The sequence below is a fragment of the Malania oleifera genome, chromosome 2 (genome assembly GCF_029873635.1).
Source record: "Malania oleifera isolate guangnan ecotype guangnan chromosome 2, ASM2987363v1, whole genome shotgun sequence".
NCBI classification, from domain to species: Eukaryota; Viridiplantae; Streptophyta; class Magnoliopsida; order Santalales; family Ximeniaceae; genus Malania; species Malania oleifera.
Window position 1 is genome coordinate 67,597,796 of NC_080418.1, and position 144,179 is coordinate 67,741,974.

Below are 144,179 nucleotides of genomic sequence, written 5' to 3' on the forward strand. Positions count from 1 at the left end.
TCAAACCCCTAGGGCCTCGACACACATCAAAAAAGGAGAAGAGTCTGTTCGACCATGTGGTGCGACTAGCGACACAAGGGGCGACCTAGTCATAAGCTGCAGACTCCAAGGTTCAAACTAAAAAAATGCTGCAAGGTTCGACAAAGTGATCGACCAAGTGACCCTCAAGGGCGACCAAGTCGAGTTCCTGAGCTGAATTGAAGATTGAGATACCGCAAGTCTCAACCAATAGCTTGGCCAACAAGGCTCTGTGGCGCGACTAGATTGAAGATGCTGAAGTTTGAATTCTTGATTTCCCGCGAGCCTCGACCAAGGCGTGACCAAGGGAAAGCATGGGTGCGACTTGGTGGACAGCTAATGATGATCTTTTGCACGAGATTTTATGCAAACTTTCCTAGTTTGAAATTCGAACCTTGTAAACCCTAATGGGTATAAATATTAGTTCCAAATATGTGCTTAGGGTTCCTCTTTGGCCTCTTTTGGGTTAGTAATAGACCTAAAATGTAACGCCCCGAATCTAAATCCGAGGTTCAGAGTATTATTTGAAAAAAACCTCTAATACCACCTTGTGACACCCCGAACCAGCCACGTGAGGCTTAAGTGCCACATATTCATTTCACCTGTATCTGATAACATTATCTCAATCACGCAGCGGAAATAGCAACAATTCTTCCATAATAGACCAGAGTTTCTACATCTATATAACCTCAAAAGTACAAACTAGCATCCAGTATTCACAACCATTCACAATTCTAAAAACATAAATATATTATAACCCCAAAAATTATAACCAAAGTTTATACCCTCTCTTTATTTTGAAAATTCTATACCAGCCCCAAGCTCTCTAAGCTTGATCACGCGAAGGTCCTGAAAAAAAAGATATAGTTCAACTATCGGGTGAGACACATCTCAATAAGGATGGAATACATTAAATCAGCGTGTGACAATCATTAGGTTTAAGTACAACATATATGTATATTCATTATTTTCAAATGGAACGATAATTATGAAATCATTCTCTATTCCTACTAAAACACATGTAAGGTATTTTACCAACGAGAGTTCCTAAGGATAGGGGTGATTAGCCGTCCATACAAGTAGCACCCCTCTGCTCTGATATCTTAAGCAACCTATGGTCACAACTGAAGCATATCAGGGAACTTACCTTACTCAATAAGCCCTCAAGTGGTTAGTTTATCTCATACTCACACATTCACACAAAGGTTTACTAGCAGAAGTTCCCAAAAATAGGGAAGATTACCTGCCCATACAAGTAGCTTCCCTCTACTCTGATACATTTTGCAGCCTAATATAACTACATCTGATACCTATCGGGGGCACTCGCCTTTCTTAGCAAGCCCTCAAGGGGAATGTATACTTTGCCTCAAATACATATTATACTACTATATTTAATACTGATAATACTTTACTACATTACTCTTTATGTTGTCATCTCTATGTCATTCATTACATTCACATTCATATTCTATATTTCCCATTTCTGTATTCATGTCTGCTTTCACATATTCTATTTTCATGTCATTTCCATTTGCTGTTCTTATAACCATTGCTTCCTTATCTACTATTTCCATATCCGTTGTTCTCATATTATCCATGGTTAAACTTACAATTATGAATTTAGAACCCTTTATACCGGTGATGAAATCATAGTCAATGTTCCGCCCCATGACGGGTTGTGCGGCCTGAATGCTGGGCTTAACCTTGGTTGGCCCACCAAAGTTAAATCAACCACATTCTACAATCTGTAGGTACGATTGGCTATTCCCATACTGGTCTATACACCTGGGGGACACAACCCTCCCCAACACAATCAACCATTTCGTCTCCACACTCTATCTAAGACGTGTGGGTGCACTAGCGCTACCATACATATCTGCAATAATTATGTGCCCTTTTTTGGTCCATCGGAGTTCTCAAACCATACTTTGTAATTTAACATTATCATACACATGCAAAATAAGTCATATCACAATTTAATTCTTAATGCATTTCCAGTATTTCCAGCATCTCATACATAAATCATAGTTCAACATAGAAACTTCATTTTACTTATGCCACACAATTTAACAACATTTATTCATACGTTTACTGAAAATAAGCCAACCCATAATCATCATTTAAAACTGAAAATATTTACTTAATTTCTTACACAATTAACGAGAAATTCCACCATTTTAACTTTCCATTTTCACAAATAATATCTAATAGCACAACCTTAGGCTCAAAAATTTACAGTTCAAACGGTTGGCATATTAGAACCCACATGAAAATCATATACATATATACATAATATTTCCATTGTTCTCTAGTTATTTCCTCAAAAATCCTAATGTAATATATGCCCTTTACCTAATTTCTTGAACTACACCAACAAGAACCCCAAAATGGTGCTTGTGGTACTCACCCGAAACCTAAATCAAAAACCCTATTTAAATAAGATTAACCCCAAATAACCTATTATTTTAACATTTTATCAACCTATAAATCTCAAATAAACATTTAAAACTCCAAAAACTTGAAATCCTAACCCTTACCTCAACTTTGGAGCGAATCCTGAAAAGCCCAATTTAGAAATCTATTCTGCTAGATGTGTAGAGAATCTCCCCTAGAACATCGTAGTGGTTCCCGTTTGTTGATTAGGGCTGAATCCAGCCCAGAAACTTAGAGAGAAGGCAAAGAAAGACGTTTTAGAGAGAGAGAGAAATGAAGCAAAAGTGATTTCTTCGCGGAGAAGCTTCCTCAAGCTAATTTATACATGATGTTGCCACGTGGCTTCGTCGGCAAGAGGATGCATTCGTCGACGAAACCTAAAATTTGAAATTCACTCTCTTAGGATATCTTCATCGACGAGGGACTGAACTTCGTCGACGATCCATAGAAGATCACTCGTCGACGAAGACAGAAGATTCATTGACGGGGTCTGCTGTCTTTCCCTTTCAAATTTTTCCTTTCTTCCTTGTTATTTATTTATTTATCTATTCTATTTACTATCATTCCTAATTATTTTAATAGTTATAATTTTTTGGGTCTCTACATTCTCCCCTCCTATAGAAAATTTTGTCCTTGAAAATTTTCTAATAATTCATTTCCATATTTCTACACTTCGCTAACTCACTATATCTCATACAATTCAATATAAACCATCATCTGAAATTCTATATTAACTACAATCAAATAAAACCTTCATTATTTTAAACATAAACTCATATCTGTCCCCTTGGCTTTATCTGCCTCGCCTAGGATCGTCGTATACACACGTGCTAGACCACCTCCACCTCGGGGTACTTGCTGGTTTCCCCGAATCTGGTTTGGTGCAGGTTCAATAGGCAGTAGTTCACGAAAATTCCTTCTAATGTGCCCCGATTTACCGCACTTATAGCAGTAAGGACCTCAATCTCGGCATTCACCCCTATGCCTCTTATTACATTTCTTACATAAAGAATAAGATAGATTATCCTGATAACCAGAATAACCTCGATCTATTGTCTCCTGCCTCGGGCCCAAAGTATCTTTCTCTTTCTTCCACGATCCTTGACTACCCTCAGCTTGAAAACTAGAAGTTGCATGTCTTTTCCTCTGCTCTGTCAGCTATGTACCAGCCTAGATGCTCTTCTCCAGTACTGAAGCCTTGTCTACTAAGTCTGAAAAATTCTAGACCTTGAACCCTACTACCATATTATAAACCCTTTGTCTCATGCCTTTTTCAAACCTTTTGGCCTTCCTTGCCTTGTTCGGGATTAGGAAAGGAGCAAAATGCGAAAGTTCGGCGAACTTAGCCGCATTTTCCCCTACAGTCATATTCCCTTGTGTTGGATTAGTAAATTCTTCAATCTTTTCCTTTCTGATAGATAAAGGAAAATACCTATCAAAGAATAGCTCCTTAAATCAATTCCATGTCAAAGCTATCTTTACTAACCTCTGTTCCTCTAGCAGCTTCACAAAAAGCCCCTAGAGTTTTGCATCCCCTAACATCTTAAATGCGGCATAGCAGACCTTCTCCTCGTTCTTGCAGCCAAGTACTTCCAGTGTTTTCTCTATTTTCTGAACCCAGTTTTTTGCTGTCACTAGATTAGGTCCTGCCTCAAAAGTAAGAGGGTTCAACCTCATAAACTCTTTGATGCTACAACCCTGATCTACCACTAGACAGTTCTGCCTTCTAGCATCCTTCCTCGTTTCTGCCCTGACCTATCGGGTTATACACCGCAGCATTGTGGAGGTATCAAAATCCTCTTCACTGAAAGTTTTCGAATCATCCCTTCCTTCAACCTCTACATCCTTGTCCCTATAATCTATCCTGAAAATAGAACAGAAAAGGGATAAGAATTTCATTATCATAACCCTATCAACACAATCATTAATCTAAATCCCAATATACACCCAACTTTTCAATTTATGACTAGTTTCACAGCTCCGAAACGAAATCATCTAAGGTTTACAGTGACTTTTCTGAGGTCGTTGACTACTTCAGAAAAGTCATAGGAAATCGTCGACGTATTTCCGTCTCTAGGCTACAAAACAAAATCCTATACTTTTCAACACCTAACCTACCTATTTCCTATCCTCATTATCACCTATTCCTATACTCTGGTATTAATCATTCCTTAAATCTGCAGAATTCCAAAACCTAATGCTATGATACAAAAATGTAACGCCCCAAACCTGAATCCGGGGTCTGAAGTGTTACTTGAAAAACACCTCAGATACCAAATTGTGACTCCTCGAACCCGCCAAGTGGGGCCCGAGTGCCACATGTTCATTTCACCTGTATCTGATAACATAATCTCAATCACGCAGCAAAAATAACAACAATTCTTTCATAATAGACTAGATTTTTTACATCTATACAACCTCAAAAGTACAAACCAACATTCAGTATTTACAACCATTTACAACTCTGAAAACATAAATATATTACAACCCCAAAAATTATAACCAAAGTTTATACCCTCTTTTTTTCAAAAATTCTATACCAGCCCCAAGCTCTCTAAGTTCGATCACGTGAAGGTCCTAAAAAAGATAAAGTTCAACTATCGGGTGAGATACATCTCAGTAAGGATAAAATACATTAAATCAGTGTGTAACAATCATGAGATTTAAGTACAACATATATGTATATTCATTATTTTCAAATAAAACCACAATTATGAAATCATTCTCTATTCCTACTAAAACATGTGCAAGGTATTTTACCAACAAAAGTTTCCAAGGATAGGGGTGATTACCTGCTATACAAGTAGCACCCCTCTGCTCTGATACCATAAGCAACCTATGGTCACAACTGAAGCATATCAGGGTACTTACCTTACTCAGTAAGCCCTCAAAGGGTTAGTTTATCTCGTGCTACATCTGATACCTATCAGGGCACTTACCTTTCTTAGCAAGCTCTCAGGCGGAGTGTATACTTTGCCTCAAATACATATTATACTACTATATTTAATACTGATAATACTCTACTACATTACTCTTTATGTTGTAATCTCTGTGTCATTCATTACATTCACATTCATATTCCATATTTCTCATTTTTGTATTCATGTCTGCTTTCACATATTCTATTTTCATGTTATTTCCGTCTGTTGTTCTTATAATCATTGCTTCCATATCTACTATTTCTATACCCGTTGTTCTCATATTATCCATGGTTAAACTTATAATTATGTGTTTAGAACCCTTTATATCGGTGATGAAATCATAGTCATGCTTCCGCCCCATGATGGGTTGTGCGGCCCGAAGGCTGGACTTAACCCTGGTCGACCCACCAAAGTTAAATCAACCACATCCTACAATCTATAGATACAATTGGCTGTTCCCAAACTGGTCTAGACTCGAGGTGGACATTACCCTTCCTAGGATAATCGACCTTCCCATGTCCACACTCTATCTAAGATGTGTGGGTGTACTAGCGCTACCGTACATATCCGCAATAGTACTGTGCCCTTTTCTGGTCCACCGGAGTTCTCAAACCATACATTGGAATTTAACATTATCAAACATATGCAAAATAAGTCATATCACATTTAAATTCTCAATGCATTTCGAGTATTTCTAACATCTCATACATAAATCATAGTTCAACACAGAAACTTCATTTTACTCATGCCACACAATTTAACAACATATATTCATACGTTCACTGAAAATAAGCCAACTCATAATCATCGTTCATATACTGAAAATTATCATCTTACACAATTAACCCGTAAATCTGCCATTTTAACTTTTCATTTTCACAAATAATATCTAGTAGCACAGCCCTAGGCTTAGAAATTTACAATTCAAACGGTTGGCATTTCATAACCCACATGAAAATCATATACATATATACCTATTATTTCCATTTTTCTACAATTATTTCCTAAAAAATCTTGATTTAATATATTCCCCTTACCTGATTTCTTGAATTATGCTAGTAGGAACCCCAAAATGATACCTATGGTGCTCACTCGAAGCCTGAATCAAAAACCCTAGTTTAATTAGATAAACCCCAAATAACCTATTATTTCAACATTTTATCAACTTATAAACCTCAAATAAACATTTTAGACCCCAAAAACTAGGAATCCTAACCCTTACCTCAACTTTGGAGCAATTCTTGAAATGCCTAGTTTAGAAATCTACTTCGCTAGATGTGTAGAGAATCACCCCTAGAACACCGTAACGATTCCCATTTTTTGATTTAGGCTGAATCTGGGCCAAAAACTTTGAGAGAAGGTAGAGAGAGACGTTTTAAAGAGAGAAAAATGAATAAAAAGTGATTTATTCATGGAGAAGCTTCCTCAAACCAATTTATACACAATGTTGCCACGTGGCTTTATCGACGAGAAGATAGGATTCGTCAACGAACCACAGAAGAGAATTCATCAATGAGAGGATGCATTCGTCGACGAAACATAAAATTTGAAATTCACCCTCTTGGGATATCTTCTTCAATGAGGGACTGAACTCCGTCAACAATCCGTAGAAGATCACTCATCGACGAAGACAGAAGATTCATCGACGAGGTATGTTGTCTTTCCCCTTAAAATTTTCCCTTTTCCCTTGTTATTTATTTATCTATTCTATTTATTATCTTTCCTAATTATTTTAATAGTTATAATTTTCTGGGTCTCTACATTCTCCCCCTCCTTCAAAAAATTTCATACTCGAAATTTTGCTAATCAATCATTTCCACATTTCTACAATTCATTAACTCGCTATATCTCATACAATTCAATATATACGATCATCTGAAATTCTATATTAACAACAATCAAATAAAACTTTCATTATTTTAAACATAAACTCATACCTGCCCCCTTGGCTTTATCTTCCCCAGGATCATCACATATACACGTGCTAGACCACCTCCACCTCGGGGTACTTGTCGGTTTCCCTGGATCTGGTTTGGTGCAGGTGCAATAGGCAGCAATTCATGACGATTCCTTCTTATATGCCCCGGTTTACTGACCCTATAACAGTTAGGACCCCTAGATCGACATTCACGCCTATGTCTTTTATTACATTTCTGACATAAAGAATAAGACAGATTATCCTAATAACCAGAATATCCCCGATCACCCGTCTCCTGCCTCGGGACCATAGTATATTTCTCTCTTTTCCACAATCCCTCACTACCCTCAGCTTAAAAACTAGAAGGTGTAGGCCTCTTCCTCTGCTTTATCGGCTTTGTACAGCCCTGGATGCTCTTCTCCAGCATCGAAACCTTATCTACCAAGTTCGAAAGATTTTGGACCTAAAATCCTACTACCATCTCAGGCCTTTTTCAAACTTTCTGGCCTTCCTCACCTCGTTCGGGATCAGGAACGGAGCAAAATGCGACAGTTCAACAATCTTAGCCGCATATTCCCCCACAGTCATATTCCCTTGTGTCGGATTAGTAAATTCTTCAATCTTGTCCTCTCTGATAGATAAAGGGAAATACCTATCGAAGAATAGCTCCTTGAATCGCCACATCAGAGCTATATTTACTAACCTATGTTCCTCTAGCAACTTCACAGAAAGCCTTCAGCGTTTCCTATCTCCTACCATCTTAGATGCGGCATAGCGGACCTTCTCCTCGTCTATGCAGCCAAGTATTTCTAGTATTTCCTATATTTGCTTAACCCAGTTTTCTGCAGTCATTGGATCAAGTCCTCCCTAAAAAGTAGGACGGTTCAACCTCATAAACTCTTTGATGCTACAACCCTGATCTACCACTAAATAGTTCTGCCTTCTAGTATCCTTCCTCATTTCTGCCCTGACTTGTGGGGCTATACCCCGCAGCATCATGGAGGTGACAATATTCGCCCCACTAGAAGTTTTTGAATCATCCCTTCCTTCAGCCTTAACATCCTCATCCCTATAATTCATCCTAAAAATAGAACAAAAGGGATAAGAATTCCATTATCATAACCCTATCAACACAATCATTAATCTAAATCCCAATATACACCAAACTTTTCAATATAGGACCAGTCTCATAGCTCATAAATGAAATCATCTAAGGTTTACCGTGGCTTTTATGAGGCCATCGACTGCTTCAGAAAAATCACAGGAAATCATCGACATATTTCTGTCTCCAAGCTACAAAACAAAATCCTATACCTCTCAACACCTAACCTACCCATTTCCTATCCTTATTATCACCTATTCTTATACTCTAGTTGTAATGCCCTAGACCTGCCAAGTGGAGCTCTGAGGTCATGTGTCACATTCACTTGTTTCTAACACCATATGCCACAATCATGCAATGGAAGTAAAATAAGTAACCTCAATTTAAATATCAGAGTCTATCTATAAATCCTGAAATATTTACAACAACTGTTTATATTACATTCCAAAACTTAAAAAAAAAAAAAAAAAACATAACTTAATACTGACTACCATTACAAGCACTCCAAAGTTTACCACAAAATACTACCCTGCCCTGGAGCCCTAAGCTCGACCTGTTGATGGAATTGAAAATATAATCATCCAGTAGGGTGAGACACATCTCAGTAAGGAAGAACAAATCATAGCAGTGTGAATGGCAGAGTGTTTAAATATTATAAAATATATATTTGTTTGCCATTCACCATCAACCGCAGCTAAGAAACACATCAACAATATCAACATAAATCTTTGAGTTCATACCCACATTTTAATATGCATAAATTATGACCTCTGATTTCATTCTCACATTCATAATTATTTTTAATAATAATACCTTAGAATAGGGAATATTACCTGCCCATACAAGTAGTTTTTCTTTACTCTAATACAAGCATCAGGACATTCACCTTACTCAGTAAGCCCTCGGGCTATGTATATAGACAAAGTCTCCAAGAATAAGGAAGGTTACCCATCCATACAAGTAGCTTCCCTTTGCTCTGGAATCAACTGAAAATACCAGGGCACTCGCCTTTCTTAGCAAGATCTTGGCAGAAAGTTTTACTTTGCCATATATATATATATATATATATATATATATATATATATATACATATAATTAAATTAATATATAACATTCATATTATCATATCCCATTCCACATAAATAATACACGGTCTAAGGAGCTCCATAACTAGATTTAAATAGAGTTCATAGAGGTTTTCCTTTCAAACCCCAACCAATTTAACGTCCCTATTCAAAATTTGATATATGCATTGGGTTTCCCGAGCCAAACCGTTAATGGTTTGGCCCAAACTGTCGACAGTTTTAGTCAGACAGTAAAGTCTCTCAGACACTACTCCAAACCATCGACGATTTCCCTTGCTGCACCCTGATTTCCAGTTTTAGTCAGACAGTAAAGTCTCTCAGACACTACTCCAAACCATCGACGATTTCCCTTGCTGCACCCTGATTTCCATTAGGTTTTCTCTTTGTGCATGCCTTCCACTTGTTATATAAGCCACATATCATAACAATCTCCACCTTGGAGAACATACGCCCTTTAGGAGAAACTAAAAACATAAACCCGTTGCTCCACCTTGACCTTGGGACATTAGGTTGGGTCGCCTCCTGTCTAGCAACTGGAGACAAAAACCAAGTCCAAGCAATGCTTGAACTTGTCTGTGGCATTTTTGGCTTTTTCCATGAACCCCGATTTAGTTGTATATGTAACACCCGAAGACTATACCCTAGACTTCCAACAAGTAGGTCTTCCCACAACAGTAAACATAAACCCTGTTGTAAACCTCCTGTCAACGAAGCCCCCTGCATAATCTGCAACAACAAATCTTATAACTAACGAACCACTTTGTTGCATGCCAAAACACCCCATTTCACTAGAATAGGGTACATTTGACATATCCTAGACATCAACATCCGTCCTTGGGTACTGAGCGATAGACATTTTACATTGATTCTCCATAAAACCACCCTGAGATGGCAAAGAAAGTCTCCATCCAGTTTTATCCACAAAACCACCATGAGATAACACTAATATTCCTATAGCTCTGTCCATATGAATCTTTAAATTGAGACCTTTCTTGGCCATACTCAAAACCTTCATGTCAAATACCTTCCTAGCTAATAACATGTCATTCACAAATAACAAATACATCACTCCCTTGCATCCTATCTCCCCCTTCCATCCTGGAAGTTCCACTAACTCCCATATATGGTTCTTATGTAGCAACTCCATTTCCTCCACCATAAAACTTATCCATTTATTTTTCCCTTTCCTATGCACCGCATCTTGAAAAATAGTAGGAACCTTGATAGTAGTAATGAATGCATAAATCACATAAATGTCAAATTTATACTTGAGTGGTGGTCTCATAGTACATTGGGCCCACCACGATCCTACTAGTCTCCTAAGCTGAAACTCCCTGCAATATGAGCAATGTCATCTCTGCCCTGAGTCTATAGCTCCATATGCATCACATGTCCATTTTTACACTGTGATACGATTGACCCGAGATAGAACTCCCTGCATTTCTACCCTGAGTATCTAACTCTACCTAAACCATATGTTCATTGCTACTATAGTTTTCTAGCATTTGTTTCTCTTCATTTACCCGAGTACGTTGCCCCATGGCTTTCTCACCAAAAACCATGTATCCACTGATCACCACCTAGGTTGAACCCACTTTTCTTATACCCTAAAAAGATGTACTATCCGGACATTACACCAAGCTTGGATCCCACCTCACTAAAAATGTGCACCTGTGGACATCCACTCAAACCTGAGTAGTATACCGCAAAACCTACCCACAATTCTCCTATAACTCTCCCATCTAGTGATACCTTTGGTGATCGGTCAAACAAGAAACGTGTTATACTCATTGACTTCACCAAGAAGTTCCTTGATAGCCTTGTATATAACATGTCCTGCTCACAAAACTCCTTGAGCTGAACAAACGTGCTTAGTCCCAATATCTAACCTGAGGATCTCTCTCCCGGTCGGGTTTTCCATCTCAACCACAAGTTAAATCTGCCAAAAACCTCAGACTTGTGCCACATGAGATACACCAAGACCTTTCGTGATAATCCCATAAAATACATATGTCTACCCCGTGATGCAATCCTCACCAGTACCCTAAACATCTGAATACATGTAGTCACCCATATGCCCTAACTGCATATGCCACAAAACATCTTACTTAGATTTTACAGTTGTAGCTCCACTTATAACTGTGACACTTATAACTGTGATACCTTGCAGTGCATAAATATTTCCCGCTACCTTTTGTTTTTTCATCACCATCAAGCCATCTTCACACACTTCCATTATCCCACTTTCAGACTTGTAACTATATCTGTTATAATCTAAAGTTCCTAATGAAATTAAATTCTTTCGTAGATTTGGTACATGTCTTACATCACATAAGGTTCTCACAACACCATCATACATTTTGATTTTGACATGTCCAATGCCAATTATTTTGTGTGAAATATCATTTCCCATCAAAATAGAACCAGTATTAACTAACATGTAGGTGTTGAACCATTTTCTATTTAATGTCATGTGATAAGAGCATCTGGAATCTAGGATCCAAGAATTCGTGAGACACTCTGAACCTGATGAAACATATAACATATCACCATCACTGCTCCTTGAGTCTTCTTCCACTACATTTGTAGATTTTGATGAACCCTCCTAATTTTCAGTATTCCCTTTCTTCCACTTCGGACATTTCGATTTTATGTGCCCAATTTTACTGCACCTAAAACACCTTATGTCCTTCTTCTTCTCGGAATGCAACCGAGATCTGCTCCGGAACTTACTTCTCTCATGTTCCTGGTTACTCTTCACCATAAACACTTCACCATATGAAATTTCATTGTTGGCCATCTTTCTTTGATGAAAACCAAGCAATGCACTTGCCACCTCTTCCAAATTTAGGCTTTCTTTGCCCTATGTTAGAGTGGTAACCAAATCCTCATACATGTGAGACACAAGTAGGAAATTCAATAGCATCAATGCCTTGTCTTCCTCCTCGAACTTTACATCAACATGCATCAAATCACTTACAATCTGATTGAATATGTTGATTTGTTGGTTCAAATACGAACCCTCCACCATCTTAAGCCAATACAACTTTTGCTTAAGAAATAATTTGTATGATAAAGACTTAGACATATATCGACTTTCTAGTTTTCACCAAACTGGTGCTAGAGAATCCTCATCCATAACATGATACAACACATCATCAGCCAAACAAATTCAGATGGTTGACACTACCTTTGCCTCCAATTCATTTCAACTTACTTCATCCATATTTTTCGGTTGAATTCTGTATAAAGCCTTCACCAAACCTTACTGCACTAAGAGATCCTTCACCCTTCTCTACCATAAACCGAAATTTTCGATTCCATCAAGCTTGACAATGTCAAATTTTGCAGACGAAGTTCCAAAAGTCATTACAACAATGATTTGATACCAACTTGTTGTGAAAAATGAATTGCACAACAGGATATATATATATATATATATATATATATATATATATATAAGATCAAAGACACCCAATACTTAATGATGAATCTACAAAAACAATCCACAAAAAATATATGAAAGCAATAACAACACAATATGTAAGGAATTACATGGGTCGGCAATGCCTACATCCGCAAGAGCAAATGGCAATAATTCACTATCTTCTTGTCCAAAGGATACGAACAATACATCAACCCTATACAACCAACCTCTACAAATACATCACAAATGACATATAAATAGAGTTCCCGAAGGTTTTCCCTCAAAACCCCAACCAACTTAACGTCCCTATTCAAAATTCGAAATCTACACTAAGTTTCCTGAGCCTAACCGTCGACGGTTTCAAGCAAAGAGTAAAGCCTCTTAGACACTAATCCAAACCGTCAACGGTTGCAAAGCTACCATCGACGATTTCCCTTGCAGCACCCTGATTTTCATTATGTTTTCTCTTTGTGCATTCCTTCCACTCAATATGTGAGTCACATATCACAACAATACCTCTCGTGAAATAGAGCAATTATCCTTACACTTTTGATAAGGACTTATATAATGAGTCCACTTCACATCTACAACCAATTACTATAATCAATTATCCCACATACATTACCTTAAAAGGTGTTTAGCCCCCATTTTGATCAAACACCTTTTTGGAGCACCTAATGGGACTTAATTTTTTTAAACAAAACAAATGAAACAAATGATATTAAAAATCCTTTCCAAATTCATGGTGAAACATTCCTTGAAGTCAACTATTTTAGCCTGGAAATATAAATATATTAGGTTGGTTGATAGCATATATATATATACCTTGGTCTATCCTTATATCCACCTTGTTGTTGTCAAATATATAAAAGAGGTGGTGTTTTGTGTGCGCATAATCTCACATTATGTATGTATTAAAGAGATCTCAACCATATAAAATTAGCTTAGACTTTAACAAAGCATCTTTTAATGAGACAAAACTATAAGCCCGGCTAAAAAGACAATATATAATATTCCGAACTGAACTGGATCAAGACCATCAATTACACTAAGCATATGAATTTTAATACATACAATGAACTAACAATACTAATCTTATGTTTGGATGTTTGGAATTCAAATCTTAAATTTAATTTTTTGTAGATTTTCATGTAAGATGCTCCTATGTATACAACCTAAATGATTACATTTCTAAGTGGTAATTGAATCTCTCTTGTATGGACTGTGTTTTCGCTAATGATGCAATCCTTGAAAATTAGCAACATTCAGATAGGCATGAAACAAAAGAGCATGGCAGAAGTATATCTGAAGCTATATATATATATATATATATATATAGTACACACATGACACACATGGTCACCTCTGGCATACATATAAAATTGCTTGGAATTGAAGGGAAAAATCTCTCCTTCGTTCTCTCTTGGCCGCCGACTGAATTAAGCAGCTGTCTCTCTCCTCTCCCACTTCAAACAACTGCGAAAACTACACAGGAAGGACTAGTCAAGAGAGGTGGTAGGTCCCTATCATGCGCATCCTCTCTTCTCCTCTCTTCATAACTCTCTCCGTTAGCTTCAACTCTATAACCTTAATTTGGTTTAATTAGTACTCTCCAATGCACCCAACATACATAGAAACACAAACCATGATATATACACACACATGTATATAATTCCTCTCCAAAGCCGCAACGGTGAAGCCACCAACTTAACTCGAATGTCTTGGATTTGATTCTTTAGGTGATTAAACCTATATTTAAGTAGGCATTCACTGTCAATATTGAAGGTTGTTGCACTAGGTGTTTCAAAGATAGCTGATCCAATTTATAGTTATCCTCCTTGTTATTTAAAAAAAAAAATTATCTTCCATTATACATGGGCTACGTTCTTAATGCAACATTTAGACTCTATTTTGGTACAAATACAACAGAGGAATTTGAGAAGACTGAGGAAAAACAAATAAAGTAAATTTTATGTTTGATATGTAGGAATGGAATTTATTGGAGCTCACTTAATTTCATTATATTAATCATTCAAATTCTCATTATACCCTTTTTCCCATAATATTCTATTTCACGAATGTTTGACACTTAAATATTGTCGTTCAAGAGGTGTACTGGGCAGATTTCATCTTGTACGCGGACATGATATAAATACACATTGGCATAGAAGGCATTGTAACGGTTAACAATCGCTGTAAATGGTCGTTGTAACAGTCCCTTCTCATTTTTAAAAATGAAAAACCAGAAGATTTACATTGGACAGAACTCCATAATTAAACAAAAGACTCCAACATCTCTCAGCTGAAAACGAAACCACTCATTATATAAACATGCAAGTTACCAGCTTGCTCTCCGCCCCCCATTGTTTATTTGCCATAAAACTCCCTAACCAATATGTGCATGGCCTCCTTCGCAACTGGGATTTTACTCCTCACACTCCTGCACTTATCTTCCCTCTTCAACCACCTCGAAGCAAAGCACGGCAGCCCAACCGGCCGCCACCGCCACCATAACCACGTCTCCACCTTTTCCAACCCCAGACTCCACCAAGCCTACCTGGCTCTCCAAGCATGGAAGAAAGTCATCTACTCCGACCCCAACAACTTCACCGCCAACTGGTTCGGCCCTTCCGTCTGCCACTACACCGGCGTCTACTGCGCTCCGGCTCCCGACGATCATAAACTCCAAACCGTGGCCGGCATTGACCTGAACTTCGCCAACATAGCGGGGTCTCTCCCCGACGAACTAGGCCTCCTGTCCGACCTCTCTCTTCTTCATCTCAACAGCAACCGCTTCTGCGGAATCATCCCATTGACTCTCTCTAATCTCACTCTCCTCTTTGAGCTTGATCTCAGCAACAACAGATTTGTAGGACCTTTCCCTTCTGTGGTGCTCTCCCTCCCCACCCTGCGGTTCCTTGATCTTCGGTACAACGAGTTCGAGGGAGCGATACCTCCCGAGCTTTTTAACAAAAATCTTGACGCGATATTCGTCAACAACAACTGGTTTACCTCTGTGAACATCCCAGCGAGTTTGAATGGCGGGACGGCTTCGGTTGTTGTGTTCGCGAACAACAAGTTTGGGGGGTGTTTGCCGCCGAGCATCGCCAAGTTTGCGCATACTTTGGAAGAACTTTTGCTGATAAACACGAGTTTGACAGGGTGTTTGCCGCCGGAAGTGGGGTTTTTGTACAAGCTGAAGGTGTTGGATGTGAGCTTCAACAAGCTGGTAGGTCCTATACCGTATAGCCTGGCAGGGTTAGCTCAGTTGGAGCAATTGAACATAGCCCATAATATGATGAGTGGGGTTGTGCCGGAGGGGATTTGTGTTTTGCCGGATTTGGGGAACTTCACATTCTCTTACAACTTTTTCTGTGAGGAGGAGGGGGTGTGTGGAAACTTGACATCTAAAGGTACTGTGTTCGACGATCGCCGGAACTGCTTGCCGGAGAAGCCGCTTCAGCGGAGCAAGGAGGATTGCGAAGCGGCGCTTGAGCACCCTGTGGAATGCTTTGAGTATCACTGTGGTGGTGGTGGTGGTGGTGGGAGTGCAATGCCTGTTGCAGCACCCCTAATTTCACCTTCTGGCCATTAGTATCTTCCTAGCCATATGCATACGTTATACAATCCGGCATGCGTTGATTGATACTTAATTGATCACTTAATTTAGAGCTTAAATAAAAGAAAATTTTAAACTGGGTTTTCAAATGGCCTTAATTGGCGTGTTGATACTATTGTATATAAAAAGCTTAATTTGTACGTGTGTACATCTTCTTGTTGAAGGTTTTCCACAATTAATAAAAAAATATATCAAAATTGGATTGCATTGTTATATTTAAACATGAAAAAGCTTATTTGTTTTGACAGGTGTGCCTATACTTAATATGTGGATTTTTTTTTTTTAATTTGTTGATAGATCCTATGTTTTCAGGACGTTGAGGCTAAGCAAAGGTTAACATGTTTTTGGTAATGATCATTCTCTGGAGAAATATTTATATTTGGGAGTATGAATTTTATACCTTAAATTTAGATTTGAATAGATTTAGACAAATTTTAATAAAATTTTATTTTATATTTTATCACTACAAAAAATGACTTTTTAATGACGAAACTATTAGTAATGGAGCTAAAATCGTCACTAATAATGAGCAATTAGTGACGAAAATAAAATTCGTCAGTAATGGTCAACGTAGTTCAAACCGTCACTAATAATGCATTTTTAGTGACAAAAATGAAATCGTTACTAATACTTTCATCACTAAAAGTAGATTTCCTACTCAAACCACTGCGGAAAAATATTAACAACGATTTTTCAAGTATTAGTGATGGTTTTTAAAAATCGTCACTAATAGTAGATTTTTAGTGACAGTTTTTGAAACCATCACTAAAAGTCTTATGCGGAAGGGTATTTTTCCCCTTCGCGCAAAAACCCGAGAACCCCCTCAAAACCCCTCCTCTCGCAACCCCCTTGCGCAAAACCCTCCTCCCTTTTCCTTGCGCCGCCGCTACCCATCGCGCAGAAACTCGAGAACCCCCAAAACCCCTCCTCTCCTAGCTCCCTCCTGCGAAACCCTCCTCCCTCCTCCCTGTCCTCCCTACACCGCCGCCGCTACCCACCTCCACTTGCAAGGTCTGCCTCCTCCTCCTCCTCCCCCTCCAATTGCAAATGTTATTTTATTTCAATAAATTATTTATAAATGTAATTTGAACTTATATGATTTTTAATTAATGTATGTCTTCTATATCGTGTTTTATATCTTTAAGATTTACAATATCTTTATATTAGCATCATGCCATATTTTTGTTTTTTTTTGTTTTTTTTTTGTTTTTATGATCTAGCACTCTCATCTTGAGTCTAAATTTTTCATAAATGTAATCTTAACTGGTATAATTTACAATGTCTTTGTATTAGCATCTTTACTGTGAACTAGTAAAGATTTGCATGATAAAGAGTTAGTAAATCTTATTTCCAAGTGGTGCTTAAAAGGTAGGTGCTCAATGCAAACATATTAATTTATTACCCAAACCCTTATGGATTCACCGTCTTGTGGTGCTTCAGAGGTTGTTCTTATCATGTGGGACTTCTATTTATAAAGTGGGTAGTTTAGTGGGTATCTTTTCCCTCTCAGTTCTTGTCGAAATGAAAAAGAGGGTTTAGTCATGGGTTTCCTCAGTGTATGGTCCATCTACGCGTAATATAAGGAGTGTGTTCTAGGTTGAGCTTTGTTTGTTTTTTTTTTTTTTTTTTTTCATTTTTTCCCCTAGGTGGGTAGTATGTGGGGATTTTAACATGCATGGTGAGACTTTCTAGAAGGGGAGGTTGGGAGTTAGTGCTAGTATATGTTGGAATTGGTGTGATCCCAAGAGGGGAGGTGAATTGGTTTTTTAAAACCTTTCGGTTAATTTAAACGTTTCGCCGATTCACCACATATCATATCCCATTTTAATTATGGTTGTTTATTTTCTTCACTGTAATTCTGTCGTATTTTCTCTGCTCGTACACCGTCGCGCGACCATCACTGGCCACATTGCAGAGAAGAGAGCCGCAGCACCGCCATCGCTGTTAACCTCCAACCTGCAACCTAGACAACCTAGCACGTCGTCGCCGTCACCGTCGTCCATACCCCTCGTCGTCTTTTTCGCCCCCACCATTCATCTCCGTCATCAAACTAGATATGTTCATTCCCGCAATCTTTGAAAGGAAGTTCCTTGAAGCCCTAGCTCTCGTGATTCAGATCTGCAACGGCGGCGATAACCCAATCCCCACAGCCCGCGCTCCGTCGCGCGACCACCACTGGCCACGTTGCACTCTTGCACGAGACGCCGTGCGCACGACCACCACTGGCCACGCTACTGCCAATCGTCACCTGTGCCACCTGTGGTCGCTGTTCCTTCGGATCTGGCTCTTTGTGGCCTTGCACACCGAAGCAGACGTTGCATAGGGTGGTTTTTTCAAGATTGCAGAGGAGTTTTACGAAGAAGAAGGTGGTGAGACGATGGCGATTTCGAAAAATCTCGCGACAACAACGAAGGGACTCTCAGCCTTTGAGACGACAGGGACTAGGTGCTATTTCTAGGTTTTGTAGAAAAGAGTCAGACGGTGCTGTTTCCGGGATTTGCAGAGGAGAATTCTCGAGCCTCCTCCTGCTATGAGAATTTCACCAGAGGGAAGAGTCATTAGTTGCAACTACGGTCTCCCACATCGCCGCATGCTGATTTTCTAGGACTTTGAATTTCAGCAAGCTTTCTTCTGCCGGTACTCTGAATCATTCTAAATCAGGTATGTCTCTCTTCCATTCTCGTTGAAGTAAGATGCTTATTGTGTAGGAGTCAACGGTGGCGTCTACTGGCCCTCTGGGGGATCCTCCACTAGTGGGGCCTCTTTCAAAAGGTGGTTTAGGACCTTTATCGCATGCCCATGTAGTATCACGTTCTAATGCTAATGCTGTTAAATGGTCGTCTTCTTCTTTCAAACTAGCCATAGGATATCCAGTTGATGTTGATGGGGATATTGGTTTTATATTCTCGGAGGCTGAGATGAACAAAGTGGCGGAAGATTTTAGGTTTGAGTTGGTTCTAAAATTTTTTCTTTCTAGACCATCCATTGATGTTATCCGTTTGAATATTATAAAGTTGTGGGGCCTTTCAAAGATCTCTTCTATTAGTTTTATGGATGATTTTCACGTACTGGTTCAGATGAAGAATGAACGAGATTTTCTTCATGGATGGTCTCGTGAAGGAAGGATTTTGGCTGGATTTCCGTTTCATCTTTTTCGATGGACAAAGGATTTCAACCTAAAGCAGGAACCATCCTTGGCCCCTCAATGGTTATTTCTCCCTGGTCTTCTGATGCACATGTACAGACCTAATTGCTTAAAAATTCTAGCCACGAGGTTTGGTCGATACCTAGGAACTGACAATGCTACGCTTAATCGAACTAGGGCTACGGGTGCGAGAATGTGTGTGGAGGTGGATTTATTGGCAGATCAGGTGGATGCTTTCTCGATTTTTATTTCTGCAAATCAAAATATTTGACAGGAAGTGGGGTACGAAAAGAATGGATTTTATTGTGAGAAATGTCATAGATAGGGGCATTCAAAGGTGGTATGCTGAGGGGGTAAAAGGAAACAAAAAATCGGGGATAGAACTAAGGATACGGAATATGGTAGACAAGAAAATCGACAAGAAGTTTAGCATGTGAAGAAATTGGATAAAGGGAAGGAATTTCAGAGAGAATTGATAGATCCATGCATTGTAGAAGAACCTGTAGAGGGGGCTCAGGCTCAAGAGGGTGCAACGACATCACAAATTTTGCTAGTGGTTGAGACAGTTCCACAACGTGAGATGGAAGAAGGGGAGTTTGTTCCTGAAGATATGAGGCCTGAAGTGGAGACTTTGCAGTGAAATATAAATCAGTATGAGATTGTGCAGAGGAAGGAGAGTGTTGAACCAGTCTTGGGTGCTCCTGACGCTGATATTCTGATAGTGGAAGATGGCATAGTAGTGCGTGATCAGTTGATGACGTCTAGTAATATAGTTACAGAAATTTTGGAACAAGAGTGTACCTTCATGGCCAAGTGTGTCCCACATAATTGTGAATCAGATAGGGAGGTGGAGACAAATAATTTAGAGAAACTCCCTTTGGAAGAAGGCTTTTGTTCGGATGATGATTTACGTGTTCTGATTATTAAGTTGAAGGATATTAATGGGCAAAGTGAGAAGAAATCTCAACGGGTTATTACCCATCCAAAGAAACTTGATTTATGATTAATACAGTTATAGTGTGGAATATGCGGGGTTTAGGCACGACAAAAAATCGTTTACATAAGTTAATGAAGAATTGTTCGCCTTTTATTTTGGTTCTTTCAAAGCCATTTTCTGATGAAAGTCTTATGACGCAATGGGCTAACTTTCTAAATTTTCTGAATTTTTGTGTGAATGCTTCAGTGGGGGGTAAATTTGGATATTTTGGAAAGAGGAAGTGCACTTTGAGTTACAACATATGTTTGATCAAGTTATTTCGGGTATTTTTAGTTCTATGGACCAGATTTTCTTAACTTCTTTTGTTTATGCTAAATGTCGTCAAACAGATCGCCGAGAACTTTGGAATGATTTGGAGTTTGTAAAGAGGGATGATTTCCCTTGGTTAGTGGTGGGAGATTTTAATATTATTTGTTCAGATTTGAAACGTATTGGTGGTCATATGAGGCCGTTATCGGCAATGGAGGAATTTAACAATTGCTTGGACAAATGTGGTCTTATGGATTTGGTTAGTACTGGCAATAACATGTCTTGGTGTAATGGTCACAGTGGTAATTCTCAGAGTTGGGCAAAAATGGATAGGGTGCTCTATAATTCAAATCTTCTCCAAGTTTTGCCAAATATTTATTTTGAGTATGGAAAAAGGAGGACTTCAAATCATAACCCACTGATTATTCGATTTCATAGAAATCTGCATCGGTATGGTCCTTCTCCCTTCAGGTATCAAAATATATGGAGCACGCGCTAGTCTTTTAAGTCTTGCATGGAGGAAGCCTGAAGGGAGGAGTCTCATGGTTCGGGTTTAGTTTGACTTGCTGGTAAATTGAAACATACAAAAGTTGCAAATCGAAACTGGAACAAACCGGTTTTTGGACATGTACAACAGAACATTAAAAAATTGGAGGAAAATATGGAGGCTCTAGAGGCTCAGCTTTAGGAAGGGTATTCGCTAGAAATAGAGGAAGATTTTTTTCTTACTAAACTCGAGCTAGAAGCATGGGAAAAGAGGGAGGAGATTTGTATTTCTTAGCTAGCCAAAAAGAAATGGTTGGAGGCGGGGGATAACAATACAAAGTTCTTTCATGCATTTTTGAACCAAAGGAGGAAGAAGACTATGATTCATTCATTGAAACTTCCAAATGGAGGAGTGTTGGATTCTATGGAAGCTGTTCATGAGGGTGCAGTAAGGTATTTTCGAACTTTCTTAACAGGTGTAGGACCCAATCGAACAGCTAACCTTGTTAATATAATATCTCATATGGTTTTTGAAGAGGAGAATATTGATCTTTGTCGTGAACCATCTGAGGTGGAGATAAGGGATGCTATTCTTTCTATCCTGAGAAATAGTAGCCCAGGTCCAGATGGTTTTGGCTCGGCTTTTTTCCAAGATTGTTGGGATATTGTAAAAGAAGACGTGATCGGTGCAGCTAGAGATTTTTTTGCTGGGTCCCATCTTCCTAGATTTTATTCTGCATCTTACATTATTTTAATCCCAAAAGTTCAAAATCCTCAGAGTTTTGACAAGTTTAGGCCTATTAGTCTGCTTTGATTGTCTGCTTTGATTTTTCCGGAACAGAGAGCTTTCATTCCTGGTAGAAGTATATTTGAAAATATTTCTTTGGCACAAGAAATGGTTCATTCTCTACATAATAATTCTAATGATGGAAATGTAATGATCAAAGTGGACATGGCTAAGGCATATGATAGGGTTGATTGGGATTTTTTTAAACTTGGTTCTGGAAAGCTTTGGTTTCTCACGAAGATTCTGTGATTTAGTGGTGGAATGTGTTTCCTCTCCTTAGTTCTCCATTATAATGAATGACACTTATAAAGGTTTCTTCAAACCTTTTCAAGGGCTTCACCAAGGAGATCCTTTATCTCCTTATCTATTTATTATTTTACAGGAAGTTCTCTCTTGGCTTCTAAAGAAAAATTTTATGGCGAATAAGATAGGAGCTTACTATCATCCTCATGGAGCGCCTTTGGTATCTCACCTTCTCTATGCGGATGACATTCTTATTTTTGCCAATGGCAAGAGAAGTTCCATTCGAATGCTTATTAAGACTTTGAAGAAATATGAGGATTGGTCTAGTCAATTGATAAATAAAGAAAAGTAAAGTATTTTTTTGTCAAAGAGAATTGTTTTTGCTCAGAAGAGATCTCTATTAAGGACGAGTGACTTTGCGGAAGGAGGTTTTCCTACTACATATTTGGGTGTTCCTTTGGTATCAAGTTGTCTTACGGCCCATATTTTAGAGCCCCTAGTTGATAAATTGAGGAAAAAGATAGCAGGTTGGAAATTTAAGCTTTTATCTCAAGGGGGCCGCCTAATTTTAATTAAGTATGTATTATCATCAATGGCGGTTCGTCAATTGGCGGTATTGGACATTCCTACTACTGTCTTCAAAAAGATAAATTCTATGTTATCGAAATTTTTTTTGGAGTGGAGTAAATGATAAAAGGAAAAGGAATTGGTGTTCCCGGTCTAATATAGGTAAGCATGTTTGTGAGGGTGGTTTGGGTGTTAAGGATTTGGAGGAGGTAAAAAAATCATTGCATATGAAGTTTGTGTGGAGATTGTAAACTATGGATATTCTGTGGACTCAATTCTTTGAAGCCAAGTATTTGTATAAGAAACACCACTTGAGAGAAATGAAACTAGAGAAAGGAACTAAATTTTGGAGATCGATTTTGCGTGTGATTCCTGAAGTTTTAGAGCATGTCCGTGTTCGAATTAAAGAAGGATCAGCTTCTGTCTAGTTTGATCGTTGGTTAGCCTCCGGCCCCCTTTGTGCTAAGGTTCAGGAAATTAGTAACCATAAGCTTCGAACTAGAGATTGTTGGGATAGATATGGGTGGAATGTTGATTTATTAATGGATCTGTTAGGTGAAGATCTGGTTGATGAAGTAATGAACTCTGCTATTTCTTGCAAGGAGGGTCCAGATATAGTAATTTGGGAACCTTCAACTGATAGGAAATTCACCACGGCACGTACTTGGGAAATTATAAGGGAGCATAAAGAGGAATTCTCAGTTGCAAAATGGATCTAGCATCCTAGGTTGCCAAAAAGGGTGTCAATTTGTATGTGGAAGTCTTGGTTTGCTTGTCTTTTGGTTGATACTCGTATTAAAGAAGTAGGTGTCCAGATGGCCTCTTGATGTGATTGTTGTTCAAATGCTAAGATTGAATCTCTAGACCATGTGTTTTGCACCGGATCTTTTGCTCAGGAGGTATGGAAAAAAGCAGTAGTGGCATTGGGTATTAGTTGTATGGCAACAAGTACTTGAAAAGGTAGAGTTAATGTCTGGTTTAGTTGTTCAAGAAGGGCCTCACAATTAGGCATTTTGGTAGGTCTTATACCTAGTTTCATCATCTGGAGACTCTGGAGTCATCGATGTAGACCCAGGATGGAATCAATTCATGATTCGGTGAGAACTGTGTGGCTTGATATTAAATATTGGCTAAGATCCATTTCAGATAAGTTAAATAAATGTGCACCTACTTCTTGCACGGATATTGCAGTCCTTTGTGCTTTGGATATTCAAGTAAAAAATGTGGGGGTTCGTCTTCCTCATGTAGTCAGATGGTGTAAACCTGGGATAGGTTGGGTTAAATTGAATGTGGATGGGAGCCGTAGAGGTAACCCAGGGAATTGTGGTGGTGGACGCTTGATAAGAGATAAAAAAGGTTTATTTAAAGCAGCTTTTTCCTCATTATTGGGTTATGGAACAAATAACATGGCTGAATTGAAGGCGATTATTTTAGGTATTAATCTGTGCAAAGATCTCGGATTTGATCAAGTGGAGATTGCATGTGACTCTACTTTTTTGGTTCAGTGGATAAATTCTAGGAAGTGCTCGGTTTGGAACTTATGGGATTTGTGGGAAGAACTTATGCTAGCATTAAGAGGCATATAGTTCAAAGTGGAACATGTTTATAAGGAGGCGAATAATAGTGCAGATTTCTTTGCCAAACAGGATGAAGTTGGTATTTCTTGATCATATAGTTGCCAAGATGATCTTCCTCAGCAAGTCAGTGGAATGATTCGATTGGACTTGTTGGGTTTTCCTTCTTTGCGCTCATGATGTTTTGTGTTATAACACTTTTAGTGGTTTAACTTCTTAGTTTTTTTGGTTGTTGGTGTTTGGTTTTTTAGTTTGGTTTATGTTGGTTAAGTTAGTTTTAGGGTCTTGGAATTTGCTTTTGTTGTCCCAATGTCTCAAAATTGTAACCACAATTTTCCTCCGCCATAAGTGAGGGGTTTTTCTAATAAAGTTAGGAGGTGCCACCCTCTTTTACCCAAAAAAAAAATTATGGTTGTGTATGTAAAATGTATAAGTTATAAGTATGAACATACACGTGCAGCATATCTCATTTAAATAAAATGTGTGCATGCAAATAATTAGAACTATGAATAAACAAGCATACACGTGTGGAAATTAAAGTATAGTAATTAAATGAGATAAAGAGAGAGCGACACAATATTTGTTATTGAGGTTCGACCAAAATAGCCTACGTCCTCGCCTTGGGCATACCCCCCCAAGAATTACACTATCCCCACTCACTTAAACGGATGGAGCAAAAGCCGTTTACATCCTCTCCTTACGGGGCGAGAAAAACCCCAGTTCATTTTTCAGGTTGAACCGAACTGGTCTCACTTACGGGGTTGAGACTCTCTAGTTCAATTAACAGGATGAACCCAATCGGTACATTAAAATATTTTTGTACATAAAACATGCTTCTGAAATACAAGTAGAGATGTACACATTAAAGCTCAAATACATGTACTCTCTAATGATATACATTATGCTTAGTAGAATAAGGGTGCTATCAAATAATTTTGTACAAATAAAATGTATGTGAAAAATAAGTATTATTGTTCTCCTATAAATATTTTTGCAAATAAAAAATACTTGGAGAATCTAGAAATTTAAGCTCAAGAAAATATTTGTGCAATAAATAGTTTTGTCCCAAAAATATTTATTAAGGAAACAATCGGGAGAAACCAAAACTATACTCTCAAAAATATTTTCAAAAATAAATAATAAGTAAGAGTAAGCATGTAAAAATGAATGCCCAAAAATAACTATACTCTCTTCAAGAGTAATTTTGAAATAAAAGAGTGGAAGAGAGTTGAGTTTTACTTAAAATATTTTGCCCCAAAGAAGAGATTTTAGTAATAAAAATTGGTTTGGGGGAACTTTGATTAACAAAGGTTTAAAGAGAATTTTAGAGTTAATCAAAGTTGCTAATAGGAGTTATGAGGGGGTATTTATAGATTTTCTGAAAATTATGACCGTTGGGGACACACTCGGTATTTTGGAAAGGTTTAATTAAAAGTTAATAACGTTTTTGAGCTTTTCAAAATTCCAACCCAAGAGTTTCGATCGACTGTGTTTTAAGTTTGGTCGACTATATTGATAAGTATGGTCGACCGAGACACTTTTGAACTACAGATATAGTCGACTGAATTAAGGCGATTTTGAACCCATTCGAGGTTCGATCAACTTTATTTGAAATTGAGTCTACTATTCATATGGTTCTATCGACCGTAGCCAAAATGAACTATAAGTTCGATCGGCTGAACAATTGGGGGTTAGACACGTATTGGTTCGGTCGATCGAGGAAAATATGTTCAAAAACGTTTGGTCGACTGAGCCTTGGTCAAACTATTGACCTCTGAATGGTTCAGTCAACTAAGTTGAATATAACTAGCTGAGTTCAGTCGACTGAGGCCCATTCAAAGATTAATTTAAGTCCTGATTTTTATTAGAATTTATGGGGACCTAAAGTCAATCTATGGTCATTGAGAGTTAACCCAAAAAATTCGACGTCGGTCTACTAACCCTAAGGTCAATCTATGGTCATATAGTTCCTTATAGTCAATCTATGGTCTAGTCTGAGTAAATAACCATATCATGCATATGCATGCATTATTACAGACCAAATAATAAAAATAAATAAATGTAATATAAATGAAACATGTCTTCTTCTTCTCCTTTGCTCTTTGACATCATGGAATGTGCCAGATTTATGCTTTAAGACCTGCCTTGGCTTCCATATTCTTTTGATCTTATGTGAGACCTGAATAATACCTATTCATACACTAAAATACACACATAAGAGACACTTGTGTTTATTAGCATCAAAAAAGAGATCGGACTCAAAATGCCAACAGTATACAACATTTTGACTTGTTAATTGAGGAGTGCGGTCTTAGAGATTTGCCTTTGAGCAATGCTACCTATAGTTGGTCTGTCAAGGGAATGGGGGCTAGGGTTGTGGCTAGTAGATTAGATGGGTTTTTTTTTTTTTGCAGTGATTAGGAGGACGGATTTTCTAATCTCACCCAAACTATTCCTTCAAGACCTATATTTGATCACTTTCCTGTTCTGCTAGAATCTAACAAGGTAGGTCCCAATCCTTTTAGGTTTGAGAATGTGTGGTTGGATTATGCTTCGTTTGAGTAATTAGTGAGAATTGTTAGGGAGAGGGCTGGGTATAGGTAGGTTTTGGGAAGGTTTTATGTTTTAGGAGGAAGTTGAAACATTAGTAAGTATGGTTATGTATTTCCTTGGATAAGAATGAGTATGGTTTGACTGGACTTGACGTAGTCTTACCACTGCATGAACGTGACTCCTTTACTCTTTAGGTGAATTTTAGTAAGATTGATTCCTTTTTGGTCATTGTAAACTCTAATTCAATGGCACTTGGCATGTCATTTTTAACCCACCATATCAACAAGGATGATATTGCCAACCTATATATATATATATAAGCCCAAAGTATGGCAACCACAAAAGAAATCTAGGCTTACTTACTCCTTTTAGTCAATTATATTAGTCAAAATTACTAAGGGCAATGAAGAAAGAGATGTGCAAAAGTCTCTTCACTCCTCATTCAAAGTACGCAAATGTTGGGGGACAAGACCTTATAAAGTATTCTCCTCTGAAGCAAATCATTGGTATTAATTTATAAGATAGCCTAAATCATAATAGCCTAAATAAAGATTTTGCTTTTAGTTTGTGATGGAATCTGTAAAACTGGGGTAGCTACGAGCTAGTATCTTCTGTTGGATAGAGTTAAAAAAATCATATTTTGTTTATACTTTCATTCATTATATGCATGTGTTCATTAAAGTTTAGACTTGTTCAAGATCGTTACTATACATTCATATCTTATCGTAAATGTGAGACAAATCAATTAATATTCAATTGATTATTAGTCATACTATCTAGATTAATAATCAATTGAACATGTTAATTATTTATTTCATTTACAATTAGTGATGTTTATATTTCAACCATTCTTAAATTTTCCAATGTGTGGATAGTTTACGAAGTTGTATTTACATTGTTGTCATCGTTAATACTTTTTTCATCGTCATTACATATTTCGAGAGCATCTCTACTTATGTTCTCTGGGTGCATAGTTGGGAGTCATGACAATTTGTTAGTGATGAAAAAATAGCAACATGTATACTTCCCCCATCTTATGTACTTGGAGAGCCATGGGGAGGTGCTGCCAAAATTTAGAATGACTATAATCAAGGAATTTGGGCAATTGACTGCAATGTAAATGCACCATTCTTGAATGGGATAGGATTCGTACCTTGTAGATAAAAATTAGTTGATTTTAGGATTCATGGTGCATACCTCATAAACATTATGAGAATACAATCAACATCATTTACTTAAACATGTTATAGGCTAATTAATGAACATGGATAAGAGTTGGATAAAGGCTCGGGGTAGGTTTATGTTAGAATACGTCAAAGGGGTACATGATTTCATAGAGTTCGTGTGGCCTCATGCTGACAAATTTAGTAGAATAAGGTGTCCTTACAAGAAATTCCAAAATATAACATTTCGACACATTGATTTGGTTGGAAAACATGTATTAGACTATGGAATGGACAATAACTTCACAAGATGGGTGTTTCACGTTGAAGATTACACAATTCTAAGCAATGATGATGAAAATGAAGATAAGGAAGCCAATATAGGAAGTGGTGATACACGTTCAAATGGGTTAATCGAAATGTTACGTGACTTGCAAAGGGGGAATGCAGTGGACACGAAGGATGGCAATGTGTCACGTACTAGTCCTAAATCTACTTCAATAGGTAGCATACCTTTTGATACTACTCAGTTAAATCAATTTCAGTAAACCATTAGCTAATCTTGTGAGGGATGCACGGGTGCCCCTATATCCAAACTGTAAAAAAATTTCAAAATTCGAGCTCTTCATAAAATTGCTTTATGCAAGGACAATGCATGAGTGATATAGAGTGCATTCAACATGAATTTAAGGCTAATTAAGGCGACATTGTCTCATAGTGAAATACTTCCAAAGTCTTTTTTTAGGTGTAGACATACATTCATGATTTAGGTCTCGCTTACACAATATATGCATGTAGGTATGATTGCGCACTTTTTATGGTGAATTCAAAAATGCAAACAAGTGTCTAGAATGTAGTGAATCTAGGTATATAACTAATCAGAAGAAAGAAAAAAAGATCCCTTGATATTGTCCATTAATACTGATGCTTCAAATATTATATATGTCTAGAAAGACTGCTGGAGATATAAGATGGCATAAAGAGAACGTCTTCAAGAAGAAAACATCCTTAGCCATCCAACGGACTCGGAAGCTTGGGTCGAGTTTGATAAAATGCACCTGTGGTTTGCTAGTGATCCTCGCAACATCAGACTTGGCCTTACTTCAAATGGTTTCAATCCCTTTAATAACATGAACAACCTGTATAGCATGTGACTAGTTATGATGGTGTCATACAATTTGCCACCATGGCGATGTATAAAAGAACTGTTCATTTACATGTCTTTGCTTATTCCTAAACCAAGGGCACCTGGTAATGATATTGATGTTTATCTAAGGTTGTTAATTGATAAGTTGAAAGAACTATGGGAAAAAAGAGTGGAGACATTTGATGTGAAAATTGAGAAAATATTTTGGCTTGCATGTTGTACTATTATAGACAATTAATGATTTTTTCGCTTACGGCAATCTGTCCGCCGAGGGGGGGGGGGGGGAGCACAAAATGATACTTAGCATGCACAATGTGTAATAAGAATGTCGGGTCCTTGTCCTTGAAGCAAGGACGAAAGTTATGCTTTATGTGTCATCGTCGTTTTCTACCACCTGAACATCCATGGAGGACTCGTTCTAATAGAATTTTTAATGGAAAACCTAAATGCATGAAGGTTGCAGCCAAATCGACTAAGTAAAGAAGAGATATTAAACTAGTTGAAGTTGATAAGAAATGTGAAATTTGGAAAAGCACCAAGCAATAGAAAAAGGAAACATGCATAGAATGAGATAAATTGGACAAAGAAAAGTATCTTTTTCGAGTTGCCATACTAGAAAGATCTTCCATTACACCACAACTTGGATGTTATGCACATTGAGAATAAGATTAGTGAGAATGCAATTGGTACATTATCGGATATAAATGGGAAGACAAGGGACAATGCAAATGCTCGTTGGGGTATGGTAGAGATGGGAATATGAATTGAGTTGCACCTGATTCGTGATGGGGACAAGTTTCTTATGTCATCAACATGTTACATATTTTCGAATGATGAAAAAATTAATTTCTTTGAATCGTTGAAATCAATGAAGTTCCCTGATGGAGACTACTTCTTGAGTCTCCTTCCATTACATTTGTAGATTTTGATGGACCCTTAGACATATAACACTTTTCCATTTTTTGCCAAACTGATGCCAGAGAATCCTTATCCATGATGTGATATAACACATCATCAACCAAACAAAGTCAGATGGTTGATACTGTCATTGCCCCCAATTCATTCCAACATGCTTCATCCGTGCCTTCCGGTTTAGTTCCATATAAGGCTTTCACCTTGCCTTACTGCACCAAGAGATCCTTCACTCTTCTCTACCACAAACTGAAATTTCTGGTTCAATTGAACTTGACCACATCAAATTTCACTGATGGAGATGAAGATATCATTACAACAATGCTCTAATACCAATTTATTATGTAAACCCCCCCCCCCCAAATTTGCACAGCGAAATATATTTGTATAAAAGGATCAAACTCATAATGTAGCAATATAATGTTGAAAATACAGAACAATCCACAACCATAAAAAATTAATGAAATCAATAACAACCACAAAGACACAAGGAATTACGTGATTCGGTAATGCATACATCCACGGGAGAAAACGGCAAGGATCCACTATCTTCTTGTCCAAATTACAAGAACAATACAAGAACCCTCTCAACAATACTCTCAACCACTATCTAAATACATCATATATGACATATATATAGAGTTCTTAGAGGTTTTCCCTCCAAACCGCAACCATATTAATGTTCCCCTTTCAAATTTTGAAATCTGCGTTGGGTGTCCCAAGCCAAACAGTTGACGTTTTGGACCAAACCATCAACAATTTCAGACATAATGCAAATTGTCTGAAATCCTTCTCCAAATCATCGACAGTTAGAGCCTTACCGTCAACAGTTTCCTCTGCTGCTGCTTGATTTCCTTCATGTTTTCCCTTTGTATATGCTTTCCACTCAGTATGTAAGCCACATTTCACAACATTATTGTTATTATTATTTTCATTTTTTTCCTTCCCTTTTTTCCCTCTTCTCAGCCTATAAAAGCCTTTAGAGGCTTGAAAAGGGAGGGGGCTCCCCATATCTCTCGTGCTCTCTTCTCACTCTCTTGAATCTCCCTCTTTCTCTCTCTCCTCCCCAATTCTCTTTTATTTGTCCCTTCTTTTATCTCCCCTCCCCCCAACCCCTTTTTCCTTTTTCTTCTTCTTCTCTTCTGACACTCATGTCCAAGCCCCCTTTGGCTCCACCATCTCAAGCAGGTAGAATCACCATCTCAAGTAGAATCTATCTTTTCTATATATCCATATATTATATGATATAAATATATATATACCATGTATGTATATACTATATACCATATATCTATATATTATATATTATCATATATTTTTTATATATACCATATACTATATATTATACTAAATATCTCATCTACATATCATATATATATACTATATATTAAGTCACATACACTATCTATTATATGCATACATCTAGTATATGCTATATATATACCCATCCCATATGTTATATATATTATACATATTATATGTATTATCCATATTATGTGCATACTATATACTATAGGCTATATATCATATATACTTACTTTATTCGTTATACGTAAACTACATACTTTATATCCTATACCTATGTATATGCTTCGTATACTCATGTATATATGTCTATATATCATATGAATGTACAATGTAGTATACATTATGTCGACACTATGCATTACACACACACACACACACAAATATATATATATATATATATATATATATATAGAGTATTATATGTATAAAATATCTATATTTAGGTTTTAATACATATGTATGTTGGTGATGTATATGTTTGTGCATCTATGTGTAGACAAGTATATGTATGTGTGTGTGTATGTGTCTATGTCTGTGTATGCGTGCATTTTAGTGTCTGTATTTGTGTGTGTGTCTATGTGTCTATGTCTGTGTCTGTGTATATATGTCTGTGTATGGCTATATTTTAGTGTGTGTATTTTATCCTATCCGCATCAAAAGTAAACCAAAAAATATACAAAAGATGTTTAAAATCCCAAAAAGTTTGAGTTTAATATGTTAGTTTCCACAGTCTATTTAAGCTGATGATGGGATGCAAGGAAGAATTTTACTGTATAATGGTTTCTCCTCTTTATCCCTAGGCAAGGCAGGGATCTGAATCTTCGAAAATCGTATGATCGATTTGAAAAGGATTAAGGACCCCGACCAACAAAACTAGATCAAGCAAACCATGTTTGGTTTATTTGGTGTCAGAGTCTTCCTTTCTCAGATAGATTTTCAAAAGTTCCAAAGATACATGTTTTGCAGTGTTTTTCTTGTTTTTCAATATGGTAGATGATGAAACCCTAGATTTTCAAAATTCATGCATCTCACCACATTTCAACTCAAATTCTTATTTCAAACTCCTCCATTTCATCTACTCTTTTTAAAATACCAATAATACAAGCTCGGTCTCCTTTTCTTAAAACTTTGGTTTTCCAAGTCGGTAATACAAGTCCAGCAACCAATAGGTTTTTCATCATCATCAGTACCATCATCATGTTTTCATAAAATAAAAAATAAATTAAAAAAAACATAAGGTTTTATGACCAACCCTTTTTAGAGCGATACTTTGAGCTTCTTGAATCCATACTGGAGTGTTCGGACATTAATTTCATCATTGGATGAACAAAAAGAGGTCTTTCCTCTTTTACTTTCTATTTTATCTTTTCTATTTGAAGGCAACACCTATGTAATTGTGGTAACCGTTCTACGAATAAGTGTCATTAGGGGTACTGAAAGGCCAATCATCATTAAGATGATTGGCTAATCACCTTCCCCACACACAAATATAGTCCCGAACTCATTTTCTAGTTTTCACAAATCTTTTATAGGGTTTTTCTTTATTTTTCCTGTATTAAAAAAAAAAAATAAATAAGGTGGCGACTCCATTTTCAAATGTTTTTACCTCTATTCATCAAACCCTCTTTCTTTCTCATTTGGGAACCACCATTCCCTCTTCAACAACACCCTTGGACAAAATTCGGCGTCGACACATAAATCTTGTTTTCATTAAATTGATCTAGGGTGTGTAGAATGCATACAAGTCCTACTTACATTCAATCATTAACAAGCAATCAATACATATTGTGCATGATGCACGTAAAAAATCCTATCCTCTATAAATTAGTAATAAATTTTAATTATTTTAAAATGTGCACAAAATTTACATTTATATTGTGGTCATAATATAGGATTATTTAAACTCATATTATATTAATAATAAAATAATAAAAATTTCATGCAAATTATCTATAAGTGCTGATATTCGGATGTGCAAAATACTTTAAACTTTTCATTTATTTAAACATTATAAATTTCCACATTATTTTTCAACTTTCAATAGATATGTTTAATACTTAGAAAATATTATGTCATTTCATAATTGTTTAAAATTTTAAAAATAATTATTTTCACAATTCAACAGTACCTTAATCAATACCATTAATTCACTCGCTCACAAAATTTTCTACCTAATTTCACTCCTATCAACCACATAACACTAACAATTTAACTTGAAAAAGATGAGTTCGTTGCACAAAATTGTTTCTACACTAATATAGAATAATTTAATTATTATACGATAATATAACTATATATATATATATATATATATCATTGCTTAGAATTTGAAGAACTTGTACCGTGGCCCTCTTAACTAGTACTATATATATTAATTTATTATATTATTTATAATAATTTTAATTATATTATCATATTCTTAAATAGTATCATATATTTAATTTAATGTATTAATTATATTATTTTAATCTAGGATACATTTAAAAGTACAAATAGTATAAATTAATAATTATTATATGGAAAAAATATTTTTATCTTCTAAAATAAGACCAAACATAGCTTTTATATATATATATATATATAATTTATCATACTAATAGAATTATAAATTAAAACAAAAAGTAAATTCAATCGAAATTAGATACAATTAATTATATTTGAAAGATCTATTTTAGATAAGATAAAATTCTAAGGAAGTCCTTTAGAAGGTCATTGGAAAGGTAAGTGTACAGAAATTGCATCATTTAAAGCAAATCAAACTGTTTTTCAGATTGTATAGATACCAGAAAATTTAAATACAGATTTATTAGTCTTCCAGAATTCAAAGAGGTCTCTCCAACATCTTGTAGTGGTGCCTTGTGGAGAGTGACTCTTGGTGATTCCTTGTGATTATATATATATATTGCCAAATGCCAATATACTTTAACATCGAGAATTAAGATTTGAAAAAAATACAGTGTTGTTTCTTGAGATTTCAAAAATCTCAAAGATCATCTCTAAGTTTTCAAAAATATCAAAAATCTCCCTTGAGATTTGTCGAAAGATACAAATCTCTCCTCTGAAAGATTTGTCTTTAAGTAAACTATAAGGGGAAGGTTTATATCTTTTCTTGATAATAAACCTACCTCAAGGGAGGTTCTTGAGATTCTAAAAACTTCAAAAAAAGTCCCTAAAATTTTTAAAACCTTAAGAAATGTTCCTCAAACCTTGGAAGAGGTTATTGTCCATAAAATATTACAACTACAATAAATATCCATAAAATTTTTTATTTTTTATTTTTAAAAAAAAGCTACTTACATGACATATTTACTATTTTTGGAGGGCCATGTACAATAAGTTTCTTATTGTTAAGTAAATTTTAAAGTATATTAATTAAAATAATTATAATAATTTATATTTTTATTGTAACATCTTTAATTTTGAACTTTCAATTATTTTTTGATTTAAGGACAAAATTAATTATATATTTAGGCGAGTTTTAAATTTTCTTTAATTAAAAAAAAAAACTAATTATGTTGCAGGCTTTCAATTATAAGTTTTTATTTTTATTTTTATAATTTTTAACGGTGATACTAAATAGTCCTCATAATTTGCTTGATAAGTTTTTGCCCTCCGCCTAGGGAGCAGGGGAATTGGAAAATCTTAAAATATGATACTTTCACGTCGACCCAAGGAAATACAACTTTGGAGAGCTGCATCAAATTTGAACAGCTGCATCTCCATTAGAGGAATCCTACAAGCTTGCATGCTGCTCCACTATCCGCGCCATGCATCAAAAGCAAGAAATAAACTTCTCTGGAGATGTTGAACCCCACTATGATCTCTATTTCCCAGCAGGCCATTCAAGACTCCAGAGAAAAATGTTCATGAACTTGAAAATTCAACTTTTTGTAGATATCTTTCCTACTTTTAACTCTTTAATGCTTTTTCCAAACCATATTCACAAGTCCTCGTTTGGCTCATTCTTACCTTCTTGCCAAAAATCATTGCAGCCCGTTTCCACAACTAACAGCCCAATCCAAGGTTAACCATGTGTAGAAGTAGAACATAAAAATTTAGTTGACTTGAACCTGCAATGCCATCAACTTGGCAATAGATGTGCATGGTAAAAACCAGTAACCTAATGGAAAGAAAGATCAAAACAAAATAAAGACAAATATAATGCGAAACACAAAGGTGGAATAGAAATGATTTGCACCTGTTATTAATTGCCAAAAATAAAAACATATTCTACACATTATACAAAACAATACATGAATTTTGTTGACTATAATCTATCTTGCGCCATCTGTGATGTTCTAAAAATCATGTGATATCTCAGCCATCTTCCAGAGCGTTGTCAACCAGAATCATCTTGGTTTTCGCCTGTGGGAAAACGTTGATCAAAATAGTGGATACACGTGTGCAAAACAAAGAGCAATAATGAAAAAGGCATTGCAATCACTAAAAATTGCATATATTTTTTCTTTATAGACATTCTTCCAAAATTGAATACGAACTTTATAGTGTTCAAATTTCATCACTGGTGCTCCACTGTAATCAAATTACAGATAACAACATGCTTCACTTTTCAATGAAACTAATCAGAATTTTGAAAACTTTCAAAGCTCTAACAACTCTAAATTGTTGATAAAAAAAATTACTCTAAATCCATATTCGTAAAAAATAAATATATTACCACAATTTACAGGTTGGACAATGTTAGCTGATCCTAAATGATATAAACAAAAAGTGGAAGAACTCCCTAGGCTGGTGGTAGCTGGCGCCTGCACGTCGGACATTCCATCTTAATATCCATCCACCTTTGCAGGCAACCAGAATGGAAAAAATGATCACACGGTGTAACCTGTTGGAAATTTTTGAAACTTGAGATATAGTGGTGAGGTTCAAAAAAAAAATATGACACTGCATCAACAACTAGATACAAAATAGCATATTATCCCAGTAGCATACCATACAATCATTAGAATGCTGCCTGACATCAATGGCAGTCATGCAAATGACACAATCTGTACCATGATTTGTACCCTGATTGATCCTTCGATGATAGCTATATTTCTCAGGCAGGATCTGTCAATCACAATATCAAAGTCGGGTTTTAATAAAAGCAGTAACATAAGACTTTCGAAAAAAAATTAATACTAGTTATGCAAAATATAATTTTTCGTTCAACATCCTACATAAAACAGCACATACTGGGTTTGTTAAGTCTGACAAATAACAGAGTCAAGCAGCTATCATACTCCCAATTATAAACGATGACAACTGAGTACCTCTGCCTGCATCAATGGTGTGGCCGCAGTAAAACACAAACATCAATGCTTGGACACAAATGCTGCATCTCCCCATTTTAGGTTTCATGAGACAAGGAATTTTGTTATCAAGTGTAAAGAAACCAGGTTAACATCGTTGCAAGACAATTGCAATGATCGTTGGGAAGCAACTTTTCTCCGTTAAAAAATCTCCATTTAACATCAGATACAGACTGTCCAAGATAATTCCCACGGAACTAAAAAAAATCATGCCTATCTAGTTCCCACACGCCATTGCGAGTAGACCCAGGCCACATTATGTGGCATTATTAGAACAGTTAAAAAACAAGCGAATGGTTCAGATTCCACAAACTCCCAAGCACAAACATTTATTGTATCTCCCTTTCCATATCCATCCAAGATAATTCCACGTGGAGCTAAAAAAAAATCATGCCTATCTAGCTCCCACACGCTCTCGCGAGTAGATGCAGGCCACATTATGTGGCATTATTATAACAGTTCAAAACCAAGTGAATGGTTCAGATTCCACAAACTCCCAAATATAAAACATTTATTGTATCTTCCTTTCCATGTCCATTTTACAAAAATAAAAATAAAAAATAAAGTAGAAACAACAGTGAAAAACAAAGAATGATGCTTGCAGAGTTCAGTTATAATCACTAATCTTTCTAACCTAAGGCACCAAAAAATTGTTCAATTCTAATCATTAACCTTGTTAACCACAAAAAACACCCAAAATTTGTAAGCAAATTTATGCACCCAATCCCAATGGTTGAGAAAAGTTTTACATGGGTCATGCAGAATAAACCAAGTGAAAAGGTAATTCATTGCCATGCAGAAAGTGACCCAAACTCGTCATAATTCTTCAATGCTTCAAATAGATTTTTGTGAAAAAGTAACTACCACTCAATTGAATGCAATAAGCTAAAACTTTACCGTACTGCAGCACAAAGTGCTACATCCTTACAAGGACATAGAAATACAATACAAAAGTGAGGCTGCATTCAATTGATTAGTGGTGGACAAGGATTCATATAGGCAACTTAACCTAATGGGGATCACATCTTTGTTGTTGTTGAATAATTGGGTAAAATGGAAGACCTAAAAACAATGATAGGTCTCTCCCTCTATTTATAATATATGTCAAGTACAATAGGAATGACCATAATACCCTTACACTTATTACTAACCAAACTCTTAACACATAATAATAATGCTAAATGACTAAATAACCATTAACACTCCCCCTTAAGTTCGAGCATATATATCATATGCTCTTAACTTGTTACAAATGAATTTCACATGAGCAGCTCCCAAGGCTTTAGTGAACAAATCAACGAGCTGAAATTCATACTTTACATGAGTGGTTGTAATGAGCTTCTGTACAAGTTTTTCTCTTGAATAAAATGGCAATCAACTTTAATATGCTTTGTCCGCCCATGAAAGACAAGGTTAGAGGCAATATGAATAGCAACTCAATTATAACACATCAACTCCATAGGTTGAGAATATGAAAAACCTAGTTCTTTCAACATGTTCTTCAGCCAAACAAAGTTCACATGTAGTATGCGTCATAGCCTTGTATTCTGATTCAGCACTCAACCTAGCCACCACAGTTTGTTTCTTACTTTTCCAAGACACCAAATTACCACCAACAAAGATACCATACCCAGTTGTGGATCTTTGGCCAGAAGGTGACCGACCCAATATGCATCTGTATATGATTGAATGAGTGTGACCCCAATCCTAATATAAAAGACCTCCCTAGAACACCCTTGAGATGTCTCAAAATGTGAATTACTGCATCCCAATGACTTGTTCTCAGGGAATCGAGAAACTGACTCACAAAACTTGTTGCAAAGGATATATCTGGTCAAGCGAGTGTGAGATAATTCAACTTTCTAATAAGTCTCCAATACCGACTTTGGGTTAGGCAACAAATCACCCATATCTAGCACTAACTTACTATTGGGATACATGGGTGTATCAATAGGTTTGGATCCCAACAGCCCCATCTCATCTAAAAGATCAAGAACATACTTCCTCTGTGACAAGACAATTCCCATACGAGATCTCGATACTTTATACCCAAGTACTCCAATGGTCCCAAGTCCTTGGTCTAAAACTTAACACTGTAGAAAAAGCTTTAGGTCTTGAATGTCTCGATCATCATGACTAGTGATCACAATGTCATCCACATACACAAGAAGCTGAATCTTGCCAGATGGAGTATGACAATAAAATATAGTGATATATTCATTTTTTTTTTTTGATAAGTAATAAATTTATTGATATCAAAATGAACACCAAATACACAAGGAGTGTACATGGGGTAAACAAATCAAAAACAGAAATTACAAGAATCTAGTAACTCAAAAACAGAAGAAAAAATTGGTTTCGCAAAGCAGCCAACCAATCCATCAAAGTTGTAAAGAAAAATAGCTTCAGGTCTGAAATGGATCTTTCCTTATCTTCAAAACACCTACTATTTCTCTCCCTCCAAAGACACCACAATAAACAATAAGGAACTATCAACCAAATAAACCCATTTCGATAACGACCAAATGCCTTGCCAACATACTAGAAGTCCCATTACAGATTGCGGCATAACCCAGCTCACTCCAAACAAATCCAACACCATAACCCACAAGTCCATTGCAACCGGACAATGAATAAAAAGATGATCAACCGTCTCATTATTACACTTGCACATGTAGCAACAATTCAATATCCAAACCTTTCTTTTTCATAAATTGTCAATCGTTAAACATTTCCCCAAAGCAACAATCCAAACGAAAAAAGCTACTCTAGATGGAATTTTCTGTTTCCAAATACTCTTCCAAGGAAAGCCACAATCTTTGGAGCCCATTAAAATACCATAATAACCTTTAACCAAGAAACCTTTCTCTCTATCAGATTTCCAGCACATCTTATCCTCACCAACCTCTTCACCGATGCACCAAATATGGTATCCATAAAACAAGTCAAGGCCTCTAATTCCCGAAGATGCATACCCCTAAAAAAACTTACATCCCAAAACAAGACTCCATTATCAAACTTCATAAGCTCAGCCACACCAGCTTCTTTATCTCGGCAAAATCTATACAGATCAGGCTAGCTGACTGCAAGAGACGTCTCACCACAGCAATGGTCTTGCCAAAATTTCACCTTAGACCCATTTCCAATATTGTATAGAACGTGACCAGAAAAAGAAGGCCATCCCTGACTAATATTTTTCCACAAGCCAACACCATGTGGACCATTAACAGGCCTAGAACACCAACCACCCCATTCACAGCTGTATTTCACCCCTATCACTTGCCTCCAAAAAGCAGCCTTCTCCATCCCAAATCTCCATAACCACTTCCCAAGCAAAGCTTCATTAAACTGTCTTACCTTCCTTATCCCCAAACCACCCGAAGAAATGGGAGAGCAAACAGCATCCCATTTAACCAAATGGAATTGTGGTTCATCACCAATGCCACCCCATAAAAAATTCCTTTGAAGTTTCTCAATACAGTTAGCCACAGTAGCAGGAATAGGAAATAAAGATAGAAAGTAAGTGGGTAAATTAGAGAGTGCTTTTAATTAATGCAACTCTACCTCCCTTAGATAAGTACAAACGTTTCCACCCTGCTAACCTTCGTTTTATCTTCTCCTAAATTATATTCCATATTGTCTTATCCTTGAATTTGGCTCCCAAAGGAAGACCCAAATATTTCATAGGAAGATTACCTTGTTTGCAGCCAAGGACGTGCAAGAATAAATCAAAATTAAACACCGTACCAGCAGAAACCAACTCTGACTTGACCAAATTTATCTTTAAACCAGAGACCGCCTCAAACCACATAAGAATCACACGGAGAAACAAAATCTGATCCAGATCAGCATCACAAAAAATTAGTGTATCGTCCACAAAGAGAAGATGAGACACCACCAAAGCTCTTCCCTCTATACGCCCCACGCCAAAGCCTGACATGTGACCATCATAGACAGCTTTATCCAACATTCTCCCCAGGGCTTCCATAACCAAGACAAACAACAGAGGAGACAATGGGTCACCTTGTCTTAACCCCCTAGAGCTCTCAAAAAACCCACAAGTAGTGCCAATTATCAGAATGGAGAAACGGACAGTAGATATACAAAAGAAAATCCACCGCCTCCATTTGGCAGAGAACCCACCCCGTTCTAGTAACTTCATAAGAAAACCCCAATTTACATGATCAAAAGCCTTCTCAACATCTAATTTGCAAAGTAGCCCTGGCACCCCAGTTTTCAATCTACTATCAAGGCATTCATTAGCAATAAGTACAGGGTCAAGAATCTGCCTGTTCCTCACAAAAGCATTCTGTGAAGCTGAAATTATATCTTCCATAACCGTGCGAAGTTTGGTGGCTAAGACCTTAGCAATGATCTTACAACCCCCCCCCCCCCCCCCCCCCAACAAAACAAGACTAATACGGCCAAAATCGTTTACTTCAATTGCTTCATTTTTTTTATGAATGAGAGTGATGAAAGTAGCATTCAGGCTTTTCTCAAGATGGCCTTTAGCAAAAAAAATGATGGAACACAGCCATAAGGTCAGGTTTGAGAATCCCCCGGCAAGCTTGGAAGAAGGCCATTGTAAATCCACCTGGTCCAGGCGATTTATCACCATTAAAATTTTTTATGACATCAAAAATTTCCACCTCCTCAAATGGTCTATCTAGCCAATCTGCATTATCAACAGATATTCTTGGAAATACTAAGACTTCTAGGAATGATCGACTAACTTGTTGCTCAGAGTATAAATTCATGAAAAATTGAGTGATGTAATTAGCAATCATACCTTGATCGAAAGACAAGGCACCATCAACCACAAGGCTCTCAATACCATTATTTCTTCTATTAGAATTAGGCATTCTATGGAAAAATTTGGTATTTGCATCCCCCTCCTTCAAATGTAACACCCTAGACTTCTGCCTCCAACTAATCTCTTCTAAAAGAGTGAGCTTTTCAATATTGGTGCGGAGAGTAGCTTGTTCTAACTTTTCCTCAGTTGTTAAAGGATGAGTTTCCTCTCTAACATCCAAGTCATTCAATTTGTTCCAAAGTTGCTATATCTTAACATTGACATTCCCAAATTCCTTCTCGTTCCACTTTTTTAAATCCAACTTCAATGCTGCCAATTTCTTAGCTAGTATGAAACTAAGATTTCCTTGGAACGAATAGGATGCCCACCACTCCTTCACTTCCATAGATATATCCATCAGCCCATGAAAAGAGATAAAATCCGAAAATTCATGCATAGCCCGAGTATAACTTACAGCCCCTAGCCTTTCTAATGGGAGGCGAATATTATTGAAATCACCTCCTCGGCACCATGGTGAATCCCACCAACTAATCAGCCCTGCCAGCTCCTCCCACATTTTCCTACGCCTCTTGTTCAAATTTGGCCCATAAACACCTAAGAAAGCCCACTCAAATTGATCACCAACATTTTTAAATTTGTATGAAACGGAAAAATACCCCACTGCTTCCTCCACCTTTTCCACTACTCTTCAATCCCGCATCAGAACAATACCTCCAGAAGCACCTTCTAAACCTAAATACAACCAGTCTACATAAGGACAACTCCATATACTTCGGACAATTCCTCTAGTAATCCATTCAAGTTTAGTCTCTTGAAAACATAAATTATCAGGTTTCCATGTACACAACAAATTACGAATCTAAAGCCTCTTCTCAACCTCATTCAATCCTCTGACATTCCAATTAAGTATTTTCAGATTCATTTAGAAACAGAGAGAGCCCCTTCCCTATTAATTCCACTGCACCTAGATGAAGTGGAACCATAATTAATTGAACTGAATAAACCTTTAAGTTCTCTTAAACCTTTGGCACCAGTTCTCTTCAAGTCGTGTGCATTTTTTTTCCAAAGTAGCCCAACGGTGTAATTCCGCCTCAACCGTCAGCAAAAAAGTGGTTACTTGATTTTCCAAACCTTGTAAGGACATGCCAAAAAATTTTCAAACCCTTTAAATCTTCTTTGGAACCATTCGAAATAATGTACTTCCTTAACTGGACTCTCCACATCCACAACTTCCTATCCTTCCATAGTCAAGGGTAAAGAATAGGCTAGTGGTTCCGCTGCTTAACGTGACAAACCCCTCTTGTTAGGTAGTTTAGCAACCTCTGAATCATTGTTCAAAGCCCAATCCTCCAAAATATCTACAGGCTTCAACGGAACCAAGGACACTTGGTTTTGCTCTTCCAACCCTCTGTGACTTCATCAGGTGGCAAAGAAATCTGAATTGGAACAACAAATCTTCTTCCATATCACAGCTTAAGCACCCACTGCTCAGAATTTCCCCACTTCTTGAAAATATTACCAAAATGTTCTTGAAGAATCAACTGAATGTCTCACTACAAGTTTTCCTCACCATCGGTTGTGTTTGCTGACTCACCGGTGTTGAGGCACTCTTTATCGGCCTCATCATAGCCTAAGTAATCGATATCTTCGGAACCTAAGAGCTCATTATCGGGTTCATCGGTGCCGATACTATCAGTCCCGATGTCATCGGAAGATTTCATCGATTGAGCTAGCATCGACTCGCTTCAGTGATCAACTTTAGATTGCTTCGCATCGAAAACCACAACATCGCCCCTTCTCGCTAAACTCCCCAAGGCTAAAGATGACGATTCTGGACTCTGGGTCTTATTGTTTTGAAGGTTTTGTGTTGATTTGGGCCGCCAAACTGAGATGCTTGGGCTTGGGTATGGGCTTCGGCTTGAAGGGAGCTTTGGACTTAAAACTTTTATTGTTTTCCTTGATCTTCTCTACATCCCATTTCCTGAGCTTGAGTAACTTTGGACCATATTACCTCCCATTCTCCATCCGGCCCACTATGTAATTTGAGGCTTATGTTCAGAGATACATTTGGGTCACCACAAACATTCTCAATAAGTTCCAACGAAACATTAGCCTTTGATTTTGCTTGTTCCTTCCCAGCACTCAAATCACGCATATCGTGGCTGCAATTTCTCAATTTTGAATTTTGAGAATATGGCATTAATTGCTTTCCATTCTTGCTACCACCGTCTCTCCGACCTCCCTCCACCACTGCCAACAGAAAAGTTTTGGATGTTTTTTTGCTGGCTAAGGACTGTTTGCTGGCTAACGTCTCAGGAGCAATGGCTTTCCGAAGATGAAGTCCAAACCCTCTCCACCCACTTCCAAGTTTTCCTTCTGGCACCACCATAAATCCTTTCCTTCGGCCATGAATAAGTTCCAAGATCATTAAAAAACAACTATGTGCATTGGATCCCAAATGCAAAATAAATACTTTCTCACCATCTCCGAATGTTCTTGCAAAATTACCAGGAATTACATTGGACATTAGCTCCTCCACAATATCTAGCAAATGTTTTGCACTCTCTTTGCCCATGCAAACTGATCGAAGAGAGTATCGATTTCACTCAAAAATGTGTAACATGAAATAAGCACCACCATCCTCAACTGAGAATTCAAAAGTCTTGGATTCTACAAAAAAGAAAATAGAACCCCCCATTCTTGAGCATATATTAACCACTCTGAGTTAATCTTCAAACTTTCTCAAAAAACTACAGGAACCTTCGGGATTATCGTCCTCCGTGAACATGGCGAACCCCCCCCCCCCCTTTTTGCAACTAGATACCAAATCCATCGAGAAAAGAAGAGATGGAGAGAAGAAAAGAAAATAAAAAGATAACAAAGCTTCTTCGCCAGTGAAACCTAGAAGCACTTCTCCAACTGCACAGGTGTGTTACTCATGATCTATTCATTGCACACCGGTTGAGGCCAAACTCAAGAACCACAGCACTAAAATGACCAAACCATGCTCTTGGAGACTATTTGTATCCATACGATGATTTACTAAGTCGATGTACTAAGCCTAACCCCTCCTAAGCAACAAACCCAGGCAGTTGCTCTATATATACCTCTTCATGAATATCATCATGTAGGAAAGTATTTTTCACATCTAACTGATGTAAAGGCCAATGATAAGTGGTAGCTAAAGAAATGAATAAATGCACTGAGGCAAGTTTAACGATTGGAGAGAATGTGTTTGAATAATCCAAACCATACACCTGTCTATACCCCTCAGCAACAAAGCGAGCCTTCAAACGAGCTATAGAACCATCAAGATTGATTTTCACATTGTACACTCAACAACAACCAAGCGCAAACTTATCAAGAGGAATAAGTACCAAATCCAAAGTATCATTATCATGTAGTGCATGCATCTCTTCAACCATTGTTGTCCTCCACCCAGAATGGGATAGGGCTTCAGAAATAGATTTTGGAAGAGCAATAGAAGACAGAGTACTAACAAAAAAATAATAAGAGGGTGACAAGAAATCATAACCAACAAAATTAGAGATTGGATATTGGGTGCAAGTGCGTTTACCTTTTCAAACAACCGTAGGAGGATCAACATCATGGGGAATAAGATCATCCAACGAGGGAACTAGAGGCATAGTAGTAGAAGCTGGAGAAGGCACTTCCCCCTTGTTGCCGTGTGTATACCTGCAAATTCGAATGATCCAAGCGACGAGAAGGACTCAAATTGGATGAGGATATAAGAGGATTGGGCACAGATACTAGGTTTGGATCTGAAGGGCAAGGCAGAGGAAGGGACTCATCAAATTCAATAGAACTCTAGCAATTAGAGTTGTATGGTGTAGACTCAAAGAAGGTGACGTCAACAGAGACAAAGAATCGATGTAAAGTAGGACTATAACATCAATATCCTTTTTGCGTATAGGAATAGCCCAGAAAAATACATTTGATAGCACAAAGACCCAACTTATCCATTTACAAAGTTAATTGATGGACAAAGGACACACAACCGAACATACGAGGAGGAAGGGAGAACAAAGGAGCCATAGTGAAGATAACTGAATAAGGGATTTTACCACCAAGGACAAAGGATGGCATTTTATTGATGAGAGAGCAAGCTATGAGCACAACATCACTCTAAAAAACTTTGGGGGCATTCATTTGATACAATAAGGTACGAATGAGTTCAAGAATAAGTTTGTTTTTCCGCTCTGCAACCCCATTTTTCTGTGGAGTGTGGGCACAAAAGGACTGATGGATCATACCAGAGTTAGTCATATAAGTACTGAATTGAGTACTAAAGTACTCCTTAGCATTATCACTACAAAGTATACTAATTGGCATATCAAATTGAGTCTTTATTTGGGAACAGAAGGCACAAAAGATATCAAACAACTCAGAACTATCTTTCATTAAATATAACCAAGTCATCCTAAAGTAGTCATCAACAAAAGTAACAAAGCATCAAAACCCCAACTTTGATGTCACGCAACTAGGACCCCAAATATCGAAATGGACTAGCATGAAAGGACTAACCACCCGTTTGTTGACCTGGGAAGCAAAGGGAACACGATGATGCTTGCCCAATTGACAAGATTCACACTCAAGATTAGACACAGAACTCAATGTAGGAACTAGCTGTTTCAACTTGCCCAAGGTCAAATGACCAAGGTGATAATGGATTTGAAGTGGTGTAGCTGCAATTGTGCAGGCAATGGGTGGAGAAGGCGACTCAAAGTAGTAGTCCACGAACCTCACATCTTGTGCCAATTGTCTTACTCCTCTTCAGATCCTAAATAACCAAAGAATCAAGAAAGAATGTGATAGAACAATTTAGTGACTTTGTAAGCTTAATAACTGACATGAGATTGAAAGGATATTTAGGAATGTATAAAGCAGAAGAAAAAGAGATAGAAGTAGGATTTACTGTTCCTATCCCCTTAACAGCAATAGTGAACCCATCAGCAAGGGTAACTTGAGGTAGATTTTTAGGATAGTAGAGATCAGAAAAGAAGTTGTTTGCACCTATTATATGGTCAGTGACAGCAAAATCGATAACCCAAGGACTAGTAGGAAGGACACCAAATAGCTTACAGATTGTAGGATTACCTTTCTGGGCAAAAGATGCAATGTGATAAGATGCTTGTTGAGATGATTGATACTGTAGAAACCTTGAATACTCCTCCTCTGATATAGTCACAATATGCGGCTCACTCAAAAAAGTGACCAACGAAGGAACCATACCTTTGGGATTTGCAAACTCCATCCCAACATTCACAAAATCAGACAAATAATCCTAAGATTAATTGTTGGAACAATCGGACCAACAACGAACAAGGTGGCCCACCATGAAAAGTCACAAATAAATCAGTAAAAGGCTGCCACAGCACCAAGAAACTCAGACACAGCCCCAAGAAAGCAATACACAGCATTGGAACAATTGGAGAGGTGAACCACTGAAACTACCATGAGAAAATCACCAGCAAACTTATATAACATTGCCACAGCCTCACAAACACAGCTTATGAGAACTGCAACTGCTCCAAGAAAGTCACCAATGACTGTTACTAACACCAAACAACAGCTAATGAATTATCAGGAGTGCATGATCACAACAATGATTGGATCTTTGAGCAAAACACATGTCCAACAGCTTGATATTTTGATACATGGAAGGAGTTAGAACATTGAATCAAAAAACACAGCAAATCCCACTGTTTCATATCCAATAAACTCAATAACCATTGATAAACAGCTTCACGAAGCATCAAACAACCATTTGTTGGGTGCCGCACCTGAGCAATTAAAAATGGTGAGATCTTTGGGCAAAAAACATCACGAAGAACTCCAATAAGATGTTAATAGAGGGATTGGATCACTGCTGGATGATTTCAAGCCAAAACCATGCCTGAAAGTGGCTTCACGCGCCGGTGCGTGGGGTCGGCCCTGGCAGACTTTGACCAGGGCATGAGGGAGCGTGGGACACTGCCTGGAGATGGGATTTCAGTGGGGGACAGATTGGCAGTGTCTGTGGATGACTATGGTGTTGGTTTTACAAAATATATGGTAGATTTGATGTACTCGAACTGGCAGTGTCACCCAGAAAATTCCAGTGATTGATCTGACTTTCTGCTGCTGCTGGCTGTTTTCTAGGGTTATACTATTGCTGGAAATTCTTCAATGATGCTAGACATGCAGCAGATTTTGGGTTTTAGGCCTCAGATTTGATGGTGGTGGTAACAATGAGGGTTTAGGTTTCAGAATCATGCTCTAATACCATGTTGAATAATTGGGTAAAATGGAAAACCTAAAAACAATGATAGGTCTCTCCCTCTATTTATAATATATGTCCAGTACAACAGGAATGACCATAGTACCCTTACTGACTCACACTTTTTACTAACCAAACTCTAACACATAATAATAATGCTAAATGACTAAATAACCATTAACAGTTGTTGCTGCTGCTGTTTGTCATTAATGGGAATGATAGAGCATTGGTGTAAATAATAAAATTGAGAGCAGTAAATCATAAAAGTCTAAGCATGGCATGACTCTCAGATCAACTACAGGCATATCTTAACATATTTAATCAAAAAAAAAAAGGCAGCCTGTTGCACAAAGCTCCTGCATATGTGGGGTCCAGAGAAAAGGCGGACCATGATAGGTTTATAGTATTTAAGAGATCAGCGACGCAAAAAAACAGTTGCAAGTTGGTCACTATTGTCCAAAAAATGCAAAATGCGTCATTTTAAAGAAAATTCCAGCAGCAAGCTTTCACAATCAGACAGTGGTTTTATATCTTCATTAGGCAACAATAGCATCTATACATGCATACATCATATCAGCCACTCTAAACATAAATATTGCGAAAAAAATTATTCAAGTTGCATCGAACCTGGCGAGGAATGAACCAACGAGATCCAAAATAGTGCTGCAGAAGAAGAATTGATGCTTGGAGTCCCATGAATATACACAAACAAATACACCAATTCTTGTCAGGCTCAATGCGCATGAAGTTGTTAGGGCAGCCAAATATATATAGCGGGATTGCTAGCCGGGTAACTGTCATTCCTAAGATGTAATGAGGATGCAAAGGTTTTCTTGAATCGCGAATAACATTGGTGATTATTTGAGGTATCCAAAAGGAGTACATAAGGAGAAGAATAGGCCGCAGAAAATTGTGAAACTCATACATGATCAGAATTCCCCCCAAAAGGATACCGTCTGCACATAGTTAACATATCTGTCAATTTAACACAGATATTTGATACAAATAATCTAATAATTCAATCTCGTAATTTAATCGGACAAACAATTACTTAATCTATCTCTCACTGTCCCAAAAGATCTTTAAAAAATAATAAAATAAAATAAACCCACAGTCAGAGTGGGGATATCAACAAAGAACATTTAAAATAATGGATGAGACCAGAAATCATTTAAATTTGAAATTAGGAATAATTAATTAACTAATGATTACAATTGACCACCACAACAGTTAGCAAGTACTAAGCAGGAATAAAATTCATCCTACAATTGAATTATTAAGATCAGGTTGTAGTTCTCACTGCAGATCTTTTAATTATATAAACACAATTCTCTTTTAATAACTTTAATCATTGTTGTCAAATCAATATTCTAATCATGAATCGAAATTCAAATTTTGGGGATTGAGAATCGAGAATCGAATCGTAAGAATTGGTAAAAATTTCCCAAATCAAATCTAAATGACATGCATATATTGATATACAAACAAGCAGAAAAAGAGTAAAATGCACATAAAATTTGACAAGAAAATAAATCATATTTCATATGTATGCCTTCCCTAAACAAATGAAAAGGGAATGAGCCAAGAAATATTAATAAAAAAATGAACTTCATGTTGTTTTAAGGAAAGGAATCAAGAAAAAACAAAAATAAAAATAAAAAATAAAAAAATAAAAAAAATGAACTTTTAGTGTTTATCAACATTTTAAAAAAAAAAATTCATGCATATTCTTTCTCGAATTAAAAAGAAAAAAAGTTATTAACTTTAAAAAAAAGTAATTGAACTAACTGCTAAAAAAACCAACTTTTGAATTTGAACAACATAACGAAACATGTGTACCACCTTAGCCTATAAGTGTTCTGCCCCTCAATGATAAAACACCATGCTCCTCTAAGAAAGAAGAATGGCTTTGTGAAGGCAATATAAGACCTAGAGTTCTAATTCTCCTCTTTTTTAGAATAAAACTGACATATACAAGGAATGGAAGGTAATCGTGAAAAAACAAAAGCAATAAAAAATCAGAACTGTTTGTTTTTGGAGTTTTAAACTAGTCAGGTTGGCAAGATATGGTAGGTCTAGAATCGAGTGAATCAATGGATTCAGACGATTCTTTAGATCCACGAGGTTAATCAATAGATTCAGCAACGATTCAGTTGCTTTTAGATTCACTAGTAAGACTTGAATCAATTTGGGATGGAATTGATACGAATTGTGTGAATTGAATTGTGAATTATAAGATTCTAACAACTATGACTGTAATACTTTAATTTCTACAAAGAAACTCTCGAACATGATCACTGGGCTACTCTTGAAAAAGATACATCCCTATCAGACTACAGAATCAAGTCAAATGATCAACTTAAATGCAACTTTTTTCCGATTACGAACTCAGCTTCTGGCAGCTGTTTACTGTTAGTTGTCTAGCTTAATATGGGATGCAAATTTTCATACTAGGATGCAAATGTGATAGGAAAGTATTTGCACTGAGGATGCTTATTAAGATATCAGCATCACTTTTATGCATTGCCCTTTTGCATGACAATTGTGTTGCGCACTAGCAGAGTAATGATAGCAATATTTTTTCCATTACCCTGTTGTCTAGCAGTCATGCGATTCATTATTTAGTACAGTTCAGCAAAATTGGTATGTCTGGTTTCCACGGTGTATGTTTTTCTCTTGAAGCATTAAGATTTAGGGTCAAAGAAGTCCAAGATATTGTTTGGTAGTTCTGCGTTCGCCATTTCTGGAGTTCTTGGTGGCGAAATGCTCATATCTTCAGAGATGATTTTTTCCCATCTTGAATGTAATGGTAGAGAGTGGTCTTCTCTGCTTCTCTTTGGTTTTCAGTCAAATCATCTTTGCTTACCCATCCAACATGATTGGAATAATTTGGTATTATGATTTTGCTTTCCTGTTTGTTATTTTTCCTTCTAATTTTATTGGGGTCCTTGGCCTTATTTCTTGTACTGCTCGCCTTCCTCATAAAATTCCTTCCTTTATTTAAAGAAATCACATGTCGAGGGGGGTGTTGGGGGTATGGATAGAGTATTAATTCACGAATTTATAGGCTGTTCACAGTAGAAACAGTACTTACAGAAACGGCTGTAAAGAACTGAAAGTTCACGCCTCATTGTCTCCCAACCTTCTCCATTATTCATAGGCCTACTTGCCTTCCAAATAGCAAGGAGATATCTCATCTCAAAAATTGAGAACACTACAAACTTGAAAAATGCAGCAGTCGCGAAAGCATTAAATAATGACTCTGCATCCAAACAAGTAACAGAACAAGTGAGAATCTTGATTTAATAGATATGAAAAGCACACAAAAAAACTAGATGAGGCACATTTGAGCCACAAAGTATAAATTCATGAGATAATACGCCCTTGCATGCAAGCCATGTAACATGAAGCCAAAATGGGTTGTTATAAATACAACTCAGATATAACAATCCCAAGAGCACAATTTCAGTCCCCAAGGAGACATCCCAATGGTCAGAGTTTGGAAATTCCTGGAGGTCTTAGGTTCTAATCGTAGAAGGGTTAGGAAGGGGATTGGGAAGGCGATGGGTTACCCTCCTTCCCTTGTGTAGCTCAAGCCCAATGGGCTTATCAATTGACCCCCATCCCCTTAAAAAAAAAAAAACACACACACACACACACACACACACAACTTCAAAATCAGAAAAGCTGTAACCATGGGGCTGCCAATAAGTAACTGACGTACAAGAATGTGGCTATAGTACCAACATTATTTTTATTTCAAGTTTTTATTTCATTCAATTTCAATTCTTTCAATTGACATTTTTTTTTTAATACTTTGGATATCCAATTTCATTTTCTGACTAGTAAAAAAAATAAACCAAAGTTCTAGACAAAATATAGAAATTGAATGAAATCTATAAATACATGATGCATTTCGAATGCTCTGTTGAAACTAGTAACATGCTTGACAATTAGATAAATTTCCAAAGTGTCAGCATTCATCTAATGTTAGACTGTTACCTCTCCTTCTGTTACTAGCATTTAATGCTCTCTCTCTCTTTATGTGACTGAGAACTGATATGGCAAGCTAAGGCTTCCCTTTGGCAACTACTAGTTGCAGTTAGATTCAAATTGTATGTTGTAGACCTAGACTATAAAAAAGTACTCTTGGAGGCCAAAATGGAAACTTATGTCAAGAGTGTCCTACAAATGCAAGTCATGCAAAAATTGAAGGTATGACAAGCATAATGGCATGGTTGTGAATCAGTATGAAACCATTAGTGAGTGCTGCTATATACATATATCCAAATCTAGAACAGAAGTTGTTATATATATTTCAAGACGAAATTATATCTCGTGTTTAGAGTCACGTATGAGAGTAATTTAGTGCTCAGAAAAGGGTAACCAATAAGGAGTAAAATTATTTTTTAAAAAAACAAAAGCACTAGCCAAAAGGTAGATTATTAATCTGTGCCAATAGCACTCTCCATCCATCCTTCAGCAATATTTTAACAGTTGGAAAAAAGTAATACAAGTGTTTTAAGTTTCCATTTTGGTTAGATATGAATTTACAGTGTGAGAAGACAGATTCTGGCTCTTATGCGGTATTAATTCTCCTACTTTGTTTACTCTCAAATATTAATTACAGATGGATTTAAAGCTGCTTATCAGACTCTCACTGCATTTATTAGGTTCAGCCTTGGTCATTCCCAATGGTCAACATGAAACTCCTGCAGATTATTCTCCTAAATAATCATCGACTCCTCTAGAAATCATCGTACACTTTTAGGGTGCCGCTATATTAAGAGGTGCTTGTGCATGCAAACATGAATGCTAATGATTCAGCAATCCATGGAGTCATTATAGACTCATAACAAACTGATATCTTTGATTGTGGCAGGCAGTTATCATCTCTGTAGTATTCTATGCATTTTCCACAATCAAGAAATCCAAGTAAGCTGGTACTAGTTCTTTTTAAGTAACGCAAGTAAGCTGGTAATAGTTCTTTTTACCCTTACCAACTAGTATTCCCGCAGTCAAATGCAGAAGACATAGATAAGCATCCATTATAGCTTGTTGCCCAATCATTAAAATCGAAACCTTGGCAGCCCCCTGATAGAAATTTATCAGAACAAAGATTTACTTACTATTGAGAAATCATGAAACTGCAATGTGAATGAAAAAATTTTCTATATTTTCATGCAAGGCACCTTACAAAATAATTCCATCCATGTGAACCCAAAAATTTTGTTTTCAATGCATGAACTCAATAAAAATAACTTACAGATTGAGTGTTGCTATGTTCCATTTGCCGAATTAATAGAAGAACTTGAAGGAAAGAAACCTGATGCAAGTAAATGTTAAGGAATCCACCAAAGAGCAGTTGATAACAATTTAAGGAAGCCACATAAATAATTTCTACTAAAGGATACAAAGGTGACCATCAAGGTATAGTTCACTGCTTTGTTGTAGTAAACCTCAATGTTGACAGAACTTGCATTTAATAGCAAAGGTGAGAAGCAATCTCCATCATCATCCACTGAAGGACTCTCCATTAATCCTTCTACATGATAATGATCCCGATCTCCATCTATATGCAGTTAAAATATCAACTTAGCAAAACTCAAAATCAATAATTGAACAAAAGCACCCTGCAATACACCACGTCACACAAGTGCCCAAACAGAACAAAAAAGCACTACACTGTTATTCAGGAACTTCCAAATTGGATGATGAATCGGCTGTGTTAAAACTTTAAAGAATGAATTGCTCATGCATACGCACTTCACAAAAAGAACATAAATAATAAATAAATAAATAATGAGGTATCAATATCTGGTTGGACAATTATAAATTTCACATCAGAGAATGAAGAATGAAGCAACAAAATTTGACAAATAACTTTTGACCATTTGAACCAAGACTAAGGACATGGCCTCTAATGAAACTTTCACATTGACCTAAACGAGAGTCAATTTTGAGATACTCAAATAGGAAACAAGAAAGGAACTATTATCAACACTAAACATCATAATGGAATATGCGATACACTAGAAGGCCTCATCAGATCCCATTTTTAATTACCAAAAATTTTTGCTGTGACGAATCCCATTCTCGTCCTTTTGTTTGCATTGCTCTGTTGATTTGAGTTTGAAGAATTATATGATTTCTTTGCAGAGCAGCAGGTTTGTTGGATTTTTCTTTTGATGGGATAAATTTTTTACAAACAGTTGGCAAGCACAAAAAAGGCTCTGAAAGATGTTAGGACCTTGTGATCATGGTGTGCTAGTTTTGCCGTTATTTGGTTCTCTTTTTTTTTTTTTTTTGAGGATCTCTCATCCTCTTTGTACATTCATATTTTTTAATATATTTCTTTTCCTATCCAAATATATATATATATATATATATATATATATATATAATCCATTAGGTTTTAAAAGCAAAACCACTCAAAAATAAAAATAAAAATGCTTTTGCTAAGGGTGCTACATTACTTCCCTTCCAACAAATCATCAACATTGTGACTTCACGCCTTCACCAAAAATAAAGTTCCCATGGGTAAAAACTCCCAGTCACTGTAACTAAAAAAAAAAAAATCATGGGAAGCATTGTGCTGCCTTCCTCTGGCCACACCTACAAAACCAAAGCCTTCTTGTCCAATGCCAATTAATATAAATGCAATAAACAAAAGGTGAAAATAAAAATCCCCAGGGCAAACATAATGCAAGAAAGAAGTATTAATCCCATCACCTATAGAGAACGCCCCTTTCTGAAAATCATAAAACAAATAAATAAGTTTTTTCCAAACTCCCAAGTCCTATCATACGAAAACACACTTAGCGCTCTAGAAGATACAAGACAAAAGAAACAGTATTTTCAAAAAAACTCACCCTTTTCCATAGCACATCCATTTCTAAAGCTAATTGCCCCTTGCCATAAAACACCCCAACGCACGCAGCCCCAAAAGAGCCCCTTTTTTTCTGAATCAGGGAGCAAATAGAATACCAGTCAACTAAATGGTACTTTAAAATCTCCACCCTTTCCAATAAAATATCTCCTCATAGATTTTCTAATTTTCATGCAACCAACACATCAGTATTTGGAAAATGAATTTTAAAAAGGTGGGAAAGCCAACAAAGGCCACTTGATCAAATTGACAACAACCTTTTGACAGATAAAGCCACTTCCAATCTACTAATTGTTTTCCAAACTACTCCAAAATGGAGACCTAAATTGTGTTTTGTTTAAAAGGTGCACCAACAGATAAGCCTAGATAATATAATTTTTACATCCAAGATTAGAAACAAAAGCATTGACATCTCCTAATTCCCCATCATCATTTTTTTCCCAAATTAATCTTAAGATACAAGACTACTCCAAAACAAAGAAAAACACATCTCAAACTTATTAATTTCTTTTCGCCAAACAAAAGACTAAAGCATCATCCACATACACAAAGTAAGAGGCCAATCCTCTACAAGAACCCCCTCCTTCCAGTCCAAAACCTTTAATAACATTTTCAAAAGCTCTCACCCTTCATCATAAAGACAGAGAAAGCAAGAGAAGCAATTGCCTATGAAACAGTCAAACTACTCTGTATGGTACATATTTTACACAATTTTTGACATTCAACCCTGTTCTCACATCCTAAAATGACACCTAGATATTGGCACACACACATGCGCACACAAAGTGATTCTCATGAATCCACATACATAATTTTCCAAGGTTTAGCACTTCTTAGTTTTTTTCCAAGACTAGTAAGTTGCAACTGCTTCTATGAGTATTTCAAAGTGAGACTAATCTTGCAAACTGAATTGTTTTTTGGATAACAAAAGAATTTCATTGATAGAATAGGAATGTACAAATATAGAGTAAAGCATCTCCTTTCAAAATTCTGGGTAACCCCATGGTAAAAAAAAAAAACAAAAACAAAAACAAAACAAAATGAACATTAGAAACAACCCAAAAAAATCAGCAGGCCCTATCAATCCAGCAAGGAAAACCAATCATGCTGAACATCCGAAAAACACATCCCCGTGAAGTTCCCACTACCCACACACCAAAGAGAAGCCAAATGTTGAATCTTCTCCCAAACCAGTCAAAAAGATAACTTCTACCCAGCAAAAATGCATGTGTTCATTCCATCCACAAACCCCCATGGACAGCAAATAAGGCACAATCCCATAACTCCTTACCCTCCTTTTTCCTGCAAAAACCAACAAACTGGATTGCCAAAAACTCCTCCGCCGTCATTGGGCAAACCCAGCATTCCCCAAAATAATTAAATAACTTGTTCCAAACCCTCCAGGCAAACTGCATTGTTTCCAAATGTAGCAATAGTTAATACTAGTAACAGTGCATCGGAACTAATTTTTCATATCGAGAAAATGGATAGGCTCTTATATATGATTTTAGATACAGCCTGCAAAGAAAGCTTGTCTTGGTCCAATAGTAAGGGTGTTACAAACTCCAATCACAAGTTCAAACCACGGAAACAACCTTTCTAAAAAGAAAAGGTAAGGTTGTGTACATTATGCCCTCTCTAGATCCTGACGTAAGGTTCCAGCTAACAAAAATTAAAAATAACAAAATAAATTCATATGCTGAGAAAAGTACCAATTTTATTGGATGAAACACGTGAAATCTGTGCCGCAATTTCTATATTACAGTGTTTCTCCATCTCATATACAGGTGCTGCAACGTAGAAAGAATATAAATAATTACAATAAAACATGAAATGAAAATAACTTCAAAATCAAAGTAACATAGAGAAAAAAATTACAGTGTTTCCTTCTCCGCATCTTATCTCGAGGAGACTCTTGAAACACCTGGGATGAGAAAACTCCAAGCTGTTCAGGAGAAAAACAAAAAAATAAATAAAAAGCGCGGCCAATTCAACAAGTTAGCATCCAAACATTAACGCGGGCATTTTACAATATGGAAAAAAAAAAATTGATTTTGTAATCAATGCCCTCCATTTCCCAAATCCAAGTGTGCGTCAGTGGACAAGGTCTGCACTCAGGAGCACATAGCCTAAGCCAAGCCCAGCACCCAACCAGAAACTAGCCCAGAATTAGGATTCCTATAGTGAACCCGACCCTAAAAAAATTATTGATCCAAAACAAACAAGGAAACTAAACCTATCCTTGAATAACAACAAATTATGTAACAAAATAAAGATCCCAATAAAAAGGTTTGATATACATTGTAGGCTGACAGCTGAGCTAGATAGAATGATTTTTAAATGTGGTTCAGACCCATGATCGCAAGGAAGTCCTTGGTCAATTTTTTTCACTGACATTTATCTTCTATATTTTTTTAGGAAGAATAAGAAGAAAATATTATTAAAACTGAGAATCAGAGTGCTGATTTAGAGGACGAAGAGTCCTCCCCAAAAAACTACGGAAGCAGAAGAAATGATAATACAGCAAAGAAAGAGCAGGAAAATAGACACACACACACACACATATAAACATCCATCATAAAAGCACTGCCGTCCAATATCTTATGAGGTCTGACAACATGACCCAAAAAAGTCCAAAAGAGTGCAACCACAAGGAGGCTAGGAAAGTTGCTCTATCCCATAAAAGCTGTGAGCAGGTTGATCAACTTTTAAAAATCCTAGCATTCCTCTCTATCTACAAGGACCAGGGGTAGGCAAAAAAAGCAGCACTCCAAAGAGCTATACCAATTCTGTTCTTTCCAAAACCCCTGAAGTTGACCAATCGCAAGTCTCCCACCTTTCCCGGAGCCATCCACTCTTCCCCCACCAGTGAAAAAAGAGCATTCCAGAGCTGCAATGCCACCTTGCAATGCATGAAAAATGGGCACTCATTTAATCATTTCACTGCTTTCACAGCACATGAAACATGTGACAGAGAGCCCTACTAGGGCCTTCTCCTCTCAAGCAAAACATGCATGTTAATCCTTTCCAGGATCATGGTCCAGACAAAAGCCCGAATCTTCCCTGGCACCTTAGCGCTCCAAAGAATGTGGTTCAAAGGAAAAAGGTGAGGGTGTCGGCTTTCAAAAGGTAAGAAAGAAAAGATTTGGAAGTAAACATACCGAAGAAGTCCCCCTCCCACACTCTCTCATCCTCCCCAGAAGAGGGATTGTGCTGAACCCACAAGGAAATAAGGATAGCGAGCATTGATCTCTCGTTCATTGAGATTCCTGAAGAAAAAGAAATCCCAGGAATAAGGACCACCCTCAAAAGAAATAAAGGAGTTGATGGGAGCAATATCAAGTGATGAAAGCTTTAAAAGATGAGGAACCTTCGGCACCAATGAAGTCTCACTCACCCACACATCCTCCCAGAAACATATTTTTTTGCCATTACCCACTTTGAACCGGATAAGAGGAAAGAACTAACTCTCTACATGGAACACAAAAATTTCCAGGGACAAGCATGAGAGATGATGCCACTACCCCTTGCTCCCACCCCTTTCGTCTGATCCCATACTTATTCTTCATCACCTTATGCCATAGGGATTCAGCTTCCAAAGGAAACCTCCAAAGCCATTTTCCTATAAGGGAGAAGTTTTTGGATACCACATTCCTGATGCCCACTTCCCAGATAATCTCTCCTACCCTCCCTAGTACCCGACCAAAGGAAGTCACGCTTCAACTTCACTAAAGATTTGGCTACTTTTGAGGAGATTCTAAACAATGAGAGGTAATAAATTGGGATATTAGAAAAAGATGCAGTGATGAGAGTGACTCAGCCCCCAAAAGAGAAATAAGCCCTCTTACAGCCTCCAATCTCCTAGCTACCTTTTCCAAAATAGGATCCCAAAAGGCTTCAAAGTTTGGGTTTCCTCATAGAAAGAGGCCGAAATAGGTTAGAGGCCAATAAAGGGAGTCACAACCCACACTCAATTTGTACTTCTAAAGTGTCCTCTCTCCCATGTTGATGCCGGCTATACCACTCTTGGACAAGTTGATTTTTAAACCTGATATCTTTGCAAAGATTTTGAGCAACAGAATGGCTTATTAAAATCTTGCTAGACCGTCCTCAGAAAGTTGCAAGGTGTTATCAATTTGAGCAAACAGGAGATGCGAGATCTCTACTTCCTCCCTCCTCACAAACAAGCATCTAATCACACTCCCCCCCCCCCCCGGGCAAAAAAAAAAAAAAAAAAAAAACCTAAGCATGGAGAAGCAACCTACTAAGGCTGTCAACTATTAGGGTGAACAGGAAAAGGGAGAGTGGGTCTCCTTGTCTAAGAACTCTAAATGCCCTGAACCAATCTCCCAACTGACCATTTACAATGACAAACATATGGGGTCATTGAGATCCACTTTCTCCACAGATCCCCAAAGCCTTTTTTTACTCAACACCTTGTCTAAGAAACCCCAAATGACCCAATCGCAAGCTTTCTCAAAGTCCACTTTAATGACAACCCCTATTCTACCCCTCCTCTTCACATCCTCTACCACCTAGTTAACCACAAGAACCGCATCTAAGATTTGTCTATCATGGATAAAGGAAGATCGTGCCAAGGTGATAATCTCCCCCAAGACTAGTCTAAGTCTGTTAGCAAGGACTTTGGACAGGATTTTACAGAGACTAATGACAAGGCTGATCAGTCAAATCCCAACTCTTCTAGCACTATCCTTCTTAGGGGTAAGGGTGATAAAGTGGTATTTTCTCTAGTGTTCACCACACTGTTATGACGGAACTCTCCAAAAAATTTTAGGATATCAACCTCCAAAACTGACCAATTTTCTGAAATAATGCCATCGGGAAGCCATCTGGGACAGGGACCTTGTCTCTGCTCATGTCAAAGACCATTTTTCTAATTTCCTTGACCTTAAAAGGCCTTTCCAGCCACCACCAAGCAAAGTTCTCCTCAATGGGACTCCAATCAAGGCCTTCCACCATAGATTTCTTTGGGGTTTCCTCAAAAAACAAATATTAGTGGATATTAGTGGCCTCGACTCTGACCTGATCTTTACCCCTCACCACCTAACCAGAGTCCAATATCAGCTTTTGATGTTACTTTTCCTCCAACTATTTGTGATCCTGTGGAAATAACCATAGTTGCTATTCCCCACCTTAACCCATTTCACCCAAGATTTTTGAAACCAACACAAATCTTCTCTTAATAAGAAGATTTCTAACTCAATACTAAGATTGACCCCCTACTCCTATCCTCTTCCTCGAGAAGACCACACACTACTAGCCTATCCAGAGAAGCAATATCAGAGAGGATACTATTTTTTGAAGCTGTGACATTCCCAAAAGTCTCTGAATTCCATATTTTTATATTAGACTACAGGAATTTCAGCTTCTTCATGAATTCAAAAATTAAAACCCTCCCACCCCTCCACCCAACACTCACTACACCAGCTTCTTCTATTTGTTAAATTATAATGTTTTTGTTAACCTATACCATCCATTGTTCGTTCACTTCCCCAGGAGTGATCAGATTGCATGTGCAAGGAAGTGTTAAGGCTTGATATATGTTGTTAGTTGACAACCTAATAGCTTATTAAGCTTTCAGGTTGAGCAGTTTTTTAAATATTTATTTTTAATGCCAATAACAAGCACTCCTAAAATGCTAGAATCATTGTCCATCAGTATAAAATAATACAAGCAAGCAAACGACAAAATTGAAGTTAAATGCCTGGCTCAGGCTAGAATGCCCACCATATTCCAAGATGAGTCACATGACCATAGTTACTAACATGCTAATACCCTAATGAACATTGCTACATCCTCTCCAAAACATGGTACAATATCGTTCTAGAACCCTAAACCTAGCTATTAAAGTCTTGATTCAATATTTTTAATGACATTTTTATTGGAAAAAGTATAGCATTATTACATTATAATTTTCTTTTCAGACATTATTAATCTACTTAAAAGCAACTCTTTCCAGCAAAGGAAAATAAATAAAATTTACAGAAAAATAAATTTATGAAGGAGAGAAAAAGAATTACAATCTAAGAGAAGACAAGGTGCCCTCAAAACTAATTAAAAAAAAATTCAAACAAAAAAATCAAACAAAAAATCTAAAGCAACTAGTTGTAAAACCCTTTCCTTAACCCTCACTATCATAGTTTATTTGAGTATGTCAAATAGGCTACCTCTTTGTTCTTTTATCATCATGCTCTAAGCACAATCCACCCTAACTTCCTGTCCCCAAAGGGCAGACAACCACATCCTATCTTATCCATAAGTTCTCGTACTACAACATATAGCACCAAAAACTTGTATAGGGCAACATACAAGTAGATATGGTAGGAATATTACTGACCAGATTTACCTGCCATCAAATTCAAGCAAGATGGATTGTATAAAAATAGGAAGTACTCTTGAAGTAAAGTCTGCCATAAAATTGCAACCCATAGCAAGACAATCAAAGGTAAGGTGAAGAAGAGTTACCAAGTGATATGGATTAGATAAAATATAATCCTCTTCCTGGCTTAACTCTCCCTCTTTGCTGCTGCAAAATAATAGTCCACAAAAATAACACAAATTAGTTTGCTTTGAAAATATACAGCATGAGAGGCGGCTGACTAGAAATGAAACTGTCAACCTAACACCAAAGGGATGGATCATCTATAAAGGTGAGATGATATCAAAATTTTGACAAAATTGGCAACAATATTCGAAGGTATATTTTGAAAGTATCAGACAGAAATAGAGTTAGAAACAATGTCATGGAGCATAGTAATGGGCAAAACTCACGTTGTTAACAACTAAAGGGCCGTTCAGTATCACTTTCAAAAATTAGAGAATCAAAAACTAGAAATGAAAACCAAAAATCAGAAACAAAAACTAGAAACCAACAACTTGTTTGATTAACATTTATAAAACTAATACAAATTAAAAACTTAATTAAAAAAAAATGCTCTTTTCATTTTTAAATCAAAATATTATAAAAATATGATTAAAATAATAAAATTACAAATAATGCACATTAAAAAATTTACTATAATAAAAATAAAATTTATAATAATTAAATTACTTAATTGTTCTACTTTCAAATTTTACTTTACAATAAAAATTTTATTGGACATGACAATTGAAAAATAGTTAAATTATTTTGTAATTGGCTTTATTATTATATTTTGAAATTTATGTATATTTTTTTTTAATTATATTTAAATTCATATGATTGTTTAATTTTGATTTAATTTAAAAGTGTATAAAATGAATAATTTAATCTAGAAAAAACTATTTCTAGATATTAAAAATTCTGGTAACATGTTGCCAAAACAACTGAAAACCAACAACAAAAATAGAAAACTGACAACAGAAACAAACGCATTTTTAAAATTTGTTTTTTCATTGGGGAGAAACAGTAATAGAAAACATAAAATAACAACGATACCAAACAGGCCCTAAGAAGTCCAGTACTAAAATAAACATTTTGTCAGACAGTCCAAAAATCTTTGTCTATATTTAAATACGCATTTTTAAAATTTGTTTTTTCATTGGGGAGAAACAGTAATAGAAAACATAAAATAACAACGATACCAAACAGGCCCTAAGAAGTCCAGTACTACAATAAACATTTTGTCAGACAGTCCAAAAATCTTTGTCTATATTTAAATTCCATTAACATTTTGAAATTACCACAAACAGGATTTACAAATACAAGAATATGAATTAGGCAGAGTTCCATGTTCATAGAGAAATCCTTCAAAATTATCATTCAATTCATGTAACACAGACCAAATCATGGGGAAGAATAACCCGGTTGTAGCTGTCAGCATAATAATGTAGACATCTTTGTTCTTCCTTGCATACTTCTAACAATAAAATTATCATCAAACAAAGATGCAAGTCAAGAAGAATTCCATTTAGGATCCACAACATTTTAGAAGATTGACTGGATATGATAAGCTCACTTGGTTGTAGATTTTCATGAAGGTGTATAGAAAGGGAAACCAAAAGGCACTCTGTTTTAGCAAATTTAGGTACAGTATTAAACTCCCAATTTTGTATAACAAATGAAATATACTAAGATAGAAGAAAAAGAGGAAACAAATTAAGAGGATAAGTCATCATAAAAAAAAAAAAGCACTACAAATTTGCTAATTCACGCTGTGCCATTCGCTAATTCACGCTGATTTTTTATCATCTTGCTCTTGCCACCATCCATATGAACTTCTTGACCCCATGGATCAGTCGGCCACAATCCATCTTATCTGGCAATTTGAGCTAACCCTTCCCATTTACATCCACTGCAGGAGAAACAGGAGCAGGAATCACAGGCGTGATCTCTTACCTTCTGCTCTTTAGCCAAACCACCATCCTCAAACATAGAAACACCTTCTAAACCTTCAAATGGTAGCTGGCACATAAGAGATATTGCCCACTAAATCAGATGAACCTGGAATATACCTAAGTTGTGGTCTGCTAGATCCATTGTGGTCCGCCCCTTCCCTGGACCCCACATATGCAGGAGCTTTGTGCACCGGGCTGCCCTCTTTGTTCTCAAACATCATACAACAATAACCCACAATCACAAGAAAAATCACTATCAAAGTTGTTAGACTAGCATTTCACCTAAAAGCTGAAGGTGTTAGGTTGTGGCCAACAATGTATATCAAGCTTTAACAATCCCCTGCACACGCAGTCTGATTGCATGTGGAGGGATAAACAACAATAAATTACACCCATTACAGGGAATAAGATAATTCTTTTAACCACCACACAGCAAACACAACAAGACTAGAACTCATGACCTCCTGGAATTGTAGCTCTGATACCATGTCAGATTACCATTTTACCTAAAAGCTTAAGCAGTTAGGTTGAGGCCCAACAATGTAGATCAAGCTTAACGAAATTCACTCTCATTATCAGAAGCATCACCCCATTTCTCATCTTCCTTAATACGATCAGTAACCATTTTATGATCCTGATTTGGTCACAATTGGATCTTCCACTATACAAAAACTACCATCAGTATTCCTTTCCCTCATCAAGAATCTTATCTCCACCACTCTTCAGCCCATCTTCTTACTACAATTCCCCTCTACCTTCTTAATTGACCCCTATTTGGAAAGAATTGGATCTTCCTCTATACAGAAACTACCATTGGTATTCCTCTTAAATCTTACTCACCAGCATATCAGAATTATTTCTTTTACCTACAATAGAATACTTCTGTCTAACCCCTTCAACATCACTAAGAAAATAAATCTCAGTATACTCAGATTTTACAACTTCCTTTCCCTCATTCAGAATCTTATCTCCACCACTCCTCCCCCCTCCCCCCCATTCATCACAAACAACCAACTGATCACCAAGATTTTTAACTTCCTACACCTTCCATGAACAAATATCCACCGCCAGCCTCAAAAGAAGTCTCCCCAGACATGTCCTCAGCACACGCATACACTTCCGTTTCCGGACCCACTTGAACCACCTGAACCATCTGAAGGGGCTTTGGAAAAAAATCCTTGTGAAAATTACCTTGCGCCAGAGAGCAATATTTAAAAAGAGATTTCTCAAGAAGCCTGTCAAGATTTTGTCGCAGAATTTTTTGCACGATAATTGTATTACATATTCATTATAAAGCATGTCAAATGAATTCTGAGGTATTTTTACGTGGTCTCATTTTTTATATGCAGAATTCATTAAAAGGCACCAAGGGGACACCTCCAAACAAACAGGATGCATACAACAAGATATAACACCAACCACCTAAAGAAAAGGAGGAAAGCAATAAAGAAAAACCAGCTACAAGACCGAAAATTCATAGTGTTAAAGAACACCAAAAGCAAGCCCATTGAAATAAAAAGTGAATGTACAGACACCAAAGAGAATATTCTCTGCAAAAAAAATTCACTTAAGCTCCTCCATAACTCTCTCCTGATCATGAAACACACAAAAATTTAGCTCAAGCCAAATACACCACATTGAGCACCCTGGAATTGCCTACCAAATCCACAGATTCTATCCCAGTTCAATCTATCGTGCCAACAAAGTTGCAGCCCAAAAGCTAATTGGCAACATCCATAAAAAAAACTCAAAAAAAAAATTCCTGTAAACTTCTGGGTTTAATTTTAAGTGGCATACCTATGGGGAAAAAAAAAAAACCTCAACCCACAATCTAGCCTCAATTTGATTACAATAATCAAGGTCAGCATAATTCTATAACAAATTATATTACCAAGGGATCATTTGGGCCACTTATAGAAAAGTATTTTTCTAGAAAAAGTAATTATCTAAAAAAGTACTTACCTAAAGGTAGTCTGGGATTACTTATAGTTCTTTTTCAAATAGTTTCAAAAAAATAATTTTCCATAAAATACTTATTTTTCTTTTAAAAAAAAAGTCGTCCGGAAAATTCTTTTTAAAAATAAGTATTTATTTACGTGTAAACCAAACACTACTTATTGGCACAAATACTTAATTTAAGTACATCTCATAATAAGCATTTATTTTTTAAGACATTCCAAATGGGGCCTAATATGTTATAACACCCATAGCTATGAACAAATATGGAGTTTCCTCCAGTACTGAGAAAACATCACCAATCACCATGCCCTTCTCTGAATAAATAACACATTTTGTAGACGACTGCCTGATAGCAGAAGCAAAATATGAACAAAGTCAAAGAAAATTCAACATTTAAATTAAGCTATAATACTGTATTTGGTTGTAGATTACGCAAGCATGGCACGACTGAAATCAGAATTTATTAACTAGCTACAAGCCCCATGCTATAGTACATTTGACAACAGAAAGAAAGAAAAAACAGAAAGTAAACAAAGAAATTGGTCAAAATGCAAGGACGAGTCAATGAAACAAAGCCCGAAAGATCTACCTGCTGGCAACCATTCGAAGTTGCCTAAAAGGCCATATATATACACCTTCTACCTTTATTCGAGCATCACCAACTTCATTGTCAAACACATCATGGAATATAATTACTCCCTGACATCATAAAAAGGGGGTAAATTTTGGGGAAATTTTAAAATCATACAATGGAAAATCCCTAGCAAAGCAAAAATGGGGAGATGGGTTTACATTTCAATAAACGGAAGGCAAATTTGAGATTTGGGAGTTACTTTGTGGTGTTTTGACATTGATCAAATCCCATCATGTGCATATTCCAGAAATATTACATAAATTGAAAAACAGAAAAGAGCCCAATCTTCCTATTGGCTTCTATATCAGGCACATTGCCCAACCTAATATACACTCCAAAGTCATATAATTTCCATCCTTCAACAATCTCACTAAACAAGGTTCCTGATTTATCAAGAAACTATCTAATGTCTGGATGTGTAACTGGCAGCCAAGCCTTCAGACACATCAATGCAGACAACATAAGAACCCAATCAGTCCATTAGGTTAAGTATGTGCTGTACTGCTGTTAATTAATATGGAAACCATCTACCTCTAAATGCATGTGCACATGGACAAATATACATTAATATTGTGTATAACTGTGAAATGATTAGCTAATGCTAAATACACACAGAACAAAGATATTAAGGATGACCACTATATAAATGTTGGAAATAGATTTTGATGATAGACAAAACCAGTATTTTGTGCTTTAATAATATTGAGAAGTAAAATTTTGAGATATATTGCATGAGATGTGCCAACAAGAAGTTCATAAGACACATGTATGAGAAGCTCCATAAGATGTATAAGGAGCAGTGTAAGAAACATGCATAAGAAGCTTCATAAGAAGTCTTATAGGAGACACCATAAGATGCCCTTAATGGTAATATGATCCAAATGAATCTCTCAAGTTTTGCTATCATGATTATTTGTTTTTGGGGATACTATTAGATTTGGATTAATGATCATACTTGGTTAATCACGAGTGCTTTTGGATAAAGTTATAATGAGATCTGTGTGTTGCTAATCCATATTAAATTTGAAATAGAATTTATTACAGCTCAACATAAAAGTTTGACCACTGTACTAGCTCTTGGAACTCAATTTTTCTGGGAAATACAGTTATCTCAAGATAGAATGTATTGACAATCTTTTTTCCAAGTATTTAAGCCTGTTGAGCATATACTGCAGTTGATTGTCCAAACAAGAAGGGGCTCCATGTACTATAAATTTCGGATCTCAGTCTGCATGCAAGACATCAGAATACATACTCTCATGCAAATTGATTTCTGAAGATCACCTACTGCAAGAAATTTTCTAACAATTGTATTTCTAATTATTGTGCTTATTATAAATCTTCTCGATAGATTGAGACTATCATAAGTCTCGACTGACTGAACAGTATAAAAATCTTGTGCTGCCCTATTGTGTGTGGAGGTTTTTTACGTTTCAGTCTATTCTCATACTCATTATACTTGACTATTTAACAAAAGAATTCTAATCAAACGAGGATTCTAAGAAATTTGGTTTTATACAAAGTATTTACAAGTATAATTTTTTTTACACCCAATTCAGACCCCCACCCCCAGGGGCCCAGGTGCCATTATAGGACCAACATACGTCATCCATAATGCCAATCCTCAAGCATCATGGAGTAGGATATCATTGCAGAATGAGAAGAATCTCAAATTCAGCACGTGAGATAAGAGTACAAAATCATTTGCACATAATATTTACAAAAGGATGGCAAACACAATGTGCATTCAAAATACAACCCTTAATCACAATCTTAAATTTCCAACAGAAATTTTCGCTTTCCATCACCCTCAAACTTGAAATAGCAGTCAGTTTCCATCTTACAAAATTTCCTCCGAAATTTCAACAAATGGATCGAAAACTCAAAGTGGTAGTGAAACTTGTTGAAATTTTAAGTACAAAATGAAATTCTCTTGGAATTCAAATGTGAGATTTAGACGCAAAGTGAAATTTCTCTCTTAATTATATTACTTTTTATCAAACAAAAGATTATTACAAGGGCTTTTGAAATGACATGAAAAATTAAAATTTACAACATTTTATTTAACCATCCATGTCTAAATTATCTTTATTTGTATTAAATATAAAATTTAACTAATTTATGAATTTCATTTATCTTAACCGAATATGTTTAATGCACATATTATATTACGTACATGTTTAATATGCATATTATATTACAATCATTGCACCTCATAGACAACTTACATGTATCTAATTTATAATATATTAGTCCTAAAACTTAAACTATTATGTCTATTAACCATTTTTAAAGTCTCATAAAAGAATTTCATGCTTTACTACCAATTTCCATCTTCTTTTTTTTTCAAAATGACACCGAAATTGGAATTTCCATGCTTTTGGAGCTTCAAAATTTTAGTCAAAATCGAGATTTAAGATCTTGCTCTTAATAACAGTGTAAAATCATATTAAATACTTATGTTCAAATGAAAGAATGATCTATCTCTTTCTTAGAGATCGAGAGAAAGGAAGTTGAAAGAGAAGCAAGGATAAGATTGGGTGGGAAAGTTAAGTGAACTTCTACTTCTGCTCTGTAACCCACTCAGCTGTGGTGAAATCCATGTGCTATTTCTGGGGAGATGTGGTCCTGCCTAGGAAATATAGGTGGTTTCTGTGGTGGTGGTGGTGCGGGGGGTATGGTGTTGAAGTTTAGGGACATCAGTATGAGTAAGCAATGTAAGGTATAGTGGCAGCAGACTTGGTTCGTTGTTCCTTAGGTTTTGTGGGAGGGAAGGAACTATAGAATCTGTAGAGATTAATTTACACCACCTTACTTGCTTTGGAGCAGGATGGTTTTACAAGCTTCCCTTTAGGTTTTAGCTTCTAATGTTTTTATGGGCATTTCCTTGAATGATCCGCAAAGGAATTACTAATTAGATAGCAGCTCTTTATAATTTTTCTTTTCCTCCAAAAAGACAGCTTATCCACCTTACTTTGTGTTCTTTTTTTCTTTTTTCTATCAAAAAAATGTGAAATAATTATTTTTCCCTCACTTCAAACGCTTTAAAGTTAAAGAGAGCCATGAAGACTCGTGGGTGTGTGCATGGATGCATGAGAGAGCAAGCATTTCAAGACTGCCAGTGTTGAAAATCCAGTTGCCCAAATAATTCATTACTATAAAATAAAAAATAAAAAAAAACAAACCTACAAGCCTCACTTAAAATAGAGCTTTTTGTACAAAATAGGATTTTTTTTTTTTTTTTTTCCATTTTCTGAATGGAAATAACCATAGTTCCTTCCACAAAATCTTTTTAAAAATTTTTAAAATAAAATTTTATAAATATATAACTACGGAAGAATAGAGTACAGATCAGATTTAGGTTATAAAGATAAGGAACATACAAAAACTCCCCCCTCGTGGATTCCTATTCATAGCAAGCAAATGTTTTCCTCAGTTAAAACAGTTTCTATGAAATAATGAAATTAGCAATTTTACCAACTCTAACCATCATCACCAGAAGACAAAACAAAAGGCAAGCTAATTCAGAATGCTATTTAAACAGCAAAAGTATGACAAAACCTTTACCTGAACATAATGTACACCAGTTATTTTGGTCGGCGTAGTAACTAATTCAAAGATCGAATTGCCACTGGATTTCCTAAAATCTGGAAACCTTGAAGATATATTTGAAGAATCTAGGAACCTCCAAGAACCTGCATCTCAAATGTTTAAAAATAGATATTAAATTGGATTTCAACCAATTGAATGTATTCTAATTTCTGAAAACAAACTTCAAATTTTTTTTTCAGATGCATAATATCTACCCAGATTCCAAGAAACTCGTTAAACATGTCATAATTTTAGTTTGTAAATCAGTACCGACATTAAAACAAGTTAGTAAGCACACAAAGTCCACAATCAACCAACTTATTCATGTTTTTTGAATGTAAATCTGTAATGACATGAAAACAACTTATTAAGCATGTAGAGTCCCACATGCCAGTTTACGGACTATGGGAAGATTCACTCAAGTATACATCCTTGTATAGATGCCAACTTAGTTGGAATCGGCAACTTGGGTAATTGGGAAGACTGAAAAGACAAGAATGGGACCTGGATCTTATTGGGACACCATGCTAGCTACCACACTTCCAAGTTATTTATGTGAACAAGGACCAAGAAAGAAAAAGTTATTTAAATAAGGATAAAACTGATTCCAAACATAATCAGCAATATTTTCAGTTTCATCGGCTATGATAAAGATGGATGCATATGTATATTCTCATAACAAATCTAAGTAGTAATATCCAAACAGCATTAATCTCAACCATGAAACAAGAGATTAAAAGAGTCAGATTAATGGGATAAGAATAAATTGCTGACAACCTATTATACGAGAAAGACATGCCAAAATAACAGAATCAATATAGCATGCACATGACCAGGTTACCCATATTCCAGTAAAACAATGAAAGAAAAAAAATATATGATCATACAAAAATAAGTCATCAAATAAAGTAGCATATATGGTGCTTTTACCATTCAACTATAACGAATTACACAATTAAATTCAGGTATGTAAGTTACAAACCTCTGTAGGTTCCAGTTATGTTCCAAGTAGAAAATGGACCCAATTCATTCTCATCCTTTCTAATAAATAGCCACTGCAAGAAGCATTTTTGGTAACAAGAAAGAAGGATAAACTTAGATTGGGTAAAGAACAGCTACAATCACAAATTTGAAAGTTTGCAAACTTACCTTTCAGAAAAATTAATGCATTAGACAAACCATGAAAGTGTTAATATGTTGTTTAAAAGATAACAGGAATTTGAAAATAAAATAACAACCAAATAACTCCATGGAACAATGATATGTTGCTCTTTGTTCAGAAAAAAGAACCAAAAAAAACCAGCAATCATGTCAAAAGAAACAAAGTTACACAAGAAGATGGGTAGATAGAAGGCCAGGACATAGAAGAAGAAAAAGAAATAAATGAAAAACAAGGAATGCATATTACTACATTAAGATCCAAAGTTTCCATAAGAAAATAAGAATATCACCATGATCTGGGTCTCCAACAGACTCTGGTTTGTCCAATGAACCATGTCAGGATTCAAAAGAGATTAGATTTTAAAAAATGGTGGCTACCCGCATCATTTCATAACGCATAACAAATGCCACATCAGTGACTTCGTTTAGGGCATTAGCAAACCTGTCCAAACTTATGGATTCACATATTTTGACTCCAAAATACTAATGCCTTCAATGATTTTTACCAAAATTTTAAGTCAAGCAAAATATGTACTAAACATGTAGACTGTTACATTGGTTCTCTTGTTGCTAAAGGCAGAACAATCTCACATCTGTTACTAATCACTATTTTATTGAGCATAAATCTAATCTAAGCTAACAAATCACAAAATAATGAAACATGAATGGTGGATCATATTTATATTTCATATTCCATAGCATAATCACACAAATGCATGGAAAAAAAAAAATTAATCAAAGGATAAGCTGCATGAAGCAAAGTTTAGATATCACCTACCACCAAATTTAAGTTTTAAACCTAATTCTTTAGCAACGAAGGTTGTAGGTGTACTTTTACAAATATAATTTCTAAGCAGCAGAAGAAAAAAAAAATTGAAAATGTGATTTTCACACTCCCACATAAATTTGAGTTTCATTCTTGACTTACAGAAAATACAAAGAATATGGTTCATAAATACAGTTTCAAGTTTTAAAACCTTGAAATATTTTCAGAAGTAAAAAATTAGTGTAAAAAAATTGTTAAAAGTAATTCACAATCAGATTGCAGGAATAAAAGCAGCGGCCAACATCAAACAATGCATATGTCTCAAAAGGCACTTATACTGTAACATAACATTACGATCGTTTTTAAAAGCATGCTTGAGACAGCTATCACAAGACTATGCCTCCTCAATGAAGTTCCCTTAACAAAATCATAGAACAAAGAATTTCTTCTTTTCCTTTTTTGCTTAATTATTTGAGAGCTATGAGTTTAGGCAGGCAAGAGGGCCCCAGAAACAGGTCTTAAAAGAATAATGATATCATGGTAGTGTATGTCCTTGCATAGAACTCCAGTCCATATATTTAATAGATTTGTAGAGAGCTATTCGTGAAGAACTACTCCTTTGACTAAACTACTGAAGAAAGATCAGGGTGGAACTGGACAAAGAAGTGTCAGAGAGCCTTTGACAACTTGAAGGGTGTCATCATGAGAGATTTGGTACTTGCTCTTCTGGACATCATGAAACCCTTTGAGGTACAGACAGATGCATCGGTCCATGCCCTTGGAGGAGTCTTGTTACAAGAGGGACATCCTGTTGCGTATGAAAGTCGTAAGCTTAGTGAAGCTGAAAGGAGGTACACAGCACAAGAGGAGGAGATGCTAGCAGTGATTCATTGTCTTCGCGCATGGCAACATTACCTACTTGGATCGAAATTCGTGGTAAAAACAGATAACTCGGCTGTTAGTCACTTCTTTACACAGCCGAAGTTATCACCCAAGCAGGGCTGTTGGAAAAAATTCTTGATGGAGTTTGATTTCTTGTTCGAGCAGAAGGCGGGCAGATGAATAGACTATCTAAATCAAAACCCTCCACAGGTTTTAACAGCACGAGGGAACGAAGCCTGATCTTCTATGCTTAAGGAGGAAGAGCAGATGGATGCCAATTCCCAAACTACAAGTTCAATCCTGGATAACAACACAAACAACTCCTCCAGAAAAACTCAATTCAAATGAAGCATAGGAAATCTTTTCTTCTTAATGACCAACTGGCAAGGGGAACAACTCTCAAGGACCACCAGCACGCAATGGAAGATAACTTGTTCACATTAGGTCAAAGTAGGACTACATCTCTTCTACACACAGGACAAACAGTAGCAGAGATAAATTTGAGTCTCCAGCTCTTCCAGAACATGTCTACAGTACCAATCATATATATCATGCCACAATTCATGAAAAGCATTAATTTTCAGAGGGCTTTAAAAAACCAATTCATAAGGGAAATCTATAGAATAGATACCCAACAACAAAAAATCCAGTCTTTCCTCAAAATGGGCATCAGAAACGTAACTTCCTTATGCAAATGAGATCCAAAGTCTTCTCCATCCCAGCACTGTCAGGCTAGGTCATACCCAAATTCCAAGAAAGACTGCTCAGAATAAGTCATCGTTGTCGAATTGACAAAAGATAACTTATTTTCTTTCCCTGCCTAAAACCAAAATCCTCCTCATGGAACATAGTTGGAAATTCAAAGAAAAGATGAGAGGAGTGAATTAAAAAAAGGGGAATCACCCTGCATATCTGTTTTGAGTGCCACAAGACTTTCTTTGATTTTTTTTTTATTTTTTTATTTTTTATTTTTTATCAGTAAAGAAAGTTCATTAAAGGGCATCAAAGGGATGCCACCAAAGTACAAACAAACAAAACTACATCACCCGCACAGCAGGGTGTCAAAAAATTCAAGGATTATTTCATTTGGAAACAGTACACGGGCCAAATAGAGACAGTAGCAACCCAACAATCTTTGACAACATGAAGGGGTGTAACTCATCTATCGAAAGTAGGAGAGACATAAAATAGACCAGGAGGTTTGATAAGGTGCTCTTGACTAGGCTAACTCTCCCACCTCTTGATAGGTGATTACTTTTCCAACGAGCAAGTTTTCTCTCAACTCTTTCAACAATAGGATCCCAAACTCCCTTTCTTTGAATGGAAAAGTGAAATATGAGAATTGTGCCATTTGGAAAGGGCAACACTACACTACCCAAGGGCAAAAAGCATCTTTCTTGTATTTCATTTTATTTTTTGCTACTGAAGGGTAAACGGCATTGAGAGAAGAAAAAGACTAAGCAATTTAAACCTTGCAAACATGATGGAATTAACAATCATGGCCTTGTAAAAATCTAATATAAAAAAATTATTGAATAAAAGTGTTAAGCATAATAATATTTTTCCCGCAGATCCAAAAAGATTAGATTCACTTGTGGGCAGATTGGCATCAATTCCTGTATTGAGAGATGCTTGACTATGAATTTGATTGATAATTAAGTCAGTCCCCTTGCTGAGGAGACATAATATTGGGTTAATTTCACTTTAATCCGCAAAGTTTAGGTCATTTTCAATGCCCCACCCCTTAAAACCCTATTTAAAGTTTAAATTTAGAGCAATCCACCCAAATTTCAAATTAGAAGTCAAATCAAACAGTCAGTTTTGAATCAAAGTTAATTTTAGTGTCCAAAAGGTGACAGCAAAAGCACACAGGATTTACTTCACTTGTCCCCCAAAGCATATATTTCTCAAGGGGGAAATATAATACATTTTTTATTCACACTTCAATCTTCTCTTTGATTGGTTTTATGAAGTCGCACCAGGAGGTAGTGCTTGCTATCTAAGAATTGCTCCATCACATCAGAAATGTTTGATGCTTCTTGGGGCTTCTTTAAGTTCTTTAAGAACTTAACAACCAAAATGCTAAATTTTTATTGTTAATAGGAGTCATGTTGCTTACAATGAGATACAAGGTTCAATTTATGATGAGATCAAGCCCTAACTGTCCTAGCAACAATAGATCACAGTCCTTGATGTAAACTAATCACAGCCATACAAAACAATATCAACCAAAACAAACCATAATACCTTTAAATGAACTAATGAACCCCCAACAATAAAGTAGCATGAATAGTAACTTTCTATTATTTTCCAAGTTTTCATCTTGTGCCATTTCTCACCAAGTTGAAAGAGAAATGAGATCTATGAAAGTATTGATATCTCAAACAATGCCTTCCGACCCATTCTTCGCATGATGTCCTCATGTCCCACACGAAAATGCATTTGTGCAAAGACTTGCATATAGCTTCCGGTTCACTATCTTCAACTGTCTTCTTAAGCAATCTATTTTGCAAAAAATTAGCATACCCTCATTCCTCTGTAAACTTCCATTGATGTCAGATAGAAATAGGATCAACACTAACACTGCTTCTTTATGATTGTTTTGCATTAATACAAGTTCAAGAGTCTTCCTAAATGTGGTCATAAATCTCCTTTTCAATCCAAACTCATCATCCAATGCCATATCATGCAAAAGTCATTTTTCTTCCCAATATTATCATGTATGGATAAAAAGTTATTACTATCCAATATTCCAATAGTTTGTATGTAGATTTTTATCAAAGATATTGGGGATATTTCATGCAAAACAAATTGACTAGTCCCTATCAACTAAGGAGAAACTTTCATCAAACACTTGAAGCATGCCCTTTTAAACCCTTCATCTTGACCATGCTTTAGTCTGCCTCCAATCCCTATTTAAGTCATGAAAACTAGCTTCCTTGAAAATTCAAAACCCGACACACCATAAAGAAGTCAAAAACTGAATCTTCTCCCACACCAAAGACAAATTTAACTTCTTCCTAGAAAAAATTCGCACCTTACGTTCCAACCATAAACCCCATAAAACTGCATACTTGCTACACTTCCGCAGGCCTGCCCTATCCTTCTTCCAAAGCCCGCAAAAAAAATGACTAACAAGTCTTCCACTGAATAGGAGCAAACCCAACTCTCTTCCATAATACCAAAAAATTATTCCAAATCCTCCATGCAAAGTTACAATGCAAAAAGAAATGGGAGGCTGAACTTGAAAATCCTTCCTAGAAATCTCTTCAACTGGGCGGGCAAACTTCCATCATCGCCCATTAACCGTACCATCATTGTCAAAAATACTAATCGCCTTCAATCCTTCCAATGGAGGTATGAACCAATGCAGCTTCACGTTTTATTCCCAATAAAATTTTAGCATTTGGCTTTTAAGTTCACTTAAGCATATAGTTTTGCATTGCATCATTTACAACAAACACAACTTTATCAGCAGTGTGTAGATCAAAGATAGGATTTATGAAGAGGAAGGGAAGGTGATGGATGCTATATGCAACATCTATAAAAAGCTCTACACAGAACCGGTGAATCAAGGACCTCAGGTGAAGGCATGAACTTTGTAGAAAGAGGGGATGATTTGGTCTGCTGGTGGGAGAGACTTTTCACTAATGAGGAAATGGTGGCTCTAAAAGATTGCAACAGTGACAAGGTCTCAGACACAATAGCTTCCCTATAGATTATTTTTAAAAGAAAATACAGGGTGATAAAAGACAACTTCCTTAAAGGTTTTTGCTGATTTTCATAAAATGGTGGATTTTGGGAATAGTATGAATAAACACCTTCATGGTTTTACTTCCAAATTTCCAATGATGGGTGGAGCTGCTAGCATAAAGGATTTTCAAACCATTATTTCATGGGCTGAGTGAGCACGTGTACAAATTAATTTTGAAAATTACGACTACATGGTTGAAGGAAGTGGCAGGCTTCCAAAATGCCTGTGGAGGGAAAACAAATCCTTGATGGGCATTACTTGCTAATGAGATTGTGGATAGTAATTAAAGGAGAGATGGTAGCACAAGGATCATCTGTATATTGGAAACAGAGAAGGCCTATGATTATGTGTTGATTTTCTCATCTATGCTATGGAGAAAATGGGCTTTGGGAGGCAATGGAGGAAATGTATCTAGATGTGTATTTTTGTGCCAGCTTTTTCCATTGTCATCAATGGAACGCATTGGATTTTTTCACTCTAGCAGGGGCACAATGCAAGGGGATTTTCCCATTCCTTTTTATGTTGGTCATCGAGGTTCTCCACAAAATGCACTCCAAGGCAATATTTTTTGAACTAATCACAGGATTTACAATCAGAAGAATGGAAGACAACTGGAGGGTTATTTCTGGCTTGCTTTTCGTGGATAACACCACAATTTTGTGGAGCAAATCTGGAAAATCTTCAATTTTGAGATGCATTTTACAATGTTTAGAATCACCTTCTGGGTTGAAAGTCAATTTGGGGAAGAGCAAATCAATTCCTCTGGGGGTGGAGTCGAGGGAATTTTTTAACGAACATATTAGGTTGTAGGGTCACTAGGGTCACAGTCCCCCTAAAAAAATCTTATTTGAGGTTATGGTCAGGGGCTAAATGTAAAGATAGAAGGAAATGGAATTCACAGAAAGATTTGATTTTTAGAAAAATCACACATAAAAATAACAAGGCGTAAGAGGAGTTATCCCTTGAAAAGAGGGAGAATCACACTATCAAAAGTACCTTGTCCAACTCACCAGTTTATTTCACGCCTCTTTTCCTAGTACAGGCTTGGTGGCCATAAGGTTGTGGGTGATACAGGAGATTTTTTTATGGGGCAGAAGCAGGGAGGAGCTCAACTACCACTTGGCAAAGTGTGAGGGGTGAATGTGAAGAAAATTTAACTGATTATAATAGGACCTTGCTGCGTAAATGTTTATCGAGATTAGCAGTGGAGAAAAAAGAGCTATGGAGAGTGGTGGTAGGAGCTAAACATGGGATCGATCAGGTAACCAACGTGGAGGGAACCGTATGGAGTGGGGCAGGGGAAAAACAATAGAGGAGGCTGGGAGTGCTTCTTTGATGATGTATCTTTTACAGCATACATCAAAAATATGGTGTGGGCCTGTGGGGTGTTTCTTTCTTGAGAAGGGCCAAGCTTTTGGAGCTTGAAATGTTCTATAATTTCTGGGAATATCAGTATATGAAATCATTAACAGGGTACGGGAGAGATGGGAAAACACAAAAAGTGGCTATTGGGAGTTAAATCTATCTCCAGGTTCATTGACAAAGGAACCTGTGAAGAAGAAAGGATTTGTTTCCTTGGCAGACCAATATGGAATGGAAGACTAGTGCTCCCATGAAAGTTGCTTTCTTTGCTTGGGAAGCCACTAGGAACAAGATCTTGACACTTGAGAACCTGCAGAAGAGAGACATAATGCTACCGAGTAGATGCTTTTGTTGCACAAACAACACAGAGATAGTGCATCACCTTCTAGTTGGGTGCTTCTAGACAAAAAATCTGCAGGACCATGCTTTGCCTATGTTAGGAATTCAACAGGTGTTGATTGTGTCTTAGAGGAGTTATGGGCCTGGTTATGAAACTGGCAAAGAAAAAAAAGATAATAGAGTCAGTCTCACTTATTACTTTTTGGATACGGAGGGAAAGAAATTATAGGTCATTCAAAGGTGTTGATAGCTGTCTCAAGGCAGTAAAGGATATCTAGTTTAGAATTCTTTTTTTTTCCTTGGTGATTTGCAGTACTTTATCAATCAGGTGCCAATGATTTTGTTGATGTTGTCTCTCTTGTTGATGTTGTCTCTCTGCAAATTCATATGTCGTCTTTAGATTGCACCCCCTTGGTACTCTAAACGGACAAATGGATGCAAGCAGAAAATTGATCTGAAATTAAAGTGGTACAAAAAACTAAAAAGCATTTTGAGTAGTAAATAATATGGCAGCACTGATCAAAAACAGGATCAAAAATATCTGATTATTGACATATTTGATTTTCTATTTACTCATGATCTGGACCGGTCAACTATGAATTTGACAAGACAGAGTCCCTCTAGAGAGTACAATGATTTGCTTACAGTATTCCCATCTCATTAGAGGCAAGATCCACTACACAAAAGCTTTTCCAAAGCAATTCCCAGCTTCACGCTGCTTTGGTTTAAGGGTTGTGTTACTAAAAGCAGGGAAATAGATCCAAAACTAAGATTCTTCATTAATGACTTGCATACAAAAAGCATATAGCTGTTACTCAAATATGGAACACCACCCGTGAAGGAACGTTCCTCAAATGATTGCTTCTATCAACTGTCCTCCTCTATATTGACTGGGCAAGCCTTGCAATATGCAACCTTATTTTACTCAGGGAGCGCTACTCTAGTGTCTGATTCCACAAAAAAGGAAGGCTCGGGGATGATTACTTCATGGATGAACACTATGATTCTTCTTGTCTGGTCGTGCCAGGCCATTAAGGTCTCACTACTTCCTATCTGAATCTTTGTGCCACCCAAGGTCTTAAATTTCGATTTCGATTCAAATTTCAAAGCTCCAAAAGTACAGAAATTTTGACGAAAATTTCGATTTCGATGTCAATTTCGATTTCGATTTGAAAAAATAACGGAAATTAGTAGTAAAGCATGGAATTCTTTGTGAAACTTTAGAAATGATTAACAAACATAATAATATAAGTTTTAGGACTAATATATTACAAATTGAATACATCTATGTTTTGTATGAGGTGGAAAAGTTGTAAAATAGTATGTGTATCAAACATGTTTGTAAGATAATGTACATTAAACATATTCAGTTAATACAAATGAAATTCATAAATCATTTAAATATAATTTATTATACAAATAATGATAATTTAAACATGAATGGTTAAATAAAATGTTACTGTAAGTTTATTTTTTTATATAATTTCAAAAGCACTTGTCATACTATTTCATTTCAATAAAATAAATAAAATAGATTAAAAGAGAAATTTCAGTTCACTCCTAAATCTCTCATTTGAATTCCGATGAAATTTCATTGTATAGATAAAATTTTGACAACTTTCGTTAAAATTTTGAGATTTCTTTAAATTTTAGATGATTCGCTGAGATTTTGATGGAAATTATGCAAGACGGAAATCGACTGCCATTTCGATTTCGAGGGTGACGGAAATCGGAAATTTCGACGGAAATTTCGATAACTTCGTGGAAATTTAAGACCATGGTGCCACCAAGAGAATCAGATGTAGCTTCCTGTTCATTGTCTGTACCCACTACCACCAATTCTAAAATTACCAAAATACCTCATGACATAGAGCTCAAATGAATAGAATTTACTGGAATAATGATGCAGTAACTAGCAACGGCACTGTCCCTTGTTTAATAGAAGAATTAAACACTTCATCCCTAGCTTCCAAAGCGCATAATAGGTCACGGGAGTGTCAAAATATTGCCCCAATTGGAACTTAAGGGGGCCATTGATTCTTACCTAGTTCAGCCCAAGACTTCACACTGCTTCAACAGCAAGAAGATACACTCAAGGTTCAAGATTTTCTCAGACTCCGTGTTACCAAAAAAAATAAATTATAGAGCTGTTTGCAAAGAAAAAATTGAGATATCACATTATTATATCCTCAAAAAACCGCCACCCTTGGGCCCCCTCACCAACCCTACCTATATAGCATTTTACTTAAGACTTCCGCAACCAGAATGAAAGAGTGAATAATCACAGGTCTTTTTTCCCAAGATAAAATGGGATAAACATTCACCACAACAGAAAATCTAGGAGAAACATACATTTCTATATTCGCCTCCTCTAGACAGCAAAACCAGTTTTCTCTAAAATATAGATGATAAAATCACAATTCAAGAGATTATAGACCTTTTCAATGGCAAGCATACAACTGACCATCATCTTTTCATCTTTAATTTTGGAACCTGAAATATTCATTTGCAATTAGGACAGCATATAGGTTTTGTCTACCCTCCACAAAAGCATACTGACTTCTCCTTACCTACATTGAACCAAATCAAAGGACACCTTCACCCACTGAAAATTCCTGCATTCTGCTCCAATCAAATGCACCAAGCAACAGCCTGCACGAAGTGTCATCCCCTCCCACCACCAAAGCCAACTTCTTAAAGAGCCTGCGCCAAATGGTACAAGAGTAGAAACAATGCAGAAACAAGAGTGCATTTGTCTAGCATTTATCTCTCCACTTTGAAACAAAAACACATAAATGGATACTATGCCTTATAGGGTCTTCTAACATAAAGCAAACCATTGGTACTAATACTATTACGAACAAGAGACCAGATAATTAGAGAAGCTTTTGTTTTCCTAATGATGAAGGCATCTGAACACCGCTAGAAGCACAAATAAAATGAGGAAAAAAAAAATTTACAAAAGATTTCTCGTGAATTATCCAATTTCCAAACCCTTCTATCATCCCTAAGAAGAAGGATGAAAAGCCTCAAGAACCCCTAACATTTCATCGAGATCCACTGTGATGGAGGACCACCTTCATCATTTAGGCCACCTATTCAGAGTACTTATGTTAGGCATAAACTTAGGAAACTCTGCATGCATTAGACTTTTGTGTGTGTTGTGGAAGTTCCTATTACGTTGGAGTTATTATGTAATTAAGTGTTTTTAGTTAGATGCAGGATAATTTTACATGTAAGTAAGGGGCTGGTTTCTATTGAGATTCAATTTTTTTAGGGCTCTATATTATTGAGCTCACTTCCTGATTAAGTTTGTTGGACGGAAGGCTTCTTTCTAAAAGGAGAGACTTACCATTCTTGGATTTTTGATTCTTATGGGGAGTATTTTTGTAAATCTATTTTTGAGCATTTAACCAATAAAAAATTGTCTTTCCTGCTTCACAGATCAATTTGGGAGGCTAGAGTCCTCTCTAAGATTAAGGCTTTTATTTGGTTGGTTGGTTGGTTGTCCTTAATAGAGTTTAACTCTAGCAATCTGTTGCAGAGTGGGAGACCTTTCAAGGCTTTATCTTCAGATGCATGTTCTCTTTGTTTTGAAAATTCAGAATAAGCTTCTCCCCTGTTCCTCATTGCTCATTTCCTTGGAGGGTGTGAAATAATCTTCTTGGCTTGTTTCGAGAGAGTTGAGTGTCCGAAGTTGGTGGAGGGTTTGTGCTGTCTTTGATTATGCTTTGGGATTTGGAAGGCTAAAGGTCCCCTCTAAGATTAAGGCTTTTATTTGGTTGGTTGTTCTTAATAGAGTTAACACTAACAATATGTTGCAGAGTAGGAAGCCTTTCAAGGCTTTATCTCCAGATGTATGTTCTCTTTGTCTTGAAAATTCAGAATATGCTTGTCACCTGTTCCTTCATTGCTCCTTTCTTGGAGGGTGTGGAATAATCTTTTTGGCTCATTTCGAGAGAGTTGTGTGTCCAAAGTCAGTGAAGGATTTGTCAGCTATCTCTTTTTCAGGTTTTGGAATAATCTTTTGGCTTATTTGGAAAGAGTTGTGTGTGTCTGAAGTGAGGGGAGATTTTGGGATGTCTTTGATTATGCTTCGGGATAGGATGCAGTATCTGGCTTCCTTGAGCGCTTTTGCTGCTGGATGTATCAAAAGTTTTAACTTTTCCTGGTTTACAGCATGATTGGTTCTTTTCCTGATTTACAGCATGATCGGTTGGCTGAGCTGTTTTGATTTATCCTTGGTTTTTTTGCTACTCAAACCACGGCAGGAAATGCTATTCATACAGTAATAAATCAAGGTATGCAACAAGCAGAAGTCGTGAGAAAGGGTCCTGGTCTCGGGAGAGATGCAGCATTACAAACTATTCATAAGAGTAACATACTATTAAGTTTCAGTCTTGGGAGAGATGCAGCATTACAAACTATTCGTAAGAGTAGTACACTATTATGTTTCGTATTTATCCTTGGTTCTTTTTCTGATTTACAGCATGATTGATTGGCAGAACCGCTTTGATTTATCCTACTTCAATCACCAACTCTGCTCTATCCCGCATTTGTTTTCACTTCTTCTCCCTTTTTCTTTCTTCTCCTCATCCTCTCTGTTCCCTCACTAAACTCTCTCTCTCTCTGAGTGTTTATTACAGTCCTAAATTTCATTGTTTCCTTAACATTTAAATTGGTATGAAAAATAAAATTCCCAAAAAAATTCACAAGAAATCAGACCCCCTTCGGATACAAAGAAATACGGGATAGGAGCATTGTGTTGATGGGGAAAAAATTTGAGGATAGGCAACAAAGAATGGAGCTTCCCCTTATCCCTTGCTCCTCCCATGCACAAACTTTCTACCCATTGCTAAATCATGAGCTCACTCAAGGAAAGATGGCTGAAAAGAAATTTTGCAGAACTCTCAGTACTTACCACGAAGAACCTTGTCTCATAGGGACTCGAGCTGTAGGGGAAAGAGCCATAAACATTGACCACAAATGCAATTTCTTGGAGACTAAGTTTTCCGTCCCCAAACCACCCTCTCTCTAAGGCCTACAAACTTATAACCTAATTAACCAAGCTATTCCTTTATTCCCATCCACTCCTCACGACAGGAAATCTCTCAACTTCTCCAACCTACCTGCAACCCACAAATGAATCCTAAAAACTAAAAAGTGATAAAAACTAAAGGAAAATGGAGGATAAATAGGCATGGATCAAAATTATACACCCCCTGAAAGTGAATAAAGCCCCCAGTGCACGTCCTGTTTCCTATCCACCTTCTCTATAGCCAGGTTCAAAAAAGACAAGGCTTTCGGATTACTTACTATCAGAACATCTAAGTAAGATATTGTGCAACTATGAACAACACAGCCAGCCATAACCACAAACTGATTCAAAACCCTCCCTTCTAAATCGATTCCCTCCATCCCTCTCTTAGAAGTATTAATCTTGAGCCTGAAATCTTTCTCAAACACTTGCAAAAGAGTGAGCAAGTGAGATAAAACCTTTCTAATTTCATCTTCACCCATTAAAGTAGCTTGCCTTCATTGATTTCCAAGTTTACAAAATTCAATCTCTTATAAGGACTGACCACATTGTGAGGGACTTGTTGTTCCAGACCCATTTCTTTAAACAAATGGTTCTACACAGTCTCCACAAAATTCCCTCCTTGATCATGCTCCTTTGAAAGTGGCAACCCCCACTCCTTTGATCCTCACCCAGACCCCATTAATCTCCTTTGCACGAAGATTACTGATTTCCCTGTAAATATTCTTTTACGGCAACATGACCTTTAAGATGTCATCACCCCACCCCTAAGACTTGAATGCACTTCCTCCTTGAACATAAATCAAAATAGTAGTGTTATGCTACCTGTTACGGTCCCACATTGAATGTGTACTAAGGAAATCTTTGGCTTATAAGGTTGGTTTCTGCTCTAAGTATGCGAGGCACCTTTTATAGGACAAATCCATGCGGCTGGTGGGCCAAAGCCGACAATACCTCGCCAGAATTTGGTCCAAGACCGTTACATTTGGTATCAAAGCCACCCTAGTAGTACTATCATGAGGGAAACTGCATAAAGGCAATTTGACCAAGACGCTAGAGATTTGATGGGGGAGAATGTCACAATCCCACATTGGATATGTACAAGGGAAATATTGGGCTTATAAGGTTAGTTTGGGCTCCAACTATGCAAGGCACCTTTTATAGGACAAATCCACAAGGCCAGTGGGCCAAAACGGGCAATTCCTCCTAGGAGTTGGGCTCAAGACTGTTACACTACCTAATGGATGCAGCTAGAATACAAATCCATATATCACATATATCTATGATTCTATATTCAATAGAATCATGTGACTTCTTTCCTTTTTTGCAGAAGTTTGTTGTGTTCCCTCCACGTAAAAATTTCTCTTCCAATGTTCATATTTGTTGAATAAGGCTGTAAATACCATACTTTAAGATCAATCCTCCCCATCAATCTTCCTATCAATGCTAGCATCACTGAGTCTGAACTTTAATTTTATACCTCCCATTACTTATGACAAGTTTAAAACAAAAATATCTAGTTCACACATTTAATTAAAGAACATACTTATATTAGTGGAACTACCACATCCTCTAATATTAATCTCATTTTACTCATACAAGCGAGGTGTCTATTTGTAAACTATAGCCATTGGCATCCCAATATCCAACTATTCCTTTTAAAAAGCAAAATAGTTATATTAATGGGACTGCTATGCGCTCCAATGTCAATCTCATCATATCTATACAAACAAAAATGTATGGTGTTTGTTAACTTCACCAGCTGGCCTCCCAGTATCCAGCTATTTCTTTATTATTTATTAGTTCAAAAAAAACTTGAGGTTATCAAACTCAAGGTTCCGTCCATTTCATAAACACACCTTCAAAATATGCGAAACACCGGATGCACCATCAATATGTCAAAGTCATTCAATTCACATTGAAATTTGCCTAAATCATACAATCCAAAACATCATAATCTCAAATTCAATACACACTCAAGCAGCAAATTTAACAGACTCAGAAAGATAATCAATCAAAAAGACTTTTTTGTGTACTCAACTTCACTCCAGAATTTTCCCCATAGTTATGCGGAAGTACCATTCCACAAAGTCAAAACTTCAAAAGTAAAACATTATTTTTTTTTTTTTATAAAAAAAAATCAAAACTAACCTCGTCGCCCCACGAACGAGCCCTCTCCCTCAGTGGCCTGAGCCCCTCCACGGGCTTAAAACACAAGAGAGCAACCCATAAACAGAAGAGAACCCGACCCAAAACCCCTAACCTCCACCTCTCCAACCGGCAAAAATCTGAATTTTCCGTCACAGCCATATCAGAATCAAAACATACCATCTCAAAATTCAACTCCAGTTCTCGTCGACCAGGCGTTCTTGCTTTGGCTGACTTCCAACGATCCCAGAAAAAGAAAGGAAACCCATAACAGGGAAAGAGCTGTAGAGGGAGACAGGGACCGTTGGGCGGTTGCTTCAAGTAGAGTCAAACCTATGAAGTAACAAAGCAACGATCGAGATGGGAAAGTGAGAGCTCAACAACCTATAGAAACCCAATTAAAATTTCACTGGAACAATGTCCTCCACCAGAAGATTTTGTACCAGAAGCCCTAGACCCTGCTTTCTACGTTGAAATTATGTGCTTTGAGAACACAAAAAGACATGATTTTGGCGTTCTCAGATGGATTCCGTCATTGGGCTTTCATTTTTTTTTTTTTTTTTTTCACTTTTTCTACTTCTTCCTCTCTCTCTACCCCACTCTCTCTCTCTCTCTCTCTCTAGCCAGTAGCGGCGCCGGTCAGGTGGCCGTGGCGGTTGAAGCGTTGGTGCTGCAGCTCGTGTTGGTGGTTTGTGTTTTCTTTGTTAGTAAAATAAAGGACAGAGGGAACGGGGCTATTATTTTGGGCGCTGTGGTATCACGCTCCAGCAGCCACGTGTAAAGCACGGTCCAATCAGAAGCGGAGGCTTCGTTATCTCCTATCGCGGCTGGGTTTGACTATAACTCTAGCGCGGCTATGCCCCTCTTTTATTGTTTTTTTTTATTTTTTGAATATCGCCAGGTATCCACGTGTGTTTTACGCTTCGTGACTAATCTCACGCCCCATGAAGCCGATCCCACAACTCCATAGAGAGGTAAATTACAAAAGGTCAGGGGCAGGAATCGAACCCGGGAGGCAATTATTACTGACCGCCACTTCAGAATTCGCCCTACCACCTAAACCACACCTTAGGGGTCTTTTTTTTTTTTTTTTTTTGTAGAATATGCACCGAATATCTACGCGTCCGTTTTACGGTCCACGTGATTAATCCTGCGCCCTTTGAAGTTGACCCCATAACTTCAAAGGGAAGGTAAATTCAGGAGTTTAGAGGCAGAAACGAGTCCAGGAGGTTTTGAACACCTGATCTCGTGAAAGGCACTCCTACAACCCGCACTACCACCTGAACCACACCTTAAGGGTACTCTTTTATTGTTGAGTCTCCTTTAGAGTGTTCTATTCTATTTTTAAAATGAACCACTTTAATTGTGATTTAGTTTTTTGTTAACTCTTAATTTATTTATTTAAGTTGTGATTAACACAAGTAAAAAATTAATTTCAACCATTAAAATGGAAAACACCCACACATATAATTTTAAAAATAAAATATATTTACATCCTCAACCTACTTAATATGTTTCAATTATCTTTGAACTTTTTAAAGTAGCATTAAAGTAGTGTCCAAAAATACGAATTTTAATTTGAAGTTGTATTTGTACAAATTTGAATAAAATTTAATATTATTTTATCCGAACCTATTTGGAGTAAAACTTCTTCAATTATCTCGACATCTTATTTTAATGAAAATTGTTAAATTTAATAAATTTGAAGCATCCCTATGTTTTATAAGTAATTAGTATTTTTAGACAAATTTGTGAATATAAGCCTAAAAAATATTATAATTAGACAATTTTACTATCTGAGGATAATGAAAAAAATTCACCTACTTGTTTTCTTTTTTTTTTTAATGATATAAAATTACTCGTCTATCAAAAAACAAAAACAATAAAATTACAAAAAAAAAAAACTTAATGCAAAAACAAAAAACAACTCAAATTGCTAATCACAAACACTAATATAAAATAGAATTAGATACCTAGTAAAAAATATCAAAGGTTTTGATAGTAATATATCAAGTTTAAATAAATTAATGTAAAAATATTAAAATTAGTGTCGATAATGAAATATAATGTCCATAACTAGCAATTGAGTTGCAAATTCAAACAATTTTTTTCTATTAATTAATAAAAAATAAAATTATATCAAAGTGTATAAAATATTTAAAACATAACCAAGTAATACAAACTCTAATAGGAAATAAAAAAAAAGCCCCATATCCTATAAGTCCTTTTAAGTCCGTCAAATTGTAGTATGTTTACGTGTTCCTTAAACTTATGAGAACAAATTCAATTAAGGAATTATTAATTATCCATATATCATGTGATACTAATCCATTTGATTTCATTATTTTTCAAACAAAAGTATCTCTCGTAACTATAAAAGATAACTTAGGAGGCTTTAATATCACTTTTAAAAATTTGAAAGGGTTATATTTTTCCTCAATTTTATTGACCAATATAAGTATAGGGCTTAAAATTTTATTATATTTTTGCATGCTAATTTTTTAATCAATAATGTTTTATTATTATATTATGTTATCACATTTTATTATTATATTATTTATATGGTGACACATAACCTATGCAGTTTGGTTCTGAGTGCTAGTTTAAATACTAATTTAATAATTCTTAGACATGTTCTTCTTCATCTTCTCCTTCATTATTATTATTTCCTTTTTGAAGCTTTTTTCTTTCAATGGGGGGTGTTAAAATCTCAAGTATCATTGTAAATAATAAACAAATTAGGAAAGTGGGTAAATGTGGGGGATTTTATATTATTTGGTAAGGGGATTTTTTCCTTGTTTAGAATAGGTGACTGTATTATATTAGATTAGGATGTACATTTGAAAAAATTAATTCAATGTAAGTCAACGCTTCCGCTAACATGGTATCAGAGGTAGGGTTCTTAACCTTAGCTAACAATGGCCAGTAGCACCAACAAAGGGGCAACCTCATCTGGAAAATCCGACAAGGATTCCAAGGTTACGTCCGCTGGGGGTTTGAATGGACTGAATAATACAACCTTTCCACTCTCAGTGGAGAATTTGAATGAGAAAAACTTTCGAGAATGGGCTCAATCCATAAAGTTGGTGATTGAAGGAAAAGGGAAACTAGGTTTCCTTACTGAAGAAAGGAGGAAACCCGACCCTACTAATGTTATCGCCTTGCAAACATTAAAATCCGAAAAATTCATGGTCACAACTTGGCTCGTTAACTTGATGAAGCTAGCGATTGGTAAAATATACTTGTTCTTACCCATGACAAAGGATGTTTGGAATGCCGTTTGCGAAACCTACTCCGATGTTGAGAGCTATTCACAAATCTTTGACATCAAATCTTGGTTGTGGCAGATGAGGCAAGGTGATAGGGAAGTCACGGAGTATTTCATGGAGATGACCCATCTCTAGCAGGAGCTCAATCTGAGCATCGACGAGGAGTGGGAGTGCTACAGTAACAGCACACGATACCGAAGGAGGCTAAAAAATGAAAGGGTCTTCGAGTTTCTTGTCGGCCTCAACCGAAATCTGGACGACGTGAGGGGATGCATCCTCGGCCGGCGACTTCTTCCTTCAACCTGAAGGTCTTTGAAGAAGTTAGGAGGGAGGAGAGTAGGAGGCGCATGATGTTGAGGCCCTAAGGTGACCGGGTCGGGCTGGACCTATCCGTATCCGCCCCAAATTCAAATGAGAACACTAATGGGCCTAATGTGTTGGCCCTTGTGTCAAAAGGCCCAAGGGGATCCAGTCAATGACCACAAAAAGGTAAATTATAGTGTGAACATTGCCACAAAACAGGTTATTCAAAAGATACCTGCTGGGAGTAGGAGTGAGCATAATTTGAGGAAAACCGAATTAACCGGCCAAAATTGGCTGGTTCGGTTCGGGTAAAAAACTTGGTTCGGTCGGTTCGATTAGAATTCTACAAAATTCTGGCTAATCGGTTTCAGTTCGCTTAACAGTAAAAAATATATCGGTTAACCAATTAATCGAATTATTAATTAATTAGATTTTAAATATAATTTATGAATATAAATTTTATTTGTAAGGAATATGGGAATAGGGTCGGGCAGTCGGGCTTCGAGCTTGGGGCCTGGGGGGAAAAAGGGCGGAGGGGTCTCACTTCGTTCACACTTCACTGAGTGGGAGAAAAGTGATTTGGGGATTAGACTTTAGAGTTAGGGCTAGGGTTTCATTTGTATTTTGTGTGAATTGTGAACTATGAACTGTGAAGTTCCTCTGCGCTCTGCCAATCTGCGCTGCAGGCCCGCAGCTCTCCATCGGACCACCTCTCGGAGTCGGAAAATCCCCTCTTTGAGTCTTCGATAGCTTGGCCCTCCAGAGTCCAGCCTCTCAGCCCTCTCCTTCAAACCTTCAGTCTCCTGGCTTTGCATATCCTTCCTCACCGTCCTTGGCTCTTCTCTCGCATAGGCGTGGCCACGTGGCGAGGACTCTTCAATTTTCACTCAGTGTCTCAGCCACTCCACTCGGCAATCGGCACTCAGGTGCCTTCAGCTTCAAGTCTTTGACAGTTCGATGACCTTCCCTAATCCCCTTTTCCCCTCTTCAGCCTTCTCTGTCTCAGTTTTTTATGTTGTTTTATTTTTTAAAATATTCAAAGAATTTTATGTATGTGCTTAAGTGCTTTCACACTGTTTGATAATTATTGTGAAAAAATGATTCCTAATTTATTCTAATAAATTATTTTCCTAGATCATAATCTTAATTAAATTATTTTCCTATATTCATTATTCAAGGTTGTTTGATCCTGTGTATGGTTGTGTCTTATGTGTCTACTGTAGTTGCAAGAAAGCAAGCCACTAGCTACTTTGTTTCTCAAATGATAATATTTAGTTTAAATATTAGTTCTTAAAATTTAATAGACACCTAGGCTCCAATTGTTTTATTAGAAAAAAAAAAAATAAGAGTACCAGATCATCCAAGAAGTGCAAGATTGTAGACTTGTAGTTACAGGTCAACCCATACTGATACTATTGCATTACAAGAGCAGCAGTAGTTGTTAAATTTCCAATTTGATCTCATAGATACACCAATAGGGCCTATCTGGTGCTTTGAGAATAATCACAACTCTTTTGGCCAATTCACAAATGAGTAAGATTCATGCAAATGCACATTCATGATTCATAAGGCTGCAGTAACATGTTTGCAGGCCAAAGATGAATGAAATAAAATAATACACAATTATGATGTAAATTCATGTTTAAAAACCAAAAACCATAAATGAAAACCAAAAACAAACTAAAAAATTGAAATCTAGCTACAGGTTTGATTATATTCCCAAAACTGAATTGAATGCATGCTCATTTTTGTCCTTGGATCAAATAACAAATCATTATCATACCATTATTCAATCAACAAGAAATTTTTCATCATAAATGAAATCTTAGATTATTATTGTAAATTTCATTATAAATTTTCAGAGTATTTTTTAAAAAAGTTTGTATTAGTACTCTCCTATGATGGACTTTACCCTTCTTTTTTATTTTTTTTTTAGATATTAAAGGGAAAATGAGCAATGACTTGCCTATAGAGGTGGAGGTGCCAAACTTGGAGGATGCAATAATGACGCAAGCTAATTCCCAACATCAGCCTTCAAATCCTAGCATGACAAGTGAGAGTGCTACTAATCCTCCTACTCAATCTAATCAAAAAATTAGGAAGAGAATGAGACCAAGATCTGAAGTGTGGGATCACTTCACTAAATTTGTGACGGAGTTTAGTGAAATTAAGGGTAAGTGTCATTATTGTCATATTGATTACTGTGCTGATCCTAAAAAGAATGGTACGGGCACACTTAGATATCATATGGTTAGATGTGCACAAAATCCACATGTTGAAGAAACAAAATAGACACAATTAAATTATCAACTAGCCTAAAAAAATGTAGAGGGCTTAGTGGCAACTCTTACAAATTGGAAATTTGACCAAGAGGCAATTCGAAAGGCATTATCTTACATGCTTATTGTTGATGAATTGCCTTTTAAATTTGTAGAGAATATGGGATTCAAACATCTTATGAAAGTTGCATGTCATCGTTTTCGAATTTCATCGAGATGGACAATTTCTAGGGATTGTTATGACCTTTACATGGAAGAGAGGTTAAAGTTGAAATTTTTTTGAAAATCTCCTCTCAAAGGGTTAGTTTCACAACTGATACATGGACTTCTTTGAAAAAGGTCAATTATATGTGTTTGACTGCACATTTTATAGATAATGATTGGAAATTGAACAAAAAGATCCTTAACTTTTGTCCAATTTATAGTCATAAAGGTGAAGAGATAGGTATGGCCATTGAGAGGTGTTTGCTTGATTGGGGAGTTGATAATGTGTTTACAATAACTGTAGATAATGCAAGTTCAAACGACGTTGCAATTTTCTACATAAAAAGAAAAGTTTCAAATTGGAGAAAAGACATTCTAGGGGGCAAATTCTTGCACATGAGATGCATTGCACATATAATTAACCTAGTTGTGCAAGATGGTTTGAAAGAAATGGGGGATTCAGTTGCTCGTGTTAGAGACGCAGTCAAATATGTTAGGCATTCATCTGTTAGGTTGAAAATTTTCAAGTGTTGTGCAGAAGTAGAAAAAGTAGAATGCAAAAATATGTTATGCCTAGATGTTAGCACTCGATGGAATTCTACTTATTTGATGCTAGACACAGCTCAAAGATATGAAATGGCTTTTGATAGGTTTAGGGATGAAGATCCTTCATTTAGAATTGAGCTTGAGACTAGGGATGGCATACCAAGTAGTTTTGATTGGGAAAAAGTCGGAAAATTTGTGATGTTTTTGGAACACTTCTATGAACTCACTATACGAGTTTCAAGTTCTTTGTATGTTACAAGTAATACATTTTTTTGATGAAATTAGTGGAATTGATTGTCTTCTAAAAGAGTGGAAAAATAGTGATGACCTGGAGTTGAGTTTAATGAGCATGAAAATGAAGGATAAATACAACAAGTGCTGGGGAAACATTGACAAAATGAATATGTTGATTTTTGTTGCATTTGTTCTTGACCCTACATGTAAGTTGGGATTTGTGTAGTATGCTCTTTCTACTATGTATGAAGGTGAAAAAGGTTTATTGGTGGGGAAAAAGGTTCAGCATATAACATTTGAATTGTTTGCTGAGTATAAAATGTTGTCACAATCTAAAAATGAAGAATCAAACAGAAGTGAAACTTCAAGCTCCACTTGCTCCACTAATCAAGGTGAAGCAGCAGAACGAAAGTTCAAAGTTTTGTATCAAAAGTGCAAGACTCAAATTGGAGGTGGAAATAATAAATTAGAGTTGGATAGGTATTTGGGGGAGGATTGTGAAAAGGACGTGGAGGGCTTTGATATTTTCGAGTGGTGGAGGTTAAATAGTCAAAGGTTTCCCGTCCTTTCACATATGGTTCGTGATATTTTAGCAGTACCCATCTCTACAGTTACTTCAGAGTCTGCTTTTAGCACAGGGGGGGTGTTTTCTTGATGCTTTTAGGAGTTCTTTGACTCCTAAAATTGTTCAAGCTCTTATCTGTACACAAGATTGAATGCAGGGTTCATATACTCCAATTAAGGTTGAAGAAGACATAGATGACCTTGAAAATCTAGCAAAAGGTAATATTATATTTATATATTGTCAAAAAATTTCATTTGTTCATTGAATGATTAATTATTACAATGTACAAGTGCTTCTATACAATTTTTTAGAGTTGTCAAAGGTCGCATTGGAGTCACAAATGGTGAATAAGCCAAACAAAGAAAGACAAAGGGTTAGTTTCATACTTTCATATTGAGATTATGCTTTAGTGTTTTGTCATATAAATTACATGCTATCAATTATCATTATTTTGGTTTGTTGCAGGTGAAATAAGTGCAGGGAAATTGTAGTTTGTATTTTGTAATGTAAGAAGCTGAAGAGTGGGAGTTTCTAATATAAGAAGCCATGAAATTGTAGTTGTCACTTGTCAGCTGATGTATGAAGCATTGAAGCCCTAGTTTTTATTTTAATTTTTCAGAAACAATTTATATTTCATGTTTGTTTTTTATTTGTATTTTGCACAAATTGTTTACATTGGTTTGTAATATAATATTAGGGACTTTGAACTCTTGAACTCAAATCCAAGTAGACACTGCAGACCTTTAAATTTTATGTTTGGTTTGTGATTATATTTTTTTTAGGAAGATTTTCTAGATTTTTTTAGGAAGAATTTCAGGATTAGATTGATTAGAATTTCATGTTTGGTATGCAGATGATTTTATTTTTACATTGATTAGATTTTATGTAAATAGGGTTCTATTTTTACATTGATTAGATTTTATTTAAGCAGAGATAAGACACCTAGCTGGCTAGTTGTGAGCCTCTGATGGTGTCATTATAGATTTTTTTTTCTTCAGAACTAAGAGTTTCTTAATTAAGCTGATGGTGGGTAACCCTACCCCCAATTCACTCCACCCCACCTTTTTTTTTTTTTTTTGTATTGAACTCTGGGATTGTCTTGCTTAGTTTGCCTTTAGTAGAAACTAAACTTGTGCTTATCATTTGGTTTGGCAATTTTATGAACACTGGCTATGCTTCTTGTGAACAACCCTATTTTGCTTATGCAAGTGCATTAAGGAGTTTAATTGAGCTTGCTTATACTCGTCATTATTATTATTATTATTTTTTGTCATCGTTTTTCTGTTTTGGGTTCTTTGTTCAATTGTAAAATATCATTTTTATTAATAAAATTAATAAATAAGGTGTTTAATTAAGCTGGACTTGGTTTTAAAAAAAAAATTATAATTGTATTTTGTTTCTAGAAATTAATTTTAAATAATTTCGGTTAAAATCGGTTAACCGAATTACCGAAATTAGTAATTCGGTTGGGTTTGGTTCGATGTCCTCCGTCAGTTCGGTCGGTTCGGTTAATGGTACTATTTAACCGATTTTTTTGGTTAATTTAGTTAATTAGCCAAATTTGGCCTAATCGACCATTTGCTCACCCCTAGTTGGGAGATTCATGGAAAACTAGCAGATTGGAAGCCGAGACAATACCAAAAAAATCATGGGTACTAGGCTAACACTAATGGGTCAACTGAAAAATTACAAGGAGAAAAAAACCAATAATACCTCCCCAAGTATTGCATTCAGTCTTGAGCAGTTAGATCAGCTGTATAAAATGATTTCGCCAATTCAAACATCGGGTCAATCTTCCTTTGGTTCCCTGACTCACCGAGGTAATTACTTGTCAGCCTTAAATACTACATCCTGTTACAAATCTCCATGGATAATTGACTCAGGTGCATCTGATCATATGACTGGTTCTTATCAATTGTTTTCATCCTACTCACCATATGTTGGGAATTTGAGAGTAAAAATTGCAGATGACTCTTTCTCACCAGTTGCCGGTAAAGGAAGTATTTGCATATTTGACTCTGTAACTTTAAAATCTATCCTACATGTTCCCAAGTTATCTTGCAACCTGTTATCCATCAGCTAGTTAACAAAAGACTCAAATTGTTCTGCTAAATTTGTTTCATCTCATTGTGTTTTTCAGAACTAATCACCGGGGAAGACGATTGGCACTACTAACGCATATGAGGGACTCTACTCCTTTGAGGAGGCAAACTTGAGTGAACAATGTAATACTGCAATTTGGGATTATGCATTTATTTCTAGAGATAGTGAAATTCTATTATGGCATTCAAGGATGGGTCATCACAATTTCCAATATGTAAAACATTTTTTTCCTTCTATTTGTTTAAATAAAATGTCTTATGAGTTTCAATGTGAAGTGTGTGAGCTTGCAAAATACCGCCATACTTCTTTCCCATCATCCATATACAAATCATCTCGCCCATTTACTATGATTCACAATGATTTGTCGGGTCCCCCACATTCCCTTAATCGCACCAATACAAAATGGTTTGTTACTTTTATTGATGATCATACTCGTCTTTGTTAGGTTTACTTGCTGAAAGACAAAACTGAAGTCCTCTCCATTTTCATCAGTTTTCATTCCATGATTCGTACACAGTTCCATACTCATATTCAAACTTTACGTACTGATAATGGTATGGAATATTTTAATACTATTATGGGAACTTATCTCCAAGAAAATGAGATTGTTCATCAGAGTTCTTGTGTGGATACCCCTCAACAGAATGGGGTTGTTGAACGAAAAAATAGACATATACTTGAAGTAGCTCGAGCATTAATGTTCACTACCAATATGAAAAACTATTTTTGGGGAGATGCCTTCTTAACAGCTACACATCTCATTAATCGAATGTCGAGTCGAGTATTTTCCTTTGCCACCCCTCTTCAGAAATTTTAGGAATACTTTCCTACCTCTCGACTCCACTCCAGTCTCGTGCTGAAAATCTTTGGTTGTACTGCTTTTGTTCATGTTCATGCACACCACTGAGATAAATTGGATTCTCGTGCCATTAAATGTGTCTTCCTTAGTTATTCCCCTACTCAGAAAGGCTACAAATGCTATGATCTTGTCTCAAAAAGGTTGTTTGTTAGTCTTGATGTTACTTTCTTTGAAACCACTCCTTATTTCCCAAAGCCCTCTCTTCAGGGGGAGAAATGGAGTGAAGATTGGTTCTTTGACTTCTTTACTACTGAATCTGCGTCATCTAAACTTGTACCACCTATTGAGCCTCCCATTGCTTCATTCCCTGATCCATCTATTGAGCCTTCCATTGCATCACTTCTTGACCTTCCAAACACGACATAAAACTTAAGCTTTGAGGGAGATACAGGAAAGAAAAACAACGCAGACATACTTGTTTGCTCAAGAAAGTCGAACACAAAGAATAGGGAGAATCTCATACCTAAGGCACCAAGAGCGTTGGAACCTGTGATGGCTCGAAATAACCATGAGTCCATGCCCAATCCTAATATGGTAATTAAGCTTTCTTTTGATAATCCTGTGCCTGATGATATTAATTTAGCTATTGCAATCAGAAAACAAACCAAGGCATGTACTCAATACCCTTGATCTAAATACATGTCTTATAAAAGCTTGTCTACAGGATATCGTGCTTTTGTCCTTAACCTTGACAGGATGAGAATTCTAAAGAACATTCAGGAAGCTCTAGAAATACCTAAATGAAGAGAGGCAGTCATGGAGGAAATGTGGGCCCTAGAAAAAAATGGAACTTGGGAGTTGATAAATTTGCCAAGAGGGAAAAAGCTAGTGGGTTGTAAATGGGTCTTCATATTGAAATATAAATTTGATGGGATAATTGAAAGATATAAAGTTAGACTTGTTGTAAAAGGAGATTTACACAGAGTTACGACATTGACTATACGGAGACATTTGCACCAGTGGCAAACCTAAATACAATTCGGGTCCTCTTGTCCTTGGCAGCTAGCCTAGATTGGCCACTACAACAACTTGATATTAAGAATGCATTTTTAAATGGTGAGTTAGAAGAAGAAGTATACATGACTATACCATCAGGATTTAGTGGGAAAGGTGAAGAAAATAGAGTGTGTAAACTCAAGAAGTCCTTATATGGACTCAAACAATCTCCCAGAGCATGGTTCGACATATTTGCAAAAGTAATAAAGAATCAAGGTTATCGACAAAGGAAATTATGTCACACCCTATTCTTCCAATAGTCTGAAAGAGGTAAGAGAACAATTCTAATATTATATGTTGATGATATAATCCTTACTAGTGATGATGTAGTAGAGATGGAGAGATTGAAGAAAGTTCTGGCTGCTGAATTTGAAGTTAAAGACTTGGGAAAAATGCAGTATTTTTTGGGTATGGAAGTTGCGAGAACGAGAAAGGGAATTAGTGTTTCTCAACAAAAGTATGTTACTGATCTCCTAATTGAAACTAGCATACTTGGATGCAAACCCAGCAAAACCCCAATTGAAGTAGTAAAGAGGGTTGAAGACTGTGGAATACTAGTTGAAAAGGAAAGGTATTAAAGATTGGTTGGCAAGCTAATCTACCTATCACATACTAGACCAGATATTGCATATGCAGTCAGTGTAGTAAGCCAACACATGCATTCTCCAAAAGAAGCCCACTTAGATGTCATGTACAAGATCTTTCGATATCTCAAGGGATCCCTAGGAAGAGGACTCTTGTTCAAGAAATGTGAAAGAAAGGAAGTAGAGATCTTTACAGATGCAGATTAGGTAGGATCAGTGGAAGATAGAAAGTCCACCACAGGTTATTGCACATTTGTCTAGGGAAATCTAGTAACTTGGAGAAGTAAAAAACAAAATGTAGTGGCTCACAGTAGTGCTGAAGCTGAATTCAGGGCAATTGCTCAAGGGATATGTGAAAGACTATAGTTACGGAAACTCTTGGAAGAATTACAGGTCCCGGTGAAATTTCCTATCAAACTCTATTGTGACAATAAGACAACTATCAACATCTCTCTCAATCTAGTTTAACATGATAGGACTAAGCATGTGGAAGTGGACAGACACTTTATCAAAGAGAAAATTGAAGAAGGAATTATCTGTATGACTTTTTTACCTACTAAGGAACAAATTGCAGATATCTTCATTCAAGGGTTGGGACGACAGAACTTTGATGATCTCATTAGCAAGTTAGAGATGATTAATATTTATGATCCAACTTGAGGGGGAGTGTTAAAATCCCAAGTACCATTGTAAATAATAAACAAATTAGGAAAGTGGGTAAATGTGGGGGATTTGATATTATTCAGTAAGGGGATTGTTTCCTTGTTTAGAATAGGTGATTGTATTATATAAAATTGGGATGTACATATGAAAAAAATTAAATTCAATGTAATTCAAGGCTTCCGCTTACAGAGGCCCACTAGTTTGAGCTACCTAATGAGGGCCAACTCATGTCTTAGCTCATGCCCATTTTCACTACCTCCCAAAATTTGAAGCTAACCCCTATATTATAAAAGTTTCAAACTTTAATCATAAACTTTTTTCTTAAAAGACTTACAACAATATATTTTTTATTAAACAATTGAAAGGTCATACTATGTCTGGTCTACACAGTATCTCCTTTCCCATACCCCTCTTACATCCCTCCAAGACCTCTAACGTGTAAGTCCTGACATTTACTTTTAGTGCATAATAATTTATTATTTTATTGTCTATAGGTCCAAACTTACAAAAAAACATGTGAAAATAATTTTTTAAATTTCTTTATACAAAAACTTTGACATCCTATTTAAATTAAAATATATTTAAGAATAAATGAATATTAATATTAAAATTTAAATTACCTACTATTTGTTAAGTAGGGCGTTTTTCATTCTTTTGTTGGCATTTTCACAATAAGATGGGTTACCAATTTATATTCATAAGTTTTTCTTTAAATTGAAAATACATCTTTAAAATATATCTCTAACCTTTTGCATTACGTTTTATATTTTATGTAAAAATATATTAAGTGTATATATGCACATCACTTATAAGAAAACACGAGTTGTGAACTACTCATTAGCAGTCAACCTCTAAAAGATTTAAGAAGAAACATCAAAATCATGACAGCTGATATGCCCTAAATATATCAGCTTATAAAAGGAAGTCAAAACCCAGTAATCACTACCCAAGTTAAATCCTCTGGTAAGAGCAATTAATGCTAAGCCAATAATGAAGGGAGAGATATAGGATGACGCTTTAAACCTCTAGAGTGATCCACGCCCCCATGTCATAATGATGGATCACCCCAAGGGTCAAACCTCGCCATTATAAAGAATGGTGATGCAAACAAACCAAGGTAACTCACTCTTAACCTACTTTACTATTGCATTCGACCTCTTTGAAGTGTTCCCTTAATTAGGCATCAGAGTGATCCCCCGGAATACACCTCGGTCCTCCAAGTCTGCTGTGTTTCCATCCTTTTCAGGTCATCAAAATTCGGAGAGCAACGGTCGCAGTTCATCACCAATTTTATCCCACAACAACAGCATAGAGTTAAAACAACAATACAAATTAGATAAGAGAAGTATGAGAATCAGTAAAATAGCAAATGATATAGTGGGAAAAAATTTTAAATTAAATATTTTACTTAATCCATCAATCAAATCCATGAGCAATGACTAGAGCCAAAAAGATTTAACTACCCAAATTCTATTAAATTACAAAAAATAAAAAAACACAACATAAAGATATGTGAAATATTTAAAAATATTTAGGGCCTGTTCGATTATGGAAACAATTTCTTTTTTTTGCAAGTCATGTAAACATTTTCATCTTAAGATCTTGGTAGATTCTATCAGTGCAACCTCTAAGTAGTTTCCCAAAAGAGTCTGAACACAAACTTAGATAGTGGCAAAGTTTGATTCACATGAATGAGAAAACACGAGAAAAATAATTAACTAATAATAAATAATCAAAGAGGAAACAATAATTAAAGAGAATATTAAGGATGTTTGAGTTGTGTGGTAGATACACTAGAGAGGGGAACTGAAGGAACATAACATGTATTAGATTATAAATATAAACAAAACCATATTAAAATGTAAACAACCAACTTATAGTGCATGCCATTCCAATGCATAATAAAGTATTATAACTGAACTAAATAATATGACAAGTTATCGTGATTATTTATCAAAAGTGATAGAAAAACCAAAATTAGTAGGAATTTTTTTTTACGAAGGCCACTAAAAAACCTAGTTTATCCAAAAATTTAAAACAAAAGTACAAAAATTAGAACCCAAACATGGACAAAATACTCTACAATCGAAGTTGAAAAAGTTTGTCAATCTTGTTGGAGCAACATAATAGGAGATCCAACAACAGAGATTCAACTATATGTATCCTTAAACTAAACCCAACCCAAAAATGTGACATCCAAGTCGAAAAGGAACAATATTATTGATATGACAATGTCTGTCAACAATTCTCGACAATCCAAATATTGGCAAAAGCAGTTTAAATGTGATAAAGTCTCTAAAGCATACCAACATACTATAGAACAAATTCTCTTAGTTCATTAGTTTATCCTAAAAAGGTATGATGCCTCATAAAACAAACCTTAATCATAGTAATTAGGATTCAAACATAGTCATCGTCACCTAAGAGATTGTTCCATTACCTCCTCAAAATTATCATCGTCATAGTAGTAGACTACCATGTCCGTCCAAGAAAAAAAAAAACATTTGAAGGATTTTTTTACCATTCATGACAGACCCAAAAATAGAACATGCTTCAATTAGAGTTACCAACAAATAGATGATACAAATAATGTAAGAAAATATAACCAACATTTATTGAAAAATAAAACCCCAAAATGTTGGGACCAAAATTGATCAGCAATGACCATTGTATAAGTTTCTTTAGTATGGTTTAGGTTAAAAGCACGAAATGTATTTGCACAATAACCATCTTCAAATAAAGTATTTTCTATGGTATATCATAAAGTCTTTCTCCAAGCACCTAAATACAAATGGAAATTCAATTCACAACCTAAACTCGTATCATATCATAATCCACTAAACAATAAAAATTAGAAGCTTTCACATGACACACGAATCACCACCATTCTCCAAAACAAATCTATCACTTCTAAACTAATGAGCTATTCATAGCAGTAAGGATTCATGAACATTAAATTCAAAATAGAAATAAAAAAAATAAATTATAGAAAAGGGATCAATCACATAAGCTAGTTTTTCCACTAATCACCTACATTGTAGAAATGATAAGTTTCATTAAACCAAAAGTTAAATCCTCAGTTTGCATCTTCAATCACCAAAGCAATGAGAAATTCGAAGGAAATATACAATATACAGTCGCCACCATTCTCCAAACTTCACCAATCACTATTATATACATTCTTTAAAATCAAAACAAAGAACATAACTAAAAAGAAAGAAGAAAAAAGACACCACTCAAATAAGACCATGCTACCTATCACCAATAATATTAAAATCTTTATTTTCATCAAACTAACAATCCAAACCCTCAATATGAACCACCAATTACCATCACAATTAGTGCTCCACTTTAAACCAACATCAAAGACAAAACCGACTTAGTTTGAGATTAGATAACATCTAACTTTTCATTAAAATATTAACTAATATAGTGGATAATTAGAAACAATTTGTCCTTACATATGAAATTTTTTTTATAAAGAGTCATGTCTTTTTTCTTTTTTTCTTTTTTTATTTACTAAAAGAGGGCGGCACCTCCTTTTATTTATTGATATGCCCTCACTTTTGGTGGAGGAATACCATGATTACAAGACAAGCAAAGGGGAGATCACAGATAATGAAATTGAAACCCTCCCAAAAACAACACCAACAACCAACCAAACTAGGACAACAAAACCAGACAAACCTAACAAGAAACAAATCTAAATAGGCATAGATAAAATTACAAAAAATAAATAAATAAATAAATCAAAATCCACTAAACAAAAACTTGAGAGTTGAACTAATGACAAACGGAAGTGAGACCCAACCTATCTATCCGAAGTATACCTTTCAGAGAAAGTGGTAAAAGATGTTGTTCTTTGTAGATGACATTGTTTCTCATTTCTCTTTATTTTGCAAGAAAATCAATTGCACTATTGCCTTCCCTATATTGATGTATCACCATGAAGTTTACTCCTTCTAGCTCCGCCACGAGCTCCTCCCAAAAATCCCAAAGATACCACAAGGTATATCTATCTTTCCGAAGCCAATCAACTACAATCGTGAGTCACTTTCAATAATCACATTGAAATAATGAAGTTTTTTGTACGAACGAATTCCTTCCCGTATTACTTTTAATTTCGCACTATTGTTCGTACCATTGCCAAAGTATCTTCAAAAAGCCGCTTTCGCCATGCCATGGTAGTCCCAAATAATTCCTCTACCTCCTGAAGTACTTGGATTGCCCCTACAGCTCCCATCACAATTAAGTTTTATCCACCTTGTTGTAGGTTAACCCACGAAATAATTTTTCCAGGCCTGGTGCAAACTCCCTTGTTGGCCTAGTTAGGCTTACAAACTCTTGGTTTTGATGATAACAAAGTAAAAGTTATTTAATATATTTTCAAGTGATATGATTACAGGAAAAGATGAATTGCTCAAAATACATATACCTTGATATGAAAGCTTACAAGAACCAAGGAACAAAGAGAAGTTCATGAGAATATTAACGCTCTATAAATGAAAGCTCCCATAGAAGTCTAAGAGATTGAAGAGCAGCATTGAAAGGACTCAAAGCCAATAAAATGTCAAATCAGCTTAGGTCAAAGTCTTTGTAAGTACTTCAAGTTAATTCAAATATGAATTTTTCATTTTGAAGATCATTAGGCAAAAGGAGACTTAGAGACCATAGCTTAAGCCTTGGAACATGCTTTTAAAAGTTAAACAAGTTAATATTCCAAGATAAACTCAAACAAAAGAGAGAGAAATCAAAAAGGGCTTAAAGAGGAAAAACTACCTGGACAGACGATTATCTGGTTATGGATAGACAACTGACCAATTTTGTATAGTTTAACTAAAGAACAGAAGCCTGATAGACGACTGTCAAGGCTCTGACAGATGACTGCCAGTGCAAAGTGAGAAGTCTGTGAGTGTTTTACCAGATGACTGTCCACCTTCTGTGTTATTGAAAAACTTAAATTATTCATGGACAGACGACTGTCACCATATGGACAGACGACTGTCACCATATGGACAGACGACTGTCACCTCACTAAGTTGCATTATAACTACATTATTCTGGTGACAGATGACTACCAATGAAGGGACAGACGACTGCTACCTCTCTGCCTATGTTTATATAGTTATAACATATGGACAGATGACTGCCAGGACTTCACAGTTGTCTGGCTCGCGACATTTTTTGAAATTCCAATGGATATAATTTTTGAAATTCAAATAATTGGAAGCTCAAATAAATTTAATATTTGGAAACAACTTATTCTTGGGGAACAAGCAAGGAAGTTTTCTACCTCTATAAATACCCTCAAGGATCATTGTTTTAAACATTAAGAAATCAATTCAGCTCTTATTCTCTCAAAGCCTACTGAAATTCTAAAAGTGTGCTATTGCTCTCATCACTCATGAAATTTTCCGAAAGCTTTGTTGAGTTTCTCACTGAGTTTGTGCATTAAGTTTATTGATTCTTTCATCCATTGAAAGATACTTACGGTGATAAGTTTCTAAGAGCTTCATTCTGAAATTCACGTTCTGAATTTACTGAAGTACATAGTGTTTCAAATGTTGTACTAATCAGCTCTTTGAGGAGCAAGTTCTTGTACGTCCTATTTTATATCTTTGTAACAGGTTAGTTGATGGTTTGAGTATTGAATTGTTGGATCAAACAAGGGGATATTGTTTGGAGAAGGCGGGCTCTAGCCTTACCCAAGGAGTTCTTGTAATTGGTCTTGTTCTGCTTGGTAAAGGAACGGTAATAGTGAATCCTTTGGTGGTTTTGCCAAGGGCGAGGACGTAGGCTGTGTTGAAGCCGAACCTCGTAAAATTCCCTGTGTTCTTCTTTCTTTACTCTACTCTTTATTTTTATTTTTACAAAAGATATAATTTGCATGAATGCTTTAAATTTCAATTCTGAATGTTTGTTGTTAAATAGACTGGAAGGTAATTCATTTTGGATAAATCAGCGTTGATTACGGAAATCGAAAGGGACTACGTTGGTTGATTATCCTGGACCTATTAATCTAAAAGTTTATTTAAAAACTGAACATTAGGAAGAAGAATAATTGTGATACAGGGCTTATAACGAGTTCAACAAATTTTCACATATATACAGGGTTATTGTTACATAAATTGAGTGATTGATCTTGCTGTGTTGATTTTGATTGTTTGCAAGTTTTGATTGTTATTATAACTCAAAAGAACTAAGACTAAAGGGAATAAAATTTTTAAATCCCAATTCACCCCTCTCTTGGGAGGCTATTCCAATTTCAATTGGTATCAGAGCTAAGTTATTGTAATTTCTAACAAGAAACTATAAAAAGATCGAATGGCAAATATAGGAGTAGCACCCTTTGGTGAAGGCCAATCCTCAACCCGTCCACCAATTTTTTGTGGACATAATTATACGTTTTGGAAAAAGAGAATGCAAATCTATCTCCAACACATGGATTGGAAAGCATGGGAAGTAGTTATGGATGGAGACCTTATTCCCACTAAAATAGTAGATGGAAAACATATTCCAATAGAAAAAAAGGATATGACTGATTCAGACTATAAAATGCTTCAAATCAATTCAAGCGCTATAAATGCTTTATACCGTGCCTTAGATGCTAACGAATTTAATAGGGTCATGGCATGCAAGACGGCTAAAGAAATATGAGACAAATTAGAAGTAACATATGAAGGAACTATAGATGTTAGGGACAATATGATAAATATGCTAACAAGCAAATATGAAGCATTCAAGATGAATTCAGATGAAACAATATCAAGTTTGTACACCAGATTTACACACATAATAAATTCCTTAAGTGCCTTAGGGAAAACTTATACTACCTACGAAATGATCAAAAAAATTCTAAAAGGCCTTCCCTCAATATGAGAACCAAAGGCTACAACTATCACTGAAGGTAGAAACCTTAAGACCACCTCTTTAGATGAACTCATAGGTTCATTTCTTACCTATGAAATGACCTTAAAAGAAAGGAATCCTGAATCAAAGTATAAAAGATCCATTACACTAAAAGCGTCTAGCCACAGCTCTAGTGAAGAGGAAAGTGAAACAAGTGACTTAGATCAAAATGAATTAGCATTCATCACTAAGAGACTAGGTAAGTTCTATTGAAGAAATAAGAGACTTCCTAGGAAGTTCAATAAAAAGAAACCTAAAAAAGGAGAGACAAGTAGGAAAGAAAATAAAAGTAAGAATGAACCTCCAATATGTTATCACTGCAAGAAATTAGGGCATATCAAACCAGACTGTCCATCGCTCAAGAAATACAAGAAGAAAAAGAAGGAAATTATGAAAGCTACGTGGGATGATTCAAGCTCCAGCAAGACAAAAAAGGAATCAAGCGGACAAGAGATGACAAATATATGCTTCATGGCAAATGAAGAAGAGGTAAACTCCTACTATTCCTCTACAAAATCTTACAATGAGTCGTGTGATGAGTCATGTGACAGCATGCCTTCCTATAAGGAATTGCAAGCTAAGTTGTTTTCTTTGCATAAAAGATTCATAAAAATTTCCAAGAGAAATATAACTTTAAAAGATCAAAATAAAGAACTATTAAAGCAACTTGAGTCATTCAAAACTATTGAAAAAGAAAAAGACACTTGTATTAAGATGTTAGAAAAGGAAGTAAATAAAGTAACTCAAGAATTAGGCAAAACTCATACAGATAGTTTGAATAAAAATGATTTAGAAGTAAATGAACTTAAGAAATTAGTAGATGATAAGGAGAAAATTATATCTAACTTTACCAAAGGTAAAGATAATTTTGAAAAGATGATTGGACAACAAAGGCTACATGGAAATAAAGAAGGGATAGGTTATAATGGTAAAACAAATAAAAAGAATAAGAATGGGATACTTCGTCAAGGAAGCCAAGCACTATGCTAACACTTCCTCAAACAATAAACATGAACACACCACTTGCTATATGTGCAAGACTAAAGGTCTCGTTATGTTCGATTGCCCACTAAAAAGAAAGTATGTTAAAGTGCAAGGGGAATGGAAAGTCAATAATGGAACTAACAACAAAACAAAGAAAGTCAAAAGAATTTGGGTTCCAAAGACTAACACAAAGAATCCTCCATTGTAGGTATGTTTTAGGACAACACTGTCAACGGATAAGTGGTACTTGGACAGCAGGTGTTCAAGACACATGACCGGCGATAAGACCAAGTTTGCCTCTCTAAGACAAAAGGATGGAGGATATGTCACCTTCGGCGACAATGCCAAAGATAAAATTATCGGCATTGGAAAAATAGGTAAAATACCTTCTCTAACTATTGACAATGTGCTATTAGTAGAAGGATTGAAACACAATCTTTTAAGCATTAGCCAATTAAGTGACAAAGGGTTTGAAATAACTTTTAAGAAAGAAAAATGTGTTATCCAAAATCCTAAGAACAATGAAACCTTGTTTATAGCTCATAGGATGAATAATGTTTCTTGTATAAATCTTGAGAACTTAGTAAACCAGAACGTAACTTGTTTGGCAGTAATAAATAAAATAAGTTGGCTATGCCATAAGAAACTAGGACATGCTAACATGGACCTATTATCCAAATTATCAAAGAAAAATCTTGTCAAAGAACTACCTAATACCAAATTCATAAAAGAAAAAATGTGTGATGCATGCCAAAAGGGAAAGTAAGTTAAAATAAGTTTTAAAAAGAAAAAATACATATCTACTAAAAGACCCCTAGAATTACTGCACCTAGACTTATTTGGTCCAACTAGAACCTTAAGCCTAGGAGGTAAACAATATGCTTTTGTAATAGTGGATGATTATTCAAGATTCACTTGGGTATTATTCTTAGCAAACAAAGATGAAGCCTGTGACATGCTAATCACATTATGTAAGAAATTACAAAATGAAAAGGGCTATAATATAACAAACTTTAGAAGTGATTAAGGTAGGGAATTTGAAAATAAAAATGTTGAAAAATTCTGTAATGAATATGGAATAAACCATAATTTTTCACCACCTAGGACTCCACAACAAAATGGAGTTGTTGAAAGAAAAAATAGAATCTTACAAGAATGGCAAGAACCATGTTAAACGAAAATGGTTTACCTAAATATTTTTGGGCAGAAGCTGTGAATACAACCTATTACATCCTAAATAGAGTATCCATACAATCTAGTATAGACAAATATGAATTATGGAAAGGAAGAAAACCTAATATTTCCTACTTTCATGTATTCGGTTGCAAATGCTTTATCCTTAATACTAAAGATGATTTAGGAAAATTCGATGCAAAATCTGATGAAGGAACTTTCTTAGGTTACTTAACAAATAGTAAAGCTTATAGGATTTACAATAAAAGAACTCTTACAATTATTGAATTAATACACATAACGTTTGATGAATCAAATGATCATGTTAACAAAATTAAGATTGATGAAAAAGAAGATATTTCACAAAAAGAAGAAGATATTGAAATAAAAGAAGAAAATGATATTGAAGCTTCAAAAGAAAACACAATTGAAAATCTAGAATTACCTAAAGAATGGAGATATGCTAAAAGTCACCCAAAAGACCAAATTCTTGGAGAACCATCATAAGGAATAACCACTAGAGCCTCATTAAAAAACATTTGTAATCATAATGCTTTCTTGTCTCAAGATGAACTCAAGAATATAGAAGAAGCCTTAAAAATGACTCTTGGATCATAGCTATGCAGGAGGAGCTAAATCAATTTGAAAGAAGTCAAGAATGGGAGCTTATACCTAAACTCAAAAGATAAGTCAATCATAAGAAATAAAAAGGATGAAACTAGGGTAGTTGTAAGAAATAAAACTAGGCTTGTAGCACAAGGTTATAATAAAGAAGAAGACATTGATTATAAAGAAACCTTTGCTCCTGTAGCAAGGATGGAAGTAATAAGGATGCTTCTTGCCTATGCAGCCTATAAGACTTCAAATTATACCAAATGGATGTAAAAAGTGCATTCCTAAATGGCTATATTAATGAAGAAGTTTATGTTAAACAACCTCCAGGTTTTGAAGACTCTAAAAATCCAAATCATGTATTCAAGCTAACTAAAGCCCTATATGGATTGAAACAAGCTCCTAGAGCTTGGTACGATAGACTTAGCAAATTCCTACTCCAAAACAACTTTTCAAGAGGAAAGATAGATAGCACGTTAATTATAAAAACCAAAGATAATGATATGCTTATAGTACAAATTTATGTTGATGATATTATATTTGGAGCAACTCATGAAGACTTGTGTAATGAATTTGCTGTAACTATACAAAGAGAGTTTGAAATGAGCATGATGGGAGAGTTAAATTACTTTCTAGGATTACAAATCAAACAAGCTAAAAATGGAACTTTCATAAATCAAACTAAGTATATTAAATACATGTTAAAGAAGTTTGATATGGAAGAAAGTAAACCTATAGGAACTCTCATGAGCACCTCAACTAATGTAGACAAGGATGAAAAAGGGAAACAAGTTGATACCAAGCATTACCGAGGCATGATAGGAAGCTTACTTTACTTAACAGCAAGTAGACCAGATATAATGTTCAGTGTGTGTATGTATGCTAGGTTCCAATTGGTTCCTAAGGAATCACATCAAATAGCAGTGAAATGAATCCTTAGATATTTGCTAGGCACACTGGATTTAGGGTTATGGTATCCAAAAGGAACTAATTTCGACATGATGAGTTAATCAGATGCAGATTATGCTGGATGCAAAATAGATAGAAAAAGCACTAGTGGGACTTGTCACTTCTTAGGACACTCACTAGTTTCTTGGTTTTCAAAGAAACAAAATTCAGTAACATTATCTACAGTTGAAGCAGAATACATAGCAGTTGGGAGCTGTTGTGCTCAAACTTTATACATGAAACAACAATTAAGGGACTTCAAAATTCAATACCAAACAATCCCCATAAAATGTGATAATACAAGCGCGATAAATATTTCAAAGAATCCGATATTACATTCAAGAACTAAACATATTGAAATACGTCATCATTTCTTAAGAGATAATGTAGACAAAAAAGAAATAGTACTTGAATTTGTTTATACTCATGATCAATTAGCTGATATATTTACCAAACCATTAGTTGAGGATCAATTTGTATTTATCCGACGGGAATTAGGCATGTTACGTATAAGAGAAGTTAACTAAAAGAGAAGGAGAATAATTGGTTAGGGCAGACAACTGCCAGAGATCTAGCAGGCGACTGGCAGGCTACTGTTTGTGTAAAAGACAGTGGACAGATGACTGTCCACTTAGTGACAGACGACTGTCTCGCAGTGGGTCATGTTTATCTCACATAAAAACACTATTTAAAACCCCCCCAGATGTCTGTCCATTCATCTACCAGTCTCTAAATCAACTTCTCTTCCTTTTCTTCAAAGTTCTTTCTCTCCTAAAGTGCTCCCAACAATCATCCATCATAACCCTAATCCATTCACACCTAGGGTTTCTTAAAAATTCAGCATCACCAGAATAGTTTGTACTAAAACAATTGGGAAAAAGAACAAATCTTCCTCATCTTCTTCAAAGCTGACAAACAATGACGACATAGAGAAATGGCTGGTTTCTTTGCATGCGAAAGCATTATATCAAAATCACATTTCGGCAATTGATCCAATGTTTTGCAAGGTACTAGATGTCACTTTCTTTGAAGAAGATTTTCCTGAAATTGTCAAAATGTTCAAAACTATAGGATGGGACAAGTTCATTCTTCACCAAGTGAAGGGGTATTACCCAGATCAGATTAAGATTTTTTATTTAAAATTGGTAAAAAAAGAAGTTGGAATTGCTACCGAAATTTATGGTCAAAAGATAACTTTTATCCCACTCTTTAAGAAAAATTCTTCACATCAATTATGGAAATTTTGAGTGTACTTCAGTTGAAAAGCAATGGACTATGGAACAGGGTTTCTTACCACAAGAATTTTTGCCTCTTGTGATGAACGATGCACCTGTTTATTTTGGACATCCTCCACCATATAAACAACCCAATCTTCAAGCACAAATCCTAGATAAGATCATTGCATACAATATAATTCTGATGTATGGATCCTTTGATCATGTATCATTCTTCGATTGTTTCATAATGTGGTGCTTACTAAAAGGGAAGAAATTAGACTTATCCAGCATTATACTGAAATGGATGGTTATGAATCTCAAATCTCTTAGAATTGGGCTTCCGTATGGCGGCATTCTTTCCTTGATCTTTGCTCATTTTCAAGTCCTCTCTCCTACTTCAAAAATAGTGAAACGAACTCATTATCATGTTTTCTCATCTACTACACTGAAACAAATGGGTTACAAAAAGTATACCGAGGGATGGATGTTTCGGGGCAATAGACCGGCAAGACCTACACAAGAAGAAAGGAATCCAGCTCCTGAAGAAGCTGATATGCCACCTTAATTTGTTCCGTTTTATCAGAATTATACCAATTTTTGTTCTGAAATGCGGGAAAATTTTGCTCCTCTTCAGGATAAAATCTCAACCATTAATGACAAATATACCTTGTTAGATAATTGAATTGCTAAAATAGAGCATCATGTCACTAAAAATGACACTGATTCAGATAATGAGGGTAATGAGAATTTTGAGGAAGAAGAAGCTGAAAATGAAGAAGGTGAAGAAGAAGAAGAAGAAGAAGAAGAAGAAGGTTCACAGTAATCCAAAGGCAAAGGCATTGCTGCAGATAGTGACACTGATTCTGAAATATAGACTTTTGATGTTGTTTTTGTATGCTCCACATACTTCGGTTCTGGTTATAGTTTACCTTTTTGTTGATGTCAAAAGGGGGAGTATGGTGAGTGAGCAAAGTGTAATGTCTATGTGCTTAGTGTAATGTATGTATTTGCTTATGTATTTCATGTATTTCCTGTTATGTAATTTCTGTTTTGAAATTTGAAACTTATGCCTTATTGTGTCTTATTGAGTTTATTTTAAACCTATGCTTTTTGACAGGGGGAATTAAGTTTAATTTTAACATCTTTGCTCATTCTTTGTCATCATAAAAAAGGGGGAGATTATTGGCCTAGTTAGGCTTACAAACTCTTGATTTTGATGATAACAAAGTAAAAGTTATTTAATATATTTTCAAGTGATATGATTACAGGAAAAGATGATTTGCTCAAAATACATATGCCCTGATATGAAAGCTTACAAGAACCAAGGAACAAAGAGAAGTTCATGAGAATATCAACGCTCTATAAATGAAAGCTCCCACAGAAGTCTAAGAGATTGAAGAGTAGCATTGAAAGGACTCAAAGCCAAGAAAATGTCAAATCAGCTTAGGTCAAAGTCTTTGCAAGTACTTCAAGTTAATTCAAATATGAATTTTTCATTTTGAAGCTCATTAGGCAAAAGAAGACTTAGAGATCATAGCTTAAGCCTTGGAACATGCTTTTAAAAGTTAAACAAGTTAATATTCCAAGATAAACTCAAACAAAAGAGAGAGAAATCAAAAAGGGCTTAAAGAGGAAAAACTACCTGGACAGACGATTGTCTGGTTATGGATAGACAACTGACCAATTTTGTATAGTTTAACTAAAGAACAGAATTCTAACAGACGACTGTCAAGGCTTTGACAGACGACTGCCAGTGCAAAGTGAGAAGTCTGTGAGTGTTTTACCAGATGACTGTCCACCTTCTGTGTTATTGAAAAACTTAAATTATTCATGGACAGACGACTGTCACCATATGGACAGACGACTATAACGTCACTGAGTTGCATTATAACTACATTATTCTGGTGACAGACGACTACCAATGAAGGGACAGACGACTACCATCTCTCTGCCTATGTTTATATAGTTATAACATATGGACAGACGACTGCCAGGACTTCACAGTCGTCTGGCTTGCGGCATTTTTTGAAATTCCAATGGATATAATTTTTGAAATTCAAATAATTGGAAGCTCAAATAAATTTAATATTTGGAAACAACTCTAAGTATTCTTGGGGAACAAGCAAGGAAGTTTTCTACCTCTATAAATACCCTCAAGGATCATTGTATTAAACACTAAGAAATCAATTTAGCTCTTATTCTATCACAGTCTACTGAAATTTTGAAAGTGTGCTATTGCTCTCATCACTCACGAAATTTTCTGAAAGCCTTGTTGAGTTTCTCACTGAGTTTGTGCATCAAGTTTATTGATTGTTTCATCCATTGAAAGATACTTACAGTGATAAGTTTCTAAGAGCTTCATCTCGAAATTCACATTCTGAATTTACTGAAGTACATAGTGTTTCAAATGTTGTACTAATCAGCTCTTTGAGGAGCAAGTTCTTGTACGTCTTGTATTATATCTTTGTAACAGGTTAGTTGATGGTTTGAGTGCTGAATCATTGGACCAAACAAGGGGATATTGTTTGGAGAAGGCGGGCTCTAGCCTTACCCAAGGAGTGCTTGTAATTGGTCTTGTTCCGCCTGGTAAAGGAACGGTAATAATGAATCCTTTGGTGGTTTTGCCAAGGGTGAGGACGTAGGCTGTGTTGAAGCCAAACCTCGTAAAAATCCCTGTGTTCTTCGTTCTCTACTCTACTCTTTATTTTTCTTTTTACAAAAGATATAATTTATGTGGATGCTTTAAATTTCAATTCTGAATGTTTGGTTGTTAAATAGACTGGAAGGTAATTCGTTTTGGATAAATCAGCATTGATTGCGAAAACCGAAAGGGACTTCATTGGTTGATTATCCTTGACCTATTAATCTGAATGTTTATTTAAAAACTGAACATTTGGAAGAAGAATAATTGTGATACAGGGCTTATAACGAGTTCAGCAAATTTTCACATATATACAAGGTTATTGTTACATAAATTGAGTGACTGATCTTACTGTGTTGATTGTGATTGTATCTAAGTTTTGATTGTTATTATAACTCAAAAGAACTAAGACTAAAGGGAATAAAATTTTTAAAACCCAATTCACCCTCCTTCGGAGGCTATTCCAATTTCATCCCTGATGTTTAATTTGAAACTCTTTCAAAATCGTAATGTCTGACTTCTTCAATTTTTGAAAAGAATTAGTGCTCTCAGCTATAGAACTGACCCAATATCAAACACTTCTCCACATCTGAGCCGCACTTTTATATACTCATTCCATTCTCGTTTTGCATCTTCGATTCTAGAGGCACCACGCAATCAAACACGGAATCAACCCTATTAAAATACCTTTAATAGACAATTTTCGAGTATAGTGGAACCAATTTGCAATTTTATTTTTACAGGGAAGGAACTGCTGGAAAGGAACCCCAACACCACACTTGCCTGATGCCAAACCTCTGAGGCCACCTCGCCTAAAGAAAGAATAGGATCAATGTTTTCTTGGCTTCTCTATATGCAACAATCACATGCCGAAACCATCGATATTCCTTTGGCCTGAATTCTATCATCTACTGCCAAGCATTTGAACCATACTTTCTATAAACACATTGAGATTCTTCTAGGCAATATAGAATTTCAAAACCAGTCATTTCACACAAAGTTATCACCTCTGCTCCTCACTGCCTCCCTTGCCGTTTTTGTAGAGAAATTATCGTCAGGGGCAGGCTTCTAGACGAATATATCCTGCCCACTTTTACCAGCCGACACATTATGCAAAATTTCCATTATTTTATCGGCACCTACTAATTCCAGTAATAAATAAGAGTTCCAGTTGTTATTCAGCTAGCAATCCTTAATACACAGCTTCTTCTTCGAAATATCCTCAGTGCTTATAGATAACGGGCCCGATGTCAGCCACCTATCGAACCAAAAAGAAGAGTTCGTACCTCTCACCAAAATTTTAACACTATCCATGACTTCCAGAATGGTAGCCATAATTGTTCTCCAGAACAGAAAGTCATTTGGTCTCCCCTTCCTAATTAATAGATGATCATTTTTGCAATATTTAGCCCTAAAAAAACTTGCCCATAGATTGTTAGAAGTGAGCAATCTAAAGACAATTTTCATGAGAAGAGAATTTTGAACTTCTTTAAGATCTCTCAAGCCCATACCCCATTCTGAAGTAGGTTTACAAATTTTCCTCCAAGAGCACCAATGAAACTTTCTTTTACCTTCCATCTCTCCCCATAAAAAAATAGCAAGAAGAGAGTTGATGCGAGAATAAGTGACCTACGAAACGTTAATCACAAACATCAAATGTATAGGCATGCTAGACAACACATGTCTTAATAGAATCAATCTTCCACCTTGCGAGAGCAACTTAGATTTCCACCTTGCAATTTTCTTTCTAATTTTCTTTACAAGAGGCTCCAAGGTCTTGGAAGTCAATTTTCTAGAAACCAAAGGCGCACCCAAATACGTAACTGGAAATTTACCTTCCATGAAACCCGTGATTCTCAATAAACCACGTTTCCGAGCAGGAGTGATGTACTTCAAAAGGAATAGCACTGATTTTTTCTTGCTGATTTTTTGACCTGACCACTTCTTATACATATCCAGAGCATAGACCAAATTTCTAATGGACCTCTTCCCACCATTTGTAAAAATAAGATTATCATTCGCATATAACAAATGCGAAACCAAATGGGCCCCAATCAGATGATTAAATTATCAAATACGACCTGTCTTATAGTTTTTCCTAAGTAACCTTATCAAAACCTCCTCCATTATGATGAATAAATAAAGAGAAAGTGGATCCCCTTGCCGCAAGCCTCTAGTAGATTGAAAAATCCCTTTAAAGGTTCCGTGTATCATAACGGAAAACCATGGGGACTCCACACTATTTTTTATGAGTTTGCAAAACCTCTCAGAAAAACCAAAAGCTTTAAGAACCTCTAGAAGAAAATTCCATTTCACTCTTTCATAAGCCTTAGTCATATCTAGTCTTACCATCACATTGCCGCCAGCAATTTTTTTGTGCAAAAAATGAACCATTTCTTGTGCAAGCGTAATATTCTCAAATATACTACGCTCAGGAATAAAAGCACCTTGTTCATGCGAGACCAACTTATCAACAACCTCAGTTAGTCTAAAAACAATAATATTGGAAAAATTTTATAAGCCACAGAGTATAAACTAATAGGCCGAAATTTATCAAAACTAGAAGGATTATTCACCTTCGGAATTAAGACAATAAATGAAGAAGAAAAGAACCTTGACAGAGGAATGCCCTGAAAAAAATTCTTTGCCGCATCCAAAATATCTTTTTTTACAATGTCCCAGCAAGATATATAAAAAACAGAGCCAAATCCATTTGGTCCTAGACTGCTTTCTTTAGGAATAGAGAACACCATTCTTTTAACTTCTTCTTCCGTTGGTTCGGCGTAGAGGAAATTATTGTCAACATATGAAATTTGCCTTTGAATTAACTCAGAAAGATCACAAGATTCAACCACTAAAGATTCCGAATGAAAATTCTGAAAAAAAAAATAGCAGCTTCATTATGTATTATTTCCACATCATCCAATATCCTCTCGTCGTTCAGAACCATATGGTCTATACGACCCTTATTCCGCCTCTGATTGATAACTGAATGGAAGATTTTATAGTTTTGATCCCCCTTAATAAACCTTTTTTTTTTTTTTTTTTTTTTTTTCGCAATTTGTCTTAGGCGAGATGCTTCCTTATTCTCCCACACACCTGAATCTCCAACTTAGTAGTAAAATAATCGGCTTCGACCTCCTCAAAAAAACCTGTTTGCAGCTAGTTTTCTAGAGATTCCATCGTTTCCTGGAGAGCTTTTAGGTTTTCTCCCTCTCTTCTAAAGACATTTTTATTCCATGCACGCAAATCAACTTTAGTTCTCTTTATATGAATAGTAAGTTTCAGAAGACTTGAGGCCGAGTCATTCCTGATCCAGGCATCTTTAATGCACGACAAAAACAAATCATGCGAGCTCCACATATTAAGGAACCAAAATGGGGTAAGGCCATACAAATAGAATGACGTATTCGTAAACCACCATAGGACTATGATCTGAGGATTTCCGACTTAGATATTTGAATTGAGTCGAGCCATATATGTTGGAAAAAACATTATTAATAAGAACTCGAACAAGCTTAGCCCAACTACGAGCCCACCTTTCATCGCCATTGCACCATGACATACGTGAGCCTATGTTTGATAAATCAAAGAGACCATAATGATGTGAAGAGTCATTAAACTCCATCAAAGGTAAAAGTGGTCTTGGATTTCCACCAATTATTTTGGCATCCATTCGAATAACAATAAAATCACCTAGGACCAACCAAGGGCAATCCGATTGGCACTCCTTCAGTTGTCCCCATAACTCTCTTCTTTCAACATAAGAACATTTGTCATAAACAAAACTGTTGGCCTAATAAGGTCTTTCAATTGGTTTTGGTGATAACAAACAAAGGATGATTTAACTTGAAAAATGTTGAGTTTTGGTGTTTCAGGAAATATGGATCAAGTGTGGCTCAAAGCAAAGCTCAAATATAGCTCAAGTATGGTTTAAGAGAAGAATAAGTATAAGTCAAGTATGAAGATAACTTCTCAATGATCCAAAGAGGGTCTAACATATTTGAAGCTTAAGCAAATTGTTCAAGGAATCTCAAGAGCAAAGAGAACTCAAGCATGAAGGCTTAGGAAACATATTTGTAAGTATTTTAAAAGGCAAAATATCTTTGAAATATTTTTTGAAACTTTTTCTAAGAGATTATCAAGGTTTAAAGACCTATTTAAATATATTGAATTAAGTTTTTATAAAATTCATGGGAGAGCAAAACAGTTTTAAAGAATGCTTTTTGATAAAACAAATTTTAATAAGCTTAGATGACTAAACTTTTCAGTTCAGATGACTGAAGTAGAGACTTCAGATGACTGAACTTTAAGTTCAGACATATGAAGAATTACTTCAGATGTCTGAAGAAAAAGTACAGACATTTGAAGAATTTCCAGAACAGGCAGAGAGTTGCAGCAGCAAGTTCAGACGTCTGAACTTGCGACTTTAGACATTTGAACCTGCGACATCAAATGTCTGAACCCTGACTTCAGACATCTGACCCTATATCCAGTTCTATTTTTTAAGGGTTTAAGGAACTTCAAACAACTGACCTCAAAACTTCAGACATCTGAACACTGTTCAACGGGCAAAAATTTTAAAACTCTTATTTTTAAATTGTAGCCATTTGAAACCCAAATTTTCTAATATCTTGGGAAATTTTTTTAAGAAAACTCTTGCAACAAGGAAACCTACTTAGAAGCCTATAAATACATGGTTCTTGTGAATCAAAAATTTATCCCAAGCATTGAAATTCTCTCAAAGCTCTCTTGCTTTCAAAATCTCTTTTACTCAATCTCTTGCAAAGCTGAAAGAATTGTTGTTCTGATATTTTGTTCATCAAATCCTGAAGAATTACTGATTTCTCATCTGGGGAAAAGGATTTTGGTGAATTTTTTGAAAAGCTTCAAAATTTATTACATTCTTGATATTTTATCTTTTGAAGTACATAGTTTTGATTTGTACTAATCTGCTTTTTGTGTGAGCTTCTCTTGTATACCAGATTTTGATATTTCTTTTGTAGATTTTGGACGATTCCAGGCTATTGGAACGTTGAACAAACAAGGACATATTGTTTGGAGAAGGTGGGCTCTAGCCTTGACCAAAGGAGTGGTTGTAAACCAGGGTTGTTCCACCCGGTAACAGAACTGCTATAGTGGAAACCTTTGGTATTTTACCAAGGGCGAGGACATAGGCTGTGTTGAAGCCGAACCTCGTAAAAAATCTTGTGTCTTTCTTTCTATTTTATATACTATACTTGTTGTGTTGTATGATTTCAAAGTGCAGGTAACAAGTTCCAAAGAGAAAGAAACCAAGACTCTTGGTATTTAGAAAGTACGTTTCGATTAACCATTTGTGGAAACCAAAAGGGAGTACGTTGGTTAATCTGCGGAAATCTTAATCAAGAGAAGTGCATACTAAAAGCTAATTCAAAGAAGGTGATAAACATTCACAGGGAAATCAACAAAAGCAAAATTATCCTTGATTGAGTGATTGAATTATTTTAGCTTTATTGATTGTCTTGTTCATTTAAATTACAAGTATTCTAAAGTGTGCTTATAAAATATCTGTTGTGCTTTCTATAGTATCTTAAAAAACAGATTAAATATAATCAAATTAAAAAGATTCCAATTCACCTCCCCTTTTGGGAAGCTATTCCTAATTTCAAAAACTCACAAAAATCCTTTATCCTTCCTTGAAGAACCACCCAGAAATCATCTGGGTCGTGATTGAAATCACCTCAAAGGCATTTATATCCTTCCAAAATAGCCACAATTTATCACCCTGATTTTCATTAGATATAAAATGGTGATAATTCAGAAAATTGTCTAGCATTACCATCTGCTCCTCAGTTGCGAAAGTTTCTGAAATAGTTACACAAACCAACATTAAAGTTAATTTTGGGGTTTTAATCAAATGATATGCTGGATTAAAATATACATGATATGGAAATTTTTGGAAAACCCAAAACCCCCAAAGTATTCAACATTAGATATATTTTTTAGTAAACGCATTTCAATGGACAAGAGTTTAGATCGAATTAACCTAGTAAGCTCTTTCGTTGTGCACAAAAATATTTGCTAATCTTTCTTCATGGTAGGGACTAATTGATGAAGTGTTATTCAAGATTTGTGTCAAATGATCATTGTTTGGGGGGAATTTATAGAAGAAAACAGTGAACAACGTACGAATACCGAAGATTGTTGGACACAATATGCAAACAACTGGCATTATGGTTGTGCACCTCTAAAGATTAACTAGGAAAACTATTGATAGGTGGTGGAGGGACAAGCAACATGATTAGTCGCCGAGGGGGGGGGGGGGGGAGATAAAAACACAACATAATAGTTGGAGAAAGATGGGAGTCTATGCGAGTAGTTGGATCACTAAACAAGAATGAGAGAAAAAAAAAAGGAGATTAACTTTTGGGTTTTAGTACACGAAAGGAATTGAAAATTCAATTTGAATAACACAAGAAGGGCAAATTTGGTTTTACAACTTTTTCACCTAAGAGACTTCCAAATTTTCTCCTTTATTCTTTTAGAAATAGTTTAATTAGTGATAATGGTTGACTTAATTTCCTATTGAAATTAGCCGCTTTTTGTATAATTACAATTGTTTTTACATGTGATGTCACTATTACATTTTATTGAATATTTTTCATAATTATAAATTTTAAAAAAATGTAGCACAAAATATAAATGATATATTGTAGTAGAAAGAAATAATAGCAAAGTGGATAACATCCTGTTAGCATTTACAAGCCTAATAGTTACTTTATAAAAAAAATTTGACAAATTTGAAAAATAAATGAACAAAAAAAGGTTGATTACCGACAAAGGACTCAAATTAAGTTATAAAGATAATTCATTAGTTAATTGAGTCCAATGGTAAGTGTCCACTAGAAACCTATAAAACAAAGTGAAAAAAAGCTAACAAGCCTACAAATTTAGCACTCCTTTTAAAGTCATTTATTGAGCTTGTTTTTACTTCCATAAATAGAATCATAACTCCATTTATTTTTTTTAAAAAAAACTAAACATGGACAAATGTTGATTAAAGGTGAGTTGATTTCAAACTCTACTTATACAAGTTCAAGAAATTCTAAGATGAGAATGAGCTATTTTTATTTATGTTTAAGCATCTAGATAATATTACCCTTTTTGGATTTAATCTTTTTTGTTTGTGAGAATAAGCAAATTGTACTTAAATAACGTGACATAAAAAACATGTTTATCAAGCACATATATGGAGTAACCTTTAATGCTTCAATATTATATATATGTCGTGAGATAGATATATATAAGATCAATAAGGGCAAATACCATTACTATAACGCTAATATATTTCTATAAACAAAGACATAAGATTTAGCCTCTCACAAATAAAAATTCAATGTCCAGGTGGCTTGTCATGCATAATAGTATATGTAATGATCCGAAGAATAATGGTATTTAAATAATAAAGAGAGAGAGAAAAATGGGAATGGAAAATAGGAGGTAGCAGACTTCGTCGACGAAGGTGTGCTTCGTCGACGAGAAGATACCAAGAGGATGCTTTGGGGCGACTCTGAATTTCGTCGACGAAGGGGAGAGTTCTTCAACGAATTTCCTCTTGACCTCGTTGATGAGGTGACGTGTCTCGTCAACGAATTCGGCCCTATAAATAGCAAAAGCCCGGATTTCTACGCAGGAAAAATTAGAAAAATTTTTTTTCTCTCTCTCTCTCTCTTCTACGATTTTTTTCTCCTCTCTCCTTGATTTCGACTCCGTCGTTTGCCGGATCGACGATATGAGGCCACCCCGACGCTCTTGGGGAAGTTCTCTCCAAATCTACCAAGGCGGATCGTTGGTGGGGCAGAGTTAAAATTCATCCCTAGTTTCAGGAAAGACTTTTTAAGCAAAATTTAGTCTTTTCATAGTTATAAAGAAATGATATTCACATGAAAATACTGAAATTTAGTTCTGGAAGTTGTCGAATTTAGCGTGTTGAACGGGGAACCCTGCGGGTGCAGGACGAGTGGATTTTTAGGGGGTTTTCTCAGTGTCAGGTAAGGGAATAAGTTAAAGCAGTTATTTTTCCATGCAAATTAGTATTATTTATTAGCAAATTAATTTTCAGGAAAGCATGTTTTATATTTGAATATTATTGAGAAAATGCATATTTGGGAAAATACTGCTGTATTACAAGAAATGTAATTTTAGAATAAAATGTATGATTTTACTTAGCATTGTGTGGCATGAACATTATTTTATGTGATAAGTATTATGTTATGACAATTTTACAAGTAAAGCATGTTTTTAGGGATTATGAAATAATACAGTACGTTATGATTTTGAAGTACATGATAAATGATTTATTTATACATAATGATATGTATGAGATATTCGGCGCAAGATTGTGATTGATAGCCGGCACAAGGCTGTGTATGTTATATGTTTCTGGCGCAAGGCCGTGTTTAAAAAATGTTCAGTGCAAGCCGTATTTATGAAAGAATAGAAAAACTATCAATCCATTTATGTTAAATGCTATATTATCATATACTATATGTTATCAGAACCTAGATCTTAGTTTAGTTCAGTTTCAGGAGCACAGTACCATAGCTATATAGATCAGATATCTTTGTTCAGACTTGTGCTAACTACCTCACAAGGGGGTGGGAGATGGATAGTCGCTGTGGCTTTCAGTGTAGAGTTGTAGACGTCCACCTGGCAGTCCAGACCAGGGTGTGGCGGGCCCATCGTACTTACAAACATTTTTGATTCGGCAGTGGTCGGCCAACCATTGTCGTGTCCCGCCTTTAGGATGCACAACCCATCATGGGGGTAATACATGACACCGACTAGCTATTCATCCTGGGTATGTTTTCAGTATTATCAGCTATACCATACATTTTATGAACTATATGATTTATTAGAAAATACAAAAGTATGTGATTATTCACTATGTTATGATAAATGTTTCAGGTATATGAAATGTACTGTATATGTATAATTGCATTAAATGTTCATGTTGCCACATAGCTGTATTTAGTTTATTTTCCCTTACTAAAAAGTGTCTCACCCCTGAACATTAAATGATTTTCAGGAAACTCAGAAAGACCAGCGGGACATGGCCGCCGTTGAGTCTGTTGGGCTACCCCATTAGAAGGGTAAGTCTTGTACTAAAGTCAGAAGATTTTTGTTGTGGGATCCTAGATGTATTTTTTTTTTAAATATTTTTAGGTTGTATATGAATACAGTATCATTGTGGATTGTAGTTGGCTATAATATTTTATATTTTATGGTTATGAGTATGATGATTTACATTTATTGCTGCCTAGGTTCCGCTGTGTATGACAGGTGTCCTCGCTACCCACGAGTTTCGGGTTGACTATTTTATTTATTTTTCTTTTCGTATATGGATATATAAGCAGGTCGTCACAGTTTGGTATCAGAGCCTAGGATACTAAGTTCTGTAAACTCTAGAATGTAGCAGTAAAAATACTATAGTATAAGATAAGGGAATTTGAGGTCTGGTTTTATAGTCTAGATGCAGGACTTCCGTGGTGGTTTGTGTGATTTTCCTAGGATGACGATTTTGGGAAAGTCATGGTAAACTATCGTCAGGTTGGATATCTAGGTTGCAGGATTGAAACTTAAATTAAGATCAGGAGAGATGAATTAATTAGGAGTAAAAATTATATTGGTTGGGTGATATGTATAGTGAAGGGATTCTAAGTTAAGTTATTTGTTTTTTAAGATGGACCCTGGTGGCAGTAGTGCCCATGCTAATGGGAATGAGGGTGCTGGACCCTCAAGCACTGCGGGCGGTGATTCGGATGCAGTCTTACACAGCGTGGCACCATAGGTTATGGACGAAATTGCTAGGAGTTCAAGGGAATAGGGTGGTCCATCGGCAGGCCACGGTAGCTCAATAAAGAAATTCATAAAGATGAATCCTTCGGCTTTCTCAAGGGGAACAGATCTTGTAGCCGCTGAAAACTGGTTGTAGGAGATAGAGAAAATATTTGCAGTGCTGCAGTGTTCAGAGGGGCAAAGGGTACTATTCGCTTCAAATAAACTGACTAGAGAGGTCGAGAGATGGTGGTCGGCTGTGAAACTCTTAAAGCAAGAGATGACAGTACCTGTGGAGATGACATGATAGTGGTTTAAGGAGATATTTTTCAACAGGTATTTTCTAGCTTCGTCTAGGGAAGCTAAGATTGAGGAGTTCTTGGATCTGAAGTAGAGATAGTAGATCATGCCGCAGTACACGGTGAGGTTCATCGAACTATTTTGCTTCGCCCTGTACATTATATAACTTTTTCTAAGTTGTCGCCGCTGCATCAACTCCCAGCACCCTCCTCGCCGGAATTGTACCCTCCTCTACCTCACCGAAATCGCCACTTGCACGACTGGTATTATTGCAGTCACCGTCGCACTCTCCTCACCGGAATCGTACCCTCCTCCGCCTCATCGGAATCATCGTCTGCATGACTGGTATTATCACAGTCACCGTCGCACTCGATTTAGTTGTCGTCACACCTCTGCTTCTCCACCTCCTGCGCCAACAAGCAAGAACTTTGCCACCACATCTGTTTGGTTTTGGATTTTCTAGAACAGTAGGATTGGAATTGTGCCAAATAATTTGGCTCAGCTTGGTTTGGTTCCAAAACTGCATTGGTTCATATTGCACTATGGATTTATTCGGTTTAGTTTCATTGGCTGAACCAAGGACTGAACCAAATCTGTTTGGTTCTTGACTTTCTAGAATAGTACTGCTCCATAGACCTCCCCTTGGTAAATTAAATCTCTTACTTGGTAAATTAAATCCAATTTTGAAAATTGTGTTGAGAGTTATTGGATAATATTTTTTTTTTGGAGATTTTGAATATTTGCATTTGAAGATGGTTGGTGAAAGAGATGATTCTCTCCAAGCCCAAGCCATTAGTGTTAAATTGAATGAAAATAATTATTAATATTGGGCATATGTTATGAAGAATTTTGGGGAGATATTGTTAGCCCTAGTGGCTAAGGTTTCTCACTCCAGCTTATTTTGATGATAACAACCCATTAGTGGTTCTTAGGTTAGCTAATATTTTTCCTCAAGTTCAGTTCAGATAAACAGGACAATACCAAAGCAAGCATAAAGGTAAGACGTTTATCAAAGAAGCAATGAGCAAAGGGTCATAACTAAAGCACATACATGGAACACCCAAAACACAATCAACTGGAGCATATATGAAAGCTTGTTTTCTTTACATGTTTGTTGGGTTGTGTGTGAGGTAAGAATTATGCTTTAACTCTTGTGTGTATGATGTGTATGAGAATATCTTGCAAGAGCCGAGAAATTGCATATGCATTTAGTTCATATTAGGTTAAAGCATTAAAACCGAGTTTACACATGCATACCGAGTCACCTAATTGCATAAGATGTCAAAACGAGTTTTCAAACATCGTTTATCAATCAAGACATCTTATACTTGGTCAAAGTTAGTTTGGGACAAGGTTGGATTTTAATTATAACAATCACACTTTATTTGAACTTGTCCTAGTACATTTAGAGTCCTTTTTAAGTAGTAAAACAAAGTGATTCGTCGACGAGAACAGGGGACTCGTCGACTAATATATGAAGGGGACTCGTCGACCGGTGCAGGGCACTCATCGACTAGGAGATCCTGACACCACCTGAGATTATAGAGGTGACTTCTCGACTAGAATAGGGGACTCGTCGACTGGTGTATGAAGGTAACTCATAGACTAAAACAGGGGATTCATCGATGAAGAGATATCGAGACCTGTTTGAAACCTGCAAAGAAGACTCATTGACGAGAACAGGGTACTCGTCGACTAATGCATGTGTATGACTTGTTGACTAGTCCATGGACTCGTCGACAAGTGGCCTCGAGCAGACTGTAATAAATGAGCGATAATGGCTAGTTTTTGCCTTGTCTCTTCTCCATTAATGCCCAATGGATAGCCAACGACATGCTTGTCTTTTTGGCCATAAATACGCCTTATTAGCATTTATTTAAAATATTGATTGAGCATTTGGTTGTTGAAATAATTAGTGAAGCATTCATTCTAGGTCTTCATATTGCTCAAAGCTCTCTTGCACTCTATTCTGGTTTACATATCACTTGCTGAAAGAGAGTGGTGTGAGGCTTTATTTGTATCATCAGCTTAATAAGGAGTGTCATCTTGTAATATCTACATTTTTTGTTGCTTGTGAATCTTGAAAGTTCTTGGTGAGCTTTCGTTTAGGTGATTCTTGGTGAACACCTGGCTTGAGGCTCTTGGTGAGCAGTTGGGTTTTGTACTTGTATTGTAAAGGCTTCTCCACGTTGAAGGGGATTGCTTAGTAGATTTGGATATCCTTGAGTTGGACTCAAGGCGTGGACGTAGGTTTGGTGCCGAACCATGTTAACATCACCGTGTCAAGCTCCTTTTCCCTTCTCTCTCTTACTTTACTTGCTTGTGTTTATTTGTTTTGAAATATATTGTGGTATATTACTCTTGCATCTTGCCAGGGAATTTTTGTGTTTGTAGAAAAATTCATTATCCACGAAAAATGTGTATTCACCCCCCTCTAGATGCACACCTAAGCCGACAGATATGTTTTTGGTAATGTGTCTCTGCCCTTTGATTATAAGAAAGAGAATTATGTAGAATTGTTAACCGTTTGGGAGGTGAATAATTCCAAAATTATTACTTGGATTAGTAATTCTATTGATCAGTCCATTGGCATGTAGCTAGCCAAATTTTCTACAGATAAGTAAGTTTAGGATTATTTAGCAAAATTATACATGCAATCCAATTTCGCTAAACGATATAAGTTAGAGATGGATATTAGAGCAGCAAGGCAAGGTGATCAAAATATTCCGCAATTTTAAACTTTTATGACTAGTTTTTGAGATGAATTGGCACTAACTGAACTTGCAGATCTTAGTTTGAGCAAATCTTATTGTACTTATAGAGAGGAAAAATGACTTGTTTAGTTTTTTATGGCATTTCGAGATGAATTTGAGGCACTTCGTTGTTCTATCCTTCATCGGAGCCCTTTTCCCTCTCTTGATTCAGTTGTTAGTGAACTAATGGCAGAGGTAGTGCGTCTCCAGTCACATGTGGGTAAAGGTCTTCTCCTAGTTCCTACTCAGACTGTTTTGGCTGTCTCATTTAAGCAATCTTCCAATGGTCAAAATTGACATCAGAAAGCTATCATTGATGAGTGTAATTTTTGCAAGTAGAAGGGTCATTGGAAAGCTCAATGTCCACTATTATTACGTAAAGGACAACAACAGGTTTTGAAGCCTAGGCATTATCAAGCTGCAGCCACTACATCATCATAAGAGTTGTCTCCCACCATGCCTACATTATTTATTATTGATGAGTAGTTGTAGAAGCTTCTTTCTACGTCAGAGCCTAATGCTTTATTTGTTTCTCCCTCCATAGGTTTGTACTCTTCATTCACTACATGTATATATCTGTTCACTTGGATATTTGATTTAGGCGCTACTCATCATGAAAAGTAAGGTGTGCTCCAAGATGGGGGGTTAATTGGGTTTTTAAAACTTCTTTAGAAAAATATAACCCTTTTTAAAACTTGAGTTGATTTTAATTACACTTTTACAATCAACAACTCAACTCTTTATTAACCACCTAATTTAATAATTATTGTAATGTAAAGATGATATTACCAATTCAATTTTCAATATTAACAATTTCAGATTTGATTTTCTTTTCAACAATCAATAAGAATAACTTCAATGAATAATTTCAAATTACCAATCTAAAGTATCTTGTAAAATAGATGAGATAATCAACTATATATTCAACAATTTCAGCTTTTAAGATTTTAATTTAATTTTATCATAAACTCCTTGTTTTAAATCAGTGTTCAATAATATTCCAACTTCTAGAAATTATTTAAACATCCACACAGTTAATATATTTGTAGAAATTTAAAGAGATTTAGGAAGAGGGGAGAGATATTGGATTTTTACAAGGTTCGACCAGCGGCCTACGTCCTTGCCTCAAGAAAACGTTGTGAGAATTTTCTTTTCCAACTTCTTTATAGGCGAAGTTACAACCTCTCTCCTTCTCAGGTGGAGATCCCTCTCTAACAAGAATACCCCTTCTCGTTAGCCAATGATTCAACAACCTGAATCGTAAAAAAAACAACAAGAAAAACAAACGTTGTTGTCATACAAAGAACACTCTCAGTTAGAGCAGATTTGAACAAATTAAAAACACAATATACTTCAGCAAATAAACAATATAAAGAGATGAAGCTCAAAGTAATTATCATCAGGGTTCTTTAGATAAGAAAAATATCAGTTAGAAGAGCTAAGAACCCTGAACTTTTATTAGCAAAATCACAACAGGTACTTCAGCAAAAGTATTAACAAGATAGCTTTGGAGACTAGAAAGAATTTAGCTTGATTGTTGCTAGTAGGTGTGATTAATATTTAGGTTTCACATGTATTTATAGATAGAAAAACTTAATTTTTATATTCCCTAAGTTACTTGGAGTGTTTCCCAAGTTTTCAAAAAATTTGGGGACCAAGTAATTAATTTTGGAAACTTTCTCTCGCTGTTTTAAATTTAAATAACTGAAGGTTAGTCGACTGTGGTTTACAGGGTCGGTCCTTTGATCCTTTATATTTCAATGAAATTTCAAACTTAGAATGGGGTTAGTCGCCTGAGCCTATAGGGTCAGTGGTCTAATGCTATTCTGTTTGCTCAATTTATTGAGCATAAAAATTGTCAGTCAATTGAGCAAACATGGTCAGTTGCCTGAAGTTACAACTTTCTAAAAACTTTGATTTTTCAATTCTTTGATCCTTTAATTTTGGAAAAACTTAAATGAAACTTTAACTAAAAAAAAAATTTCTAGGATTTTCAAAAACTGGTCTCTAAGTCCACAAAGATCCTTAAAAGCTTCAAACACATATATTGAAAATATGCGAAGTACTTACATGAGACTTTCAAACAACTATGACACTTCTATTCACTAAGTCTTCGTGTATAGCTTCTATTCTTCATGTTTAGCTTGACTTTAAGCTTTAACAGTGTTTAGCTTGATAAGATCTTTGACATTAAATTGAGCTTTTAACAGACTTTGTCAAACACTTTGATATTAGTAACTTGAGTCACTTGATCTTGATACTTGAGTTACCTGAAACATCATCACTTAACCAAATATGTTAAGTTCCATTGATTTGTTATCATCAAAATAAGATTCTTAAGCCTTTTTAGGACAACAATCTCCCCCTTTTTGATGATGACAAATAAGGAGCAAAAGTAAATGAACCTTAATAAAGCTTCCCCTTACAATAAGTGTTAACCTTGGTGTATTCCATAGAGGGGGGATGAATTGGAATTTAAAACTTTTTCTCCTAGGGTAAACTAGTTTTGCAGCAGTACATTCACAACCTAGGTCTATTTATCGAAATGCGCAGATAAGTATACAGAATTTAAATCATGCGCATCATTCATACAATAACATATACGTGCGGTAAATATAAAGTGCGTAAATATAAATAGACACACGATATGTTATCGGGGTTCGGCCAACTGTGCCTACGTCCCCGCTTCTAGCTCGCAAGCCCGAGGATTCCACTAATGCTCACTTAACGGGTGGTGCGGCACCTAATACAACCAGGTCAATTAACACAGGGCTGACCTTAGCCTTTACTAATTCTCCTTGTGGGGCAGAGAAGGCCCTAGGTCAAATTCACAGGGCTGACCCCAACATGATCCTTTTGGGCTAGATCAAGCCTCCTTAGGCCACGCCTGGAAATACAACAATATGTTCACAATAATGAAATTGGTACAATGATTATGCTTTCATGTAAAGCAGATATGTACCCCAATGCGCGCAGTATACTTAATCAATCACATACACATCAACAATGTAGGTTATGTAAGCTCAGTGATGTAAATAGTTGTGCTAACAACACTCAATATGGTATAATCAGTGATATGCTCAAGAGTGTTCTAAACAAGCAATACCTTGGAATTTAAGCAAAGCACAAATCAATAGCAAATCAGTATTCTAAAGATATCAATTAGATATTCAAACTAGTTTAAGAAGATTTTCTTCAATGAAATAGGCACACTACTAGTTTGAAAATATTTTGTTTGTTTGAAAATATCTTTACACAACCAAAAACAAAGCTATTGGACACTTGCAATAACAATGCAAATATCCTAAGCTTACTAGGTTATCCCAACACAAGATTTATTGTATGAAAATCTATGGGATAAACCTAAGCTAAACTCCTCAAAAATAATATCTCAATCACACAAGCAAGTGGGATATTTTAGCAACCTAATATACACTACCACAATCAATATACTCTCACAATACTAAAATGTATCAAGGGAATAGAAATTTGAGAGTATTTGGACAAAAAGAGTATTTGAGATAGAGAGGAATTTTGCTAATTAGTTTTGGCTAATCTCACATTAATCCTAAAAAATGAACCCATATTTATAGATAAGGTAAAAAATATAACCGTTTGGGACCTATTGGGTATTCTTAGAAAAGTTTCAAATTGTTTAAACACAATTAACCCTCATTAACCCGTATTTACCTCGGTTAAAATAATTTTAACCTGGCGAGGTTCGGGTGGCTGAACTAAGGTTCGGTCGCTCGAACAGACACAGTAATAAAAGTAATTTAAATGAGTTCGGTCGCCCGTGTCATGGTTCAATGGCCTGAATCAAAGTCAGTAGCATTGCTTCGTAACTTCAGGTGCCCGGTCCTTTATTCGGTGCTCAAACTTGTGTGTTTGGTCACTTGGGGCTCAATTTGAACTAAACAGTTCAGTTGCCTGAGTTGGTGAAATGTCCCTTTCAGAGGGTTCGGGTGCCCATAGACAATATGCACAAAATAGTTCGGTGGCCCGAGAGCACAAGTCAACTGTTGACTTTTCAATAGTTCGAGCGCCCGAGGAGTTTTGAACTCCTGGAGTTCGATTGCCTGAGCTCTCTCAAAATGCTTAGAAATATTTAATTTTAATGCATTTTTAACACTCTTCAATTTTGTATGATATATGTGCATGAGTGTTGGGACCTAGAGTCTCACCAAGGTCTTTTGAAGGGCCGTTTTGAGATAGTCCCAAAAATCCGGCGTCGGTCGACTTGCCCTAAGGTCATTCAGCCCCTATGGTCATTCTATGGTCATTTTGAGCTTACAAAATCTATATGCATGACATGTAGAGATTATTATAGACTGATATACCTAGTTACTATTACATACCCAAATTACACAAAATATAAATTACAATAAGTCTTCAGGGTCTTTAGTTTTCAAGTCTTCATGTGCCATCAATTGGTTTGCTAATATAAATATGCACACAAACTAGATAGACATTAAATACCATAGTATTTGTCTTAATTAAAATAGGGAGTGACCCATAGGGTCAACAATCTCCCTCTTTTTGATGATAACAAATACACTTTGCCTTGAAAGGCTCCCCCTGGCAATTTGCATAATGTTAAAGATTTGTCAAAACATTTTTCAATTTTTATGTACCCAAATTTTCCCTCTTCTCCCCCTTTTGGCAACAGGGAAAAGGGTTGTGAAATAAATAGTCATTGGCGTTGGGTATGATGCATTAGTATACAAGTTAAGTTTGGAAAATTTTAGAAATTTCGACAGCATGTCGTTTGAAAATAGGGCATTTTCCCAAAAATACCTGTACAAAAATGATTTGATTGAGTTTTAGATTTATATTATATCCACAACAATCAACTCAAATAGTTCAATATTCTCAAAACATAAATATAACTGTCAACATGCAAGAGATATGATAGTCATGCATTTCATGGCACAAACGAATTCATAGAGTATAAAACATTGACAGGTTTAGCAATTAAGCACACAAACTAAATAACTGGTCATTTAAATGATTTATATGACATAACAAACGTAGTTAGACCAGAATTATCCACAAATCATAGCAGTTTAAATCATATCATAAGACCTATGAAAGATTTGAGTTAAAAGCACACGTGGATACCAAATTGAAGGTTTGAGCATAAAACCAGTCTAACTAGTTCGCATGCATTTTTATGTGTAGTTACTAAACCAGTTATGTGACTTGAAAACCATATATGTATATAATAATAACAATAATATTGAGGCAAGAGAAAAAAAATTGGTTTTGAAATTAGTTCTTGCCATAAAGTATTACAATAAGTATATATATGTTTGTATATAATTATATATCCCCTTATGATGTTTGCTTAAAGTACTGGGGGTTGCTTGCCAAAAAATAAAATAAAATTTGAAGATCATGCAAGCAAGCAACATTTTTCTAGTTTTAGCATTTAAGTACAATTCATATTATAACTAGAAAAATACAACCATGTAGATCCTAAGAATATAGCATATTCAAAACAAGGATCATATGGCAAAATAGATGATTATGGCAACAATAAACATCATGCTTTAAATTAAAATTTTCAATAATATCATTTCATTTAAGCATATGCCACAATGCAACTTAAAGCACATCTAAGCCCCCCGCAAAAAAAAAAATGTTGGTGAGCATAACATGATAGACATTTTAATTTTAGATGCACCCCCTATCAATTTGAGTACATGCTTAGATTCTTTAACTACTTATACTATCCAAAGATTAATTTCATTTTGCTTAGTAGTATAAGTCATTCATTTTGACACTTTAAAATCAACTATACTGAATATTAATCAACTCTATTTACCCCTATCAGTATAGTTGTCCCTATAGACCATAAATGCATCATAAAAGTATATATATTAAGGCATGGAATAAAGTTCATGACCCAAGAACATTCCATATCAAATCATAGAACCTCAAGTGAAGGATATAATGTTCAGGGGTTTTTTGAAAAGTATCAATATTTCAATAGATGAAAGTGATGCATATAAGTCATTTATGCGCTTCCTATAGTGATGGATTTTAGCCTTTCTAAATCTTTGATGACTATGCTAGGATGAAGTTTAATCATTCAATTGATTTTCACTCATTCTTTTAAAAATATTTTAACTCTAATTCTATCACAATTATTTTTAACACAAGGTATTGGTTTGGGAAAATTCCTATTGAAATTTCGGCAGCATGCCATTTGTAAATCGGACATTTCCTAAGTTTTCATGCACCAAAACCTGATAGATTCGAGCAATTAATTCAAAATAATTCAATTTGAGCATGCGAGAACTTATAATCCACTACCAGCATGCAATTCTCATCAACTGTATCCGCTATGCAGGAGGCTTTCAATAACAAGCATGCAATTAGGTAGTATAATCAACTCAAGATATTCAAAACAGCTCAATAGAAGTTCGTGCTAGAAAAATAACATAAACTATCCATCAAAGAAATTTTAACAATTTATTAAGTTAGGGATAGTAGACTACAATGCTGATTTTACAAAGGCAAGTGAACATAAAAGGTATGATATCAAGAGAGCATGTTAATTTATATATATGAAGAATAAAAGCTCCCCCTGAATTATGCACTTAACTCATTTTATGTCTTTTTCATTTTCTAGTTCTTTAGCCAAGTGTTTTAAGATTTTTGATGATATATGCTTGGCTTTGGATGAATAGGCTTAGAGGACCAAAAAGTCACAATAGATATTTCTTTAAGTGAGCTAAGCCAATATTGCCTCTATTGATATGAATTTCAATACGTGTGATAGGAACGAGTTTGAATGGTTATGAATTTGAAACGCATGTGCATAGGTCTCCTTGAAGTTTATGTATTCATCTAGATTAAGACCTACTGCAATCAACTTACCCATTCAACTCATTTCAAAGGATATGAAGCTCTAAGGGATATTACTTAACATTTTGAGGGCTTATGAGAGGAAGTAAAGAATAAATACTCTTAACGGTTAAATTTCTAATAAGTTCAGAAGAGTAATTAGAATGAGTGGACATTTTCTAAAATATTTTCGTGCTTAATAGTGATGTCCAAGTATGCGCAAAGAGCGTCTAGGAGAGTATGAATTTTGAAAACAACTCTTTGAATAGTGGTATGTATCCTTTAGATATAATTATAATTATGAAGCAAGGATACAACTAGTGAGTAGAAGGGACCTTATCGAATATGAATGTGGTTTGAAAAGGAATTCCTATGGTTGGGATGGTGAAAAAAAATTAGAGGAGTTATAATTTAAACTCAAAGGAAACAATCCCCTGGTGGATGTCTTTAATTTTGATTGAGAATGGTGACTTTTAATAAGCACACAATAAATATGGAATTTTAATGAACAGTGCTTATACCTAAGGTGATGACTAGATTTTGGTTGATGAGATTAGAGTTAAGTATATATAGAATAGGATGAGACCCTAAATCTCATTTCTATGCAATGGACAATAGTTGCTTAACTTAAGATGTCTACATTTAGGCATGGGTTAAGCATTAAGAATTTTATACCAAGCAAGGATGCTTTAGTCCATTTGGAAGTGGATTTTATTCAATTTTTTAAATTGGCTTGCTAATATTATGATTCTTAGTATGGCAAAAGTGTATAGTGAATACATATACTAAGAATTTTAATTTTAAGCACCAACCATTTCCTAACCCTATAGTCATCACAACCCCCCTAAACCTAAACCTAAGATCTAAGGAAGCATTAAATAATTAAGTAGTACTAATTTAAAATCATTTTTCCTTAGGTCCTACGGGGTTTGCTTTCATGATCACCCATATCATTTCTTTGCTCAAACCTTTGATACTTCTAGATGGATAAGTGTATATGATGTGCCCTTTTCTTTCACCGTATAAGCATACCTTATGTGCATGTGAAAAATTTTGCTTATTTACACTGGATGAGGCATGCAGAAAAATATGAGTTTCAAAAGATTAACCATTTTTTAAAGATATAATTCTTTTTACTCCAAAAGGTATTACATGATTATTCTTTTCATTTTTAACTTTGGGTGTAAGTTTAGAATAATCATGTATGTCTTCTTCTAAGAAGATAATTTTCAATACTTTTTTAATCTTTCTCTTTTCTAATGTGGCATGATAGTCTTTTAGATTTTCTAATTGTGCTGCCAACTTTTTACTTTTGTTTTTCAGAAGGATTTTCTGCTTAGACATCCTAACTATAATTATATGAGCATTAAGGATTCTCCTTTTTGGTTTCTCATAAGATGTCATGCTTCCAAAATTTGATGCACATGATTCAACATAAGATTTAATGCAATCATTTTCACACAAATCATTGCATGCATCATCAATAGATTTATCACGAAATACAACAGATGATTCATTCCATAATATATTGCAACATTCAATATAAGAATCATCACATGCATTATCAACAGAATTATCATGAAATTCAGCAGATGATTCAGCATTTGACACATCACATGATTTGGCACGAGAATCATCACAATAAACATCACAAGAATTAATACATGCGTCATTGTCAAAGCAATCATTTGGGGCAACTGATGATTCAACATATGATATATCATAAGTTTCAATATAAAAATCATCACATGCTTCATTACATGAATCAGTAAATGAGGTAGGGTAAGATTCATATACCTCATCATCTACTAATGCAACCTGCTCATGATTAGTCACTACTTGATCATCGTTTGGAGTGGCAATCTCTTTTTGCTGGGTCTCTCCATATCTCCTTTCCATCTTAACCAAGGTCTCTTGTGCATTTCCGCATGCCATAAACTCTTGAAAAATGTGAGAATCTAAAACACAATGTAATAAATCCATGGCAAGTGAATTTGCATGCATTAAATTTATATCATTTTCTACTAGCATACAAATTCCTTTATCAATCACCTGCCAGACCCTCCAATTCAAAGATTTTACAAATATGCTCATTTGAATTTTCCAATGGGTGTAATTTACACCACAAAACAAATGAGGACTGGAAGGTGACTATCCCTCGCTGCATAGGGATACACCAAATTGAGCCATTGCGACCTTTTTGCAAAAACATTTAAGTCTAGTGCAACGAGTCTGTGATACCAATTGTTAGCCTTGGTCTATTCCCAAGAGGGGAAGGGGGTGAATTGGAATTTAAAACTTTTTCTCCTAGGTTAAACTAGTTTAGCAACAGTACATTCACAACCTAGGTCTATCTACCCAAATGCGCAGATAAGTATAATATACAAAATTTAAATCATGCGCATCATTCACACAATAACATATACGTGCGGTAAATATAAAGTGCGGAAATATAAATAGACAAACGATATGTTATCGGGGTTTGGCCAACTGTGCCTACGTCTCCGCCTCTAGCTCGCAAGCCCGAAGATTCCACTAATGCTCACTTAACGAGTGGAGCGGCACCTAATACAATCAGGTCAATTAGCACAAGACTGACCTCAACCTCTACAAATTCTCCTTGTGGGGTGGAGATGGGGTGGAGAAGGCCCAAGGTCAAATTCATAGGGCTGACCCCAACCTAATCCTTCCGGGCTACATCAAACCCGCTCAGGCCATGCCTGAAAATACAACAATATGTTCACAATAATGAAATTAGTACAATGATTATGCTTTCATGTAAAGCAGATATGTACCCCAATACGCGTAGTATACTTAATCAATCACATGCACATCAACAATGTAGGTCATATAAGCTCAGTGGTGCAAATAGTTGTGCTAACAACAATCAATATGGTATAATCAGTGATATGCTCAAGAGTGTTCTAAACAAGCAATACCTTGGAATTTAAGCAAAGCACAAATCAATAGCAAATTAGTATTCCAAAGATATCAATCAAATATTCAAACTAGTTCAAGAAGATTTTCTTCAATAAAATAGGCACACTACGAGTTTGAAAATATTTTGCTTGTTTGAAAATATCTTTGCACAACAAAAAACAAAGCTATTGGACACTTGCAATAACAATGCAAATATCCTAAGCTTACTAGGTTATCCCAACACAAGATTTATAGTATGAAAACCTGTGGGATAAACCTAAGGTAAACTCCCCAAAAATAATATCTCAATCACACAAGCAAGTGAGAGATTTTAACAACCTAATATACACTACCACAATCAATATACTCTCACAATACTAAAATGTATCAAGGGAATAAAAAATTGAGAGTATTTGGACAAAAAATAGTATTTGAGATAGAGAGGAATTTTGCTAATTAGTTTTGGCTAATCTCACATTAATCCTAAAAAATGAACCCATATTTATAGACAAGGTCAAAAATATAATCGTTCGGGACCTATTGGGTATTCTTAGGAAAGTGTCAAATTGTTTAAACACAATTAACCCTCATTAACCCGTATTTACCTCGGTTAAAATAATTTTAACCTGGCGAGGTTCAGGTGGCTGAACTAAGGTTCGGTTTCCCGAACAGACGTAGTAATAAAAGTAATTTAAATGAGTTCAATCGCCCGTGTCATGGTTCGGTAGCCCGAATCAAAGTCAGTAGCATTGCTTCATAACTTCGGGTGCCCGGTCCTATATTCGGTGGCCCGAACTCGTGTGTTCGATTGCGTAGGGCTCAATTTGAACTAAATAGTTTGGTCGCCCGAGTTGGTGAAATGTCCCTTTCAAAGGTTTTGGGCACCCGTAGACAATACGCACAAAATAGTTTGGTCACCCGAGAGCCCAAGTCAACTGTTGACTTTTCAACATTTCGGGTGCCTGAGGAGTTTGGAACTTCTGGGGTTTGGTTGCCCGAGCTCTCAAAATGCTTAAAAATATTCAATTTTAATACATTTTTAACACTCCTCAATTTTGTAGGATATATGTGCATGAGTGTTGGGACCTAGAGTCTCACCAGGGTCTTTTGAAGGGCCATTTTAAGATAGCCCCAAAAATCCGGCGTCGATTGACTTGCCCTAAGGTCATTCAGCCCCTATGGTCATTCTACGGTCATTTTGAGCTTACAAAATCTACATGCATGACATTTAGAGATTATTATCGACCGATATACCTAGTTACTATTACATACCCAAATTACACAAAATATAAATTACAATAAGTCTTCAGGGTCTTTAATCTTCAAGTCTTCATGTGCCATCAATTGGTTTGCTAATATAAACCTATACACAAACTAGATAGACATTAAATATCAGAGTATTTGTCTTAATCAAAATAGGGAGTGACCCATAGGGTCAACAATAAGCATACTCTAAACAACATTTGAAACGTAAAACATCAGATTTTATCAAAGTCTGTTTCAGATTCTGTTTAAGTTCATATTTCAAGATCAGTATGTCAACCATGAATATCAACAATGTATAGTTCATATTTTAAGATCAGTATACCAACCATGAATATCAACAATGTATATTTCATATTTCAATATCAACATATCAACCATGAATATCAACAATGTATATGTGTTTTAGTTGAAATCATCATATCTTAGTTTTACTCAAAACTTCTCCCCCTTTTGACATCAATCAAAAAGAGAAAAGTGACAATAAAAAAAATCAAACTAAGACAAAATGTAGTATTAAGCACAAAATAGAGAATGATAGTCATCAAGATGTATACAAAGTGTCCAAAGACATCATGAGATACTTTCAAAAATACAAACATAAATCTGAGGTATAAAGTGCAAATTACAACTAAAAGAAACTAAGCATATGTAGCTTTATCATCATCATCATCTTCTTCTTTTAATAATTAAATAATTAGGAGGAAGGATAAATTTAAGGGAGATTAAGCAGGGTTCGTCGACGAATATTTTCTCTTCGTCGACAAACCACCTTCTTTACTTTGTCGATGAAGCCATGTGTCTCGTCAACGGGAAAATACCGAGAGAGGTTATAACAGATTTTGAAATTCATCGATGAAGGTTAGGAGTTCATCGACGAAACTCCTTCCTGGACTCGTCGACGAGGTGATGTGCCTCATCGACGAAGCCGCTTGTATAAATATGCCAAATTCGGGATTTTAGCGTGAGAATTTTTCAGGAAACCCTTTCTCTCTCTCTAAAACATCTCCCCCTCCTTTTCTCTAAGTTTCTGGCTTCATCCTTCATCGGTTTGACAATCGGAAGCCGCCACACTACTCCTGGGAAGATTCTCTTCAAATCTGCTGGAATAGTTTGCTGGTTAGGCCAACTTGGGCACCATCCCAAAATCTAGGTAAGTTGGGTATTTTGAATTTTATAGGATATTTAGTATTTTTGTACTGAGGAAAATGCTTTAGGTAGAATAATACTGAAGTTTTGTTGGGGAAAATGCAATTTTAAGGTGTTGTACTGGGGAACATATAGGTGTAGGTTTGGAATATTTTGTGGGCTTCTCAGTAAGTCAGGTAAGGGGATAAATTAAGTCAGTATTTTTCATGAAATTATTATGAATTAAACAATATTTATTTTCAAGAAGATATGTATGATATAAAATTATGTTTAGGAATACTGTTGTTGAATAGGGAAATGATTTTAACACATTTTATACGGAAATATGATTTCAGAATTAATTATGAGTTTATAAGACTATGTACATTTGTGTGGCATGAGTATAATATTTCCTTGAAAATTATGTTATATTGAAATATTATGAGTTTTTCCAATTAAGTATGTTATAGCGGTTTTCAGGAAAACCGTAAAAACAGTACAAGAACTATGTTTTAAGATTATGTTAAATAGTGCAAGAATATATTTTTATTACATTATGAATTATGTCAGTGTAAATGCCATGATTTTTTTTTTTACTTTATGAATTATGCCGGCATAAATGCTGTAATTTTTACGTTATGAATTATGTTAGCATAAATGCCGTGAATATTATGTTATGAATTATGCCGACGTTGATGCCTTGATTATGTACGATATATAAGAAAACATGAAATATGTTTATGTCAAATATTACTTTGAATTACGAAACAATTATGTTTTAATATGGAATGTATTATATGTTATCAGAACTCGGATAACTTAGTTCAATTTTATGAAGCACGGTACCGTAGCTATATGTTTACGATTATGAATATGTTAGTGCTATCACATATCTTATGTAGAGTGTGAGAGATGGCAGTCGATGTGGCTTTATGGGAGTATCGTAGTTCCCCTGGTAGTCTGGCATAGGTGGAACAGGCCTATCGTACTTGTACACTTATATTTAACTTAGCGTGGTCGGCCAGCCATTGCTAGGTCCCGCCTTTAGGCCACACAACCCTATCATGTGGGGGGTAAGACATGACAATAGCTAACTAACTATCTATCTTGGGTAATAATTCAAGCATGATATGATTATCTAAGATGATTTCTCAGTACAGAAATTTAGTATATTACGCTATGTTATGATAAATCATGTTTTATTTAGATATGATACAACTATTTTTACTAGTTATGAATTATGTAATGTTTATATGTAAATCATAAACAATACTTATGTTGCCACACACTGATATTAGTTTATCTCCCTTATTGAGAAGAGTCTCACCCCAACATTACAAACATTTCAAAAAATCTAGGTAGGAGGGCAGATAGAGCCCCGCAGCAATAGAAGTGGATTGAGCTACCCTATTTGTAGGGTAAGTGGGTGAGCTATAGTCAGATGGATTTATGGGTTTTGACCCTTGGATACTTTTTGGTTTTTTTTGGGATGTATGTATATGTATATGACAAATTTAGTAGAACTATAGTATGGTTTCTGGTGTTTTATGGCATGTGTGTGATTTTATGTTTCCCGCTGCTTAGGTATCAGAGTTATATGACAGATATATCCCTGGTACCCATGGGTCTAGGTTGATCATGACTATGACAACTTAACAGGATTATTATGTATGTTATTATGTGAATAAGAAGGAAAAAAATATATATAGAAAAATAGGCAGGTCGTTACATCCTTCTTCTTCAGATCCATCATCACTGACATTTGTAGAACTAATCTCCATAGGATATGTTCCTCGGGAAGAACTAGCCAAGTTCTGTTCAATACAACCAACTCGTTGATCCAGTGAAGAAAAATTTATTTGAAGAGATGCAAAATTTGTTTAAAGAGATTGAAGTCAAGATCTCATTTCACCACTAAAGGCGGTGAATTGTTGATGGAAAGGAAGAAACCAGGAAGGTGCAACATCAGCCTGAGGAGCAGGTTACTGAACTTGAGGTTGTGGCTCAGGAACTTGTCTTTGACGTCTACCTCCTTTATGAAACCAACCTTACTCATGTTTCTTATACCGCATTTGTTTGAGTATGGTAGAGGAGAAAAGATCATAGTGGGTGCGTTTGATAAATAAGTCAGTTGGAGAGGCAACATAGAGATGAGCAAAGAGGAGGTTCATAATTCCTTTATAAGGTAGAATTACTTGGCGTGCTTCAGTTCGAGAGATCATCCATTTATGAATTAAGCTCGATAAATCAAGCTTCTTATTTTTCAACAAACACCACATAATAAAATAGACCAAATATGATATGTAGTCATGAGAACCAACCTGATGCAGGATGTTGTATATGATGATCTTATGGAGGATTAGTGCCTGAAGGTTTAATTGTTTATAAGTGGAGGATTTCCAGAGCAAACAGGTCTTTCAACCATAATTAGAGGTAAAAATTCTTTAGGAGTGAACCCTTGTTCAATGATCCATGATTGCCCAAGGGAAGGACATTCAAATTCTCCTTGGCGGATATTGAAAATAGTGGCCAAGGTCTGTGGAGTAAGGGCAATGGATTTTCCCATAATTTTGGTAGTGGTTACCGTCTCTCCTTTAACTATATTCGCATAGAAAATTTTGACCAGATTTGGATAGAGTCTTTTGGCTTGGTAAGTAATGAAAATTTTCCATCTTAGGTTCCTAAACATGGGTAAGATGTTAGGAAATTCTTCTTCAAAGAACCTTGTGTCCAGAACCTTACCGAGAATAGGATCAGTTGTACAAAGTTGATCTCTGTATAACCGCTTTGCATAAGAAGCAACAAACCATTTCTTGATCGAAGAATTATCATCTTTCGTTGAGGATGATGCCTTATTTTTAGTCATTTTTTTTCATGGCATTTTGATTTTAAGATAACAAAGCAAACGGTAAACCCTAGAAATTTGTGAGAGAAAGGTGTGGAATGATGTTCTTCAAGATTTAATTGGAGGATATTGAGTGTAGAAGCACTTGGGTTCGAAGGAGAATGCATGAGAAGAAGAGAGAAACTAGGGTCAGGTGCTTGAGGTTTTGAAAAATTGGGGTTTCACGCACTTTAAGTATTTAAATTACCGCCAGTCAGTTAACTGAAATCGAGGTTAGTCGCCTGGCATTTAGTGTATTTGAATTTTTACTCAGTTAGTAGCATATCAGTATTTTGATGCTCAAAGGGTCAGTTGCCTGACCTTGCTTAACTTAAAACACTGAGAAGGTCAGAAAGGATTCAGTTGACTGAGACTTATAATTCAGTCGCCTGACCTCACTTACTTTTGAATTTCTACTTTACTACTCATTTAATATCCTCTTTAAACAACTTCTCTGCTATGTAACAATCCTAGTTCTCTTCTTATAGATATAAATCTATCTTTTGGAAGAGGTTTGGTAAAAATATCTCCCCATTGGTCACTTGTATTTACAAATTCAAGTAAGATATCTTCTTTTTGCACATGATCTCTTTAGAAGTGATGTCTTATGTCTATATGCTTGGTTCTTGAGTGTGATATAGGATTTTTGGAGATATTTATAGCACTGGTATTATCACTCTTTATAGGTATTGTTGAATACTCTAAATTAAAATCTTTTAATTGTTGCTTCATATAGAGTGTTTGTGCACAACAGCTACCCGCTGCCACACATTCAACTTCAGCAGTAGACATGGCTATTGAATTTTTTTTTCTTAGAGAACCAGGACACAAGAGATCGTCCTAGAAAATGACAAGTGCCAAGGTGTTACTTTTGTTACCCAAACCTTCTTAGGTATTTTTATTTCAGGTTTATTTTCAATTTTGCCTTTCCATACTTTCTTGACTTTAACATTTTTTCTTTTAAATTGACACTCAAACTTTATATGTCCCTTTGTATTACACAAGAAGCAAGTAGTATTGTTGACTTTTTGAGTCTGTCTCCTGTTTTGATTATGACAAACCACAGTATCTCATATGTGTGTTAAGTGTATGAACATTTGTATGTTTCTAAGCATGGTTGACAAATGAGAGGTGGAAGCCGTAAAAGCACCTGAACGAGCATATCCCGACGTATTCCATGGAATTGTAAAGGAGCCGCGCATAAAGAACGATTTATATTTCAAGTTGTATTATGTTTTTATTTTATCATTTGGGTCTGTAATCTTATATGGTCTATAATAATTAATGCATTTCATGCATGATAGGACAGATAAGCTCAATGACCATAGTTGGACCTTAGGGATTGGTCGACCAATGTCAGATTTTTGGGGTTTATTCTCAAATGCCTTAGACTGACCATAGGACCCCCTATACTACACAAAAATATGCTCTATCTTCTTAAATTTAATCATCATATGAATAGGATTTATATATAAAGGGATTAGAACTGATATGCATCAAAGATGCATGTTCGGTTGACCGAACCTGAATGTTTGAAAAGCATTTGGTTGACTGAACTGAGAAGTGGTCAATAGTTTGACCATGGCTCGGTCGACCGAACAGAACCAGTTCAATTATGCTGGTCGACGGAACTTCCCCGGGTCAACACTTTGACCTTTCGATTGAACGACTAGGAAAGTACTTTAATGCCCTGGTCGACCGAAGGTCCTCGGGAGATGCCCCAACATCCTAGTCGACCGAACTTCATAGTTCAAAGTATTTCGGTTGACCAAACCACGCTAAATTGGAAAATCACTTTCAAATCTCCTGATACGGTCGACCAACAACTTAGTTCATTTTCTCCACGGTAGACTGAACTTGGACACTTGGTCAACCGAACCTTAAGTTCAGTCGTCCAACCTTCTCAGGTTGCTGAATTTTTACCGAGAGTTAAAATGGGTTAATTTTTATTAAACTCACTTAATATTTTTCAAAAATACCCAGCGTGTCCCTAACGACTATATTTTCTCCCATTTCTGTATATAGCCCCTTATTTGCTAAAATTAAGTACGAATTAGGATTTGAGATTAGGAAAAATTTTCTAAAAATATTTTTTGTCCAAATCTTTATATTTTCATATCTCCTTAATCTTATTGCAAAAATCTACCTCCTTTACTCATCTAGTTATTTATCTTGAAGGAAGGTAGTTTATTTATACTTTTTGCATAGGCTAAACTCTCCCTAGTTTTATTTGATTACGTGTTGATTTTTGGAGAGCTAGCTAAGGTTTTTCCCATAATATTTCTTTCATAAATATTTAATTGGGAAAAACTCTTGTGTGGCTTAAGATCTTGTATCCTCATTGCAAGTATCATAAGCTTGATTAGTGCTTTGATGATAACATCTATAGCAAGCTTATAAACCCTCTTATCTACTGTACTCAATATTTAAGAAATATTTTTGTGAGATCTATTTAGGGTTGTAGAGACTATTTGATTGTTCCCACAAGAAGCATATTAGCTTGATATCAAAAGTCTCACTCTCACACACATACATTGATATACATTTGATTGAGAGTTAACACTTGAGTTAACCAATTCTCACTTGAGCTTAGTATCCTATCATATGTGAGTGCATTATTTGATTGAACATATTGGTGCAAATCTACTTAGTGTAAGAAGCACTTTACTTGTACAAAAATTTTTATATCCGTTGTATTCTAGGCGTGGGCCTGAAGAGGGAGACTAGCTCTGGTAAATAGTCCCGGACTGGCTTAGACCTGGTTAGGAAAACTAGGTGCACCATCCTGGTAAGGTGTGTTAGTTGAGGTCAACCCCTTGAATTGACCTAGTCGTAATCGGTGTCGCTCCACCTGTTAAGTGAGCATTAGTGGAATCCTCGGGTTTGCAAGCTAGAGGCGGGGATTTAGGCACAGTTGGCCGATCCTCGATAACATATCGTGCGTATACTTTATATTCTTAGCACTTTATATTTTTGCACGTGTATGTTATAGCACATGATTTAATTTCCGCATATTATCTGCGCATTTGGGTTTGTGTATATAGAAAGATCCTAGGTTACGAAATACTACTGTTGAATTAGCTACACCTAGGAATAAATTTTAAATACCCAATTCACCCCCCTCTTGGGAATACACCAAAGTCAACAAGTATGTTCATAGGCATTTGTGGAAGATGTGCTGGCATAATGTTTTGATTCCATTACAAAGTATCCTATATAAAGATTCTTTTTCTTCTTGTTTTCAATTCCATTGTATCCAATTCCTTTTTTATCTAATGACATTCTTTGAGTTCTAATAAGCTTTTCAAAGTTTTCCTTTGCTTTTGTAAAATTGTAGATGATTTTATCTTTATCCCCATTTTAACTTTTAAGGTTACTTATTTCTAACTCCTTCTTGCTTTCACCATTTACTTGCAGCTTTACCAAAATCATGAGACATCTTGTTTATTTTCTTCATAAGATCATCAATGTGTGAGTCCTTTTCATTTTCAGCTGATTTTGAAGTCTCTAGTTGATTTTTGAGTATTTCATTTTGTTCTTTCAAGGCTAAGTTTCTTTTGGTTACTCTTATGAACCTTTTATGCAAAGTAAATAGTTCAGCCTAAATTTCTTTATATAAAGACATGCTATCACACAAGTCACTACAAGATTCATCACTAGATTCTTTAGATGAATTAGAGTAGAAATTTACCTCAGCATCTTTAGCCATGAAGTAGATGTTTGCCACTTCTTGATCACTTGATTTGTTATGTGATTCACTTGAGCTTGTGTCATCCCACGTAGTGGCTTTCATTTCCTTCTTTTTCTTCTTCTTGTCTTTCTTAAGCTGTGGACAATAAAGTTTAATATGCCCAACCATTTTATAATTATAACATGCAGGAGGTTCATTCTTAATTTCCTTTTTGCTTGTTTCTCCTTTATCAGCTTTTGAGCCTCTGAATTTTTGGGTAAATTTCTTATTTTTCTTGAAGAATTTTCCAGGTCTCTTAGTAATCAAGGCTATATCATCATTGTCTAATTCATTGTCTTCTTCTTCTTTACTAGAACTTTATTTAGCAGCCTTAAGAGCTATTGATTTCTTAGGTTTGTTAGTTTCTGAATTTCTTTCATTTATGGCCATCTCATATGTAAGGAGTGATCCAATCAATTCATCAAGAGAAGTGTTTTCAAGTTTCTTCCTTCCGTAATTGCTATGGCCTTAGGTTCCCAAATTGGTGGAAGTCCTCTAAGGACTTTTCAGATCATCTCATAAT

At 35.8% G+C, this 144,179-nt stretch overlaps 2 protein-coding genes across 7 annotated transcripts; one reads left to right on the top strand and one right to left on the bottom strand.

Annotated features, from left to right (window-relative positions):
• Positions 1 to 15,305: 15,305 nt before the first annotated feature.
• Positions 15,306 to 16,499, top strand: LOC131148229 (leucine-rich repeat extensin-like protein 4). Its single transcript, XM_058097956.1, has one exon. The coding sequence runs from the start codon at positions 15,306 to 15,308 to the stop codon at positions 16,497 to 16,499; it is 1,194 nt and encodes a 397-aa protein (XP_057953939.1).
• Positions 16,500 to 35,831: 19,332 nt separating this feature from the next.
• Positions 35,832 to 85,952, bottom strand: LOC131148613 (transmembrane E3 ubiquitin-protein ligase FLY1). 6 transcript variants are annotated; one of them, XR_009135018.1, is made up of 15 exons: positions 84,923 to 85,952; positions 70,452 to 70,524; positions 69,446 to 69,573; positions 65,834 to 65,943; positions 61,435 to 61,492; positions 56,827 to 56,872; positions 56,661 to 56,738; positions 53,474 to 53,631; positions 53,326 to 53,385; positions 53,060 to 53,153; positions 51,154 to 51,321; positions 48,687 to 49,015; positions 36,608 to 36,724; positions 36,333 to 36,500; positions 35,832 to 36,019 (listed from the first exon to the last, which is right to left on the bottom strand). XR_009135018.1 is itself a non-coding variant. In XM_058098448.1 (14 exons), exons 1-14 carry the CDS (start codon positions 85,100 to 85,102, stop codon positions 36,399 to 36,401), a joined length of 1,701 nt encoding a protein of 566 aa, XP_057954431.1. In that variant the 5' UTR covers positions 85,103 to 85,952; the 3' UTR covers positions 35,832 to 36,398. The 6 variants fall into 6 exon arrangements, 2 of the variants coding, with proteins under 2 accessions (XP_057954431.1, XP_057954429.1); XR_009135017.1 differs by having other exon boundaries at positions 61,435 to 61,495; positions 84,923 to 85,951; XR_009135015.1 differs by having other exon boundaries at positions 56,827 to 56,893; positions 84,923 to 85,950.
• Positions 85,953 to 144,179: the final 58,227 nt, after the last annotated feature.

Coding starts and splice junctions, on each gene's coding strand:
- LOC131148229 (XM_058097956.1), top strand. CDS start 15,306: ATGGCCTCCTTCGCAACTGGGATTTTACTCCTCACACTCCTGCACTTA.
- LOC131148613 (XM_058098446.1), bottom strand. CDS start 85,102: ATGGTATGTTTTGATTCTGATATGGCTGTGACGGAAAATTCAGATTTT. Junction 70,525..84,922: donor CTCGTTCGTGGGGCGACGAG/GTTAGTTTTGAT, acceptor TGCTTCTTGCAG/TGGCTATTTATTAGAAAGGA. Junction 36,501..36,607: donor AGCATTCTAATGATTGTATG/GTATGCTACTGG, acceptor AATTTCCAACAG/GTTACACCGTGTGATCATTT.